A 144,179-nucleotide genomic window follows, 5' to 3' on the forward strand; every position below is an offset into this window, starting at 1 on the left:
ACGTTAGAGAAAATGGTGGGGTTCCCACTGGGAATGAAGATGGATGCCCCTTCAACTTGGTTATGTTTTCTGATGGCCACAGATCTCTGGGGTGATGCTGGGTTTCCCACAAAAAAAAAATGGTAATTGGGATATTTCCATAGAGAAGATACACATTCCTCAAAAGGCTCTCTAGCCTCTGTCAGGCCATCTCTGTGAAATTTGGTCAGTGAGGGCACAAGTCAGTGCCACTTAAGTGCATGTGATACATTTGAGAAAAGAAAATGAATTGCTTCTTTAAGTCATGCCAATATATTTAGCACTTGACATCACAGCCAGATAGAGATTACTCCTCTATCAATTGAGGGAGAAAAGCAGGGAAATGGGCAAAAAGACTACCATACTGGGTGTTATATGGGAAAGTACACAATAAGAAGGGAAAAATACATGAAAAAAAAAGGAAGAAGTGGGAAAAGGAGTGAGAAAGCAGCACTGAGTGCCACATCCTCTGTGAGTACCAAGCAAGCTGTTCTATATGAATATATGCCCCTTCTCCCTAGCATTCTTTGTGCAATTCCTTACATGCTCCATGCCTCAGTTTCCTCATCTCAAAATGAAAACAATAGGATACTGTAGGATTGATATGAAGGGTAAATGAATTAATATTTGCAAAGCGTTTACAATAGTCCCTTCCATATAAAAAGTGCACTGTTTTTTATATAAAGAATCTCGAACCAGCAATGAACCTTACTTGCTCTGTCTTCCCATGTGGTTCAGTGGGGTTGCCAATTATGGGAAACTTCTTGCCCCCAGGCCACAGGAGATATATTATCAATCCAAGTTCTTCCTTTGAATTTTTTGAATGGATACAAAGGAAAGATGGTCAGTTTGTCTCTTAAGGGTAAGGCTATGAGTTATAAATCCAGATATTTGCAGAAGCCATGTGACCTACTATGTGAAGAAAGCTCATTATCAATAAGATAAATGAACTCAGCACAGAGAGAAGCATAGATAAGAGATGGGAAGTCCTATAGCAGTGTTCCTGTTCCAAGTTTCATTGGTTGCTAAGCCAGCTATGTCCATGTACTTTCTGCAGTTTGTTTATAGGAATTAAGATGTTCCCTTTCTGGGACAGGAAGAAGGACATAACCAGTTCAAACTGGTTTTTGTCACTCACAATAACAACAACAAAAAATCAAAAACAAAATTTACTGGAAAAAAACCGATACTTACTGGAAAATACAACGCCCTGTGCTCCTACCCTCTCTCTCTCCAACTTGTGCCAGACAGAGGCAGGGAGAGACACAAGCACACACACATACACACACACACACACACACACACAGAGCAGAGAGAGAGAGAAAGAGAGAGAGAGAGAGACTGATCGGGGTGTAAGGAATGTGGAGATCATTTTAAAGAGACACCTGAGGAGATACAATCTTGGATTGCTTCTACAGCCCAAACATGCAAGTCACAGAATCACAGGGTCCCAGAGCTAAGAATTACCTTCTGGATCTCATTCACATGATATGATTTCAGACTTTGCCTAGACAATAATGACATGGGGAAGCTGTTTTTTCTGAGGTGATCAATAGTTGTAATGAAGGCAATTCTGTCTCATGAAGCAAACCTGACAGTGTTCCCTTGTCATTCCTAGTCCTTCCTTCTAGAAAATTATCAGTTTCCTTCCTATTCATCAAAAAAGATTGCAATATTTGAACACGGTTTTTATTTCCTTGTCTTTTGCCCCTTGGGACAAACAGCCCTACTAGAAGCATTCCATTAAACAATACTGAGAGATAAACTTTAGGATATGAGAGAGTCATTGGGGTTGGTGGAAAGGATGTTTGCTTAAGGTCAGACCAATATTGTATTAAAGTGGCAAGGCTGATTGGAGTCTATCCACGTGAAAAGAGAGACAGAGCATGTGCGAGTGAGCGAAAGTGAAATGATCATAGGTCTGTGGCAGCCTTTCAGCAGAAAGAAGAGGTCGCTGCAGGGTTGTGATTCCAGGTACTAGAGACCTGACTTTGGCACCTACTAAACCAGAAACTAATTGGTAATACATAAGTCCCACTTAATTTTTTTCCTAGGTTGATTTCCTTTAGAATTGACAATAATTAAAACAGATACGCTAAATGGTACCTTTGGTGGGTAATTAGGGTTTTCATTTAAAATACTACATGCTGCAGGGAGTTGATGGAAACACTATCTACCTTCCCTTTACAACCATTTTATTTTATTTTATTTTATTTTATTTATTTATTTTTAATTTATGATAGTCACACACACACAGAGAGAGGCAGAGACAAAGGCAGAGGGAGAAGCAGGCTCCATGCACCGGGAGCCCGAACGTGGGATTCGATCCCGGGTCTCCAGGATAGCGCCCTGGGCCAAAGGCAGGCGCCAAACCGCTGCGCCACCCAGGGATCCCCCTTTACAACCATTTTAAATGAAAAGAACCTTTCTGAAACCTCATTTCCCTGGAACTATGAAGGAGAGATTAAGCACTAGAACATAGAAGACTTCTCTCCCCCTCACCTCAGATCTTATGCCTTTGGTCCTAGAAGTTTGATTCTAGCTGGGATTTTATTCCTATTTAGAAAGGAGAAGTAGTGAAATGACTATAGCTTGTTTTTTAAAAAGTGCAATTGGTGAAACAGACAGGCCTGAGTTATAACTAGAAAAACAAAATGAGGGGGAAAAAGAGAAAGAACAATAATCTACAGAACTTACTGCATTTGAAAGGGCTGACATGTTGTCCCTCTAACATTGGAGGCTACAGAAAGTACCACTGGACATTTTGGAAGTCCTAACAGGTTTTCAAATGTTTCTAACAGGTTGAATCAGAAATAATTAAGGCATAGATTCACTTTGCTATTTTTATTTAAATAGCATTAGTAATTGTGAAGTCCAGAGCACTAGGAAACATTATACCTGGGTCATAATGGCCTAGTTCTTTTGTATCGCTTAAGCATTGGCACAAACACGTTAATCAAATTATAGTTAGAAACCATGGTATGTTAATTTAAATGGCTAAAAATCATAAAATCTGACAATATCAAGTCTTGGTCAGAATGTGGAGCACCTGGAACTCTCATACAATCCTGGAGATAATACAAACAGGGATGGCCATTTTGGGGAACAGTTTGGCAGTTTCTTATAAAATATACCACTTCCATATAACTCAGTGATCTGTTAAATAAAAGCATAAATCCACATCAAAACTTCTGAGTATTTGTAGCACTTTTGTTCATAATCACCAAAACCAGAAATAATTCAACGTCCATCAGCTGTGAATGGATAGACAGGTACAGCCACATACCAGCATACTACTCAGTAATAGGCAGGACAAATTATTGATACATGCAACAATGTGGAACTAACCTCAAATTCTTTACCCTAAGTAGAGAAGGACACAAAGTACTACATACTCCTCAATTCTATTTGTATGATAATCTGGAAAAGGCAAACCTATATAGACAGAACAGATTCATGATTAACATTGGCTAGGAGTGGTGGAGGAAAAGGACTACCAAGAGGAATGAAGGAACTTTTTGGGGTGATGAAAATGTTTTGTCTTGATTGTGGTGTTGCTTTCATACCAGTGTGCGTTTTCAGAATTTATAGAACAGTGTACCCAAATGGGTAAATTGTATTTCCTAGGTATTGTATTTTAATAAAAGAGCACTATACAACAAGTCGCTCCAAAACTTAGTGGCTTAAAAAATACTTCTTATTGTCAAGGCCCTATGAGTTGGCTGTGTGGTGGTAGACAGTTGATTTGGCCGGACACAGCTGTGGCAGCTTTTCTTGCTGGACATCTGCGGGTCAGGATCTGAACAAGTTTCTCATCCTGAACCTCCAAAATGGCTGAGGCATGTTGTTTTCATGCTGACAGTAGAGGCACTACAGAGCAACTACAGAAGCTCCAACTATAGAAGAATATTTCAAATTATTTGCTTTTATTCCACTTATTAAAGTCCCCTTGGCAGGAGAAAGTCAACGACTTAGCCCAAATTCAAGGGGTTGAGAAGGAAACACCTCTAGTAGGTATAGCTACATGGCAAATGTGAGAATTAACTGTTGGAAAAAGAATCCAATCTTACAGAAGGCTCTTTATTGAACTACAATTTAATAGTATGCTCCTATGCTTCTATAAGGACAGTGTGAACAAAAGGTCATATGAAGAGCATTTTTGCTTTTTCTGCATTATCACTGTTGAAGATATGTTTTTTTTATTTTACTTTATTTTTATTTTACTGAGGATCCTTACTATCACTTCTTCTTAGAATTTCAACCAGACATTAATATGGTTTTCTGAAAAACAATATAGTTGCTCTTATCAGACAATTAGACATCTGTAGCTCATCTTGATTCCTTTTCACGTTCCTAACACCAATCTTAAAAGTAAAAGTCAGTTATTTTACTGCAAAATAAGTTTATTCAAGAATAGTAGAGAAATTACAACTCAGGACAAGTAAATTATGGCAAACCATAGGTGAGTCCAATAGACAAAGGGAAACTCAGCTATTATTAGGTTTCAGGTGGAAATTAAAAAGGGTTGTTTTCAACAAAAATTCATTGGAGAAGAACAGTTCGAGGTTATGACGACTTCTCACCAGCTCCAGTGGGTTCATTCTTTTTCTTTAAAGCAGGAGATAAAATTCCTATGAGAAAAGTGTCCTGCCTTGTCAAGACAAGAATTATCTTCCTTCTTTCTGCTTATGCATGCTGCAGTGAGTGCATGAGAGCTCCCCCTTCAGTTTCCCAACTCCATTTTTATGAGGGTTCCTTTACCCATTTTCATCATAACCACAAAGCTCAAAGCCGACTATATTGCTCAGTTGAGACCATGATGTTCCAGATTCTTTGCATGTTTCTCCTCCCTCTGCAGGATTGTAAGCTCTTTATGAAATCTGCCTTATTCTCTTTGTGCTTTTATTGCAAACTTCATAAGTATTTTTTGAAAATAGGCAGGAATACAGAAGGAGAAAGTCACAAATAATGCAAAGAATAGTGATTAGGGAGGTGGAATATTTACAGTTTAATCATTTCCTTGAATATACTAAGCGACCTTTGCAAATCTCTTGATCTCTCTATGCCTTGAGTTGTTACTTACCTTATAAGGCTAATTATGTCTCTCTTTACTTACTTTTCAACATGATGGAGAAAACATGTGAAATTACAATGCATTTTTGGGCACAACTGACTCTTTGGTCATAAGCCATTTTTATTAAGTGAATACACAGGTGTGACTTTGGCCCTAGAGGAAGCCCATATTGTTCTATAAATGGAACAAAAGCCTCTCCTTGATTCTTCCCTGTGGCTTTGCCTGCCGAGTGATTCAAGAGATTTGTAATAAGCAAGAGAAGGTGCAACTTCAGTTCACATGTGGTTTCAAACCTGTGCAGAAGGATGGCAATTCTTCAGTTTCTGACAGTTATGAAATGAGCTGGTGGTCTCAGGATGATTTTAAGTAGAAATCTTGCCACAATCCCAATAATATCCTATGGGATTTACTGTGTCAAAACCAAGTTTGAAGGAAGTACAGGGGATAAAGGAGCTTGACTGGCCACAGAAGGGTAGCTTCTAGGTCACTGAGTCATTGAAATGGTATACCTGCCAATCCTTAGGTGATAATGTGGGGAGGGGACTCTCAGATGAATAAAATTAGTTCAGAGGACCTACATGTACTCTGCCCCAGACCCAGAGTGCAACACTAGACAAATGTCACAACTTCTTGAAGTCTTTTTTTTTCCATCATAAAAAAACAAGAAGAAAGTAACTTAAATGACCAATTATTTAGCATTTCTAGGCCAGTTTGAGCCAAATAATTTGTAATCTACATGAGCCCAGAGTACATGTTTGGTTTTATCAAAGTGGTAAGACCCATGTGTTTCCAAGAAGCCAGAGTCAGTAAAAAATTACTTAAAACTCAATGCAAAATTATACCTGAGGGCTCTATTTCTCAAAGAGCATGACAGGTAGGAAAGTACCAATCTATCTATGTCTGGTAATTTGAGAGTTAATTGACGAAAAGTCTCCCTTCGCAGAGAGACTTCTGTAAAAACATAAACTTGATCAGAATCACCTAAATTATGTATCAAAAGTGGTAATTGGGGCCTCCTCAGGACATCCTGAATTAAAATTTCAAAGGCCCTGCCTGGCACTTTTATTTTAAATGGTTTCTCAGCTGATATAAAAGATGATGTCAGAAGAGCCCTGATATTTAAACAAGGTCTACCTTAACTCATGTTTCACTAAGCTGGGTTCTTGTTTCCCTCAGATGCATGCATCTACAGGATAAACAAGGAGCATCACCCAATTTTTCTTCTCTTTTAAAGTAGTCTAACTTGGTACCATTACAAATTTTTTATTTTAAAAATGTTAAAGAGAGTGCAACCCTAGCATGACTTTCTCAGATAAAACAAGAACCTGCAAAAATAATCTTTGCTTGTGTAAGCTATTTTCAGGTATGCTTCCAAGTTTCTTTTGTACTCCTCCCTTCCCTTAAAAGGATGTGGTTGGAAAGTTTGAAAGACACAAGAAAATATTCTGAAGGAGAAGAAGCTGTCAAGGTTATAATAATTCCTTGTACATCTATTTATTTGCTCTACAGACATTTGAAGAGCACCCACTGCATGGAAGGTATCTGGAAAATATGACATGAAGACCTTTTCTGAAAAGGGCCTGAACAGCAACTCTAATATGAAGTGAGCATGCACTGTGGCCCCGCAGTAGAGGAGAGGTCAATTCTAGCTCTGGGAGAGAAGCAGGGAGGTAGGGATTGAGGTAGTTCTATGGATGAGCATCATGGGAGCTCAGCTGAAGGAACGGTGTTTGTGTTGAGCTGTCAGAGATGGGTATGATTTGAGAAGAGTAAGAATGAGAAGGATGTGCTGGCCTGAAAGAATAGACATAAGCAAAGAAGAAATGGAGGGAGAGCAACATTCATTAAGTGCCCCCAGCAAAGTTACAATCATCACAGCAAGTACTTCAAAGTGATTTTTTGGCATTCAAAATTCATTTTAACTGGAGCACCCTCTTAAAATGCTGCCCACTACTTTTTATATCTTCCAACTTTGTTATATCCTATGCATTTTATTTTAGATACTTAATCACAACTGGTGCCATATTACTTTGTTAGCTTAATCAATTTTATTTATCAATTGAAGTGCTTTCATTTGGAAAACAGACTCTCGAGGGGTGGGTGGTTAGCATTTAAGGCTTTATTCAGAAACCCACTTTTTAGGGACTGCTTTTATCAACTACTTATCTCAGATCAATACCACGGAGGTTGGGGATTGTTAATTTGCTTAATGGATGTTAGAGATTATTTTTCATCAGTGAAAAAATGGTGTTCAGAATAAGTGTATTGATTAGAAATAATACACAGACAACTGTGACCTTGCAAATTATACTCTGTGAGGCCTACAGGCATTGTCATTTATGTCTCCATTTTTTTTTTTCAGGAATTCTGTGGCCCAAACAGATCAAGGTTAGCCAAATTCCAGTATTGAAATGTCATTGATTGACTCCTTCACACAAAGGAGCTTGTTAGAAGGCCTGAAAGAATGGAGAACTGGGACTTCATAGAGCTTGTAAAACATTTGTGTGACCAGTTTTTGTGCTGCCTTTCTAACAAATGGTCAAATGTTTGGTAGAATTGAGTCTCAGAGTTGCTATCTTTTTAACATGCTAATTATTAATGAAATTGTACATAAAAAAAAACTATAGCTTTCTCCTGCTCTGACTTTTGGAGGATGCAAATATTTACCAAAAAAGAACTTAATAATTATGAATAACCCAAACAGAATTGCATTGGTTCATAACAGGATACTTCCTTCTTTGATTCAAATTATTCTTATCCTATGACCCAGCAATTGCACTACTGGGTATTTGCCCCAAAGATACAGATGTAGTGAAATGCTGGGACACCTGCACCCCAAGGTTCATAGCAGCAATGGCCACAATAGCCAAACTGTAGAAGGAGCCATGATGTCCTTCAACAGATGAATGGATAAAGAAGATATGAGATACACACACACACACTCACACACACACACTAGAATATTATTCAGTCATCAGAAAGGACGAATACCCACCATTTGCTTCGACGTGGATGGAACTGGACGGTATTATGCTGAGTGAAATAAGTCAATCGGAGAAGGACAATCATCATATGGTTTCCCTCAATGGGGAATATAAGAAATAGTAAAAGGGATTATGAGGGAAAGGAGGGGAACTGAGTGGGAAAAATTAGAGAGGGAAACAAACCATGAGAGACTCCTAACTCTGGGAAATGACAAAGGGTTTTGGAAGGGGAGGTGAGTGGGCGTTAGGGTAACTGGGTGATGGGCGATGAGGAGAGCACTTGATGGGATGAGCACTGGGTATTATACTATATGTTGGCAAATCGAACTTCAATAAAAACAAATGAAACAAAAGAACTAGGAAAAACCCCACAAATATTCCTTATCTCTGCTCTCCTATCTCCCTATATGTACATCTGTATATACTTCACTGTGTTTACTGGTTTACTCACTTGTCTTCTTCTCCTGATCATGAGTATACTGATGAGGCAAAATGATCCAGCCAATTTCATAAGTGCACGTTTTGTGTACTCTTTGGCAAATAAAGGTAGACAACTAAAAGTCTGAAATGGGTGAAATTTAGCTACATCATATTACCCATATTCTCTCACAATATTGTAAAAAGCAGATGGCCACTAACTAGATATCTATAGATAAAGAAGTACTCACACACACACAAAAAAAAACAACAAAACAAAAACAAAAACAAAAACAAACCCACACAAGCCTTTCAAAGGTGTTCTAACTTTGTGTGGGGAAGATTCAACTGAGGATCCCTGCCAATGTGCCAGACCCAGCAGGATGCTACACTTTCAGTGGGCTTCTGGCAACTAGAGTCCTCCAATTTCACAGAACCATTTGACTCATGATATCATTCCTCAGTATAAAGGGTACACACATCACTGTGTTCCCATATCCTGTTCACACAAGCATGGGGAATAGTTCTACTAAACAGCCTTAGACGTGGAATACCTTTAATTTCACCAACGCAAATCAATTCCCAATATTTATCACGGCATCAAGGTACTAATACCACATCTAGAAACTCATTCCTAATAGTCACCAAGGTAATTGGAAAGCCTTTGGTGTTGGTTGAGGTAAAGATAACAGATGTACTTTAACAATAATGCCTTATGATAATAGGCTATCAGATTAGCCCATTAGCTGAGTAACCCTGGAGTAAGCACTCTTGAGTAGAATGCAGTCTGGACCTGGGTTGAAATTTTATCCAACTAACACTCATAGGATATCATTCTTCCCACGCAAAACTATTTTAAAGACAATTATTCATATCTTGAACCTGGCTACAGGGACCTTGGTTCATTGGATTTGTAACCCTAGGTAGGGCTTTGCACATTGTCACACAGTGGGTTACCTATTCTCTATTTGTTAAACTAACTAACAAATAAGTGCATAAATAAATGCATGAATGAATTGGTGACTTATTTTAATCCTTACCAACCCTGTGGGATATTATCACCAGATTATAGATTAGAAAACTGACATCTAAAGAGATTAAACAAATTTCTCAAGGTCTGTCCACTTAGAGGAGCTAGTGTTCTAACCAAAGCCTGTCTGCTGCCAAAATCCATATTCTTCCCACAGCATAGGTGTACCTCCCATATGCACAGAGCTATGGAAGTCCACGGTATGTCTGAGAAAAGTAAGAAGTTTGATTTGGTACAACATTCAACCATGAGAATGATGAAGAAGATAATTTGGAAATATGGATGTGATTTATCTGAGAACCATATGCCTTATTTTATAGATAGTGGGTGATTCGTTAAAGATTTTTTTTTTTTCTATTTTTGGTAGAATACTGAATTCCAGCTATGCTTTAGAAAGAGGAATCTGGGAGTAGTTTTGGAAATAATCTGAAGTTGGAAATAGGTAAAGAGAAGGAAGCCTAAGCAGAAAGCAAATGGCAGGGAGAATTTAAACAGAATAGATGAGAGAGAAATAATTAAGCCTAAAAAGACAGAGTGTAGTGACTTGTTGACTATGGGATAATAGGGAGATGGAGGAGATTAAGATAACTCACAATTAGGTGCCTAAGTTACTGAAAAAATGTAATAGTGATTCATGTGGGGGCAAGCTGTCCTCTGGAAAATTAGTTCCAAGTTCGATCCCAAGATGACTTTTTTTATTAATTTCTGTCATCCTGCTCAGATCAAGTCATTTGTTCCTGTGTTGAGTGCTCATGGCCCCAACCTCCTTCATAGCTCCAGGTTGAATTATCATCAAGAGAGGTACACACCTATTGTGACTTTTAAAAATACAATTTTCAGAATGTTTTTAAAAACCCACATAATTATACAAATAGATAGGGAACATATGTCAAAGTTTTAATGAGGGAACCAGCAGGATGACAAAGCCAGTTCAAAGGCAGATGAAAGGAAATGAATTCATGTGTTACTTCAAAAGAGAAAATAAATGTATAGTCATTGAATGAAAAAAATGTTCAAGTAATATTTATATGTTAAATACTAAGCTGATTAATGTCACACAGCACAATAAAACAGCTTCTGTGGTTATCTTCTCTAATAGACAAAGTCATTTGCATTGCTATCAGGAAAAAAACTCTTTTGCATACCTATGAGATAGAAATAATTTGCTTTCATTTTCTAAAATTAACATTTTTACAGAACTGTAATTTTACAGTTATAATATGTATGTGCCCTAATTAATAGTAGTATGAAGCTACATTCCTCTGGAGAATCAAATGATCCTTAGGCAAGCTTAATGTTCTAGCATGACATTACAAGTCACAATCTTTTTGTTTTATTTCCAAACTTTGGATAATTTTTCTTCATAGACACGTGTAATATTCTCTTCCTACTATTCCTATTTTTGGTGGAAATCACCCTTCTCTGACTCTATACTTATGGTTTCAGCACAGGTCACCTTGTCAGTGAGAGGTAGTCTTGCCCCCAAGGTGGGCCTCAGTCCAAAGATGTGTAAATGGCTCAGGAATGAGCTAGAAGGTTGGGGCTATTTTTCAACTTCTCTCACTTCACCTGAGATTTATCACATTGAGTGAAATCATGTTAGTTGTGTTGATTTCCATTTCTGTCAACTTACAATTTGTGAAGCTGGATTTTTAGCAATGATTGTAATAAAGATAAATTACATGAATAAATTGGATAGTCAAACTCCATTTTGTTTTATATGATCAAATATGAACACACAAGTCAATGTTTCTGTTTTTAAAAAGATTTACATAAAGTAATATATGTAATAAGGGGTTAATATCCAAAATATATAAAGAACTTATATAACTAAACATGAAAAAACCAAACAACTCAATTTAAAAATGGGCAAAGGACCTGCACAGATATTTTTCCACAGAAGCCATACAGATGGCCAACAGACACATAAAAGATGCTCAACATCACTAATCATCAGGGAAATGCAAGTCAAAACCACAATGAGATGTCACCTTACACCTGACAGAATGACTAAAATAAAAAAGGTAAGAAATCCTAAGTGTTGGTGAGGAAGTGGAGAAAAATAGAACCCTAGTAAACTATTGGCAGGAATATAAATTGGTACAGCCATGGTGAAAACAGTATGGAGGTTTCTCAAAAAATCAGAAATAGATATAGCATATGATCCAATAATTCTAATACTAGGTATTTACCCAAAGAAAATGAAGATGCTAATTAAAAATATATATATGCATCTCTATGTGCTATTGCAATATTATTTACAATAGCCAAGATATGGCAGAAACCTAGGTATCCATTGATAGACAAATGGATAAGGAAGATATGGTGTGTGTATACACGCTGGAATATAGATAAATATATGTAAATATAAACATGCACACACACGGGAATATTATGCAGCCATAAAAAGATGATATGGTGCCATTTGTGACAATGTGGTTGGAACTGGAGGATACTGTGCAAAGTGAAATATGTCAGACTATAAAAGACAAATACCATGTAATTTCCTCATATCTGGAATTTAAAAAAATGAATACACAAAAAGCAGAATCAGATCTACAAACCCAGAGAACAAACTATGGTTGCCAAAGGGGAGGACAGTGGTAGGGTGGGCAAAATGAATGAAGGGAAGTAGGAAACACAGGATTCCAGTTTTGGAATGAATAAATCATGAGATTAAAAGGCACCACCTAAGGAATATAGTCAATGGTATTTGATAGCATTGGATGGTGACTGATGACACCTACACTTGTGGTGAGCACAGTGTAATATGAACTGATCAACTCACTATGTCGTACACCTGAAACTAACGGAATATTGTGTGTTAACTGTACTAAAAAAAGGCTTCTATGTAATGCCAACTTTCTTTCATGTTAACATGCATTATTGCATGTATGCGATGTAGATGTTTATGTTTCTCTTATTTTGCCCTTAATGTTTTTACCAAGAAAAATAAAAATGGGCAACTCAATGTCTATTCCTTATTTGCTTGCTTACTTGTTTGCTTGCTTAGAGATGAGTTTTCTTAGAAAAACCAAGCCTGAAATCATCCTAGAAAACCTCAGAGAGCAAAACCATGTTAATGTTCCCACAGTTCAAAGTATAGCTTCAAGACTTATAATTTTAGAAATCATACGAAGTGTAGGTTATACACTTACCCTACATATAAGGTAGACTCACATTAATGAAAATGAACATATAAAATGTAACAGTATATATAGAACAGAAATATCAATTAATTAAATTAATGGATTCTAACTACAGAAGGGATGGGAAAATTAAGTTCAGAATTTCTCCCTGAATTTATACAATCCCTAGTGCCAAATTACAATCAGGAAGTGACCAAAGAGCAAGTAAGTTAAACAACTTGAGGTGGGCTCCAGGATTCAAGGATTTGCATGGTTGATAGCTTTAGATGGCTTGCCACTGGGAAGAAGGTTGACATCTCCACGAATCTTTTCTCTTGGGCGATGCTTAAGTGAACATTGCAAACATATATATCTATGCATCTTTTATTGGCCATCTGGGTGAAAACAAAAACAAAGAACCTCTTTTTTTTTTTTTTTTTTCCTGCAAATCTTTTCTTTTCTGATGGATGTAATACCTTCCATTGGAGTTCTCCAGGGCTGAAATCTCAAAAGCGAGAATGTCCCTTTTGAGAAATCTTTACATACTTGGATTCTGACCCATAAGGATTGATATTGATGTTTTATTCTAAGATGATTATTTTTCTTTCTTTGATATCTCTCCTTTTTAAGGAAGCATTACCACTCCTGTCCACTCCCTACTGCATGCAAAAGTTACAGAGATTGACTGAGGCCTTATCTGATGTATAAAGAGATTATTCCACCATGGGCCTTCAGTCCACCTCTGCATCAAACCAAAGATACTGCTATAGTCTCTATGTTTATGTCCCCCCAAAATCCATATATTGAAGCCCTAATCCATAGTGTGAAGCTATATGGGTGGGTCTTTGAGAAGCAATTAGATTTAGATAAGGTCATGTGAGTGGAGCCATCTTGATGAGATTAGTGCCCTTATAAGGGAACAAAGAGATCAGGGCTCCTTCTCTTGACCATGTGACGACTCAGCAAAGAGGAGGCCCTCTGTCAACCAAAGAGTGGGCTCTCAGGAGAACCTCATCATCCCCACATCCTATCTGAGACTTCCAGCCTCCAGACTGTAAGAAATAAATTTTCTTGTTTAAGCCACTCAACGTATATTATTTGTTATAGCAGTCCATATAAGTAAGACACTTCCACTGATCCAGTGATATACTTTTCAGAGCTCTGCTACCTTGAAACTATGTTTTTGTTTTGTTTTGTTTTGTTTTGTTTTGTTTGGCTCTGAGTTCATGTGGAAGTTATATGTCCAGATTTTAATAGTAATATTTTGCATTAGGCAGTCATTTATTTATCTCACATCACTATTAGGAATTTTCTTTATCCCTACAATATTCCTTGCCCTTGAATTGATTTTGAATTTTAGAAATATTACTTGAGTTCTTCCAGTTTTTCTTTCCCAATAGTTATTTTTGATCTGTGGCTACTTAAAAACACACAGAGAATAAACATAAAGTTCTGGGCTCTTAACATTGCACATACATGTTTTTCCCCTCTTAGGGACTAGCTCAATCCTGAAATTAAAGCTAATATTTATTAGCTAACACCCTTCTTGTCACTATCCTAGACAGTCCAAGTTGTAAACTTAGGTGAATTCTGAATAATAAAAATTATTCCTTAACTTACAGTAAGTTAGACCATGTGAAATTGCCAAATTTCCACTAAAAATGTTTTGACCTATAAAAAAAGGAAATTTCACATAGTTCAATCTAGTAGTTTTCACATATAACAATTCATTCTTTTAAGCAATATTTCCCCAGAGCTCCTGAATTATTTATGAAGCCAATAAAAATGTTATGTATTAGAGAAAAGGTGAAGTGAGGCCAGGTGTGTGTGTAGGGGGGTGGGTGCTATGCCAAGTTGGAAGATTGTCGTCATACTCCAAACTCCTCTTTTCCATAGCCACAAGGAAGAGATAGCCATACACATCTCAGGAGCTGCTTCATTTTGTGGTTTAGTATCTTTGAAAAATCCTTGATCAAAGCCCACATACTTCTTGAATCATTTGCCTATTAGAAAACAAATGTTCTCTGATTTCTGTCTGACCTTATACACTTTACATAGAAATTAAGTCTTTTCCCCAACTTCCTCTAAGTCCCTTTTTCACAATTCCTAAGGCTTCTGCTTCACTTTTGAAAATGATCTTTCCGAACACCCACAATGCTTTGTTTCTCTGCCGCCCTCAGGGATTCTGGGGTTTTGATTACTTCCCTCTACCCAGAATCCCTGTTTATTATTCATCAATAATGTGAGTTAGTTCTCTGCCAAATTGAACAATAGTTTTCAAATAACAGAAGGATATTTACTCAGTTTTCTGTGTTATTGATAATGAAACAGCTACAGACACAGCATACTTTTAGGTTTAGTCTGCAGTGTTAGCATTTCCTTCATTATGTTCTTTTTTTATTTCTCTAAAATGTTTTTGACAAATCTTTCTTGAGTAGGTATCTATTTATCTTTTTTTCCTTTTCCTTTTATTTTATTTTTTAATAATAAATTAATTTTTATTGGTGTTCAATTTGCCAACATACAGAATAACACCCAGTGCTCATCCCATCAAGTGCCCCCCTCAGTGCCCGTCACCCATTCACTCCCACCCCCTGCCCTCCTCCCCTTCCACCACCCCTAGTTCGTTTCCCAGAGTTAGGAGTCTTCATGTTCTGTCTCCCTTTCTCATTATGTTTTTAAATGTAGAACAGGGATTGAAAGCTCTGGCCCTTTGGCCAAATCTCCCTGCACTCTTTTTTGTTAACAAAAGTTTATTGGAACATAGTCATGCCCATTCACTTACATATCTATGACTACATTTTTGCTACAACATCAAAGTTAACTGTGAATCAAGACATATGATTCACAAAAGGGAAAATATTTACTATCTGGCCATTTATAAAAAAAAGTTTGCCAACCTCAGGCCCAAAAGGGCAGAGGGCAAAAAATAAATGGAAGACTGGAGCCCATATTTTCAGTCAAAGAGAACAGATCTTTCACAAAGATGAGAAGCTGTTTTGAGAAAGATCTTATAAGACTTTCAAAACAACCAAAAAGTTGAATAAAACACCTTTGGTTGATCTATGTCGTCTAGAATTCCAAGAAATGTGGCAAAAATTTAAAAAGCATTTATCCTAGCAGAAGATATTCTAGTTTCTCTAGATGCTGATGAAAAATAAATTATCAATAGAAAGAGATGCTGAAGAGGAACCAAGCTAACCTTAAATAGGTACAGATGGTCCTCCTACCTATAACCTCAGTATATTAGCTTTTGAGCTTCATAGAATTCAACGAAATGAGCAACTCTCGGAAACAGAAGCACAAAACCAATGTCCAAATAGTGTCCTAGGTAAAATTTCACCTTTCTCTTCTGAAGCACAGAGGTTTCAAATTAACTGCAAGTCTATCACATTCCCACAGTTCTTGTTCGATGTTTATAATGCCCAAAAAAGAAAAAAGTAAAAGAAGACTGCAAGATAAAATGAGGGCATGTGTGAGCTGTAGAAATAACAGATGTCTTAAAAAGATAAATGATATTATAAGAGAAAATTGATAAGGTAATTCTCAAAATGCAAATCCTTAATTACTTATTTCTTTTCTGGGTTCCAATCCAATTATTGCTAGAAACAGGAACAGAAAAATTTTCATTGTGTATTTAATACCATTACTATACAACATATTGAATATTAACAGACCCATATATATACTGTTAATATGCCAGTCAAACATAGTAAACTAAAATGAAAAGCTCCCACCAAATCTCTCAGGGGAGCACTGTACACTTTCCTGCAGGCAGATTCATCTGAGATTAGCATCATCTACTATCATGTATTTTATAATGTCTCAATTCTCTGATTATTTACCTGTTCTGGAAATGCTGCTAAAATGTAATTTACTTTGATCCTATTGTATCATGCAATCCTGGCAAAGGCCTGAATTAATAAATACAAATGGAAACACTGGCATTGAAATCTTGTGACAAAGTTTCTATAAGGAGGTCATATACCTAATCTAGAAAATGTGATTTGTTGATGATTATTAAAATAAAAAAATAAAAACATAAAGTTAAAGAAAACTTTTATAGAGAACTCCCAGACCTCTGCCATTACGTCCAAGTATACTGAGGAATCCATTTGTAAATAATTAATAGACAATATTTTTCAAATGCATTTGACTTTAAAACCATGTGTTTTTGGAGTAGCCAGTGGGAACATACTTCAGAACAAATTAAATTGAACATACTTCAATTCAAATTAAATTAAATTCATAACAAGAGTTAAGTTCTGTTTGTTGTATCTCTTTTCCAGGATAGATTAGCCAACTGGAGATATAACCTAGTGGAGGGTTTATATTCTCAGGATACCAGGGGAAAGCCCTTCAATATGAAGTTGAAGCATCACCTTCACACAGCCCAAAACACTTTTAAACTTTAAAAATAAGGAATAGATTACTATACTCTGAGTCCTGAGAGGACCAATGGCTAAAGTGCCAACCCATTGTAAAAGAAGTAGCTCTCCTGGTGATCTGCGTCCTGACGGGGCATTTACAGTTCAGAATGATCTCAAAAGAGAGCCTGTTCTTAAGAAACTCTGAGATCAATTTTGCAGTCTTGGTAAGTGTGGATAAAGTGAAGTCCCTTACAGACCCTTTAGGGCTTTAGCATGATTGTATCTTTACATTTACAGAGCATTTTTTTTTTCAAAAGGCCTTCAGGCATTTTATCGATGTGTGTGTGTGTTTGTGTGTGAGAGAGACAGACAGGCAGGCAGACAGAGGCAGACAGACACAGAGACAGAGAGACACAGACAGATAGACAAAGACAGACAGAGAGAGGGAGCTTTTGTAAAACGAGCTTTTTTTATTAGTCCTCTTGGGCTGCCATAACAAAATAACAAAGACTGGGTGGCTTAAACAACAGAAATGTATTTTCCCACAGTTCTGGAATCTGGAAATATATGATCAAGGTACTGACAATGTTGGTTTCTTCTGAAGCCTCTCTCCTTGACCTGCTGATGACTGCCTTATTGCTTCCCTGTATGATCTTTCCTCTGTGAGCACACACTCCTTGGAGCTCTTCCTCTTATAAAATGCCAATCCTGTTAGATTAGAGCCATTTCTTACGACTTCATTTAACCTAAATTATTTTTTAAAGGTTCTATCTTCATATACAGTCACATAGGGAGTTAGGGTTTCAACATATACATTTGTAGAGGGGACACAGTTCACTCCACAACAATGTATGATCATCATAGAGCATTCTAACAAAATATCAACGTATGTACAAGAGAGTAAAATTCTAAAAAATCATCTAACTTTCTACCCAGACTCAGACATAACTTTAGCTTTTAGGTCAGGGTTATTCTACTTATTTCTCCAACCATTTGGATGAATCACTAGCGTGATAGATTGCAAACAAGATGGGTAGATTTCAATCTATGTAAATAGATTCATAGTATACAAATTACATTCTAAATAATAATTTGAATTTTTAGTGATGTTGTGTTTTATCTTGCAATTGATTCTAAAACCAGTGTATAAAGTTATTATTTTCCCTAAAGATTTTTCCAACACTCATACAAGATACTTGATTTTATGTATAAATGCTGCTTCACTAATTCTTATGAACAGTATTCTTGAGACTTTCTAAAACTAGACTAAAGGGGGAAAAAAAGGAAAATCATGTACATATGTCAAGTCATTTAAACCATTCAATTGATATAAAAGAAAGGGTGAAAAATTATGAAGTGCTCCTAGTTACTTACAAGAGTTATTTCTGTTTTAATATAGTCTCTAGGGCAGCCCCAGTGGTGCAGCGGCTTAGCGCCGCCTGCAGCCAAGGGCGTGATCTGGATACCCTGGATCGAGTCCCACGTCAGGCTCTCTGCATGGGGCCTGCTTCTCCCTCTGCCTGTGTCTCTGCCTCTCTCTCTCTCTGCATCTCTATGAATAAATAAATAAAATCTTAAAAATATATATATAGTCTCTATAATTTTGTAAGTGGTTTTTTGTTTTGACTATTAAAACAAACAGTGACAGCATCTAGCATAGAATTGTAATAGCTTGTCATAGTGGATGCTCAATAAATATGTGTTGAATTAGAATCTACGTTTTACTTAATCAGAGCCACAAGTATTCTATTTTTTGAAAAATTATGGAGAAGAAAGGCCACCTGCCTTCCCAGTTTGACCTTTTGTGTTGGAGTCCTATTGAATAACTTCTGCTCTTACACCCTAGGCAGTGGTCTAATAGAGTGGGTTTTTACAAAGATGTTACCTTCTGTAGTCATCTATAAATTAAATGATGAAATTACACTCTATCTAATGTAGCAGAAGATTATGAAAAAGATTATAAGGACAATTAAGAGTTTGATGTCATTTTTGTATTTTTAAAATGTGTTTCTATTTTAAAATTCCTTGCTACAAATGATGATGGGATTAGGCTCTTCTAGTTACTCCTAATTCCTCTTCTGAGCACTTAGTGTTTGTTATGTACATGTGTGCACATATGTGTTCTATTTTTGGATCATAATTGCCACTATTTCCTAGATCCATTCTTTATGAATTTACTGTTCATGGACTTGCAGAGTTTGTACTTGTATCTTTTAGCTTCATCTTCTGCATTTCCACCTTCATTAAAAAAATCCTCTTAACTATTAGAAACTCACGAAGGAATTGTATTTCATGAGGAATTTGTAAGTACTCCATGATTATAGTTTCTGCATGTTTGAAAATGTGTATGACCTTTATTCTATAATAACAACTTGATTGGGCATAGTATTTGTGGGTCCCATTTTTTTTTCTCTAGGAATTGTATAGACCTCACTCCTGTATTCTAGCTTTGAACGTTGATGTGGAAAAACTTAATAAAAGGTTAATATCTTCCCCTTCCACCATCTGAATGCCTGGAGAATTTCTCATTTTCAATAAATGTTAAAAGCTTGTCCAGGTTTGCTTGAACGTCAATCTCTGTGAATCTATTTTTTCTTCTAAAACAAATTGGTTTTCAACTCACAGGTCAGGTTCTCCTTTTCAAGGCATTTCTTTGAACGCCTTTCTGTTTCATTTATCATGTTTCTTACCTTATCAGAAACATTCAAGGCTAACGATTTTCCTTGTGCTCAGTTTCTTCATCTTCCACAATATTTTCTTTCTAGAATTTTTGATCATCCTGTCATTTCCTTTGTGACAAGGCTCAAGACTTTCTTTAAGTTTGTCATTCTATGCTTAATCATGTTTATTGTGTTTTCATTATGTTTGGTTGATTTATTGTTTCTATAATAGAATTCTGTTTCTTCTCAGTTTGTAGCTTCAATTTTGTGATCTCATTCTTATTTTATTTCGTTGTTTTGTTATCTGGGTCTTTGGGAATTCATGTTATTATTCTGAACCATAAAATATTCATGAAAACTTACTTCTGTTTTTTGGATTTTTTTTTTCTTCTAGAACAGTTTCTTCATCCATTTATTCCTTCCTTTCCTCTCTTTTTTTTCTTCCTTTTTCCCATTTTTCTGCTAAATGCTTCTATAGTTGTTATTAGATAACTTTTCTTCTCATTCTTTTTTCATGCAGGGTCTACTCTCCAGCTGTCTTAGTTGTTTTTATATAGTATGCTTGGATTTTCTTGGACCTCTTACTCTTACCTTATCCAAGACATATATATCTATCTTCCCCTTTAATCTACAGTTGAGGATGGGATTTTAGGTTCAATTCATTTTTCATATTCTGAGATATGGGGTAAGGTAAGATCAACTGGAACTAGTTTCCATTAATGGAAATTACTAACTTTCTACCTTATAGTAGTGGTGCTGGAAGTAAAAAGGTCTCTTATTTCCATGGTTGACAGTTATCTTGAGATTCAGATTATTCTATCAACTGATCATGGAATTGCAGAGTCTGTACTTAGGTCAGAGTTCACTGTGATTATCTGCTTTCTAATTTTATCCCATCCTTATCCAGTAGATATTTCTACTTCCTCTGTTATTCCTCAGATTAAAAGAGGGAAAATATATCGATATTGCCTCATATTCTCTTTATTTCTACCTTTGGGGCAATCAGGATACTTCCAACGTTTGTTTGGCTCAGTACAGTTTTGGGTGGAGGTTAGGAACAATGCTTAATCATTTCAGAGTCTTCTTTCTTTTCTTTTCTTTTCCAAATTTTATGGTATTTACAATACTGGGCTGTGACAGAATTTGAATTTTGGCCTTTTTTTTGTTTGTTTATCAAAAATTTATTTTCACTTTTATTTATTTCTTTAGGTAATTTCAAGTGGGGGGAACTCAATTGCCATAATTACCTATAAGCCCTCATCAGGAAGTTTTAATTCCTCTCCTTTATTGTTGCTGAGTGACAGCTTTGTTATCTTCCTCAACTTTCCAGAGATACTGGGTTTCACCAACAAATAATGAAACTTATTTAAAAAAAAAAACAAACTATATGTTTGCAGGTAAAAACTAGCTATGAAAACCAATTCTTGGTTAATATTTGTTGCTATAACACCTAACACAGGATTTGGGGACTGTAAGATGATTCTATTTATTGTTATAGCAACAAAAATACTGCCAATTTAAGTGTAAGCATATCAGAGGGCTCCAGAGGCACTGTCAGTGGGCATTTCCGTTTTCTGCAAATAGGAAAGCAGATGCACAATTGCAGTATCCTGCTCAAGGTCAGACAGTTATAGAGGCATCATTTGAGCTCCTGTTAGCACTAGGACTGTATCTTTTAACTGTTCCTTAGGCAAGATATATTAAACAAACAATCATCACACTTAACCTCCTGACTGTGCAAATCCTGAGGCAGGAAACCATGGTGAGGCATTGTAGAGGCCCACCACTGACCCAGGCTGTGAATTTCCAACATCAAGTAATCAGTCTCCCATGGATGATCAAACACTAGTGTGCACAGAGGTGTGGGCATTTTTTCCCCCACTTCTGTTAGTTAATACATTCCCTTCTTACTGTGGAATTATACTGGCTTACAGACTGCCAAGTTTGTGTCTCTTAAAAAATTCAGCACATACTTTTAGTCATAAAAGTAGAAACCCAACTGATTTCTGCTCTTGTGAATTTTAAGAGCTGATTGAAAATGTCCAAAGAAATAGATCTAAATGTTCAGCTGTATTGCCTAGGGATGGAGAAAAGCAAGGGGGATGTTGGGGGCCTTCCAAGGAAGGAGGAAGACATAGGAGTCCCTTCCTTATTCCTTCTCAGCTAGAAAAACCTAGCATAACAGAACAAATGCTTCTAAACATCCTTCTCCCACTCCACCCTCTTTGAAGTCATGACCGCAAGCCAAGTGTTTATGGGTATGCTTCACCCTCTGAGTATCACAATATTTTTTTTTTTGAATCACATGGATTGTCTTAAATCACAAAGGTGAGAATTTATATACTCTTCAGCCAGTATCCCTTCACTGGGATAAGTAGACTTCACATATGTGATTAAGGACTTTGAGATGGATGATTATCTTGGATCATTATTGGGGTGGCCTCCATATAACCCCCACAGTCCCTATAAGGGAAAGAGGCAGCAGAGTCAGTCAAAGATTATCAGAGTCAGAGAAAGAGATGAGACAACAGAAGCAGAGGTCAGAGGGAGAGATTTTAAGATGCTACACTCCTTGCTTTGGAAATAGAGGAAGGGGCCATGAGATAATGAATATAGACATTCTCTAGAAGCTGGAAAAGAGAGGGAAATGGACCCTCCTCCAGAGCTTCCAGAAAGAATGCAGCCCTACAGACACATTTCAGAATCCTGACCTCATGAGCTGCAAGATAATAAACTGGTGGTGTTTTAAATAATTACTTTTATAGTAATTTGTTACAATAGCAATATAAAACTCATACAAATGCACAAATTCATGATTCAATTATTGACATGCTGATTTCAGAATAATAAAGCATGACTACTATAGGAACTCTGAGGTAAACAGATCTGGTGCCTTATAATAAAATCCAGTGTCCCTTAGAAGTTATATGAAAGAATCATTTCTGAAGGAATAAGGACCTCTTTTCCTTCAAGTGCCTCCAATACTTTTCAAGAACTGGTAGAAAATAATTTTAAGGGACACAAGAATTATTAATAACCATTTCTTGCTGGATTGTATTGAACAGATATACTTCATTTCAAATTGCCACTGTTTCTACTTCTGCATGCACAAATGCCCACTGAGCTTTTAAAGCTTTTGACTGAAGCATGACCCCACCAGAAAGCTTCTGTTTATGCTTGCTTGTGTTTTTCCCTACTCAGGGGGAAGGCTGTCTGTTTTCAAGTACAGAGCTCTATCCATAAGCTAGAGAACATGATTTTTATCATGCCATAGAGAAATAAAGGGCCTCTGTATCCTCAAAGAGACCCCTGATGGCCTTTGTGAAGAATCCTAGGAAGTTCCTGCACATTTATCTTCCTTCCCCTAAAAAAAGCTGCATGACTAATGGCTACTGCTTGGGTGCTGCTGATTCTGACACCAGCTTCTCCATCCAGTTGTCTTCCTGAGTTGCTTTGTCTGAGAGACACATCCTACTGATCTCATTCTGTCATTTCTGTCATTGAACACTTCCAATTGCTCTTTTCCCCCCCTGCATCACACCCTTCTGCCTGGCGCAGAGGCTCCTTCATAAACAGCCGCCTTTGGCAACCTCGTCATCTACTACAAACAGTCCCCTACTTAGGGAATTGTAGTTCAGTCAATAGATAACTCAAACTTTATTTTCTCATAGAAAAGATATTTTACAAAGTGCTGAGATGCCAAACCAGCCTGTAAGATGTCACTTAAACTATAAATGTATTAATGGTACTCATACTATTTCCGCAACATATTCCCTTCCTCCTTGCCCCCCATGGTAAGTAAATATCAATAAGCGTTCTCACTTTGCTTGCTAAATGGATTTCTTACTCACTAGGATTACTTCTTGGGAGCTGAGAGTTAGATTAAAAGCAATGCTATGCAGCAATTCTAAATTTTCAAGCTAAAAAGGAAATGTAAAGAATATATCCCTCACTCCTTGCCAACACCATTGAGGTGGCCATGATGTTCCTAGTAGCTGTGAGATTTAAAACTGGATTTGACTTGAATTTAAGTGGGGAAAGGCAGAGATTTTTCCTAGGCAAAAGTAACTTAATACCTCACCAAAGTGCACAAATAAAACAATGTTCTATAACTTTATGGCTATGAAAGGAAAATGCCATTTACATCTATTCATTTACTATGTGATTAAGGAATAAAGAACAGTTGATTTGAATTCCTCTCACCCAAAGTCAGCGATCATGTGTGATTGTTCTTCCATGGAGGAGTTAGTAACTAGTAACATCCCTCACTTCTCTATAGGAAACTTTTGCTTCCTGCAAGGCTCTCTCTCCAGGTTCCATCCTTCCTTTCCCTTCAGTTATGATTCTTTCTTCTTCTACACCACAGAACATTGATTGTAAAGCTACCAGCTAGCTCCACTCTCCACCCTGTTTTTTTTTTTTTTTTTTTTTAACATGTCCAAATTCTCTGTCTCCTTTACAACCTGTCTTGGTCCTCTCCAAGGCATTCCCTCTCTTTTCTTCTATAAACCCACCACTCTTCTCTTTTTAATGGGAACAGCAATCTTTTCCTTTTGAGGAACTCCTTGTTTTCCCACCTCCTGCCTCCCACCACTCTATTATCGTGGGAACTAATAATATTCCAGCTCCATGACCACAGTGAATGACATTTGATTTAGCTGGAAACATATGGTACTTGCACATGCTCCTCATCACAATGATTAGCCCACCAGCAATCTCTTCCCTAGGAATTGTCAACTGCTATGATGGGCCTTTTCTTTCCTGGTCACAAGCTGTGCAGATAAGCCCCTTCTAGTTGCCAGTCACTGGGGAAAGTCACTCTGCTTTGCAGAGAAAGCAATCTGCAGTAGAAGAAAATAGAACTAGAAGCAAAGAGAAGAGATAAGTAAGATTAAGACACACAGGAATTCTTGAGGCCAACTTGACTCCCACTCTTCCAGTTGTATAACCAAAGAAACTCTTTTCCTTATGCTATTTAGGGTTGAGTGTTTGTCACTTACAAACAGGAGTCCTGGTATGCATCAGTCCCTTTCCACAAATCTCATTTTTAAAATGGTCTACACCATCCTTTAGCACTTATTCCTGCACTGTCCCATTGCAGACTAATGGCTTCTTTTGCATAGGCTTATTCATTCCTAACTGGATTGTGTGATATGAGGGCAGGTAGCCTAACCTAAATTTAGCAACACTGCTTATCATCATGGGAGGAAGCTCAGGAAATACTTGGTGGTTGATTAATGGAGGAACTTCCTGAACAGATGTGTTACATGTTTATCGGACGGTATCAGATATTATTAGCTCCATCAGGTCTATGTAAAAAGAACACAAGAGTCAGTTGATTCAAACCTTGTCTCTTCCTCTGTCTTTGTGGCACTGTTTATATTACTAACCTTTCTGACTTTAGTTTCCTTTTTATGTTTTAGGTAGGGATAACAATGTGTTGGTCATGATACTTTGGGTTGCAAGACACAGAAATCCAATATAATTTGGATTAAGCAGAAGAGGACTTTATAGTCTCATCTAATTTAACGAGTAGCAAAGTAAGTAGACCTTCAGGCACAATTGGATATGGGTAAATGAATAATATCAGTATCTCCATCTCTTGGCTCTAATTTCCCCTGTGATGTCTTCCTTATTCTTGGGTAGTGGATCCTAAGTGGCAAAAGCCACAGGTGTCACTTATCATAATATCTGTCCCCGCTCTCTCACATGTGGCTACAAGGATCAGATATCTCTAAAAGTACTTTGTATCCCAAAATGACCAACTGAATACTAGTTATTATTATATGAAAATGCTCAATTAGAAAGGACACTGGCTGCCCTCTAAGGCATTTTTTTAACACTATGATTAGGCTACTGGAATCATACACACTGTAACAAAAATTCCTTGGAACACATTTACTGCAATCAGGATTTTAAACTCTCAGTATACCTGGATGCATAGCCCTTTGAATTTAAAGATATTTCTTTCAGTTCTAGGAACACAGTACCCTTAGAAAGAACACATAGGTGAGCGTCCTGCCAATCCCAGTTTAGTAACTGATGGACACCAAGATGAAGCTAATTATATAATGGCACATGGACAACCAGACCAAAGCAGGAGAAAGATTATGGGTATTTTGCTTCCCAGACCACAGTGTTGAGGATCACATACTCTTCTCCATCCCAGACTAGTGAAAAGGGCAATGTAGGGATCCCTGGGTGGCGCAGCGGTTTAGCGCCTGCCTTTGGCCCAGGGCGCGATCCTGGAGACCTGGGATCGAATCCCACGTCGGGCTCCCGGTGCATGGAGCCTGCTTCTGCCTCTGCCTGTGTCTCTGCCTCTCTCTCTCTCTGTGACTATCATAAATAAATTTTAAAAAAATTAAAGTAAAAAAAAAAAGGGCAATGTAGCAAAAACAGGCTAATGCAGAATAGAGAACCTCCCCCTCAGAGACAAGAGGATCAGGTGTATAGGATTTCTTTTATCAGTAGAGAGAGCATCAATTGAGTCTTGAATCTGATACAAAAATTATAAGCATGCAATTTCTGGGGGAGAACTTGAACTCAACACAATTTTTATCTCCATTCTTTTGTGCCATTAAATCTTTGATAATGATCTGATAGTAATTTCAGTATACTATTTATGATAATGGAAGTGATTTTAGAATTCCGACTTTAGGGATAATTTTCTTTTGACTTGTGTCTTAACCCACTGAAACATGAACATAGGTGTTTATTTTTCTTGCCAAGGGTGATGGTGGTGTGTGAGTCATGTTTAACCTTAGGAAAGTGTGAAAAAGAGGGAGGTATTTCTGCTTATTTTTTATCACACAAATGTTCTGTTTCTTTGAGGAATTTGTGAATTTCAGGCTTTTCTGAAAAAATCTGGTGCTGCTATTACTGTGGTGGGGACCAGTGCCATGAGAAGATGGGCAGAGTATTGAGGAAAATATGGAACAACTTGGTTAGGATAGCTGTATCCCTTTGAACTTCAGATAACCTAAACACAAACATGAAACAACTTATTATTCCCAGGGAATAGTGCTGAAATGCTGCTGTTCCTGCCACTGTGATCCACTTACCTCTATAACTTTTGGTCAACATTCCACTTCTTAGACAAAAGATTTCAGAATTCTAAATGTCAAAATTTTCCCCTTCTTTAGTAGCCTCTGGGAGTCAGAATCCAGCCAGTTCTTTGAGATTTCCACTTGGTTGGAGATTTGGCATCAGGTTAGCTTATCTCGTGGTAAAAATAACACGTCCTTTTGTTGATGTGCACTTGAAAAATTAGTACAAGTATCTATGGCAAATAAAACGCTTGTTTTGAAAGTTTAAACACTAGGAAACCTGTGAGGTTTTCCCAGGCCACTTCTTATCAAATCCATCTTAGTCTTACTTGATAATAATGGGCATACAAATTCACAGTATTATTAATAGCCCCATTGAAAGTAATCCCCGTTACTAAGCACACATCACATCGTCCTTTATAACTTTGCCTATAACAATAGATATCAATATCACTGTCAGTAATAGCATCTTCTCACACAAAGAACAACCATCATCAGTATTTATCTTTGTCATTTATTTGTTATTCGTTTCAATTCCTCCACTAGTCCATTTTGTCAGATTAATTATAAAGAGCTCTTTCCAGTTTTTGCCCCAGACCTAGGAGTGATCTCTGAATCCACAGATAATTTTTTCCAATTGTACCCTTTCCTATTGGGGACAGAGGGCAGATGACTCCTAAGACTGGCCAGGAATTACTTTTGCTCATATGAAAAGAATTCGAATTCTGTCAAAGCTTCCCCTTGCTCAGTACTTTGATGGCAGGCAGTATATGCCCACAAACCTAGGAGGGCTCAGAGTAAGATGCTTGCTTTTTTGTAAAGCAGTGTTTCCTATCCCAGGTGGAATATTAGAACCACCTTGGGAGCTAAAAACAAGTCAACAAACAAGAATAACAATAGGAATAACAAAACCCTGCCTATGTAACATCCCAGATCAGTTAAGTCAGAATCTTGAGGACTGAACCCATGACTAAGGAAAACCACAGTTCTACAGTTTTAAGTAGTCACAATGCACAGGACTCACCACATTTGCAAATGCTGTATTACCTATTGAAATGAATAAGTAGAGCAAATCTGTAAAGTCCCTGCATGACATACTAAATCAGTGATTTTCCATGAGAAATGACTTTGCAGCAGACATTTGGTAACAATTGAAGACATTTTTGGTTGTCACAAGATGGGAAGAAGATGCAACTGGCATCTAGTGGGTACAGGGAGAGAATATTAAGCAGCCTACAATGTACAGAATAGCCTCTTGCAACAAAGAATCATCTGGCCCAAATCGCCAATAATCCTGAGGTTGTGAAAACCTGCTCTAAGAGAAGGTGACCTTCTCCTTTTACTAGGACCCTGTCTATAAGATATACTGAATTAAAATTCAAAGTTCACCCAAATGAGGCTCAGTACATTTCTTTTTAGAGTAATTAGTAAGGGACCCTGCTGATGTCTTTATCTTCATATAGTCATACACTCTAAGAGAAGATGTTTTTAGTAAAAATGGATATGATCCAGATTTTTTTCAATCTATTCTTCAGCTGGCTAACAGGAAATCAGTTTATTCTCCAAATACCAATACAAAGACACTGAAACACCATTTGAGGGTTTTTCAGACCTGTAATGGATCATAGATTTGAAAATTTACATCTCCCAACAGTTGTGACACCATCCTTCTTAATAATCTTCCCCTAAGTAAATATTTCCTTAAAAGAAAATAGAAAGGAACTGTATCAAATGAACAAACTACTCAATCATCAACATGTATATGTGAGTCATTTAATTTTAGGGTAAGAGAAAAATTATTGTCAAACTGTGGTTCAGAATTTGATATTGTCCAAGGTCACAGATAATGGCAGATTTGGGACTGATACTCAACATGTCTTAACTATGTACCTACTGCCCTTTCCACTAGTCAATTTTTTCAAATGTGAGTAACATCCAAAGATATAATTCAGTAATGTTAAATTTAGCCATTAAAAATTAATGACTCTTTTGGGGTTTTCCCCAAATGGGACTAAGAATGTCAGCTGTTTACCCAAGTAATGCTTACATATCAGGGTGGATGGATTTGATTCTGACAGCCTGATGTAGCAGATTGTATTTTACAAAGATAACTGCCACCAATATCCCATCCTGTATGTTCTTTTTACATCTCAAAGAGTAATGAGGTCTATATCACTCCCCTTGAACCTGGGAAGACCTTCTCAACCGCTTTGCCTGATAGAGCATGGTGTAAGTGACGTGTGTGATTTCCAAGGTTACTTCATAAAAATGACATGCATCTCTGCCTTTTTACTCTTGGATACTTATTCTTTCTTGGAGCAGAGCCATCATACTATGAGAAAGCCAAACAATCATGTGAAGGGACCACCTACAGGTGTCTCTGCCAGAAACCCCAGCTGCTGTCATGATTGAAAGCCAGCATCAGCTGTCAGACACGTGAGTGAATGAACCTGCAGATGCATCCAGCCCCCAGGCATCACATCTCTTCCAGCATTCAGGCTGTTCCAGCCAAGCTGATACCATGCAGAACACAGACATGTAGTTCCTGATGAGTCCTTCCTAAATTACAGATTTGTGAACAAAATAAATGGCCATTGATGTTTTAAACCACTAAGTTTGGGGTGCTTTGTTACTTCGTAGCAGATGACTGCTGCACTTGGCCTCATTAAGCTTTTGAATTATCAACTAACTACTTATGATCATGCTTGGTTCATACTAGATTTTCAATAATTCTTATTTAATAATTGATTGAATCTATTCCATGCTCACAGAGAACTTCCAGATCTAGTTTGGCAAATATTACAAATCCTGTAACAATTTCAGTTAATAAATTGGCATTCTGTATCTATACATTAGACTTTGTGAACAAGTTAAATGTGAATCAGCTCCTCAAAGAAAAATCTATTGTCTATTGCTAAACAGATTGGACTTTCAAATCTGAAAGGACCAGAAACTGAAGAATAGTAAATTCACCACTGTAATGGATCCAAGCCTTTCAGTACTTGGTAGTGAAATAAGTCTCTCCTTTGATACCTGAATTTGACTGGATGACTTCAATCTCAACTGCAATTTTCTCCTTTTCTTCACATAATTTCATATCTAATAAATCACGATGTAAGGATAAAGAAGTGAAAAAACAAATAACTTTGATATGTCTTTAAAGACTATCCTGGGAGGCAGAGTCACAAACACTATTTTCCGGAGCCTATTCATGTTTGTGAACCAGCCCAATCTCTTCATAATCAGGCACATGTTTTTGTAGGAAGAAGCACCATTCTTTATGTTGGCTATCTGCCATTAACACAGAATATGTGTCATATAAACTCACCAAGGAAATCCAGGCCAAGTGTTTTTGATTTATGAAGTCTCAGATGTGGTCTACAATGAGTTAATTACTCTTGGGAGCAAAATGCTATCTAATAGATGAAAGTGGTACTTAAGATTTATTGGTGCTAGTGAAATAACTCAAAATAATATAAGATAATTTCTTCAAAGGCTGTTGCCTCTCAGAGTTGAGAAGTAATCCCTTTTCTTGGGAAATGGGGATATAAATTGGTGATGGCTTCCTCAAGAAATAAAGTTTCTTTCTCGTAAAAAAAGATTTCATTTATTTATTCATGAGACACACAGAGAGGCAGAAACATAGGCATGGGGAGAAGCAGGCTTCCTGTGGGGAGCTGGACATAGGACTCAATCCTGAGTCAAAGGCAGATGCTCAACCACTGAGCCACTTAGGTGCCCCAAGAAAAAAAGTTTCTTAAAGCAAGAATTATTTTGAAGTATAGAAATAGGATGAATGAAGAATAGGAAGATAGGGATGGGATGAAAAGTTTAACCCGAAATAAAAACTCAATATTAATCTAAATTAAGGCAACTTGATATAAGTGCAAGGATGGACAAATAAGAAACTTAACAAAACAGAGAGTATCCAAATAGACTATTACATATAAGTTAACTGAAAACATGGCAGAACTAACATTGTAGATGATTGGGAAAGTATAAAATGCTAATTAATTATGCTGAGACAATGGGTTATCCAAAACAAACAAACAAACAAAAAAAAGAAATTGAGTTTATATCTCATATAATTAATTAAATTAATACTCAATAATTAATTCCAAATGAGTTAACTACTTAAGATTGAAAGGCAAACTTTAAGCATATAGACAAAAATAAAAATGAAAAAGTTTATGACCTTAGGGGCAAGGTTTATAAAAGGATGCAAAAAACATACAATTTAAGGAAGATTGATCAATTCAACTACATTAAAATCGACAGCTTTATAAAACACAAAAACAACCAAACTCCCACCCCCCAAACCACAAGATGCAAGAAGGCATTTGCAACAAATAGAATTGACAAAGCTTTATAATTAAAAATATATTATAGACCCTTAAAATCAATAAAAGACAACTTACTATAAAATGGGTAAAAGATAGAAACAAACATTTCTCAGGAAAGATCACACATACGACCAAATTAAAAAAAAAAAAAAAAAGGTGCTAAGTTGTATTTGTAATCAGATAATGCAAAATTAAAACTAGAACAATACACCAAATTAAATCACTGGATTGGCAAGGAGTAAAATCTAATTATACCAAGTATTGACAAGACAGTGACCCAAAAGGAAATCTTGTATAATGGCAATGGGAATGTAAATAAGGAAGTCACTTTGGAAAAATATTTAACATAATCTAGTAAATTTGAACATATGTGGATCCTATAACCCCAGCAATTCTCTCTCCAGACATAACTTTGGCATGCTTTACAAAAAGATGTGTAAAAATATGTGTAATAGCACTTTTTATGATAAGAAAACATGGAACCAGGCTAAATCTCTATAGACTTAATACAAATGAATACTCCGTAGTTTATGGACTATTATAAAGCAGTGGAAGCCATAGCTATACTTATCAATAAAAATGAATCTCAAATACACAATACCATATGAAAAAAGAAAAAAATATAGTTACTATGATTTACTGCTTTAAAAAACGTTAAGAAAGGTGAAAAATAATATTTTGTGTACAGGAACCTACATAAATAAAAAAAAACTATGAAGAAAACATGAGAATGATTAATGACATCCAGGATATTAATTATCTTTAAAAGGAAAAAGTAGGAGGAACCAATCAAGTACAGATACCCACAGATCTTTGAGGCTATGTTTTCTTAACCTGGGTTATTGGTTCACCATGTTCATTCTATCATTATTGTTTAAATTATACGTATATGGTATATGTAACCTTATCTAAATTACAGATTTCAAAATATACACAGCAAAGAAAGTAGATAACGAGTCTATCTGATGGCACTTTTCACATATTCAAACTTTCTGATATGTTTTAAACTAGGAAACTGGACTGCATTGATTAAATTTCATTTCAGTGGGACACTCAGATTAACTGCCCTGTGTTAACACATAAGGAGTTTGATTCCTGTTGCCAAGCTATAAATACATAAGTAAAGATTATTTTGAGAGGACAACAATGCCTGAGATTTGAATATTTATTTTAAGAAGTGTTCTCTTGACATTTGCCCTTTCAGCATAACCTTGTCCTAAACATTCCCCAGACCAGAAGGTCCCCATCGAAGCCTTTCCCGCTATGCTATGTGCCTGCTTCCCCACCTCTTCACCTCGTTGGGCAGGATTGCCCTCCTGGTTACTCATGCCAAGCCTTCAACTTATTGTCTGTTATTATTGCTATCTTTCTTTTCTTTAAGTAGACAGAATCAAAATTGAAAGACTACTTCCAGTTTTTTATCTGATCAATAAACAAAGACCTTCTGAAGCAACACCCATAATTCTACTTTTAACATAGTAAGGGTTCAAATATCACACCAAATCTTTGTCTCAGGGGCCACATACAATGGGAGTACATAAACAGTAAAAAATAGTAAATGGGTACTGAGCTCTAAGGACAATCGAAGTGCAAAAACATAAATTTTAAAGAACTTTATTGATGATGAAAGTGCATAACAAATTACAAATGTCTAATGTGTAAAATTTGATACATTTTGACACATATATCACATATATGTGATACATATATTCCCAGGTATATACATATGTGTCACCCCTAAAGCTTTCCTCATGCTCTTTGTAATCTATCCCTCCCTTCATTCCCCCTAGGCAGTCAAGAATCTACTTCATTTGCATTCTCTGGAATTTATATAGATTAGTTTGCATGTTTAAGGATTTTATATAGATAGACTCATACAGTCTTCTCTTTTTTGTGGGATAGGGGGAGACAGTCTAGCTTCTTTCACTCAGGATAGAATTTTGAAATCCAGCCATGCTATTTCACATTTTAATAACTTTCTCCCCTTTTTTAAGATTTTATTTATCTATTCATGAGAGACACAGAGAGAGACGCAGAGACATAGGCAGAGGGAGAAGACGACTCCCTGCTGGGAGCCCCATGCGGGACTCAACCCTAGGACCCCAGGACCACCCCCTGAGCCGAAGGCAGATGCTCAACCACTGAGCCACTCCGGCATCCCAACTTTTTCTTTTTCTCTTCCTGAGTAGAACTCCACTGTATGGCTATCACAATTTTCAGAGAAGACATACTATTAACTCAGATTTCCCCAAGCTTCACATTTTTAGATTGGACAAGGGTCACAGTGATAGTAAGCAGACAGATCTGGCTTATGCCTTTAGTGATTCATAGAGTGACTCCAAATTCCACCTCTCCCCTTTTCTATCCACTCTGAGTGTCTTCCAAGGCTGTCTTCTCTTGTCTTCTATGAGCTCACAAACAATTCCACCTCTGTTAAACATCTTCCACCCACTCTCAGTTACTGGGAGACTTCCACAGGCAGCTGCCCAGCATAGTGGCAGGGCTGGACACCTACAGATGCCCCAGTTGGATGACATTTCCCTGCAGATGCGCAAGGATTATAGTCCACTTGAGAATTTCTCAAACTGACCTGCTGACAGAGCTTTGAATAAGCAGCCCTTCAGTCGTGTGTTTTTTTCCTTCCTTCTTCTATAGGTACTAAATTCAAAGCCATACATTTAAGTTTACAAGAAATGTAAAGTTATTTTTCGGTAGTTTTAATATTCTATAGTGGAAATCAATGTCCAATTGACTCCCATGGCACCTAGTAACAGAAACTTAAATTTAGTCAATTCAGTGTAGTCACGGTTAAGTGTTCGGTTCCACTCACTTCCCTCCCCCCCCTTTTTTTTTCTTTTTTACTGAGCTTTGCAACTCCTTTCTATAGGGTACATGTGTGCACAGCAGTGACAGTTTTGAGAAGGGGATATTTGGCCTGAGGTTGTCATCTACTCTGATGCCCATGGAGATGTGGCTTTTCCCATCAGTCTCCAGCTGCCAGCACCCGCAGATCACCCCTCTGCACTGTCCACGAGGCCTTCTCAGGTCCCCCCATCAGGGCCACCTCTTGTGCCATGGGAAACAGTTTTTATCCCTTCTCTTCTGAGGCTGGCTGCCTCCATATGTTTTAGTAGGTCTATCCCGGATCCACCCGAGATGCAGCAAGAAAATATTTTTCATTTCACATTTTTGAACGAGGAGAGGATATGTATGGATCTCTGGAACAGTGCTATTTTTCAACCTCTTTTGTTCTATTTGCACATCCTCATATCATCTAAAAGTATTCTTCTCTCCTGGGACAAAGGCTGGGGAATGATTCTCATGGGCTGGGGGAATCATCTCAGAGAGTTGGACTTATTCTTCTCCTCCACTGATGAAGAATTCATTACTGTGTTTATATGTCATTCAAAACTCCTTCTTTCTTTATAAATTCTAAGGAAAAGTTTCTTGGTCTTCATTCACGTGGGCTTCTGGTATACAGCCCTTCTCAGTTTGTCATATATACTCCAATACGTACAATTCCAGTGTTGCCTTCCTCAAAATATCATCACAAATCTGCTAATAAAGCAAAACTAAGCTTATTTGAATTTATTGTAGTTGGAGAGAACTCCTTGGTAGGATTTCAGAAGCAACTCAGAAGGGAAAGTCAGAAGTAGGATATTTGTAGCACTCTGAGGCTCTTGGGTCTGGGGTCCGGGCTCAAGTGGTATAAGCTGGGCCTTGCAAGGTGGGTAACTGGCTAGAACTGGACACAATTTATGCTATAATATTTCATAACTGGTTGTCAATCAGGCAACCCTTGAAGCATGTGTTGATAGGCACCTTTTTGTTTGCTAAGCAAGCTGTTTGCTGAGGTGAGGAGACTGTTGTCCGTGATAAATTGATCTGTAGGAATTTCTTTAAGCAAACATTGAAGTTATTTATTAGTTTACAGCTTTATCTTTCCCAGGCAAAATTTTCCTGGAAAAAATTTCTAAGTCATGTTGACATAGGCGACCAAAAAATCTTACGCAAATGATATTGACACAAGTTCTCAGACCTCACACTTAGACCCAAACTTGGACTCACAGTAAATACGAAGTTATTTTTGCAAGTTATACCTCCTAAATCCAGAGAAATTCCAGGAAATTTCTCTCAGTAATGGGCTATCAGAGAATGATGTTCAGATATGATACCTTAAAGCAAGCTTTGAAAAATGAGCAGGATATAGAAAAATGGGCAAAAGCAGTAAGGTGATTGGAAAGGAATAAGAATATGAGTGGAGGCATGGATGGTGAAATTTGTGAAGAACAAGGAGGAGAAGAAGATCTATATTTGACAGTGTGAGATTTTTAGCTTTGGTGGACAGATTAAAGCTAGAGTACCATGAGCTCTGGATGTACAATTAAGGAGTCACTCTATGTCTATTTACATATTTGTCACTGGGGCTTCCCAAGAGCCTTTAAGTTCACTGAATTCCTCTCACTTACATGCTGTCAAACACCCCTCAGACCACAAGAGCAGACTGCCATGTTGTGGGGTGGGGGTGGAGGGATGACTCTTGCAGCATAATTAAGAAAAACAGTAAGTCACTTAACACAGTTTCTTGCCCACAAAAAGCATTCAGTAAATAGCAGTTGTTATTATTATCACAGATTGCAGTCAGAGTGATGAGATTTTCGTGGAATTGTAATCAGGAACACAGGGACAGTTGAATCCTGTGAACACAAAGAACAGAAGTGAAATGAGAAACACAATTTTATTAATCGCTGTGTACCAATGCCAGGCCCTATGTCTAACGTCACATTTGGAGCATGAACTTTAGGCCATTCTGTGAAAGAAAAAAGAAAAGAATAAAGAAAAGAAAGTCCCAGGAAAACAGTGAGAAGAGTTAAGTTCATTTATCCACTCAGATACATAGTATCAGAGGAGGCAACTTGAGTTTGCAGACCCTCCTAAGGAGAACTCTCACTGACGTTTGCATCTTTTCCACTTGAAGAGGAAATTAGGCAAAAGCAGCATGGAAACTGAGTTTTTAGTGTTTTGTTTTGCTTGTTTTATTTGAGAGCACAGGGACTGCCCATTGGTAGTTGTGATCTAATGAAAGTCTTGAAACTCTGACCAAATTCACTACTCTCATGCTCTGCAGGAGAAGCTAAGAAAGGGGTGAGCAGAAGCATGAAACAGGGACAGGACACTGCCAAGTTCCCTGAGCCTGACATTCTGCTATTTCTATCCTCTGTACAAATTTACTCTGGATGAGATTGTGGGTTTGGGGCTATACTGATATTTTCTAAGAGACCTAGGAATCCCAAATCCTGCCTCTGTATCAATCTTCTTTCTATGGGATTCTCAAAGGAGCTCAGTCCACATGAAAGATAACAAGAAAGCGACCCAAGATTCCTTTATTAGAACTATGTAAGAACCTAATACCTATAGTGGTATTAAATGGTATAGTGCATCCACATTAAAAGCTGGGTTGGTACATCCAATTTAGGTTGAAGGCCTCCTATCTCTTTCTAAATCTACATCCTGAGACTATACTATTTGGATGGTCATACAGAGAAAGGAAATTAAATATACTGGAGAATAATATGGCCATGTCTTTACTAAATATCTCGCTGAAAATTCCCCACACAGCCATATGCATCAGGTGGGTAAAGAGGAATCTGGAGTATCTGGGTGGCTCAGTGGTTGAGTGTTTGCCTTCAGCTCAGCTTGTAATCTTGGGGTCCTGGGATCAAGCCCCACATCAGGCTCTCCGCAGGGAGCCTGCTTCTCCCTCTGCCTATGTCTCTGCATTTCTCTGTGTGACTCTCAAGAATAAATAAAATCTAAAAAAAAAAAAAAAAGAGGAACTTGCACTTCCTTTGCAGGACCTAATAAGATACACTTTCCTTTCCTGCTAGAAATCATGGTCCCTTAACATTCCAAGTTCTGAACAATTATGCTAGTAATTGCAAGGAACTAGGAAAGAGGTGAGCAGCAGAGCCTGAGAAGAGGTTGAAATGTCTTTTCTCCCTACCAGAGTTTTGGGCATTTGCTTTGAAAGGCATCTGGAGACCCATGATTGAGAAAGATATTGAGCATGCTCCTGGCATCTCCACACTTGCACCTTCCTTCCTCCTACTCTTTACCTGTCCAGCCCAAGGCTACTGATGTCGTTGCACAAGTGGGCCAAGGAGTTAAGGCCTGAGTGGAGGGACATTGCTAAGTAGCCGAGTTTAAGCAGACTGTATGCATAGTTTTCAGTGTGTGACATGTGCCTGATAAGTATTTGTTGAGTAACATGCACGAATGCTAACCTGCATGTATTGCCCATTCTTTAAGAGCTCCTGAATCGGGAATTGCGAATACCTGTTTGTATTTGCAGGCACGTACTGCCTGTGTCATCATCACTCATGTGGTGGGAAGTGCAGCAGATTTTCTAACAATGCCCCCTTTCACCTAGATGCCACAAAAGATAAAATCACACTTTCTCAGCCTACTTTGCTCCTCAGGGTAGCCATGTGACTGACTCATTGATGGCCCAAGAGAGGTAAGCAGAAGTCTGCTGTCATGTTTTTTGAAAAGATTTTCCTCCACTAATAAAAATGACAGACATAAGCTATGCTTCCTCTCTCTCTTCTTCCTGCCTTGAATGCAGAACTTGTCTAATACTTGGCTAGCCATCTTATACCCAAATCTGAAGCCAAGACTGAGAGAGCCCCGATTGTCAGCACTGACACCTTTCAGCCACTAAACCAATATCTGCAACTGCCTCTATCTATCCCTATGGCCACATAAGAAAAATAAACCCCTAACAGCTTAAGCTAATAGGAGTTTTCAATTACATAGAGCCATTAACATTCTTGACTGTTACAGAATTTATCTGGTAAGGAAACAGAGAAATATCTTGAAACTACATCACCCCAATGGAAATTCACATCGGAGTTGGAAAATAATTACCATTTTTCTTTTTGCAATATAAACATTTATAATTCACATCTGCATGATACTTTCCCCAGGTGCTCAAGACAGGGAAGATGAAGGGTAAGGCTGCTCTGGATTTTTACTTGTGAGTTCAGGAACAAATACAGAAAAATGATTCTCCATAGAGAAGAAAAAGCCAAGATTCAAATTTCAAGTGTCTAACTTTGCTCTGTGCCCAGTGCCCCAAGCCATGATGCTGGCTCACCACTCAGATTTCACAGGCCCAGATGTCTGATTTTGAAAAGCTGCTTTGTTGCAACAATGGAGCTATGCACTCTATTTCTTTTACATATTTAAGTTGTTATATATGTCTTCATTACGAACACAGCAGATTTACCAAAAGAGAAAATTATTAATGAAATAATACATCTTAGAGTTCTGGTTTAGCCCAAGACAGCTGGGCTTAATATTAAAACATTTCCTATTCATCTGGACCATGATGCTTCCAGGCTCTGCTTATATATTTGTGTCAGCATACAAGCGAAGAATACCAGCTTTGGAGCCAAACAAACTTGAAATTGAATCCTAGGTCTCCCATCTATAGTTGTACAAGACAGTAGCAGCTAGTACACTGAATGCTCATTAAGATTATAACTTAATGAGTTTAGTTAGTCTATTCAGATCTCAGCATTCTCAGCTGAAAAAAAAAAGTGCTAATACCTGTCATCAAGGTTGCAGTAAAAAGTGGAGAAATGCATTTGATATATAATATCAGCTATTATCATTATGAATTAGCACTTAACAGAGAAATATTATTTCTTTCTACATTACATCTTGCAGGAACTTTTCACTGAGTCATTTTTTTCTGGGATGGACTGGAGAAGGAGGATTATTGGAACTACTACTCCAGAGCTTCAGTCCATGCTCCTAACATCCCCAGGGCAGCTGCTTAAGCCATTTTGAACAAGAAAAATGTAGAAAACAGACATATTCATCTGAGTGAAGACGATCTTTGCTACCCTGTTTTCAGGGACAAAGGCGTTGGCAAGGCTGAGAGTCAGAGGTGGAGGGGAGGTCAGAACCGATCTCTTTTGGAAGTCAGGGCTCCAGATCCAAAGTAGCAAGGAAAAGCCCAGAAGTTCCCTCAAGAGGCCCTATTCTTAATGACACAGAGACGAAAAGCAGATGTGTGCTCACCCTCCTCCTGCACCACTCTCTGCTCCTCCGTAGATTAAAGGCAGAAACAGCTGCGCTCATTGTTAGTTTATTGATCTTGAATAAAGGAATTCTAGGCAAGTTCTTTATTTGGTACAATGTGTCCAAGAGGTACAGAATATGTCATAAGAGGAAGTCTGCCAGATTGTTTCACAGAATTATAAACCAAGCTGACTTCTTATTCTGACAACCACAAAAGAAGTTTCCAATGCTCTTAACCTATCCTAGTAAATATGAAATGCATGAGACAGGTACATTACAAAGATCGATTGATGGATCGATCGATAGATACATAGATAGATAGATTTCAGTGAATGGGAAAATTGAGGTTTAGGGATGTGCCTAAATCCAGAAATTGCCCAGAACCATCTGATGTTCTCCAGAGACTGTGTGGACTTTGGCCAAACCTCAGTTATAATTTGAGATGCACTATTAAATACTCATGGTTTCCTGGAGGTCACACAGCATTTCTAGGTCTCTGAATCCCCACCTATAACATGAGTTCACTTGGATTCAGTTGTCACTGAGGACACCACCAGATCAAAATGCTAGGATTCTTTGATTAAAAATGGTAGCTTTGCAAATTCGCCTGAAAGGTAATACCCACCTAGTTGTATGACCTTTCCTGGTTGTCATCATGACACACATGGAATCATGCTGTACGTTCCTGGGCTGGACTACTGCCTTTTCATGCACACAGATTTCTCCCTTTTAATATACACAAGCAACATAAGACTCAAATTTTTCTGGTAGTATATTCCCATGGGAATGTCTTCTCTACCACAGTCAGATTCATTTGCAAGCAGTTACCATATATTATTGATACTTGGGGTTTATACAAATTGGAGGACTATTAGGCTATTTCACTGGACCCTTTTTATTTATTTATTTATTTGGACCCTTTTTATTTTGAATTGAAAAAAATACAGAGGAGCAGATTCCTATTGCCCTAAACAGGCAGGGAAGTCCGGGAGCAGAGTTAAGTTGCACGGACCTGTAGTGCCACCTGTTGGCTGCTGTGTTAATAATCACAAATCACAGAGTCCTAAACTTTCAGAAGAGAAACAGAGGCTATCTCCAAAATTAAAAACAGGAGAGCAGAGTATGTGGAGATCAAATTGAAGTTAAACCTCGAGCTTAAAAGGAAAAAGGTATCCTTAGAAAATGTATGGTGCAACTTAATTCCAGGTGGCCATGCAGTAATTACTAAATACTATCACTTTACTTTTAATAAAGTACAAGAAGAAAATGAAAAGATAGAGTGGCAGGATTTTCAGAACTGGACATGTGTTTAAATCATAGCATAACTCCTCATTGTAGATATTAAGAAACCAAGATGCTAGAACATTATATATCCCAGAGCTAATGAGCTTGGGATACATGTTAGGACTATAACTCACTTCTTCAAATGTTTAGTTCAGGTTGCTTCTGGATGACTTTCCTTAAGAAAATGCATTTTAAGAGAGCTTTATATTCTCTATTCTTAATAGAGTGCTATTGAGAATCAGAGGCTGTTCTCACAATATTACTTATTTAAATTCACACCATTAGAGAAGCAATTTCAGTAATAACCCCTATTTCTAGCTGTCTATCAAAAACATTCGCTAATTGTTACGACGCTTACAGAATCAAAAATTGCCAAAGAATGACTTTTCTTCTCCTTTCTCATTCTTCTCAGCAATTCGTTCATTTTTCTTCCCACTGTGTCGATGAAAGGCTATGGTTCCCTTGGGACGCAGGATTCCTAGGTTGTGGTTGCCTGAGATGCTAATTGCTCACTTGAGACAACCAAGAGCAAATGCAGAGACAACTCCCAACCCACTTTCCTATCCAATCACATTAACGAGGCCTGTCAGAAAGGGATGGAAACTTACTTAAGTGAGAAATGGGTCATCATAACACAGACAAGTTGTGTCAGGGAAAAAGTTTAGTGTATGGCACCCTTGGGACAAAGGAAGACCGTAAGAGTCCGAGAGGGCTTGTAAACACCATCTGGGACAGAAGTCATGAAATAACTACCAGGAACAATAATTTTTAGAACTTTGCAGTTTTTCAAAATGAAAGAAACTTAGCTCCACTTTTTTATTTTATTTCATTTTATTTTTTAATTAGTGGTTAGCAGTACATTATTTAAAGTGAAATAATGCTTACTCTTCTCTCCTGAGTGTAGTAAAGAGAACTTGGGAGACTAGGTCTTGCTTCCTAGTCAGTTTTGAGGGTATGTGGTGGTGAGTAGTGGAAGCTTCAGGAAGGAAAGGAAAGCAGATTGCCTCAAACTGGATCAGTTGGGGCAGCCCGAGTGACACAGCGGTTTAGCGCCACCTTGGGCCCAGCGTGTGATCCTGGAGTCCCGGGATTGAGTCACAAGTAGGGTTCCCAGCATGGAGCCTGCTTCTCCCTCTGCCTGTGTCTCTGCCTCTCTCTCTGTCTCTGTGCCTCTCATGAATAAATAAATAAAATCTTTAAAAAAAATGGATCAGTTGAATGGTGTCTTCGTGCCTACAAAGTGATCTTAAGGACTTGATATTGGAAATGAGTATGGATCCCCAATTTAATTCCCCATTCGGTTCACTGCCCAAACTAGAAGACTTGTCAATAATTCCCCCTCTCCTTTGAGGAGATTGCACCATTTCCAAAATATCTCTGAATCTGCCTTTCCCTCTCCATTCCCCTATCACTCCTTAGCACAAGTGACATATTGCATTAGAACTGCCTCCTATGGGATACCTGGGAGGCTCAGGCATTGAGCATCTGCCTTTGCTCAGGGAGTGATCTCAGGGTCCCCAGGATTGAGTCCCACATCTGGCTTCCTGCATGGAGCTTGCTTCTCCCTCTGCCTGTCTCTCTCTCTCTCTCTCGATTAATAAATAAAAATCTTAAAAAAAAAAAAAGGAACTGCCTCCTAAATAATTTCTTTCCCTTCATATCCATTTTCCATACTGGCACCAGCTTTATCTATCTGAAATGCAAATTAAATCATGCCATGTCTCTGCTTGACACCACTGAACAAGGACAAAGTCCAAGATTCTCAGCATGGCATATAAGATTTCTCAATTTGAGAGGAAAAAAAAAGCTTTCTCAATTTGGCTCAGATTTCTTATTCAACCTTATTTCCTGGATCAACACCTCCAGTTCCCTTAAAAATTTACTCCTTTCTGCTATATATGTGTCTGACTTTGGCATCACTGTCTATACTTACAGTCAGTTCTTCCAACCTGTTATGTCCTTCACTCCCATCACTGGACCATTTCCATTAACACTGTCCCTAAGGAGGTTTCTCTAAAGCTTTTAGGCATGGAACTTCTCTATCCTGTGTAGTTGTACTCTGCTTCCTTATTACTTATATGTATTACCATGAGCATGAAACTCATTGTATTGTAACTCTGTGATCAGTTTGGTCTTCCTTGCATAGACCATGAGTTTTCTAATATAATATCCTGATAGATCTTTTTACAGTTCAAATTTTTATCATACACAGTTCCATAAATGTTCCCTGAAAATTAAGTGTACATCTATCACTGTGCTAAATACTGGAGATGCAAAGATTATCTATGAGTGGTATCCATAGTAATCTCACTCAAGGTCTGTGTTTTCTGTATACAAAGTATACAAAAAGTTGAAGGGTAGAGAATTTTGTGTGCTCTACACTGCTGCACCCCACTGCAATGTGGTGATTCTCTCATATACCAAAATCAATGCTGAAACATATTACATGTACAACTCTTTCCAGTGCTCTATATAGATGACATCATCAACAACATCATCATCTTGTCATGTTTATTGCTTTTTTTAAAAAAAATGTGTATCATTTTTGTTAAAAATTCACAAAAATGTGAATTGTCCTATGCACTTGTTACCTATGTATTGTACACCAAGACTTGACAACCATTGAACTCTTATTATATGTTTGTGGGATGGATGAATGATAGGTAGATGGGTTAGTGGATAAGCTACTAGAGTGATGGACATAGGTGAGTGTATAGGAAGGCTGATATGTCTAGAGTGTGCAGGACAGAGTACAAAGTAGAAAAGAGTTTCACAGAGTGATCTCCAGAGATCTGTAAAGGGCCCCTCTTGGGTCTTCAGATGAATATTGATCAGAAAATTTGGGGGAAGGACTTTCTAAAACATACCAAAGCTGAAAGAATTTGTTTCTAACAGACCTGAATTATAAAAAGATGCTAAAGGAAGTTCTTCAAGCAGAAGAAAAGTGGTATCAGGCAGAAATCTGAATCTATGAGGAAGAATACATAAATGATGACTATGCAGGTAAATATACATAACTTTTGTTGTTATTTAAATTTATGTAAAAGATAATTAATGGTTGAAAAGAAAATAATAATGTATTATATATAAGGTTTACAATAGTTGTAAAAGTAAAATTTATGACAACTATAACATAAAATGCAGGAGAGGAGAAATGAATATAAAAGATCCTAATACAAAAGGAGAAGTGGTATAATATTACTTAAAGATAAACCCTGATAAGTTAATGATGAAAATTATAAATCCTGAAGCAAACACTAAAATAACAAACTAAAACAATAAGCCACAGATGAAGTAGAATCATAATTAATACAAAAGTAGTCAGACTTTTTAAAAATTAACAAAGAACAGGTAGGACCAAAAGAAAATAGATAACAAGTTGATATATTTTAACACATCTATGCTGATAATCACATTAAATATAAATGGCCTACATACCTAAATTAAAAGTAGAGATGGTCAAATAGGATAATCAAGGCTCAATACCGGCTACTACATGACTAGCACTTTAAATGGAAAGACAGTAATTCTATGGTAAAAGAATAGGGGGGAAATAGACTATGTTAGCATTAATTTTAAAAACCAGGAGAGACAACATAACCAGGAGAGAGAACATAATTAATCAAGAACATAAAAATCTTAGATGTTTATGCAACTAATAACAAAGCTTCAAAATATATAAAACAAAAACTAACAAAGCTTTAAAGAGAAATAGATAAATCTATGATTATAGTTCAAGGTTTCAAAAAGATTTTCCCAATTAGTAATAGTATAAACCAAAAAAGTCAGTATGAGTATGGATGTTAATAAAACTCTCAACCATCATGATATATTTGATATTTATGGATCACTTCACCCTCAAAATCACAGAATAGATATTCTCTGCAAGTGTATATCAAATATTTAATGACAGACCACATTCTAGACCACAAAAAAGAGTCTCAGTAAATGTAAAAGTATGCTACTTATACAAAATATACTCTTTAATCACAATAGAATTAAGTCAGAAATAGTAATAAAGGATCTCTGAATAATCCTCAAATATTTTGAAACAAATAACACATTTTTAAATAACTCATAGGTCAAATAAGAGATCAAAAGTGAAATTAGAAGGTAAGTGAACTAAACCAAAATAAAAACAAGACATTTCAAAATATGTGGGATTCAGTGAAGGAAGTAATAGAAATTTACAGTACTAAATTCTTATTTTTGAAATTAAGAAAGTATCAAACCAGTGACCTCATTTTATACCTTAAGGAACTGGAACAATTAAAAAATTAGATACAAAGTAAGGAAAAGAAAGGAAGTAATAACTATCAGGGAAAATATCACTGAAATAGGAAACAGAAAAAAAATAATAAGGCAACTCAGTGAAACCAAAAGTAGTTTCTCTGAAAACATCAATAAAATTGGTAAAATTTCTAGCCAAACTGATTAGGAAAAAGAGACCAAAAACACAACTTACCAGTATTAGGAATGAGAGAGGTAAAGTTACTATACTATTAAAAAGGATAATAAGAAATATTATTATTTAAAAAATCCTTTATGCCAATACATTCAACAACTTAGATGAAATAGATGAATTCTTTGAAAAACACAAACTACTATACTTAATTCATTTTATGAGGCAAGGGATATTACTCAGATATCCAGATTAGGCAAAGATATTATAAGAAAAGAAAAATATAGACGAGTAACACTCATTATCATAAATACAAAGATGGTTAACAATGATTTAACAATCAAATTTAGAAATATAAAAAAGTATAATATAGCACAGTTGCATAGAAAAGAATTTACCCTTGCCCAAAGAGAGGTTTAGCCTTTATCCTTGACTCCTTGGTAATAATCTTTAAGTCCTACCTGATAATAATGCCTTTGCTTACCTGGGGGCTTTAGGTCATGCCAAACAATCTGACAATATGATTTACTGTGGAGGCTTTTGATTATGTGCTATTGGTTCAACCTCTGGAGAGGCTGGAGACTAAAGTCAGCCATTTGGGAAATTGTGACAGAGCTCCAATAAAGAGTCTGGACACCAAGGCTGGGGAGAGCTCCCATAATGGGCAATTGTTGCTGGGAGAGTAGTATCTGCCATTATTGCACTGCTAGACAACAACTGGAAGATCCATGAAACTTCTCTGGACTCTACCCAGTGTCTCTTCCCTTGGCTGATTTTAATATGCATCCTTTCTTTCTAATGAACTATAACCATGAGTATAACAGCTTTCAGGTGAGATGTCAGTAGATCCACAAGATGTATGTGACAAAATACAAGTTCCATTACTGAAGAAAATAAAATAAAATAAAGCACAGAAAACTAGGAATGGAAGTGACATTCTTCAACCTGATAAAAATCTGTGAAAAATACCTCTAAGTAACATCCTTTTCAGTAGTAAAACTGAATGCTTTCCATCTAGAATCAGGAGCAAAGGATGTCTGATTTCATCACATCTATTCAACATTATATTGCAGCTCTAGCCAGTGGAATAACAGAGGAAGGAAGATGAGGAAGAAGAAAAATAAAAGGCACCCAGATGGGAAAGAAAGAAACGGTCTCATTTGCAAGATAGCATGATCACTTATGTATTAAATTTAATGCAATATGCAAAATCATTATGAGAATTAATAGTGAATTTATCAATGTTGCAGGATATAATACCAATATGAATAATCAACTGCATTTCTATGACAACAAATTGGATATGGAAATTAAAAATTACCATTACAATAACAACAAAATATTAAATACGTGGAAATAAGTTCAACAAAAATGTTCAACACTTGTATGCTGAAAACTTTGAAAAATCACTGCAAGAAATTAAGAAAGCCTGAAGTCAATAGACATGCCATGTTCATGGATCAGAAGACATTATCATTAAGATGTCAGTTCTCCAAATTGATCTATACATCTAATACACTCTCAGTCAAAATAATAATAAGCATTTTTTGGTAGATATTGATAAGCTGATTCTAAAAATCATATGAAAATGTAATGATCTAGAATAGTGAAATAATACAACCTCGAAAACGAAAAATAAATTTGGAAAACTTATAGTACATGACTTTCCAAGATGTAATATTGGAATCGAGTATTATATATATATATATAAAATCATCAATACAATGCAAATTTGTTGTCAACATGGATAAATAAATTAATGGAACAGAATTTAGGGTCCAGAATTAAAATTATATATATATGCTTTATATTTTATATATATAAATCAATAAACCATATATAATATATGAAATTTTATTAATTATCAAATAATATTAATAATATAATTTGTTATGTCATAAATAATGTAATTGATTAACATTAATTATATAATTTTATATATTATATATGCTTTATTGGTGTTCATCAAAGTTACAAAGGAAATTTAGTGAAGAAGGGATAGTGTTTTCAACAAATGGTACTGAATAATTGGATACCCATATACAAAAATAACTAAATAAAACAAACCTTTGATTGATATCTTGAACCATATACAGAAATTAACTCAAAATGGATCACAGGCATAGATGTGAAACTTAAACCTATAAAACTTTCAGAAGAAAATGTAAAAGAAAGAGTTACTTTGGGTTAGGGAAAGATTTCTTAGATACAATATCAAAAACATGATCCATCAAAAATAAATTAGACTTCATCAAAACTAAAAATTTCTTTTTTTTTTTTTTTTTTTTTTTTTTTTTAGTATGATCATAAATCTTTTTTTTTTTTTTTTTTTTTTATTATTATTTTTTTTATTGGTGTTCAATTTACTAACATACAGAATAACACCCAGTGCCCGTCACCCATTCACTCCCACCCCCCGCCCTCCTCCCCTTCTACCACCCCTAGTTCGTTTCCCAGAGTTAGCAGTCTTTACGTTCTGTCTCCCTTTCTGATATTTCCCACACATTTCTTCTCCCTTCCCTTATTTTCCCTTTCACTATTATTTATATTCCCCAAATGAATGAGAACATATAATGTTTGTCCTTCTCCGACTGACTTACTTCACTCAGCATAATACCCTCCAGTTCCATCCACGTTGAAGCAAATGGTGGGTATTTGTCATTTCTAATAGCTGAGTAATATTCCATTGTATACATAAACCACATCTTCTTGATCCATTCATCTTTCGTTGGACACCGAGGCTCCTTCCACAGTTTGGCTATCGTGGCCATTGCTGCTAGAAATTTCTAAGCTTCAAAAGACACTGTTATGTTAATGAAAGAGAAATTACATACTGAAAGAGCAAATTCATAAATCACATATCTAACAATGGACTTACATCCAGAATATATAAATATCTCTCAAAAATTACCAAAAAAAACCCAAATAGCCTAATAAAAAATAGACAATTTGAACAGACATTTCGCCTATACAGACATATATAAACGTATAAAAATATGCTTGACATCATTGCTCATTAGACAAATGCAAGTAAGACCGTATGCCCATACATTTGTCAAAATGCCTAAAATTGAAAAAATGGGTCATAGCAGATGTTAGTGAGGATGTGGGATGACTCTCATACACTGTTGATAGGAATGCAAAAATGGTACAATTATTTTGGAAAACACCTTGGAACTTTCTTAAAAAGTTAAATATGCACCTATCATCTAACACAGCTATTCCACTTCTAGGTATTTATCCATGAGAAAAGAAAACCTACACTGGTACACAAATGTCCCTACTAGTTTAATTTGACTAGATGCAAATTGTAAACTTAAACATCTATCAAGAGGTGAATGCATAAAAGAATTGTGGTATATCTATAAAATACATGAGAACTCGTCAATAAAAAGGAATGAAGTATTGATATTGGAAAACAAGGATGGAGCGTTAATTATACTGAATGAAAATAGCAGACAAATAGAGCACACGCTGTAGGATATAAAATTTTAGAAAATGCCAAGTAATCTATAGTAACAGAAATGGTTACTATAAATAACCTGCTATCTGAGGATGGGGAAGGGGCAAGAAGGGCCAAAAGGGAAGGATTATAAGGGCCAATGAGGAAACCGTGCACTTTGTCTTGATTGTGTTGATGGTTTCATTAGTATGTACCTATGTCAAAACTTGTCAAGTTTTACACTTTAAATTTGTGCAGTTTATAATGTCAACTACATCTCTACAGCTCTGTTAAATATTTTTTTCTAAAGATTTTATTTATTGGAGACAGAGAGGGAGAGAGAGAGAGAGGCAGAGAGACAGAGACACAGGCAGACGGAGAAGCAGGCTCCATGCAGGGAGCCTGACATGGGACTCGATCCCAGGTCTCCAGGATCAGGCTGAAGGCAGTGCTAAACTGCTGAGCCACCTGGACTGCCCTGTTAAATATTTTTGAATGATCCAAAATGTTAATATGTTGTAAGAGCCATGAAACAAGTAATTGTCCATTGAGACAATCACAATAATAAAATTTCAGTCTTATACAAAAAATAAGGCTTTGGTTATCAATTGGAACTTATGATATGAGCACATAGAACTAACTACTTTGAGTAACCTAAAGATTTGTTGCATTTCTCCTTTTCTCAGACTGTGAATAACTAACTACAAGGTAGGTTAGAATGTTTAGTGTGCTGTGTAATAGCCAATGTATAGGGGAGTCCAAAGCCAAGATGCTCTGATGCTTCATGCTTCCATGATTTATGGTTCTCTCCCACATGCATTACATGTGCGTGGGGAAGAGTTTTGATTCTTCCTTCTTCTCCCTCTCTGTTCACTTTGAACTTTCATCTTCAGATTTGCTGTGGTTCTTTCATCCCTTTCCTTTATCCTCTCCTCCATTAGCAGCTCTCATATGCTTCATTGGTCTCAACTTCTCCACTTCCTTCAACAAAACTTGCCTCTTTCTTCATGTCGTGGTTAAATGCTTGTGATTTTCTTTTCTTCCTTTCAAGTTCATTTCAATAATAGAAATAAAAATACTCCCATCCAGTGTAAATATAAAACAAAAATGAGATATCAACAAATTCATGTATAAATTTGATGCAATCCCTAGTGATTTATGTGTGTGTAGTCACACTACATATTATATAATAGGTATCTTCATACACGGCTGGTGGGAGAAAAAATTCATCAAACAACTTTGAAAAAAGCATTTCTAAGACTTTGCAAATTTGATAAGCATGCACATAAGCAACATGATCAATGCATAAATTGTGTATCACAACATTGTTTGCAATAGCCTCCAATAAGGAAACAAAACAAATGCCCTTTACCAGTAGGATAGATACTATAATTATGGTTTTTTTTACACAATGTATTTCAGCTATGAATATGAAGGAATATAAACAAATCTTACAAATATAATGCAAAAGAAGTTAGGCACAAAAGAATATTTACAGATTCATGCAAAATTCAAAAATAGACAAAATTAAACTATATTGTTTGGGGTATATTTTTTCATAAGTCACCATGAACAGCAGGGAAGTAATTGATGTGCAATTCAAGATAGTGTTTACCTCAATAGAAAGAGAGGGAGTTGAGTTTGTTGGTTCTGTGATGCAGGTAATGATCAGTTGATGATGGTGTGGGCATTCAATTTAGAAATTTGCTAAACTCTTCATTTATGTTTTGTTTACCTTTTAGTATGTGGTTTATATTTCACAACAAAAATTAAAAAAAAAAACCCTCACACTATACAGAATAGCCTGCTCCTTAATGTTTTTTAGCTTAGTAATTAATAGTGATTTTCATTCACACCCACAAGCATTAGCTATCAAATGTCTTTCCTAATTCGATAGATAACTAATATAATCTTCATGAAGATGGACATCTTAATATATTTCACCAATAGATAGGCACCTTCCCAATAATAGGTGCTCAACAAATATTTATTAAACAAAATAATTATATCTAACTGATTTGAATTTGGCATGTATTGCTGAAAGTTTGTTTTAGTGGTATTACTGTAAATTGATATCTTCATAGGCTCTCCTTTTTCTTTTTTATATATTCTGGCAAATGACCATCATTATTATTCAAAGAATGACTTTTCTGTATTTCATGGGATCTTCGTGTATTTTGTCTTGGTCAGCACTTTTTCTACTGCCCACTGAAAGGGCAGGGTATACTCCCTTTGCTTGGGTGAGAATAGTCACTTTCAGATTGGATCCTCAGTGGATAACTCAGTTCCTATTACAGATGAAGCATCCTACTGGCAGTAGTCATTATGAGGCATAATCAGATCATACTACAAGAAATGTTTTTAGCATATGTAAGTGTGCACACCCACATATATACTCATATCATGTGCACACCCACACATCGTATCATTAATAAGAACACCAGAGCACGTTGATGGTGGAAAAGATTGTTTTACACACAACTATATGTACCTTCCACTCTTTTGCCTAGCAAACATGTTAGGTATTTATCTACTTGAATGGAGGAGATATAAAATGACGGATGTTATGTATAAAATGAAATCATGTACTCAGATGATCTGTTATCTTTTCCCAAACAGATGTTAACTCATGAAATTGTCTTGAATTAAAAAAAAAAAAAAAACTGAATTGATTCAACATTAACTTTCAACACCGAGTTTGCAATTTTTTTTAAGTTTGTCACTATGAAAATAAGAATCAGGTAGTATTGCCCTGATGGATGCGATAGGGCTCTTAACTTGATGCATGGACAGGATAGTGCTCCTAATCCAATGAAATGGAGAGTAAAAATACAATAGTGTGAATTAGTTCAGGAGTTGATGTAGTTTTAGCCACCTGTCAAGATTTATTTTCTATCTCATGACTAAGGACACAGACTGTGAGCAAACATGTTTTTCCACCGGTAGGATCTTAGAATATAAAGCAATCTGGCTTTTACCAGGTTAAACAAAGTTCACTTCTTCAACAGGGTTCACCAAAATGTTGTTACCTGACACTCTGATTTATATTGAATACTTAATAAATATTTGATTTAAAAGTATTTCTCAGTTTTTATCTTTTTTGAACTCTCTGTAAACTTAAATGCTGTTGACAACTTCCTTGACCTACTTGGAGACTCTGAGCTTTGAACCCTTGATGTATATTGTCTTTAGATTTCTTTCAAGAACTTGCTGTCTTCTCCACAATCTCCTCTTGTTTGTTCCTAACGCATCCTGACAAGTTTTCTTTCTTTAGTCCTTTGTCATTCAACCAGACATCCTCTGCCATTCATTGCTGTGGCTTTAATTATCCCTACAATCTCTTTACTCAACTCTTTCCTCCACCTCAGGGATCCTCATAAGTCCAAGCCTTTCTTCTTGCTTTCCTTATATTAAAAGTTAGCACCATTATCTACCTGGTCAGTCAGGACTCTGAGTCATACTCCATTCTCACTTGAATCCCCTACATCCAATTCATTTATGTATTTTTTCAACTCCAGGTCCAAATAATTTTTCAAATCTTCTTCGCCTTACTACCTTTCTACTATTGCTGTTGAGTAGGTTCTTATCATTCTTGACTCAACTGTTGGGAGTTTCCCTACCAAGATCTTTGCCTCTAGGCACATTCTACTCTAAGCCAACTCCCAAATTTGCTACCCACATACTGCGAGGCTTAAGTCTGATAACATGTCTCTTTTACCTGGAAATCTTCAGTGGGTTTTTATCATTTACAAGGTAATGGCCCAATCACTTAATATGGCATTCAGAACCATTCAAGATCTTGCCTTTCTGCATCTCCAACTTTATCTCTTCACCCTCCTCACTACACACACTCACACACATTCATGTACATGCTACACACACACACACACTTTAAGCATCACACCCTATTGAGTCATTTCCATATCTTCCTCATCTACCCAGGCTGTTTCATGCTTCCATATTTTGCATGAGTTGTTCATATCTTTGTGTCTCATATGTATCTGAAAAACTTCCTTTAAAAATTCTTTTCCCAACTATTAAAGTTAATCACTTGCTCTATGTTATAATAATGCCTGATACATGTTGTATGTAACGTAATGTATTGTGATTTATTTGTTACGTATCTAACACCCCTAAAATATTTCCTTGAGAATAGGCATGGTTTCTTGTGCTCAGTCCAAGGGATCTGCTTAAAAATATCTGTAACAGAATGATGAATGAATGAATACCTCTATGAAGTATAGATAAGGAAGACAGTGAAGTAGGTGATTTATTTACATAATGTTGTTTAATCTTTACTAACATTCAAGGTTTTATTAGTGCAGCCTTCCAATAAGTTAGGGATATGAGTTAAGAGCTAGAATAACTGTTGATATGTGACTGGTTTGGAAGCCACTTGTCAGCTGTACAACATTGGGCAAGTTACATAATTACTTGGACTCCAGTTTTCTCATCCCTAAAATGAGAATAATTAAAACACCTGTATTAATTGGGATATAGGTTAAATATCATTAGAATAAAGATATTCTAAAATATGACTTAAATAATAAGTGCATGTATTTATTTTTCATAGCATCCTTTGAAGTGGACCATCCTAACTAATCATGCTCCACGTTTCTATCCACAAAACACGTTCCAACTTGTGATTCTACCAACACGTTGAGTATTGACATGGCAGAAATTGTGTCAAGGTGATGATGGTGAGAATCCAAAGCAAGAAATTATCTTTTAAGGAATTGATGCAGAGTTTGCACATAGCAATTCAGCTCTCATTCCTTTGGAGGGAGCTTATTCACGTGGTCACCTATTTCTGCAAAATAGCCTGGGAAATGTAGCCCCTGTCTGGGTGGCCATAAACCCATTTAAAACTTTATTACTGGAGAACTAGAAAGGAGAGATATTGAGTGGGCAGTGAGAAGTTCACCCCACTACTTCATAATGCTGCTATGAAGATTTAAGATGAACATGTGTGAAATCATTCAAAATAGTGTCTGGCACATAGTGTGCACTCTATAAATATTATCTCCTATTATCATTACTTTTACAGGCAAGGAAATTGAGGTTTGGGAAGGTCAAATAACTTGCCTTGAGGGCCCACAATAAGTAAGTGGCAGAGTAGGAATCTGAGCTCTGGTCGACCTGAGTGTAAATATTTCCAGCCTTCCTACTGCCTAAAATATGCTGCTCACTTAATGGAGTTTGGAAAAGAGAAAACCAGTCTTGTTTCTTGGACTGTAATTGTATTCATTTTAGTGAATGAATTCTCTGTATTCTTTAAATAGCTTAATGCCAATAGGGCTCATAGAGACTCAATGTTCTACCTTACTAATTGTCCCAGAAAATATTTTTAATATGGTCTGAATATTGACAATATCCCCTAAATAAGATTATCAGAAGGGTTGGGGCAAGAATTATGTATATTCATTACAAGAAGGTTAGGGGTTTCCTGCCATATATATGTTCAGAGCATTTTATCTATGGTATGTAATATAAGGGGTTAGCAGGTTTATCTTGCCTTCGAGGAATTCCAATCCACTTTTATGTTCTTTGGCCAATGTGGAGGGCTGGCCTCTACATGGCCTTTTAGCTTAAATGGTGGCTCTCCAAAAAATATGTCCACATCCTAATCTCTGGAACCTATGAATATGAACTCCTAGAAAAATGGTCTTTGTAGATATAATTAAGTTAAGGATTTTGAGATGAAATCATGCTGGATTATCAAATGGGCCCTATATCCAATAAACGTCCTAATAAGAGCCAGAAATACAGATGAAACAGAGCGGGGCACATGCAAGATAGAGGCAAAGTTTGGAGTTATGCAGCAGCCATAAGCTGAAGAATGCCTGGAGCCACCAGAAGCTGGAAGAGGCAAAGAAGGGATTGTCTCCTATGGCCCCAGAGGAGTACTACACTGCTGACAACTTGATTTGGACTTCTGTCATCCAGAACTATAGGAGAATAAATCTTTGTTGTTTTAAGCCACCCAGTTGGTGGTCATTTGCTACGATGACTCTAGGAAACTGATACACCTAGTGTGGAAATTTTAGCTGATAACTTAATAATGATCCAAAGATGAAGAAAAGAGGCAAGATACTGTACTCTTACAACACTCTTTTTCTACCCCTAAATGCCAAAGACAGAAAAGAGTGAATGAGCATGAGAAAAGAGAGACAGAGAGAGAGAGACAGGAGGGGAAGGAGCTCTGGAGTTTGTGGGAGGTAGGTGGGACATCCAAAGAACTAGCCTCAGTGGGAGAAGAATGGACAGGCTCATCATGTGGCTCCAGAGTAAGTTTTCAGAGGCACTTTTTCATCCTCAGAGTAATTCTGGATTGAGGCATATCAACTTTGTCTGTCTGTCCTATGAAGCTTTCTTCTCTACTGATCTATCTGTGGTCTGCGCCATAAGTAATATTTGTGTATTATTACGGGTAATCCCTCAGGAATAATTTGGGCTTTCAGTTTTTATTTATTTTTATTTAAATTCAATTAATTAACACATAGTGTATTATTAGCTTCAGAGGTAGAGATCAGTGCTTCACCCAGTGCTCATTATATCACATGCCCTCCTTAATGCCCATCACTCAGTTACTCCATCTTCCCAACTCCCTCTCCTCCAGCAACCCTTAGTTTGTTCCCTATAGTTCAGAATCTCTTACAGTTTGTCTCCCTCTCTTATTTCATCTTATTTTTCTTTCCCTTCCCCTATGATCCTCTGTTTTGTTTCTTAAATTCCACATATGAGTTCAATCATATGATACTAGTCTTTCTCTGAATGACTTATTTTACTTAACATAATACCCTCTAGTTCTGTTCATGTTGTTGCAAATGGTAAAATTTCATTTTTTATGGCTGAGTAATATTCCATTGTATTTATATACTACATCTTCTTTATCCATGTATCTGTTATTGGACATCTGGGCTATTTCCGTAGTTTGGCTATTGTGGACATTGCTGCTATAAATATTGAGGTGTAGATGCCCCTTCACATCACTGTTTTTGTATTATTTGGTTAAATACCTAGTAGTGCAATTGGTGGGTCATAGGGTAGCTCTTTTTTTAACTTTGAGGAACCTCCTTACTGCTTTACAGAGTGGCTATACCAGCTTGCATTCCTACCAGCAGTGTGGGAATTTTCTTCACATCCTCACCGAAATTTATTGTCTCCTGACTTGTTAATTTTAGCTGTTCTGACTGGTATGAGGTGGTGTCTCATTGTGATTTTGATTTGTATTACCCTGGTACCAAGTGATGTTGAACATTTTTTCATGCGTCTGTTGGACATTTGTATGCCTTTGGAGAAATGTCTGTTCATGTCTTCTGCCCATTTTTTGACTGGATTATTTGGGTTTTTTTGGGTGTTGAGTTTGGTAGGTTCTTAATAGACCTTGGATCCTAGCCCTTTATGTGATAAGACATTTCCAAATATCTTCTCCCATTCTGCCGGTTGTATTTTGGTTTTGTTGACTGTTTCCTTTGCTGTACAAAAGCTTTTTATCTTGATGAAGTCCCAATAGTTCATTTTTACTTCTGTTTCCCTTGCCTTTAGAGATGTGTCTAGCAAGAAGTTACTGTGGCCAAGGTCACAGAGATTGCTGCCTGTGTTCTCCTCTAGGATTTTGATGGATTCCTGTCTCACATTTAGGTCTTTCATCCATTTTAAATTTATTTTTGTGTATGGTGTAAGAAAATGGTCCAGTTTCATTTTTCTGCATATGGCTGTCCAATTCTCCCAACACCATTTTTTGAAGAGATTGTCTTTATTCCATTGGATATTCTATCCTGTTCTGTTGAAGATTAGTTGGCCACAGTGTTGAAGGTCCATTTCTAGGTTCTTTATTCTGTTCCATTGATCTATGGGTCTGTTTTTGTGCCTGTACCATACTATCTTGATGATTACAGCTTTGTAATATGAAGTCCAGAATTGTGATGCCACCAGTCTTGGTTTTCTTTTTCAACATTCCTCTGGCTATTTGGGTTCCTCTCTGGTTCCATACAAATTTTAGGATTATTTTTTCCAGCTCTATGAAAAATGTTGGTGATGTTTTGACAGGAATTGCATTGAATGTATACATTGCTCTGGGTAGCATAGATATTTTAACAGTATTTGTTCTTCTAATCCATAAGCATGGAATGTTTTTCCATTTCCTTGTGTCTTCCTCAATTTCTGTCCTCAATTTCTTTCATAAGTGTTCCATAGTTTTCAGAGTACAGATCCTTTACCTCTTCAGTTAGGTTTATTCCTAGGTATCTTCGGGTTTTGGTGCAGTTTTTACATGGGATCAATTCCTTAATCTCTCTTTCTTCCATCTCAGTGTATAGAAATACCACTGATTTCTGTGCATTGATTTTATATCCTGACACTTTGCTGAATTCCTGTATGAGTTCTAGCAATTTCAGGGTGGAGTCTTCTGGGTTTTCCACATCAAGTATCGTGTCATCTGTGAAGAAGGAGATTTTGACTTCTTTCCTGCTGATTTGAATGCCTTTTATTTCTTTTTGTTGTCTGATTGCTGAGGCTAGGACTTCTAGTACTATGTTGATCAACAGTGGTTAAGAGTGGACATCCTGACCTTAGGGGAAAAACAGAATGACATTTGCTTTGGGCTTTTCATATATGGCTTTTGTGATATTGAGGTATGTTTCCTCTATTCCCTACACTACAGAGAGTTTTAATCAAAAAAGGATGCTGTATTTTGTCAAATGCTTTTTTGCATCTATTGAGAGGATAATATGGTTCTTGCTTTTTTTCTTTTTCATGTGGTGTATCATATTGATTTGCCCTTTTTTAATGTGTTGTATCATATTGATTTGCAGGTGTATCATATTTATTCCTTGCAACCCAGAATAAATCCCACTTGTTCATGGTGAATAATCCTTTTAATGAACTGTTGGATCCTATTGGCTAGTATCTTGGTGAGATTTTTTGCATCTATATTCATCAGGGATATTGGTCTGCAATTCTACTTTTTGGTGGGGTCTTTGTCTGGCTTTGGGATCAAGATAATGCTGGCCAAATAGAATGAGTTTGAAAGTTTTCCTCCCCTTTCTATTTTTTGAAGAGCTTTCAACCTTTAAAACATAAGAAAGCATATATTGAAGTGCTAAGATCAGTATGGGGAACATCTATATGTTCTACCCCTAGAGAGCACAAATCACTGGGTAAGTTCTTGCATATATGTCATGCCTATGGTGTTGCCCCAATGAAAGGGGATAGCCTCCTGCTTGTTTTTTGTCACAGTCTGACAAGAATTCATTTTTTTGTCAATAATGGCTAAGATTATTAGTTCACATGACATTTCTATACTCTTATTAGTGTAATTGTGTTTTTCTACCAATTGTTTGAGTCTATCTTCACAACAGCCTGATATGGTGAATAGAGTAGATGTTATGATCCCTACTTTTGCTATTTCATTCCCTATTTTTTAAGTGAAAAATCTGGGTATTTAGTAGCTTCTCTCAGGTCATTAAGATAGTCATGGGTGCAGCTATTATTAAAAATGTAAGGTTACTGACTGTTTTTTTCCAATGTTAATTTCACATTGATCATTCATCAACTTACTTATAAACCACCAACATATTGAATATCTACACTATTTAATGCATTGAAGAAGAAAAGGCATAAGAGATGCAGAGTTGAATTCCTGACCTCATAACTGTAGCCATTTCTCAGATATATAAGTCTAGAAAGGCCTATCTAACTTTTAAAGGAAAAGGAAATACATATAGCAAAATCTTGTGATAATATGCCATAAAAATTTTCATATAATGTTATTTAGCCATTGGTCCCTTTTCTCCAACTATCATGTATTCTCATAAGTGAGGATGAGCAAAAGTGTACATAGAGAGGCTGGCAAAACTAGTCAGGGAGATGGTCTGGCAAATATGGAAATGCAGAGGACATCTGCTTACCAAGTACTTTTCCAGTGAGAACAGGGAACTACTAAAATGCAATTTGTGGTATTGCTGTCACTGTCCTGGATGTGTTAGCCAGCTGCCAGACCCAGATTTGGCCTCATTGACATTTATGCCAGAATAGACAACCCATCTCACTGGCACACAGAACTAGCATGAATTTCCATTTTGCATTCAGACTCCTATTCAGACTCTGCCCACACCTCGGCAAACTCTGTCCTTTTTTTACTTAAAAAAAAAAATCACTATGCAGTTCAAATAAGATACATGACAGATGAAAGAAAATGAAATTAAAATGTAAACAAAAGCTGCTGGATGGTTGAAATGCCCTTATTAGAGTGGTTTTAAAGTTCTTTTCCAGTTAATGAATTTTCTAGTTAAAATCATTCAAAATATACTACATTTGAATTATTCATCTTGAAAATTTGATTTCACGCCAAGTTTTCTTGTATCTGCATACTAGAGGCAGATGTTTCTCACAGAGATGGTGGAACATGATTGCTTTTTTCTCTTGTAGAATTTGTATCTAGATGTCAGGAAGTCAAGGTAAATCCCATCAGTATGGTACATTTGGGACCATTCACATAATTTTATTTACTCTAAAGTTAGCAACATTATCCTGATATTCTTTTAACAAGTTGAACCGGTGTCCATTAATACTGTTTCTACTCTGTCATAATAATTGTTTACATCCAGGTCACACACAAAAACCTCATTAGGGTCCAAAAAAAGTAAAAGAAACAGGATGTAAAGCATAGAAAACAGAGGGCTTTTGGCTAATTGGAGATCAAGTGTCCTTCATAAGGTATTCACATGTAAAATGTTAAAAAAAAAAAAAAAAAGAAACCAAAACAGTGTGCATAGACATAAAAAAGAAAGGAAAAAAAAAAGTCTGCTAATCTGTTTGCTAATTTGCAAACCCTGGTTTACTTATTCAATTCCCAGACTATACCAAATGACCTTTGATACACTGACTGTTATTTGTATACTGAGAGATTAGCCTTGAATTTGGCAAGAATAGAAGTTCAATAAATATTCAATGAATGAGTGAATGAAAAACAATACATGAATGAATGATGGTTAAATCTTAAAAATAGGAAACTGTTCTGGGGAAAGTGAAGTAAGATTTACTGTGTTCTTGCTACTACTATTTTCTTATTTATTTATTTCATTTAATTCTTATAAAAAAACCTTGTGAATACATGAACATTTTCATTTGTCAACTGAGGACACTGATTCTCAGAGATGATAGGTGATAGGTCCAAGGTCATAGAGTTAGCAGTGAGTGAAAGTGATTTCTCTTGGGCTTGAAAGCCCTCAGATGCTCACTTTACTAAGAGTAACTTTTCTTGACAAAGTAAAGTGCCAAACACAGCCTGAGAGTTAAAAGAAATACAAAAAATGGATTATTTTGACTGATTGTCAATATTCTATTTTATGGCCAGAGTGTTTATGGCACGGCAGGCCAAACTGGAAGTCTTATTTGCCGGGTTATTGGACTGTCAATATGCTCAGTCTTGTGATGATAATATTGGAAAACATGAGGTGTGAGTACAATATTACCAACTAAATGCAGACTGGATTTTAGAATTTTCTTCAGTACTCAGAGACATACACCATATCACCAATACTATATTTTCCATCTCCTTTTCCTTCGGCTCTTAGATATGTCTTGGCAAATTATCAGTGCTCAAAAGGAGCATTTGAAAACTAAGGGGATGCTCCAAGTGCAGTGATGAGGACTTAAGGAATCTGCAATGGCAACCACAAAGGAAATTCTTCTGATCGCTTTTGATGCTCTTTAGTTCTTTAGCAAAATGTCCTTCTTGTAGCCTTTGAGAGACTTAAATAAGTATTAAAATCAAAGAAGCTTCCTTGATGTTTGAGAGGGACTTATACAGAATGGGTTTTTAGGATGGCAATGATGGATTTTTCCATTTACCCAAAGGAAATGAGATATTCCAATGTCAAATGGAAAGCTGGAGAGAGAAGTTAGGGCAGGCAGCAAACTCACTCTCTGCACTCTGTAAGTCTGCCTGGTGCTTAGGTAGAGGGGCAGAAAGTAATTGTAGAAACATCAGTAAAGCATAACTGAGTCTCAGGCCATACTGGGTTATCTTATATCCCCAAAATAGTCCAAGAGATGTTTAGATCCCAGATTGACTCTCCGTAGTAGTACATTATACAGCATGATTATAAAGACTCCACTTAGCCTCTTAGGAGGTCTGTTATCTGGGGCAAGATTTTTATCCTCCTGTCTCTCCCAATCCCCCATTTTTGTTAGCAGAGCCTTGCCCCCACAGTACAGATGAAAAATGTATTATTCAATTTCCCAGCTTTGTTTGCACCTACCACCTTGAGCACATGATTCAATCCAATAAAATCCAGTGGGATCTCAGGGAAAGCTTGCTTAGAGACCTCTGAGTTGCAAAGCAGGAAATGCTCTTGTTTTTTGGCCAGTAATTTTATCATATGGTGATGCCAGGACCACAGTCATCTTACAACATGACAGACAAGACTGAGAAAGTAGCAAATATACAAAGGATAGCATAATGGAGAGATGGGAAGACCCTGGGTTCTTACTGATATTTTGAAGTCAGTACACTAGTGATAACCCCTCCCTTCCTCCAGTTAGGTTCTGCTTCTCAGTCATATATTATGAGACAATAACCATTCTTAAAGTTAGGGCGGTTTTAGCTAGTGCTTCTATAATTATAGCTGAATGGATCACAACAGATACAATAATTAATTATAAGGTTTTTTTTAATACATTTTCTTTTTTCTTTTTTTTTTTAAGATTTTATTTATTTATTCATGAGACAGACAGAGAGAGAGAGAAAGAGAGGCAGAGACACAGGCAGAGGGAGAAGCAGGCTCCATGCAGGGAGCCTGACATGGGACTCAATCCCAGGTCTCCAGGATCAGGCTCTGGGCTGAAGGTAGCGCTAAACCTCTGAGCCACCGGGGCTGCCCTAATTATAAGGTTCTTACGAAGGTTAGAGGAGAGAATTCATTTAAAATGCAGTACATCAAAATATAATGCTAGATAGATGATAGATAGCTAGAGAATAATATTTATAATAACAATAAAAAAAAAAAAAAAAAACACTCTTTCCAGCCTGAAATTTTCCCCCCTCCATGAATATTGACTACTGTTTTTCTGATTTGATCACAACTGGTCAGGATCACTTCTGTCTTATACTTTTTAAAAAAGATTTTATTTGAGAGAGAAAGAGAGACAGCATGAGTGGTGGGAAGGGACAGAAGGAGGGAGAGAAGCAGATTCTCCTCTGAGGAGAGAGCTTGACATGGGGTTCAGTCCTACAACCCTGAGATCATGTCCTGAACCGAAGACAGATACTTAACTGACTGAGCTACCTAAGTGCTCCAAGGATCATCTCTGTCTTAAGATTTCATGGAGTTTGCATTATTAGAACATGTTTAATGTGTATATACATCAATATATCTTCTGCCACAACAGCCCAGTGTGCAAATGGAGTAGTTGAAATCTTTTGCTTCCCTCACATACTACTTACTGATAAATTGTCAACAGTTTCCCAATTATTTGGGACATCTTCCAGGGCATTTCACCTGTGCTTCCCCCCAAAATTCTGACCTTCCTCAATGTCAGCTGTGAAGACTTAGCTGACTGATAAGCAGCCTAGAATGATTGCCACCACTACCTGCTATGATTACCTCCCTCTTGGCACTGCCACTTCCATGTCCTTATCTCCATCAAACACCTCTGGTGTTATGAAGACACTGGGACACTCAACATGCCAGGGTGTGTGTGCTGAATTCCTGAAGGTACTAAAGCCATGGCCTGCTTTGTGCAGAAGCAGGGATCACATGTTCCTCTCTATTTTGTGTCATATTAGGCATGTGGATCTGAAGGTAATTTTACCTGTGGCCCAATATTTGAAAGGAACTTTAGTCAAAATACATTTTATTTATTTTTAATTAATTAATTATTAATTAATTTTAAATTTTTGTTTATTTATTCGTGAGACACAAAAAAAGAGGCAGAGACATAGGCAGAGAGAGAAGCAGGCTTCACACAAGGAGCCCGATGTGGGATTTGACCCCGGGACTCCAGGATCGCACCCTGGGCCAAAGGCAGGAGCTTAACTGCTAAGCCACCCAGGCATCCCCAAAATACATTTTAGATCTTTACTTTTGGCCTGTCTCTGTCTGCTAGCCCTTTAATATTATCTCACTTCTCTAGACTTAAGGTTTTTTTTTTTTTTTTTTTTTTTAAGGTTAAGGCCTAGGAACACTTAGGAGAGGTAATCATCATGCCTTATATAGAATCTTCTTTTCATTTCCGGTGACTTCTCTTATGTCTGGTGTCTGGTGACATAAGTTTTGGCTTATGAGCCAAATTTGTTTCTCTCTCTCTCTCTCTCTATCCTAATTTCTCAGAGGCAAATATAATTTCAACAGTTCTTCCAACCAAAATTCTAGGTATTTCTAGAGTCTCCTGAAACCCAACTATGTGCAATGCTTGGGATTCTTTTGGGACCCTCCCTTGCCAGCACCCACTTTCACCGACTACCTAGAATTGTCAAGTAAGAAGAACATCTGTTGTACCTTTTCTTGCCACTTCTTATCAGTGAGTAGGACACGTTTTATCACTTCAGACTAAAGACAATATTACTTCTTCCCCAAACTCCAGAGAGTGTTTTTACCTTTTTCCTGTAATCTGCAAATGATAGTAAATAAACAAAGCTGTGATTCACTGTTTTAATCCAATGCTTACAAACCCTAGTGTCCTGAAATGATCTCAAGAATTGGCCTAAATGTCTCACACTGCGGCACAAGATGAAATTCTTCTCATTGGATATTTTGTGAAAATAGAGCCTGGCTGATCTTCCTGTCTGACCTAGCATCACCCTTTAAGCAAATGAAAAATTGTCAAGTCTATTTTTCTTCAGTGTCAGTAATTCTAGATATGTTAATGATTTTCTTCCCCCATGTTTCCAATTTCCCAAGAAGTCTATTGAAATATTTCTTTGAATGGTCTCCCTGTTCTCCCTTGACTCTTGATCAGACACAGAAACTCTAGTTGCTTTGATCTTCCTTTATAGCCGTGTGTTCTAGTGCCTTCATGGTAATAATGCCACCCACCTGCATTTTTGTTCTGTCCTCTCTAGTTCTGTTCCTAATATAACAGATTGCTAAAATTTGATGTTGATCTCTCCCATGGAGGGTCAATGGCAATAAAGGCAAGTGATACTTTCCTGGGGAGATGAGTAAGTAGTAACTTGGTAGTCACTCCTGTCTTCCAAACAGACAATAATTCAACCCTCAGGAGAAAGAATGGTGGGAATATATGCAGGTACCATTCTTTAGAAATGTATTGAGTAACAAAACAAGCACTGGGTCCATAGAAGTTCAAAATCTGTGGGGTAGTTGCAAAATTACCCCTTTCCCAGGGAAAACTCCTTAAAATGGTTGACTTTATAACATATTTCTTCTGTTGTATGGATAGCTTTTTATTACTGCCGCATAGTAATTTGATTGTGATGGTTAAGTGACACATCCTATAGAATTAATTTGTAGAAATAAATAAACAGGAGCAGAGAAGTACAGAAATAGTAACACTGGAAGAGTCTGGAAGGTCACAAATGAAGAGATGAGTTTGCTGGGGTCACGTAACCATGTCAAATACAGATGTCTGTAGATTAGTCAATAGGATGACGTTTCAAATCAAAACACTTATTAATAAAATTTTTGAGCTTTTCTGCTGAGCTGAAGATGCAATAGGCAGGGTTGCCCACTAGAGACTCTTAACTCTAGGAAACAAACTGAGGGTTGCTGGAGCGGAGAGGGGTGTGGGGATGGGATTATTGGGTGATAGGCATTAGGAGTGTACTTGGTGCAATGAGCACCAGATGTCATAAGCAACTGATGAATTACTCAACTCCACATCTGAAACTAATGGTGTAATGTATGTTGGCTAATTGAATTAAAAAAAAAAAAAAAAGAAAGGGATAATCCTTACTCAGTTTTCTTTTCTTCCTTTAGGGTTTACAAGAGCAGATACATTGAGAATGAGGAAATTAAAGAGAAAATACCAATGACCTTCCAGAATAGGGAGGAGCCTTAAATGTGGAAATCCCATGAGCTATTTCCCCAGGAAGGCACATCTCTGACAAACACAGCATGTATTTGTAAATGTAGAATGGGTAATTAGGTTTCTTTGTTTCAAGTAAGTCCACCCCTCATCTATGGGACTCATATCTGTGAATATAGAGAAAAATAATAAGCAAAACCATCCAGATAATAATAATCTGAACATAGTCCCTTATCCAAAAGTCTACCTCTTATCTACACATAGAGCCCAGCCATCTTTAGGGAAAATAAATGATGTTTTAGAGTCAACTGAAATTTTTCTATCTAGTAATGTCAGAGAATGAAAAATCACTGCTCAGATGTTCTTTTACAGACAAACATTTCTACATCTTTTCATTATGTTAACAATGACTCAGACCTTTATTTCACAAAGCTATAGTCAGGCCAACATTAAACTATCTTTTTTCAGTTAATTAAAAAAATAGGAGAGACAAAATAAGCTAAATAATTAATCAACTATTTAACAGACATTAATGTAGTGCCTCTTATGTGTCAGGCACTGTGCTAGAATAGGGGGATAAGAGGAATAAAACCCAAGCCCAGTGCTCTAATGCTCAGTTAAACAGAATGATCCTACAAACGAGACAACTGCAGCATCATATTAAGAGTCAAGAAGTATTATAAATAAGACACAGACATGAAGAAATTTTTCCAAAATGAACAAAGGCTTTTTACCAAGCATCCTTTAACTTAGAGATATAGATATTTTTAGGCAGGTAATGCCTAGAACAGTCTGGGCAAAGATACAAATGATCATAAGAACACAGGGAATCTGGGGGGAACTGTGAGCAGTTTGGGTTGACTGGAGTTGTAGAATGAAGGAAATAATGGAAAGGTCAGATTACCAAGGGTCTTAGATGCCCCATTAAGGGAGGGCCTACCTATTCACAGAGGCCAAGGAGGACCATGTAAGATTTTAGCAGGGTTCTGACACAATCAGGGAACATAACAGAGAGGAATTTGGGCTCACATGGAGAGTGGCAGGACAAGATGTTTGGACTGAGAGGGTGGTAACAAAGATTTGAGTTACTAAGGATCTGGTAACTGAATGAAAGGAGTTGTGGATGATCCATGTTAATTTTTGAAAATGGTCTCCCTTGCCCAGGCCATCATTAAATTTCTGGGGTCTAATTCCATTTTGTTTTCAATTCCGAATCTACCTCATATTCTGTGCTTGAGGCAAATTGTTTCTACCTATGAGACTGGACTGTTGAGTGAGTTGGGAAAGCATTAATGAACAACCAGAGAAATTAGACATCCAGAGATTGGGTTGGGAGAGGAGCCCCGGGACCCTTTTTTTCCAGGACTGTTGCATGAACAAATTAGTGATTAGCTAAGGCCAAAATGAGTGTGATTGTGAATGCAACATAAGGAGATTAAGTTGGATAGACCAGATGTTTCCCAATTTGCTTTGGGAAACCAAAGCCTTAGAGACAGGTTTAGAAAAAGCCACCAGGGACCACTAACCTATGACAATGGTCTATTGCCTTGATAATGATCTTTCCTCTCCACAAAAGTTTCCAATGATAGAAAAAATGGAAACATAAAAACCCATGTGCCTAATCAAGTCAATGCTTAGCTAAACTGAAAACAACACACAGAGCATTTTCAAAGCCTCTGTTGTGATCCTGTGACCTTCCTGGGATGGTGGAAGGATGTGGTTATTTTTCACTACACAACACAGGCCTTATATTCTTTTTTTTTTTTTTAAGATTTTATTTACTTATTTTTTTATTTGACAAAGAGACAGAGATCAGTGACAGAGATAGCATGAGAGAGCACAAATGGGGAGGAGAGGGAGAAACAGGCTCCTGCTCAGCAGGGAGGCCTACATGGAGCTGGATACAAGGACACTGGGATCCTGATCTGAGCCTAAGGCAGATGTTCAACCGATAGAGCCACCCAGGTGCCCCCTAGCCTTATATTGCTGTCGAAATTTCTTACCAGGAAAATCCACCAGACCACCGCTCCTCCCAGCCCAAAGAAGAGGGTGATAATTCTCATGCTAATTATTTGGGCTAGAGGCCCGACTCTTAGAGATATCCATTCTTCTTCTGATGAAAAATGCTTGTAATCTGGCAGGCCAACCAAAAAGCACCATTTCCAGTATTTGATGACATAAACTGCTATCAGCATTTACAGGTACCATTTGTACCCTAGAGCCAGGTGAGTGAAAGAAAATAGGTAAACATTTTGAAAGACAAGAAAATAAAACTTGCTAAGACCTACAACCTCACTACTCAGAATGATCCATTGATCATTGATCAGCAGATCAGCCTCACCTGCAAGCTTATAAATGCACATTCCTGGGCACCACCCCAAGCCTGTTGATTTAGAATTAGCATTTTAACAGGCTTATCTAGGTGATTCCTGTGTAGTCCTTTAGAGAGCCAGATGGGAGATTTCGAAGACAGGCCAGGGTAAAAGTAGCTAAGTGGCCTCTTTTCCTTTTAGACTTCTAACCAATTGGTTTTGGTTTCTGTCTTACTCTAAGGCAGTGGCTCTTATTTATTTACTTATTATAAGTATGCATGAACCTTTTCAGCAGTCTGGTAAAGCCTATGAATCCTTCTAGAGAATAGTTTTTAAATAAAATAAAACATAGGATAAAGAAAGCCAATTACACTGAGATACAGTTACTAAAATGATAATAAAAGGAAATGAGATGTGAATTCTACCAAACATTTTAAAAAGAACTAACACTGGGCTGCCTGGGTGGCTCAGTGGTTGAGCACCTGCCTTTGGCCCAGGGCGTGATCCTGGAGACCCAGGATTGAGTCCCACATTGGCTCCCCATGGATCCTGCTTCTCCCTCTGCTTGTGTCTCGGCCTCTCTCTGTGTGTCTCTCATGAATAAATAAATAAAATATTAAAAAAAAAAAAAAGGAACTAACACCAATGTTTCTCAAATTCTTCTGAGAAAGAGAAGGTGGGAGAACAATCTCCAACTCATTTTACAAGGCCAGCCTTACTCTGATACCAAAGTCAGATAAGGACACTTCAAAAAGAGAAAATTACAAGAGTGCCAAAACCCTTCAGCAAAATACTAGCAAACTGAATTCAACAGCACATTAAAAGGATCCCTACTATAAGCAGTAGAATTTATTCTAGGGATGGTTCTAGTCTAGGATGGTTTAATACATGCAAATCAATAAATGCGATACATCACATTTTAAAATGAAAGATTAAAAATCATATGATCACTTTAGTAGACACAGCAAAAAAGCATCAGACAAAATTCAACATGTTTTCATGATAAAAACTCTCAACAAACTTGTTATAGAGGAAATGTACCCCAACATACTAAAAGCCATATATGGCAAGCCCACATCTGACATACTCAGTGGAGAAACCCTGAAACTTTGTCCTGTAAGATCAGGAACAAAATAAGTGCCCACTTTTACTACTTTTATTCAAAATAGTACTGGAAATCTTAGCCAGAGCAATTAGGCAAGAAAGATAAATAAAAGAAATCCAAATCAGAAAGGAAGAAACAAAAGTGACTTTATTTGCAAATAACATGATTATATACAGAAAACCCTAAAGACTCCACCAAAAAAAACAAGTCAGAATTAATAAATGATTCCAATTAAGTTGAAGGATACACAATAAATATATAAAAATCAGTTGCATTTCTATATATCAACAATGACTATCAGAAATAGAAATTAAGAAGACAATCTCATTTATAATAGCATCAAAAAGAATAAAATGTATAAATTCAAGCAAGGAGACATAAAATCTGTTTAGCGAAAACTATAAAACATTGGGGAAAGAAATTGGAGGAAATACAAATAAATGGAAAAATATTCTGTTCTTATGGATTGGAGGAATTAATATTGTTAAAATGTCCATACCACCTAAACAATTTATAGGTTCAATGCAATCCCTATCAAAATGGTATTTTTCACAGAAATAAACAATTCTACAATTTTATGGAGATACTATCTAGCTAATGCAGTCTTGAGAAAGAAGAACAAAGATGGAGGCATTACACTTTTTAACTTCAAACTATATTACAAAGCTATAGTAATCAAAACAGTATGACATAAAAACAGACACATAAATCAACAGAACAGAAGAGAGAGCCCAGGAATAAACTCAGTTAATTCATAACAAAGGAGCCAAGAATGCCCAATGGGGAAAGAACAGTCTCTAATAAATGATGCTGGGAAAACTGGACTGCTACACGCAAAAGACTCCTATCTTATAAGATACAGATTCAGAAAGCATTATGTTAAGTGAAGGAAGTCAGAGAAAGTCAAACACTACATAGTATCACTTTTTTAGGGAATATTTTAGGAAAAAAGTCTAACTCTCAGAAACAGAGTAGAAGGATGGTTGTTAAGGGCTGAAGGATAGGGGGAAAAGGGAAAGCTTGATAAATGGGTACAAATTATCAGTTATAAGACGAACAAGGTATAAGGATCTAATGTATAACATGGCGGCTATAGTTAATAACCCTGTATTGTGTGATTGAATTTCCTGAGAGTAGAATTTAAATGTTCTCACACATACACAAAAGTAAATATGTGAGGTGTGTTATTAATTATTAATTAAATTTCCAAATATATACATATATCAAATCACCATGTTATACACTTCATTTCTTTTTAAGATCTATTTATTTATTTATTTGTTATTTATTTATTTATTTATTTATTTATTTATTTATTTATTTATCAGAGAGAGAGAAAGCCCACAAGGAGGGGGAGCAACAGGCAGATGGAGAAGGAGAAGCAAGCTCTCTGCTGAGCAGGGAGTCTGACTCAGGCTGGAGCCCAGGACCCCGAGATCACAACTTGAGCTGAAGGCAGATATTTAACCATCTAAGCCACCCAGGTGCTCCTACACTTTAAATAAATACCTTACAATTTTATTTGTCAATTATACCTCAACAAAGCTGGAGGGGGTTAGAATATGTGAGATGTAGTAATATATGTAACTTTTATATGCATTCATTGAAAGATAAAATCCAGAGGCAGGGCTAATCCACCCATAATTCTAAAGCAGTGATAAATGTCAACCATACTTGAGGATATCTGCAACAACTATAATGTGATATGAAAATACCTGTGACAAACTCATAAATACTGCTAATACTATAGTGACTTTTTACCAGCATTCATAATTGAACGAACTACTAAATATTAGTTTGAAATTAGTAAATATTAAGATATGATTTCCTTCCAACCAAGTTAACAAACACCCCTGAATTCTATTCATGGGTCTCCAGTTAAGTCTACTGTACTAAGTCATTAACTCATATACTAATTAATATACACATTAGTAGTATATTGCGGGATGTGTTTTAACTTGGTCTTGCTCTGATGTGGATGGGAACCTTGTGCAGGCTTAGTCTAATCCTCCTGAAGTGCATGGTGGAGGGAGGGATAAGGGGGCTGGTGTCCTTCTTTTAAGTGTCTAAACCTCCCCTACCCCTCTAAACCACTAAAATAGTGCTGCATTAGACAATTTGCAAGTCTTCAGTTTCCCTCATCAGATCTATTATTGCAAATATATGCATAAGTCACAGGAATATTTATAGGAAGGATTGTGTTTGTAGGTATCTCAATATAATATGTATTCATTTAGATTTTTAACCTCATCTTGGCTTTGATTTAGTATTCTAATTTAATCAGTGGCATTGCTTGACCAAAAGCCAAACCAAAACAAACAAAATCCACCAGGCTAAAATTGTTTGTTTGCAATATTGAAGTCATCATGAAAAAACAGTGTAATAGTGACCACATGGAAAAGAAGGAAAATAAAGTGACCTGATGGTGGCACAGACATATTTTACTTTCAGTCATTAATTTTAAATAAAACACAACACAAGCAAACAAAAACAGCCTGGCACTTAATAAGCACCCTGCAAATATTTGATGAATGAATTAAGGTACCAGGAAAAAAAAATATTCAAAACAGCCTTTCTTCCTAACCACTACTCGTTTTAATGTAGCTACACTTAATTGACTTATAATATTTCTGTTTTAGGAAGGAATTCATTAGAATAAGTGAATGGAACACATTCTCAAGTTTATTTAAGTTGTAGAATTTGATAATTTTAGTACAAACGGATGGACATAAGGGTCAGCAATGATCTGATATCATGTTCAGGAAGTGGCTTTGGCGCTGTCAAGTATGAAATAATTTAAAACCACCAAAGCATTCTCATTGTTAATATCTAAAGAGTTCTGGGAAATGTGTTCATTTATTTCGCAAGTTAAAATAAACAAGTCTTAAGAGCAAACTTTCAGTATCTCTGAACAAAATTATCATCAAGCACCATTAGAAATAGCTTTATATTGTTTATGAATCCACATCTGTGAACTCAAAGCTCCCTCTACAATATCAGCCTTTCAATCACCAGACTCTTAAAATACATCACTTTTCACTGATAGCTGATTATATTCACGATAGATGTTGAAAATGAACCCAAAACAGAAAAAGGAGTCAAGCTTGTACTACCCTTCCCTCGTAATATGGCTTCAGATAAGATGTAAGAAGTTTGAGGGTATGTTAATTCTTATTTCATTATAAATACTACAAAAGTAGGTTATTCTGGAGTAGTTTTTATTGCTGTCATCCTAGTTGATCTGAAGCACGCAACCAGAGCACAAGGAATTCTTTTCTGCAATACGTGAAATCCCCTATTTGCTGAGAAGCTTGATTCCAAGAGCTTCTTTCCTAAGTCCATCTGTTTATATATCCAGTGTGACTCTCTACACACAATTCCTAAGCCTATATCTTGGTAGTAAGCAGAATATGTGTGCCTTTGCTCTGGCTCAAGGTGTCATCTGTAAATTTTTAAAGAGAACTTTTTATTCAAGACATTGTAGGCACCGGACTTTATACCCCTGGAAAAACATAAGTTCTTTTGAATCACTTGCACTTATATTTCAGAAACTTGGCAGCTATGTCTTCTCTTAGGAGTTCACAATTACATTATGATATTAAAGAATTTGACAGAACTGCAGTAGACTCTTGGTGAAGATGGTACACTGAGCTGGCACAGTAGAAGTCTAAACCCTTCCTCAACCCAGAAGTTCTGGACTAAGTACCTAACCAGATTCAAAAGAAAGAAAAGGATATTTCCAAGTGACAAGATCAAATGGAGGGACTGACAAGACCTCTGCCAGCCCATATACCCTGTGGAAATCAGAAGGAAGCATCCTTTATTCCACTCTGTTGAAAACACTGTGAAAATACATTGACCCTTGAACAGCATGGGTTTGAACTGTGGGGTCACTTTCACATGATTTTATAAAATTTTGCTATAGTACAGCGCAGTAAATGTATTTTCTCTTTGTTGTGATTTTCTTAATATTTTCTTTCCCCTAACTTACCTTATTTTAATAATGTGGTATATAACAATCTAATATACAAAATATATGATAATTGAAGTTCTTGATAAGACTTCCAGTCAAGAGTAGCTCTTCGTAGTTAAGTTTTTGGGGAGCCAAAAATTATACATGGATTTCTGACTGTGGCAGGGGGGATAGAGATCCCTGCATTGTTCAAGGGTCAATTGTATACTAATTTTATTTTTAATAAGTACTTTACTGCCATGTATCAGGAAATTTCATTACTAAGTAAATGAATTTATGGTGCCTTAAATGTGAATAGCACTCCTTGGGTTTATACAGTGCACAGTGCACACATGGGTCCCTGCAAAATTCTAAGTCAGAATGGGAATAGGAAACTGGGCAATGATGGCCACCACTGAATACAGACATGATTTCTGATAACATCCATTCTCACTCTCAAGAGTTTATTGATTTGGAAGAATAAATCATTATGGATAACCTGCTCAAGAGATATAAACATATGGAGGCAGGACTTTTAGAGTGTATAGGTGGGCAGAAGACCCACTGTAATCAATGCTGTTGTTGCTCTTCCCAACCCCCCTTCAGCCATACATTTCAGGGTGTGCACATTCTACTTTCAATTGCCAGTATCTCCATCTTTGGATTTGCTCTATTCTAGACATTTCATGTATATGTGATCCTACAATATATATTCCTTGGTTTCTGGCTTTATTCACTTAGCATGTTGTCCAGTTTCATCCATGTTATACCATGAACTGAAGTTTCTTTCCTTTCTATGGATGAATAATATTCTGTTGTATGGCTATACACTATCAGTCACCACTTCTTGGCTTTTCTGGTTTCCACTCTTCAGCTAGTATGATTAATGCTGCCATGAACATTTGTGTCTAGCTTTTTCTATGGATGTATGATTTCAATTCCCTTGGATATATACCTAAGACTGGAAATATGAAAGCTTATAATAATGACACATTTAGCTTTTTGATGAACTGCCAAACTGTTTTTCCAAGGTGACTTCAACACTTTACTTTCTCACCAATAATGCATAAGCAGGCCAACTTCTTAACTTTCTCACCAACACTTGTTATTGTACATTTTTATTACTGTTACCATTATAATCATCTCACTGTGATTTTGATTTGCATTTCCCTAAATTAATGATGCTGACCATCTTTCCCTGTATTTATTGTCCATTAATATATTTTCCTTGGAGAAACGTCTATTCAAATTTTCTCCCAACCTTTAAATTGGGTCTGTTGTTCTTTTAATTGTTGAGTCATAAGAGTTATTTAGGTATTCTGGTCCAATGTAGCTTCTTCCTTATGTGCTGTTTTGCTTTTTCTGTAATCTATACTGTTTTCATCTCATTCTATCTGGTCTACAATTCGTTAGCTCTTCTTGGTTTAAAGGCCATTATTGAATGTATGGAGCAATCTTAGTGTTTGCGTTTGTATTTGCTCCAAGTTTATTTTAAATACATACCTTTTTATTTATCAGTATGCTCATCAAAAGATTATATCTTCAATACTCTTTGTTAAAAGCAGGTGATCTTTTTAATGTTCATCCTTATTTCAAATGTCTGCTTGCTGTTTGTGGAGTTCTTATTGCTAAATGGAGTTGTCTGTTTGCTGTTCATTCTCTGCAGTAAAGAGCACTTACTACCAAGCAGCGGAGAGTAGAACAATTATATATGCTCCCTGGAAGGAAAAGCCACTTCCAGATTAATATCTGACTTGAAAATAAGTATCTCTCTGCATAGAATTTTCTATGTAACAGGATTCTTAGTCCTTCTTCAGGTGAAGCATAGAGAAGACCATTACCATTTCACTGCTTCGTACCTTACTATATACAGGTTTTAACTTCTTAGCTTGAAAGAGAAATTTCTTTGGCCCCCTTCTCTCTCCTGAATTAAGCACACACCCTTTAGCCAAAGATTTGGCCATTACTGTTTTTTTTCCAGTGCCTAGAGAAGTGTCTAAAACATGGTAGGTACTCAGTAAAATATTTGCCAAATGAATTAATTCAAGGACTTTTATAAGCTTTCTAACCTTGTTCCCTCCTATAATCAAGCTATAATCCAAGTTCAATGAGTTTCTCTCCACTTCCTGAACTTTCCATGTGTTTTTCACATTACTTTTCTTATAAAATTTCTTCTGCCTGAAATGTCCTGCCATGGGCCATCTCAGCAGTTTAATTGGTCCCACGACACATGATATATTCCTCCATTATGACTATCACCAAAGACTACCTTGTATTCAAATTATAAATACTATTACTTATATGCTATGAATCACATATCACTTATGAGGCCTTTCAGATCCTCTGTGTCCTTGTCCCTTGGTTCAGTCACTGCTGTGTAGACCAACTTTGTGTGGATTCAGACACACTCCAGCAGGCACACTCCAGTGCCCCATTTCATATCCATGTTGAGTCCTATCTTTTTCTGCACTGAGTTTTCCCTCTGGATGATCAGGCATAAATTACTATAGGAAGTTAGGTGGCTTCCAACATGTGCAAAATCCAGAAGAATGAGCCACTTCAGGCCATATGGGGCAAATCTTACCAAATGGAAGACAAAAACTCATAAATAAACTTTTACATCCTTTCCTCAAGGAAAGATTGTCCTAAAAACCATCATTCAGATGACCTCCCAAAAGACTGTCTTGTGAGATCAAGTAATCATTCACATTTGATAGCAGGTAGCAGCCAGCTCTGTATTAGATTCTTTTTCTTTTCAATGTTCCACAATGCCTTTCCTTCTTGCTTTTTGAAATTTTACTTTCCAATAAAAATGTATATAAGCCATTGCCATAGGCTTTGCTTTCTGGGAAACCCAGACTCTGCCATGATATGTGCCAACTCTCAATGCTGGGAATAAAAAAAAAAATAAGAAAAATGTAGCTCCCACTCTAAAGGATCTGACTGGGAAAAGGAAACATAAATTATTAACCACAATTAAAGGCACCGCAGTAATTGAAATATGAACAACATACTAAGGGAACAGATGAATTGACATCAAACTCTGCTAGGAGGCATGGGTTTGAAAGATACCATAGAGAAGATAACATTGAATTAGTCCTCAATGAATGAAAAACATTGTACCAGGTGGGTAAGGGAGGTGAGAAAAAGACACCTAAGACCAAGAAAGAGAGTAGCATGAATGAAGACAAAAGATGTAAAGAAGTACATTACAGACATTAGATATTTAATCATATTTTCCATATTTAGTTATGGGTTCTTTCTAAAAAAGAAAGATATTATGCAGCTTGGTACAATTTATACTTTCTTTCTTTCATTCAATAAAAACTTGCAAAGTGCCTGGCACATAATACTTGCTCAATAAATTGGTGTTGATTGGGTCTGAGTTCTTAGCCAGAATTTACAACCAAACAGTAATATGAATGTCCGACTACTGTTTGTATCCAAAAGCATATAGAAACCCATTGGTTTGCTTCTGCACAGCAAAGGAAACAATCAACAAAATTAAAAGACAACCTACAGAATGGGAGAAGATATTCACAGATGTCTTACCAGATAAAGGGGTAGGCTCCAAGATCTATAAAGAAACTTATCAAACTCAACACCCAAGAAACAAAAAATCCAATCATGAAATGGGCAGAGGACATGAACAGAAATTTCACCAAAGAAGACATACACATGGCCAACAAACACATGAAAAAATGTTCCACATGACTTACCATCAGGGAAAAACAAATCAAAACCACAATGTGATACCACCTCACACCAGTGAGAATGGCTAAGATTAAAAGATAAGGAACAAATATTGGCAAGGATGTGGAGAAAGGGGAACCTTCTTGCACTATTGGTTGGGAATGTAACTGGAAGAGCCACTCTGGAAAACAGTGTGGAGGTTCCTCAAGAAGTTAAAAATAGAGCTACTCTATGACCCAGCAATTGCACTACTGGGGATTTACCCCAAAGATACAGATGTAGTGAAACAGCAGGACATCTGCACCCCAATGTTCATATCAGCAATGTCCACAATAGCCAAACTGTGGAAGGAGCCATGATGTCCTTCAACAGATGAATGGATAAAGAAGATGTGGTCTATATATACAAGGAATATTACTCAGCTATAAAAAAGGATGAATACCCACCATTTGCTTCAACGTGGATGGAACTGGAGGGTATTACGTTCAGTGAAATAAGTCAATTGCAGAAAGACAATCATCGTGTGGTTTCACTCATATATGGGATATAAGAAATTGTGAAAGGGATTATAGGGTAAAGGAGGGAAACTAAGTGGGGAAAAATTAGAGAGGAAGATAAACAATGAGAGACTCCTAACTCTGGGAAACAAAGGGTTGCAGAAGAGAAGGAGGGTAGGGGATGGGATGACTGGGTGATGGGCACCAAGGAGGGCACTTGATGGGATGCACACTGGGTGTTATACTATATGTTGGCAAATTGAATTTAAATTAAAAAAAATTTTTTAAAAAGAAACCCATTGCTTTGTTAGTTTGACATGGCTTTGGATTTAACACTGAAAAAAAAAAGTTGTGCACACTTATAATTATGCAAAGAAGCCTCTTAATGGATGTTGGGAGCATTTATGTGAACAAGCATCTATATGCAGTCTTTCTTCAATGCAGATGGATGATTCCAGTTCTCAGCATTCAGGAGAAATGATCTGAAGGATATGCAAGGTCTCAGAGGCAGAGAAAGTATAGAGACATAGCAATGCTTTGTGTTTATTTCTTATCACATTAGATCTTTTGTAAGTTTTGGCTCTATTTTACTTACAGTTCCATGAATAACAAGTGTATTGTTTAAAATCACTTCACCTAACATTTGCTGGGCTCCTACCATTTTCCAGAACTGTGTTCAATGATAGGACAGGAAAGGCAAGTCAATTTATTCTCCTTTGCCAACACAGTAGATTGGTTACAGCTGCCTGGAGCATTGGGATGCTAAATCTGGGCTCAGACTAAAAAGTTTTGGGGTCAGTAAGCAATGTCTGTTCCTGATTGGGGCGGGGGGTGGGGGTTTAATTCATATGTCTCCTATTTGTTGTATCCCTGCCCTAGGAGTACAGGTTAAGTGAAAATGCTGGCCTTCTTAGAACTCATAATGTAGTCATAACATCTGTGGATTATAACCAGTTGAGCGAGCGTAACAAAGTGGTACTGGACCCTGGAAGGGAGGGTGCCTCAATAATTCAGTTTGAAGGGCAAGATTAAAGATATTTCAAGGAAAGCTATTTTTATCTATTTTTGTATTAGTGCTTTCCCACAATATTACACTTAAAAACACTGTTACAGAATATAAAGTAATAAGTATGTGAAAAACTTTGGTATAATCCAACTTTTACAAAGTCATTTCCCCGAGTATTTATTTGTTCTCACGTGGACAGCCTCTGTAGAGTCGGTTTTCTTTCAGTGTATACTATGCATTTAACCCTGTGGGAGATTCTGAGCTCCCTAGAGACAAGGTCTGCAATACTAGATTCATTTCATCCCTCACCACACACAGGAGAGGGGTTTTGCTTTTGTTTTAAAATTTTACTTATTATTTATTTGAGAGAGAGAGAGAGAGATAGAGCACATGAGTAGAAGGGGCAGAAAGAGGGAGAGTGAATCTCAAGCAAAACTCCGCACTGAGAATGGAGCCCACCTTGGGACTTGATCTCATCACTCCAAGATCATGACCTGAGCCAAATTCAAGAGTCAGACACTTAACTGTGCCATCCAGGTGCCCAGAAGAGTGGCTTTGAATGAATCAGTGAAGAATTAGGGGGACCTAACTTCATTTGCCCTGAATATAGTCAGTCAGCATCAGCAGCTGAATCCCAAAGATTAGGAGGTGGTGAAAAAAATAGTTAATTCTGTTTCAACCTCAAGGAAATCTCATGTTAGCATTCGGCAAGGTCCTTACCTGCTGCTCACTTGAACAGCAGTAGTTTTGCCAGAGGGCCATTCAAGAACTGAGAGAGTTAAAATGATTAAATTTCAGCTCCAGGGCCAGTAAAATCGTGGAATACTGTGGTTATACAGGGACAGCGAAAGGCTTATTGAACTTGAACTACATGAGTAATTTAAAATGACAACAAAAGGCTCATTTTCCTTGACAGCAGGCAGAGGAATCATCTAGCCTGGCTTCTCAGCGTTCAGGTTCACTTTGCCAGGGCCACTCAAGCAGCTTCCTGCCCTTTGTTCTACGCAGAGACTGGTGGGCTGTGTCATGCCTCCTGGCTGGGCAGGCGGGATACTTACAATTTAGACCACAGAGCTCTCAGCTCAAGAAAGGGCAAAAACTTGGACAAACCCAACAGACAGATGATCGCCTTTGGTTTGATTCCAAATGAGAATCAATGCAGCATGGCAGCTGATGGAAAGGAACTGCACAAAGCAGAGATAAATTGATAAGATAACTACATAATTTTGGAGTCATTTGGCATTTGGCCAGGCCAGTAGGAGTCCCACAGTAAATTATGATTGTAAGACTGCCATTGCCTGGGAGGCATGTAAAAATTAGCATTTTCACCCAAGCTAAATGAAGGTAGGTATTCCTTTTCTTTATCCCCTCTCCTCCCTTCTTTTCCCCTCCCCTTCCCCCCTCCACATGTAGCCTGACATTTTCACAAGTGTGGGGAACAGTACTTGTGAAGAAGCTCCATTTTCAAATCTGAAATGTGTTCTACAGTAACCTCCACTGGTGTATCAGTCTTTACAATTTCATGATGCAGGAATGTATAAGCCATGTGACTTACTTTTTGAATTCCTAAAGCTCTGGCAAAGGTGCAATAAAGTCAAAATTTCTAAGGCTTTTAGGTTCAGACTTAAAAAATAATAAAGTCAAGAAAAACTTAAATCTAACACTGAATTTTTGTCAAATTCCCTGTCAGTGAGTCAATAAATTCTTACTGTATAATCAGAGGGTTGCTATTCTCTATCCAGTTAGGAAGAGTTAGATGGAAATTCTCATCTCCCTGTGATTGGATAGAGATCTATCCAAAGTCTCCTTAGACTAAGAGGTTTTAGAGCAGAGAGCTCAGCAAGAGATCTGTCTACAGAACTCACTAGCAAACAGGTTGTGTTAGTTTGGAAGATTCTGTTACTGGCTTCATTTCTTTTCCACCCTCTCTATGGTGCCTTTGCAATGTGATTTAGCACTTCCTCCCATTACCTTCCCACTGCTTGACTTTAGGCTCAACCATGAAACTTGCTTTGGTTAATGGGATGGTAGCAGATTCAACGCAAGTGGTGAATCATTGCTTGGAGGTTCACTATAGTCCTGTGTATTCGGTTTCCCCATTCACCATCTTTGTCCCTTTCCATCCTCTCTTGGTGATTCCCACTTCTAAAATTTCAGAATTAATCATCTATTTTCAGAATCCTTGTGAGAAAAGTCCCTTCCCCACTTTAGCTCAGGAGTTCATAACAGCACTTGATTGTGTCATCCAGCAGCTTCAGTAGGTTCAAAACAACTTTAGGGGGGTATTTTGTATTTCGTCACATCTAACATATCCTTAAAAATGCAGGCCTTAAGGTTGAAGTGAAATTACTTTAAACAGAGTGTCCTGCAACAGATTTTGCTTCTAAAGAAGGCAAACTTTTTCTGTAAAGGGCCAGATAGTAAATATTTTAGATTTTGCAAGCCCTGTGGTCACTGTCATAGCTATTCCACTCTGCTTTTCTTGAGCAAAAGCAACTATAAAGGATGCATGAGTAAGTGGCTGTGGTTATATTTTTTAAAACTTTTTTTTAAAGGTAGTACACAACATTTAGCCTGTGTACTGTGGTTTGCCAATGGCTGATTTAAAGCACAACCCAGTACTTTAAAGATACTTGAAAATTCAAGTAAAACATTTACTTCTTAAATGTATACAAGAAAAGTTCTGAAATTAAAAAAGAAATGTATGTTCTAGCAACTGGTCATTTCAAAATTCTACTCCTCTGACTCTAAATTAATTTATGTATCATATTTTACACCCTTTTACTTTTAATAAATTAAAATCATCATTATTGAGTGCAGGTTGCTATAAAAGAAAACTGGGGATCCCTGAGATTCATAAAGCAATTCATTAGTCCTAGTGATCATGGCCTCATAAAAATAGAAAATATTTTGAAAGCCATCCAGTTTCAGATTTATATATTTTGCAAGTATTTGTTTCCATTTTTGTTTGTTTATATGTTAGATAGCAAGGCATTCTTAAATACTGGATCTATTCTTGAGTATTCCACAATCTTTATTCCATGATGAAGATGATAACTAGTTGCCATGGAGATGATTACCAAAGCTCCACTGAGGTCTGTGATTTCTGGTGGGAAATGAGCATCAAGAACAAATGAATTTTTTATAGCCCTTTTAAATTTCAGAACTAACCTCTAAACTGACCCTATCCTATTATCACTGGGATTATCTAGTTATAATTACTTCTGCTAGTAATGAAAAGTCATTGGATATTAATACTTCAGTGGAGCTGTACGGAACACAGAATTAGATATAGCCATAGGCCACATCCTAAATTCAAACCACAGTTATCTCTGGGGAGAAGGAGCTAGAAGAATGGCTTCTCAAGGTTTCTGAATATTGTTAGGTATTTTTGTAAATGAAAGATAGGAAATAAAAATTTGAGAGTTTTTGCCTCCTGACATCTCTGTACTGGTGATTTTCTAGGTAGACTAGTGGAAAGGAATTGGATTGGTAATTAAAATTAGGTTCAGGTCTCTGCTACAAAGTCTCCTTAGACTAAGATTGCCACATTAAGCAAATGAAAATACAGGATGCTCAGTTCAATTTTAATTTAAGATAAACACTGAATGCTTTTTTAGTATATGTATGTCTCATGCAATATTATACTAAAAATTACTCACTGTTTATCTGAAATTTAAAAACTTAATTGACCATCCTGTATTTTATCTGGCAACTCTCTCTCAGAGAATCATATGCATAATCTTTCTGAGCCTAGCATTTCCCTATTAGATTAACTTTTATCTAAATACTTTCTATCTTTAATATGATTTTTCATGGTTAAGAAAGGCTAACCATTATAACAAGTGCTCCCCACTTGTTACAAGCTTAATACAACCTGTGGTATCTTTTGCTCATGTCACATCCAGTGGGTTCAACAGTCTGCCTTCCATAGGTGATTCAGGTGATTCAGGGATGGAGGTGACTTTGTACCTGGCTTTGTCATTTTCAAAATATGATCTCAATAAAACTAAACAATAAAATACACCCGTCCCATTGGTAAGATCCAGTCATGGTTACCACCTAGACTCAAGGTGCTAGTGAATGTTAAACTAATCATAGTGCCAGAACTAAGAAATAGGATCCATGGGTCTCTAGTCACATGCTCTCATTTTATTCTTCCATTCAGTTATTCATATCCCTAGCACTATTTTAGGCATTGGAGTTAGAGTAGTGGACAAAATGGACAAAGTTTATGCTTTTGGAAAGTTTTGTTCTAGGGGAGAGAGATATAAAACAAGCAAACAAATAAAATAAATATAGAAAAAATCAGAATTAATCATGGATGCTCAGTCAGTTGAGTGTCCAACTCCTAGTTTTGACTTGGGTCATGATCTCATGAGTCATGGGATTGAACCCCACATCGGGCTCTGCACTCAGTAGGGAGTCTATTTGAAGATTCTCTCCCTCTGCTCCTCCCCCCCCAAGCTCTCTCTCTAAAATAAATAAATAAATATTTTTAAAAATGTAAAATTCGTCAGTATTATGCAGAAGAATAAAGTAGTGTATAGGGATAGAGATTTCATGTGGGTGAGTATTAGACTTGTTAGGGCCTCTCTGATAAGGTGATTTTTGAGTAGAAACCTAAAGGAAGTGAGAACATCCAGGAAAGAGGATTCCAGACAGAAGAGGCAAAAAGTGCAAGCCTTATGACAAGGATTCATTTGTGTGAAGAATAGTAAGAAAGCTGGGGTGGTCAGAGCAGGGTGAGCAAGGCTGGAAGTGGTAGAAGTACTGGGCAGAGATGTAGGCCATTATAAGAACTATGACTTTTGCTCTGAGATGTGAAGCTATTGGAGTGTTTTGAACAAAGGAAAGATAAAAAGTCAGGTGTTTAAAACTTGTGTTGCTTTGTTGAGTATATACCATAGATGAGAAAGGCAAGAGCTCAATCCCAAGGCTGTTGTAATATTCCAAGTGAGAAATGATAGACTGGTGTAGATACAGTGAAGTTAGTAAGAATTGGATGTATTTTGAATATATTTCAAAGGTAAAGGAGAGATTTGCTGAAGTTCCAATGTAATAGAAAGGCAGACTACTCTGAAGTTTCAAGCAGACCTGCTGGTAGAATAAACTGGTATTTATTGATATAAATAAGTCTGTGGGAGTAGCAGGTGTTGGGCTTGTGGAATTCAGGGTGGAGTGGGTTTTGAATTGAAATGAAAATTTGAAATGTCTATTAGTCATTTGGGTGGAGAAATATATCTGGAATTCAGTAGAGAAGTTGAGGCTGGAGATCTACTGGGGGTCACCACCATAGAGATTGCATTAAAGCAATTAGACTAGATGCAACTACCAAGAGAATGAATGCAGACTGAAAAGGGGAAAAAAAAAAAAAAAAGAAGAAGAAGAAGAAGTCTAAAGACTGAGCCCTGGAACAGTCCAACATTAAAGGGTCAAGGAGATAAGGAATAATCAGTAAAAAAAAAAAAAAAAAAAAAAAATACTGAGAAGGCCAGAGAGGAAGGAGATGATTCAAGGACAAATTCAGTTAGAAGCCAATGAAATCAAAGTTTCAATGCTGTTGATTGGTTGAGGAAGTAGAGAATTCCCAAAAGACCAAGGATTAAGCAATGTAGACGTCACTGGTGACCTTTCAAGGGCTAATTTGATGGAGAGATGTGGATGAAGGTTTAACTGAAGTTAGTTCAATAGAGAATGGGAGGAAGGTAGAGCCACAAGTATAGGTGACTGCCTGGAGAGTTTTACAATAAAGTAGAGAAGATAGCTGATTAGCTCTTTAAAGTAAGCCCAAGTTAGTCACTAATTTGTCTCCATTGATGTCACAAAAATTACTTCATGTTAACTATATAAAAGACATGACACTAGGTGCAATGGGTACTAAGACAAATATAATATGATATGATACAGGGGTACCTGGGTGGCTCAGTCACTTAAGCATCTGACTTCAGCTCAGGTCATGGTCTCAGGTTCTCAGATAGAGCCCTGGGTTGGGTTCCACACTCAGTGGAGAGTCTACTTGCCCCTCTCCCTCTCTTTCTGCCTCTCCCCCTGCTTGCGCTCTCTCTCTTTTTCTCTCTCTAAAAAATATAAATAAATAAAATCTTAAAAAATATATACTCCAATTTGCTGAGCACTTGCTTTTGAGGTCAGATCAATGCAAATAAGAGATTACAGAGCAGTGTTAACAAAGGTCCAATTAAAGTACTGGGAGAGCATGCTAAAAAGTGGTCATGATAAGTCATAGTTGGTCAGGAAATATTTCATAGAGATGATGGTGGGACAGATCTTTAAAAGATGATTGGGGTTCAGCATGTGATTCAGGACCTCAGGGCATTTCTGGTGAAGGATATGGCATCTACAAAATCTGGAGAGCATGATTTTCATTGCTGAATGTATAGGATGTATAAATCTGTCCCCAACTCTACTAAAGTCTGGTTCTACACATACTCCTTAGTGTTTGGAATCCTTCCTTCCCCCCATCATAAGCCCTCTCTCACTCACCTCCCTGATATATTCATCAGTACCTCTTGAATTGTGGTCCTCAGACAAATAGCATCAGTATCACCGAGAAGCATTTTAATAGTACATATTCTTGGCCCCCATCCTTGTCTTACTGAATGAGAAGTTCTGAGTATAGTGCCTGGGAACTTTCATTTTAACAAAACTTCAAGGTGACTCTTATGAAGTTAAAGTTTGAGAAGCGAACTTAGTGTCTTCCTTAACACAATGCCTCCTGGGGCTTTCTCATCTCTCCCTTGCCCCTCCCAGTACCCACCACTGAAAACATTTGGAATTAGGGACACATGTTCTCTAATTCAGTTCCTCCTTACCTTCCAAATCAGAAATGACCTTCTTCTGAGTCCCAACATGATATTAGCAGATACTCCCAGAAAAACAACCAAGTCAATAACCAAGAATGATCTAGAGTGTTTTTCTTTAGGGAATACTTGCTTTTAAACCATGCTTTGAAAAAAAAAATTCTACTAGAAAAAGTTGACGTCAGAGTTATTTGCCTATGCATCCATCTGGGAAAGGAATTTTACAGAAAGCTTGAGAACAATCCAAAATTTAACATCCCACATCATTGACTGTTGAGGAAAACTTTGAGTCACCCACTAGGTTAATCACTCACCTAGTGCACATTTACTAAGCACTTGATGGGGTCCATAGCAGCAGACCCAAGAACAAGCAAAGCCACTCTTTAAATTATAAGGAATTCTTGCTCATGCCTACCATCTTTTCTAGGGCCCACATATTCCATTTTCTTTTAAGATCATCTGTGTTTAAAACAAGTTTTCTTATTTCTAATACTTCTGGAAAATGTCAGTTCAGAAGCTGAGCAAGACGAACTTCCATTCATTAAACAGATTAATATTTCTTGGTCATTTAGAGATGCTGCTGAAGGGAGATCAGGTCTGCACACTGTGAAAATGTTCGCAAAGTTGAGGATCATACAAAGCAAGGCTAACCTAAGCAGTCCTAGGAGGAAGGTGAACTATTTTCCGAAGCCTACCTGTCCCTTTGGTTATCCTTCTGTCACTTCCTATCTCATCCACCCCACAGCATGCCCTATATCTCACAGGTATCCAGAGTCCTTATGTTTCATTCCAAATTACTCTTTGGAAAGTAACTAGCAATAACAGTACTCTATTGCCTTTAGTACACTCCAAGTGCTGAGTTAAGTGCTTTAGAAATGTTATTTCATCCAATCTTTGCAATGGTCCGTGAGATGATTATTATTAGACTTATTTTAAAGTCTTAGAAAAGTTGAAAGAAACTTGCCCATGCTTATCTAGATTGCATATGGAGGTCTGTTGAACTCAAAATCCATGATTCATTTAATTTCACAAATGCTGCCTCTATGACATGTCATTTTGTTGCTTTTCCAGGAGCATTTATATTTGACATAATCTACAATGACAGAATGGATTTTCACTGCCTTGAAGGGACTTGGACATTGATGAATAGGTTGAGGTCATCTGATCCCGGGACCATGGGAGCCTTCCAAGATGGGTATATGAATACTTACCCTGTATTATACATGAAGGTAAGACTCACAAGTGTTTGAAGAAGACAGAGACATCTTCCATGCCAAAATGAAACTTGCCTGTGGATTTTTATTCTTACGAGTCAAGGCATATCTGAGAGACTATTAGAAAGCTCCCTTTTAGAAAGAAGGAATTCTTTGCATATGCAAATGTTGTAACCATCTCAAATTCTACTGATTTTTAAAATTTTTTCCCAAATGCTACTGTTTTTTAGGAGAAAACTATGCATCTCCTAAAAAGTCCCCAAATGCTCCAGCAGTATATATACAGTTGTTGGATATGAGTGAGTAGAAGGAGGTGTGAGACACCTGGACTTCAGCACACATGCTAGTTATAATCAGTATGTCAGATCATGGGGCACAAAGGTTAGACACCCAGGGGCTCAAATGCCAATTCTATAACTTACCAAATATTTCTCTAAACCTTGGTTTCCTTATCTGCGTGTGAAGATAATACATCTTAGGGTTACCTTGAGAATTCATACCTGTAATTCATACATGGGCTCTGTGTTGCCCAAATAATGGTGGCTGATAAGATTATGAGCATCAGCATTGACAGAGCCCAGACATCTATAAGATGACAAAAATCACTTCTACAGACTCCTGGACCCAGAAAATATGTACTGCTAAGCAATATTGTGCCTGCTAGGTAATATTGTGATGTCAGTAGGTTAGCATACAGACAATGATGGTAAGAAATATTAGTACTTTTGAACATTTACTAATGTACCAAATCCTAAGCTAAATACCGTACAAGCACAATATCTTTTCAAGCTTCACAATGACTCTGTGAGCTATTGTTATCCCCATTTCACAGATGAATGGGTTGAAGTATAATCACCAGTTAATTGCCCAAGATCACATAACTAGAAAGAGGTGGAGCAAAGGGCTAAAAATCTCTATGGATACCCTCTTCCCTGATAAGGTCTAAGAGAAAATATTTGTAAAGCCCTTGCTAGAGGTAATCTCTGTTAATTTGAGGGAGATTATCATTCTCACTTTAAGTCTTTGTGTAGTTCTATAGAATAAGCACTGAGTGTGAGCTAGCATCACTATTTTCCTGTGAGTAAAAAATTGTTATCTAGATACTCAGAATAAAGTATAGCCTCGGTTCCATTAGTTATATGGGTTGTTGAAAACTATTACTATGAAATCATTCCCACTCCATTTAAACAGGACAGATTGTAAATCGAAATGATTGTATTGTCTCTACTTAGACTATATCCTAGTGTGTAGTCAGGGGTAGGAGGCGGATGGGGAAGGAAAGGGAGTAGAAATGGGACCACTGTCTAACAGATAAATCTATCCTTTAGATTAGCATTCATTGGCAGCTGAAAACGCACCAGGAAAGCTATCTGTGATGTAAATAGGTTAGGAGTGGACAGACAGCTTTTCACAAATCTGCTATTTACCTAAGAGAGGCATCTTGCGGGTTAGCCCAAAGGAATTCACTTTCCTGCTTGGTTTGCCATGGAAGGGAAGGAAGATCTTACAAACAGAGCTCTCGCGTTTGCTCAGCTGTGAGATTCCCATTAACCAAACAGAGGTTCGCCTGGGCACACTGTGTGTTTGCACAGCCCGCAGTGGCAGCTTTTCAAAACCCACCGTCGGCTGGAAAGCCCATCAGAGTCCTGACTCTATAATAAAGTCAACAGCGTGCACAGCCATTCCTGCCAGGCTGATTTTATAGTGCAGCCTATGAATGTCACCAGTTGAATTAAATCTCAACAAGACCAAACACGACGCATGATAGTTAAAGGTGTTCTTGTACTTGTCGGCACATTAGCCACTTCCTGCAGGACACTGTTTCTCCACCAAGCTATTGGAAATTTTATTATAAAGTACAGATGGAGAGAAATCCATCCTGAGTTTTTCTGAGGAACTTTTCTTGACCTAGTAACCATATTTTCCCTTAAGACTTCAGGTTAGAGTACATAGTAGGATGATATCCACAGCCAGTAACTACATATACAGCCTGGCTTTTCAAAACCACTGTATTTTCTCAGTTATCTAGAATGAGTATCATTTCTATTATCTCATTTTATTCACTGGACAACTACTGCTCAGATAGATCAAGGATCTTGTAAAATTATTCATCTAATGAGTGGTAGAAACAAGGTGCTTATAGTTTTGTATCTACGGCCTGTAATCTTTCCATCTTCCTATACACTCTTTCTAGGTCTGAGTTACTCAAAGTGAGGGCTGAGGAGTAGCAACATCCCCATCAGCTGGGCGCTTGTTACTAAGACAGAGTCTCAGACCCTACCCAGGCTTACTGAATCCAAACTTACATTTTTACAAGATCTCTAGTTGACATTGAAGTATGAGAAGCACTGTACCAGTGACTTACAAGTATAGCATTTCCTTTCTCCAACTGAACAACATATTAACACACATGACATTTGAAATCATGTATGTGAAATACCAATAGGATAGCAGAGATCACGCCATTTCTTCAGATATTATGCAGGTTTAAGCTCTATAATTTCATCTTCACTTCTTGAAAATAACATTTTTAATACTAATACAACTGTATCCACAATAGCCTATTTGCCCACCGCCTAAGCAAGGAAATGATGCTGTGTGTCTCTACCTGTTTGGGTAACAATGTCCCTTTTCATTAGTGTGGTGTTTTGTGGGGGTAAGCCATTTGAAGCTTGAGCCAGATATTCCATTAGGGGCTTTCCAGTTGATGCAAACTTTTAAATTAAATGTTCAATGCCAAGTCAGTGCTTGTGAAATTGCAGCCCTCCTGCCATATGGTGTGCTGCTTAACAATGGATTATATTTGATGTTCCTAAGACAAATTATCTATTGGAAATCAATGCTATGTCAAATAGCTTTACTGATAACCAGTTAAAATGAGCTCAGATAAGTCATTTAAATGCCTTGGTTCTTATTTTCCTTGCCTGTAATTTTAGATCAGGTAATCTCTATGTAGCTCATCCAAGTTTCAACCAGAATTGGAATTTTAAAAGTTACTGTAGAGTTAGAGAGTCTGGAAGAACAAAGTGAATTTGCAGCCAAGTAATATCTTTCCCCCTGCATTCTTTTGTGAGTGGAATCTCCTGAGCCCTTCATTAATTACACTTAAGGTAACTATTTCTTTTCTTATCCCTAGCATGAAAGAGCTTCTAAAAGCTCAGCAACATAGTGTGACTCAGCCCCACGATGAAGAGTGCATGATGGAATGCCAAGGAGGTACAGAAGCTCTCCAAGGAATGCACAGTATAATCAAAGGGCCAGATGCTGGTAAGTTAAGGCAGGTTCCCTGAGGAGGAGCTTGTTGGTAAAAAAAAATCATACAACAGCAGAAGCCTGCATCCTGAGATGCCACTAGTCTTTTTGTCACAGTATTACTCTAAAATAAACTTTAGAAGAATAGCCCATTCCCAATTTTTAGGTTTGTCTAGGCCCTTTTATTCTGAGACCTCCCTCTCATTTCCTTCTCCAAACATGGCCAGTTTATGAATAGACATTTTAGACAAGACTCAGACCCATGAGGTGAGGGAGTGTGGTCCAGCTGGTGCTGGTATCTGAGGAGTTACCTGCATCATAATCTCAGATACCAGTCCCTGGGATTATAATAAAAGGCGTGTGTGTGTGTGTGTGTGTGTGTGTGTGTGTGTGTGTGTGTGTGTTTAGTAGAACTACGGTGAGTTTTAGAAAGAGAATACTAATCCCAAAAGTCTAGAAAACATTGGACTGGGTGAAGTCTAATAATATTTAACACAGGGCCTAAAGCATTTCAAAGAACATGTCTCTAAATTAAAAAGCTGATATAACTTTCAGTTACTGTGATGGGTTCTGACTGCATTCATTTTAGTGAGCAGGGGTGGGATGAGTACATGATGGTTCCAATGTAAAGCAAGAATGAGAAGAGATCAGGAGAGCCAGGGTTAGTATAGCAGCCTCACGAAATGGAGGCAGGATCCAGGGACCATGTATCCTTAGGCCTTCCTGGGACTTCCATTCCCCAGGTTTGGGGGAGTCCTGGGATTACCTACTGAGAGTCTTTTAGGTATATAAAGAGTCCTTAAGACTGAATTATGGTATAGTCATTTGCCCAGGTCAGTTGTCTTGGAACTTAAAAAGCACAGAAATCTCATGATTTTACATGAATCCTAAATGTCAGCCTCCCTTCTGCTCTTAATTATTTTCCAGACCCACAGAAAAAAGGTGTTTCATATTACATACCAGTATCCACATGCATGCATATATACAAAACTGAACAAAAGTTTCATGAGGTACTATCTTTCCTGATTATATGTGGTATGCTCTGATAGTTTCATCTCTACCTGATTAAATTCTATTTTGTTATGAAAAACAGAAAAGCTAGCCTATAATTTCTTGCAGATTTGGGATACAAGGGGGATTTTTGCACGGGTACTCCCAGTCTGTCCTCTTGGGAGTTGTTTCTGGGCATCATGTCCTTCTTCCTGCCACTGTCAGCCTATCTCTGAAGTCCTTTGCTGGCTCTGCCGCTGGTCTTGCTGGAAACACTCTGAATCACTAAATGGCTCAGAGCAGAACTGCTGTCACTACTCTGATCTCATCAGAGAGATGTTGTAGACAAACCCCTGTTTCCTTACCTCTGTTGAGGTCCAGCCAACAAAACAGGAATCCTACCAGTTGCTTTAATAAAGAGAATGTAATATAAGGAGTTGGTTAAATATGTACAGAGGACTAAAATGTCCTCTAAGCCACACAGATATAGTGCCCATAGGAAGTAGCTGCCCCCTTCTTAGGACTGGGGGATGAAGCAAGGGAATCAGACTATTGGAAGCAATAGGTTCAGAGTTCAGAGTTCAGAGTCCTGAAGAGGAGACACTGCCACCAGCACCAAGACCTTAGGAGCTTTCCCCTACAGGAAAAGGGAAAAATTGCAGAGGGAACCCAATTGCTACCACTGAAGCCAGCCATTGCTGATGGTGAACCATTGCCCAGGTGACACAGTGAGGAGGCAGCAAACAGAAGCAAGCCCTTCCTCCCTTCTCCAGTCTTGCACTCTCCCTGAATCCCTCTAGGACCCCTATTGTTAAGAGGCTAACAAGGAAGGAGCTGGCAAAGCAGAAGTAAGATCTCAGCTTCAGTGCCGTGGAGGAAAGGAGGTTAGGAAGTTGAGAGATGATGGCTTTGTTTACCAGAACACCCTTTCCTGCTTCATTCAATAATTCCCCACAGCACCACCTACAGGCCATATAGGGGTAATGGATCTAGGAGAACAGGGTAACCAATAAGAACTAAGGTATAGAAAACATGTACTGTTTATATTGAATTTGACAGTTCCCAAAACAAAGGAGAAATAATTCAGAGACAAGTAAAATGAAATTCTTCATCAGGCCTCCAGTTACTGTACCTGGCCCTTGAGTGGAGGCCCAACCTTCAATTTTGTTCCCATAGAATGTCTCCCCTTAAAAACTTTTTTAAAAAAGATTTATTTTTTATTTATTTATTTATGATAGACAGAGAGAGAGAGAGAGAGAGAGAGAGAGAGAGAGAGAGAGGCAGAGACACAGGAGGAGGGAGAAGCAGGCTCACGCGGGGAGCCCAATGTGGGACTCCATCCTGGGACTCCAGGATTGCCCTGGGCCAAAGGCAGGCACTAAACCACTGAGCCACCCAGGGATCCCCCTTAAAAACTTTTATAATGTGGAATTCAGTCCTCACTTTAGAGACCATTGTCTGCCACCAGGAGGTCTGGCCCTACAGTCTTGTCTTCTCTCCCCCACTCTCACCGGTATAATCTGTAGATCACAGAGCTCCCCATACTTCCTGGGCAAGGTGGTTCTGAATGTCTGAGTTAAGCCTAGCATAACAAAGGGCTGGGGCTTGAGGCAAAGGATGCAGTATAGAAAACACAGCAAAGTGTTCTTTGATACTCTAACCCAGCAACTAGCTTTTCAAAGTCTTTCAATCATGAGTCATGAGTTGTGTGAAGTCAAGATAGGTCTCCTCATTTTCCTGGCAGTAAGGAGGTAGCTATTTTACCAAACACACATGCACACACACACACACACACCCTACATACATGCATATAATAATTTTCAGGGACATTAGAGTCTAATTCAATGGTTCTCAACCAAGGGCAATTTTGTCCTCAGGGGCCATTGGCAATGTCCAGAGATATTTTTGATTATTACAATTGAGGATAGGGTGCTATTGCATCTACAGGAGAGGCCAGGGATGCTGCCCGACACCCTACAATGTACACATAGGCCCAAACAACAAAGAATTACCCAGTCCAAAATGTCATCAGTCCTGAGGTTCAGAAACCCTGGTTTAGACACATAATATAATTGACTCTGCAAAGAATCCTACTCACAATGACACTAATATATTTTGCCATTTTACAGAGGGAGGTGGGACTCCCTGCATAGCAACACCAATCCTCTCTAAAGAAATGCTCCCCATCGTTCTGGCTACCTCTAATCCCTTTTATAGGGTGAGATGGATGATCTCTTGCATCTCAAGACTGATTCTTGGGTAACTCCTTTGCAGTCCTGCTTTGGTGGTCTAACACCATGGACATGTTCACACTCTGATACTTTACAGTCTTCAAAATAATGTGAGGCCCATCTTTGGAAGTGTTCAAGAGACCACAGGAGCATCCATCAGGGAAGAAAGTAAGAAGAGACCTTCATGGCTTAGGGAATCCCTTTAAACTCCAAACTCCAGGAGTTCCTCATTGCATTCATAAGACATCTATGAAACAAAATGTGCATGAGTCAACGAGCTGGAAAACCAGTGGTCAGAGACCACAGTGCTGGTTGACTCTTATCAAGGGAATAGAGGCTCTCTCTTCCTTGGTCCTATCCCCTACAGCATGGAATGGTTTCCCCATGTAGGAGGACTTCCAGGCTCCTGGATCTAAAGCAGCAGCACTGTGCACCAGAAAGCATGTTCAAGGCTTGGCAGGACCCAAAGAAGGGTCTTCTGTAAGCCTGTCTGCCTGCTGGCAGTCCCAACAGCCCTGAATGTGCTCCCTTATCCTTGCCAATATTTCTTGGGCATTAAATCAAGAACATTTTGAGAAGGGTTTGAGAAATAGCTTTGGATCCAGCTCTGAAGAAATTCAAAGCTGATGTCTCTGAGGTGTGACATTCACATGAATGAACACTATCTCGAAGGTATCCACCCATCTCTAGAACAGGGGCTAATATAGTGAAATCCTGTTAGCCAGTGGGAGAATCTGGGGAGGGGAGGAGCCTGTGGCTAAATTTTATTTTATTGTATTTCTCTAGACAATAGTTGAGGTTGGGGTGTGTTTTGTATAGTTTGTGTGGAATTCAGCAAAGAAGGAGAAAAATGCAGCACTTTAATATGTTCCTTACATGAAGGAATAAATTCTACTTTCTCTCCTTATGGGGTGAACAGCCTGTTAATAAGCTGTGGCCTGACTTACCTTTGGCTTAAAACATCTAAAGGCAATACATTCAACTTTCGTCAGGTGACTCATAAGAAAGGTGCTTTCCCCTTCACATACTGCTTCTTGGGTGTGCATCATCATCACCTGAAGGACTTATTAAACACCCAGATCATAGGCCTGGGTGTGGTCCAAGAATCTGCATTTCAGACAAGTAGCCAGGTGATGGCAATACTGCTGGTCTGGGCTCACTGTTTAAGAACCACTATCCTCTACTGCATGATCAAAGTTATTATAAGCCAAAGATTATTCATGTGACTCCTTCCTTAGGAAACGTTCATGGACTCCAGTTACTTACTGAACAAAGTTCGTAATCTTAGAACAACTTTTAAGACCCTTTAAAATCAACCCATTTTCCACCACTTTCCTTCCCCAGAGTGTTGTGATCTCTCAGTGTCATGACTCTTGTCACGCAGTGTCTTCTTCCACCATCATTGCCTGGGTCCCACAAATGCTTTAAGAAACAGGCCAAGCACCACTCCTCCTCCTATTAAGTAGAAACCCTGGCTTTGTCACACCCATGCTCTCCTCTCTTAGCAGCTTGCTCCTAACAATAGCAAAGCTCTTCTCATTTCCTTTAAACACACACACACACACACACACACACACACACACACATGCCCTGCACTGAGACTAACTTTATGCAAGACAACTTGTCACACAAGTACGGAGGCAAAAAAAGCAATGTAGGGAAAAGAGAAAAAGGAGCATGCCCTGCAGTTCGCAGAGTTCTAGTTAAATAATTCACGTTTGCGAGACATATCACATTTCAATATTTTTTATAGTTTTTAAAGTTTAAATAAAGTCTAACATCAAGCCTGCACTGAAATGGATAAGAAATATAGATGCGGGCATTTTAGAGTCTTTCCTTTCTCTCAGGCTCCCACCAGAACCAAGAGGTTTCTGTGGTGTCTGGATAGCAGAAGCAGGACTTCTAATAGCCAGTTCCCAAATGTACTGACACCCTTATTATCCAGGCCACAGTGGTGGATCTCTGCTTCCATGGCAGGCTTGAAATATGGGAATCATCACTGAAGCTGGAAACTTCCTGCCCAGGGTTCTGCCTCCCTGAAGTTTATTTACCACCTTGTATGACTGCCACAGTGTGGTTCATGAATCACTGTTGCTCTTGGAGCCCCTAGACCTCCTCTGTTGAAAAACTTTCAGAAACAAGTACAGAAAGGATCTGCTTTCCTATTTATCTTTCCTGTTGCTTGCTTTATCCTTTATAAACTCCCCCCAAGCAATAAAGAAGATAGCCAGTCAGCAGCTCCAGACTTATCTTCTACCAGATTTGCAACACAAGGGGAGACTTTCCCAAGTAGGATTCTCATTGGCTGACTTGAATCATATGTTGATTTCTGAACCCATCATTATGATTCAAGGGATTTGGTATCCTAACTGGCCAAGACTGGTTGACTCGCCCACTTATGGATCCAGAGGTGGGGTCAGCCCCACATAAGCTTTCTGGCGGACATTGGGGAAGGTGTGGTTCCCCAAAAGGAAAGGATGGGTTTTGTTAACAGCAGAAGGGAAGCTGATAGAAACCATACATGTCTATTACAGTGTGCCAGAACTCAAAAAGTGATCAATTAATAAAATCTTAACCAGCAAAATTGTCATATAGAAGAAGAATCAGTCTCCTCCAGGTGCAGTGAATAAAACTAACTCATAGAGAAGTTGAGAAATTTGCCCAGATTTACACAGTAATTTATTTTTTAATTTTTATTTTTTTTAAAGATTTTATTTATTTATTCATGAGAGACAGAGAGAGAGAGAGAGAGAGAGAGAGAGAGGCAGAGTCACAGGCAGAGGGAGAAGCAGGCTCTATGCAGGGAGCCTGACGTGGGACTTGATCCCCGAGACTCCAAGGTCACACCCTGAGCTGAAGGCAGGCGCTAAACTGCTGAGCCACCCAGGCATCCGGTACACAGTAATTTAAAGGAAAAACGGTCCCACCTTTGGTTTTTTTATGTTTCCTATCTGTTGTAGGTCCCCCACTTTGGGTGACTTGCCTGAGCCTGCCTTGCTTGCCCCCAAGTTCAGGATAGGTTTGTTTTACCTCGCTACAATCCTGCTCTCTTCATCAGGATTGATGCATTAATGAGTTAGTTAGATATACATCTTTGGGTATCATTTTCATATACATGTTTGGATAGTCTCCCAAAAGGTAGCAACTAAAAATAATTAATACAGTGAAGGCCATTTCAAATGCTCTTGGCAAATATTGCTACTTCAAAGTAGGAAGTACTCTCAATCGGTACCATACACTGGTCACGTAGTCAACATCTGCATAGCATCTGTTCTTGTCAAGGAAGATATTGGCATTTTGAATAAGTGGAAAAACATTTGTGAAGCATTATCACATAACAATAGTATTCAATAAAACAATACATATTGTATAATCTTATTTATGCCAAAATATATGAGTATAAACACAGAGAAGGAGATGTTTGGAAATACATTTTAAAATGGTAATACGGTTTATATTTGTTGAGATTATGGCTTTTTTTTCTTTATACTTTTGAGGTTTTATTTTAGGAAATTTTATAATGAGCACATATTATTAACACAATATATGTACGTATTTCCTGAATTTTAAGACATCATTGATTATAGGAGCACCATAAAGTTAAGAGCTTTTTAGTTAAAAAAATTCACTATTATTATATTACTATATATTATTTTTTATCTCAACCAAATGTATGACTTGTTCTTGGAGGAAATAATAAAAATGTAGGTTTTTTTTTTTTCAATAAAAGGAGAAGTAATAATATGAGATCATACCTTGGTTACAAGTTAATGATCATTTTCTACACAATGTGGATATGTCAACATTTAAAAATTTTAACTTTAAGATGGATATCTGCCACTAAAAATAAACACAAATCACTTGCCAAAGTTATAAATCCACAGACACTGAAATAAATAACCAAAAATGAATATGTTTAAATGCTGTAGTCTCCTAACAATGTTCTTAAACCAACCCAAATGCCAAGTACAAATAATGTGACAAAAAATGACATCAGCAGCTAATTTCCACTTCACTTCTTCATAACATGGCTGTCTGGTATTGCACATGGGAATTTCAAAGACTAATGACAAATCACTTTTAATAGCCAAGATCATCAACAAAGAATCTTAACCATATGTACAGAGACCAAAAATTTCCAAGTCTGATTTTGGGTGCCAGAGTTTGGTTCCCCAGAAGCAGACATGAGGCAAGAATTCAGTGCAAGTAGTTGTCAAGGAGTTGCAGGGAGGACTAGCAGGCCTTGGGGAAGGGGTGGTTATGGAGCTACCCATTACTTGGGCAGCTGAAACTTAATGCCATGAGGAAACATTGGGGTGTGGAAAAACACATACCTTGGAATTACATTCACTCCAGAGAGTTATGGGTTGAGCACTGGTCCTAGGAATTGTTAATTTTTCTGACTTTTCTGGCTTGTTACTTATGCTTCTGGACAGAGCAGTCTTCTGTGGTCTGGTGAAAAATAAGCCCACATGTAAAAGCTGCAGACACTGATGAACTTTGTCATGAGCAACTGGCCGGTATGAGGGATGTGGCTAGAGCACTGATCATGTTTGCCATATAGCAAATTACTTTCTCACCATTTGTAAAAGTTTCTCACAACATTCACCTCTTGGTTTTCCATCTCTTTACTCCATGGACCATATCGTTACTAGTTTTCCGTGTTATTGTCAGTATTACAAATTGCCTGGCAGTAGAGACTCAAAATCTCTTTACAGTAGCTCTGGGCATGTGTGGATTTGTTGGTTCACAAACTGGCTCCCATTCACTGAGAGCAGGGAGAGATAGAAAAAAGAGACCAGCCACTCCAGATTGGTAGGTGGCAGGTAGAACAAGTCAAGAAACTTATGTATCAGATTTGTCTTGAGTGACCGCAAGATGTGTAGATGTCTGAACCACTTCTAGGATCTTAAAGTTTAAAAAGAGGTTTTAACCATGTTACATGTGCTCTGCCAGTTATACTCTGCAGGTATTCTCAACACCACACTGCTCTCTCAACGCTGTGTCCTTGAAACAGCTCCTATTGTGGAAACAGTAGGTGGAACATACGTTCTAAGGACGGAGGGAGTCAGGGGTCTCTGATTGCCTGGATCTAGCCTGAGTATCAACCAGCAGTCACGTCGTCTCGATGACCTCCAACAGGATTCTACAATCTATTTGACATTTAAAAAATGATTTTCTGCACCATATTTCTGATAGTTTTACAGAAGCTTTGCTGTCCTGAAGTCCAATCCCCTTTCTCCTCTGAAAGGACACATTAAGGTGTGTCAAACCTGTGTTATCAGACAGCTGGAAATCTGAACCATAGTCCAAGTGGTCTCATATTTTTATCAAGACATAGTGCTTGAGCATCTGTGTACAGATGCAGTGGCCCCATCAGACCTGTTGGTACTGAAGATTCAGCAGTTGACAAGACTACCATTGATGAACCTCTGACATAAGAAGTAACTATCTTCCTGGGACAGAGAAACCAGACTGTGTCTGCACAAAGTTCACTGGCCATTTTGAGGCAGAGAGGACAAAAGCAAACTTATTTTTCTCTTTGAAAAATGTTATTTGAGTCATTATCACAACCTTCTATCCCAGGCCCATATTCTTTTGAGTCTCAAAATAGTTGACTATTACTATATAAACACACTCATCTGGATTTCAGAAATGCTAAAATATGAGAATTGTGCATCTTAGCATAAAAAGGGGGAAAATCTCTGCAGAGAGAGAAATGCTTTTCTTTTCCTTTTTAAAAATGTTTGCCCAACAAAAGTCTTTGGGGGGAGAGAAGTATCTTCATCTGGGAAATACTTGAATAAGGCTGAGTGAAACAGGAGACTGGGTGTGATGTGGGTATGGCCAGATACTAAAACCAGAGTGGGATGCTCCATGTGATAGCAGATATAATTTGAATGCCAAGGCTGTACATAGGGAGCACCTGAGAAGGAAATTTGAGAAGGAAAGACAGGAGTGGAATAGATGGAGAGAGGTTGAGACTTGGTGTGGCCAGTGAAATGCCACTATAGAGGAATGATGCTTTCTTATTCCTGGCAAAGCTGTTTTTATTGCTGAAAAGCGAAGTCCTACTCTGGTGTTCTGAATTATGATGTCCTTCCCCAAGAAAGTATTATGCTCACAAATACTTTGATGAGTTTGAATTCTTTTTTGAGATTAAAAAAAAATGAACTGAGATGGAAGTCAAATGGTTTTGGAAGTAGAACAGAGAAAGTATATGAGGTCAGAGGACCTGGGAGCCTGTTGTGGCCCTGAGATTATCAACTCCACCCTCAGAGCCCACAGCAGCGATGCAGTGAGGACTCTACCTCCTTAACCCAGGGAACTGGAAGCAATTTGAGCCAGTTGTATCTATTATTATAGGTCCAAGTGAAATATGGCATCCATGTATGTATGTGTGTGTGTGTGCTGCTTACCATCTGTCTTAGAACATTATGGTGAACCTCTTGTCTTTAATAAAATGCTCATAAAAACACATACTACATATGGATGGCATTTAAAAATAAATATGCATGTTATATCTCCTTTGGAGTAAGGGTTATATTTTTGTCACTTTTCTCAAATTATCATGCATCTACCCTTTGGTTTTATTATTTGATGTGGAGGCAAATTCACTTGTCAGTGGTACTGAGGAAACGATGGAGGAGGAAGAAGAGAGAAGATGGTGGTCTGTTTTAATTTTTTAAACTATTATGGCTTCTTTATTACAAAATAAGTTGATTCCTATAAGAATGAAGATCTCATAACCTTGTCAACATGAAGAGTGTAGAGAGAAACCTAGATGCCAAATATGATTCCAGTTATAATGAAGAATTTGTGTGGTTTATGGGCAATATTTATCTTTCATCTTAATTATAAAAATATGAGTAGTGAAATGATACATTTCATAGTTTATGTATGAAACCCTCTTATGTATGAGAAGTAACTATCACTGCTTTTTAACTATTAATAATTCATTAAGTTTTAAAATTAAGTGGATTATCTATGATTAAGACTTAGTCTAGGGGCAACCTGGGTGGCTCAGCGGTTTAGCTCCACCTTCAGCCCAGGGAGTGATTCTGGAGACCCATGATGGAGTCCCACATCGGGCTCCCTGCATAGAGCCTGCTTCTGTCTCTGCCTCTCTCTCTCTCTGTTCTCATGATTAAATAAATAAATTTAAAAAAAAAAGACTTAGTCTAAAATTAATGGAAACAAGGTGAATTGGCCTATATTTTGTTGTATACCTAAGATTAATTAATTAGTTGCTTGCTTTTTTTTCTTTTTACAAAATCACACTGTCTATATAGAAGTATAAAAATTTTCTGGTATGTTACCTTGTCAACAGTAAGCTTAGGGTGGAGAACTTCTGTTTCCATTCATCAGTTGATAGACATTTGGGCTCTCTCCATAGTTTAGCTATTGTTGATAATGCTACAAGGTGGTAAACTTCTGGATGAGAATTATTTTTCTTATTTTCCTAATTTTATTCCAATTTACAGTAGAAGAAATTTGACTATTTGGATTTTATCTTGGTTGTGTTTGTTTTATTTAAGTGTGGTATAAAGGAAAATGTCCTGACATAAGATTTAGAAGATCTGTGATCTGGTCAATGCTGAACAACTTTGCAGGTCACCCACCTAAACTTCCTGTACTGAATTTAATCTTTTTCAAAATGAAGAATGACCTTGTTAGCTTCCCATAGAAGAAAAGATCATGCCTAGCTTTTTTCTTTTTTTTCCTCATCCCTTATAACCTTATTGCTTAGCACAGAGCCAGGCTTGTGCTTAATAAGGTGCCTGGCTTTCAATACATAAAGATCAGATAATAATAATCAAATAATGGACTATTAATATTACTATATAAGTCATAAAAATAATAAAATGATAATAAAATACATGCCTAGTGTCTAATAGATATTTACTGGAAGGTTGAATCAGGAATGAGGTATGAATGAGTGTTTGGAATTATTCAACAAGATGTCAAGGAATAATTATTATATAGGTAGTATTGAACTTCTCCAGTAACCAGATTACCAGGAGAATCCCTAAGTGGTCACACCTTATTGGCAAGAGAGGATGAATCAGGTCTTCTCTGTTAGGGTTGTAAATCTTGATCTGGAAAACTCTAAAGATTTCTCAAATTTCAAGGCTTGAGGGCAGAGCAATTGACTGCTTTTATTATTTGTTTATTATTTAAATATTAGTGTATAAATAATAATCTTCATTATTTAAAAATTTCATGTTATAGACATAGAGAAAAAAATTAAAATAACCCATAATCTTACCACCTGAAGATAAATGCTGTAAAGATTTCAGTATATCTCTGTAGATGTGTGTGTGTGCATGTGTGTGCATGTACATGCACACATGCAAAGAGGAGGAGAAGAGAAAGAGAATAAGAGAGAAGAAGACAGGAAATATATTTACATGTATTCATATATAATTTTTTACTATGAAGACAGAACCACATCAGCTAAACCCTTGTTCATGTTAATTTTTCATCTGATATGTTATAAGCATCTCTCCATGTAAACACATTTATTTCTATCACATCATCCTTCATGATCAACCTATATGTATATATCTCATTATTATATTGTATTTAACCAACTCTTTTAAATAGGTAGGTAGTTTATTCTCCATTTCTTGCTGTTATAAGCAATCTAAGTTGAAAACCCTTGCACGTTCATCTGGGCCTTTGATTAACTATCAGACTCCCAAATCCCTTCTTTGCACATATTTCTGTCCTTAGGCAGAGGCTGTTGCCCGGCACTACTGGCAATCAGGGAATTCAACAGACCTTGTGGCAGATGGTCTTCTATGTGTCCATACGTGGGGGTCAAATGATATTTGACTAAACTGAATGGACAATTAGATACAGAATTAGATTGGCTTTTTCCTCTCATCTATTTGATTTACTATCAATCAATATGGATTAAACAATTGATTCTCATTTTATAAGCAGACTTTGCTTTCCTTAAATCTTCCCTCTTTCCTTTCTCTGCATAAAGTAGGAAATATATATGTAAAAAATATACTGAATACAAATTATAAATATATTGAATTATAAATATATTAAATATATGATATATTCAATAAAAAGTATAAGTAAGTTAATTTGTAAATATGTATTTCAATTTTGAAAGCTCTTGAAATTTCTCTACCATTTATGGGGCATACATAACCTCTAGTAACCTTCCCAAGGTCACATGGCTTAGTGGCAGTGCAGAAAATAAAACTCAGGATTCTAAGTCTGCTCGTTGTTTTTAAAAGCAGTATTACTTGCATTGCTGTAAAAACAGGAGATGATGACAAAACTGTACTTAGCTTCAGAAACAAGCTCAGTTTTTATTTTGCTTGACAAAAGTACATGAGTAGCCTTACAATAAGATCTTAATTGCAGGTAGCCTTTGATGTTTGCAGTGTGTGTGTGAATTCCCCTTGTAGGGAAAAAAGAATTGAGCCACATAAAAGCCTTTGTAGCCTAAAACTTACCATTTAAGGCTGGTTCACATCCATCTTTACTCTGGGATGATTCCTGAGGCAACAATTAACTATGTGGACTCAGAAACAACCTTGCTGCCAAGAGGGATTAAAGAATTTATGAGTCACTTCTTGTATTCTAAAACAGGTGACAAAGAAATAATGTCATGGTTTTTAAATTGAAACCAGTAGTTGAAAGGAATCTCATAGTGAGATATGGGAGTGGTTGGTGGCTTATGCTCTCTCGCCTTTCAAGAAAACGGTGTAGCCCTGGGATGAGATAACCTCATTTATTTATTTCTCTAATTAAAAGCACAGTACAACTTCTCCTGCCCTTTTTTATCTTTGCTTTTCAAGTGCCAACTAATAGAATTCAACAATGTCTGAAGCATAAGGGATACTCAATAAATATTTTTGTGATTGAAGAATGAATGAATATGTGAATTTACTGAGTACCAAGTATGTTCCAGACATTATTATATGTGCCAAGAATATAGCAATGAAAACAACAAAAATCCCTCCTCTTATCAAGCTTGATTACACTCCAGTAAGGAAAAAAAAGACAACAATAAATAAAAAGTAGAATGTATAGCATGTAATATATTGATAAGAGCTTTAAAGAAAAGTAAATCTAAGAAGGTGAAGAAGTATACTTGGGGGGTACAGATGATGTTGAAATTTTAAATAGAGTTGTCAGAAAGGACACACCTACCCCTAATATTTGCAGGACCTGGAGCAAGAGTACCAATGATGTCCACATGCTATACAGCTAAATACTCTAAAATTATAAATCAAAAGAACAAACTTAATTAAACTATATTCCATCCTCTTACTCTGAAACTTATCTTCATAATGACAAACTTGAAAATTATATATAAAGTTATGGTTTTTATATGACAGATGATATCAAATGTTACTGAATTTAATTATCAGTATGTAGTTTTGTGTGTTTTATTGACAGACCAGTCATGTTAAAGTGGATGATAAAATAGAGATATGTGTAGTTCATAACATTTGATATGTTTCTTCCATGAAATTTATCATATTTTTCTTCATTTTGGCAAAATCTCTATGTAAATAATCACATTTTGACATAATTTTTAAAGATTTATTTATTTTAGAGATAGAGAGCACATGCTGGTGCAAATGAGGAAGAAGTAGAAGGGGAGGGAGAGAAAGAATTTCAAGCAGATTCCCTGCTAAGCACAGAGCCTCCATCCCATGACCCGTGAGATCATAATCTGCCAAAATCTCAAGTTGGATGCTTAACCAATTGAGCCACCCAGGTGCCCCAACATAATCTTAAGCATCTATGGATGCTTAAATAAAATACAAGATGCAAAAATTAAGAGTATTTGTGTTCCAAATAAACACATTTAAATATTATTTCATCAAAAAAGTAAAGTAAAATAAATGTAAAAACTTTAAAAATAAAATGATTATGCAAATGCTTTTAAAAAGATATTTTATTATAAAATATTAAAAATTATATACTAATTTAACAAGCAAAGTATAATTAGAAATCATGAATATTGATTTTACCCTGAAATTTATTTAAAGCTGAATTTTAAAAATGTTATTGAATACAGAACAAAATCTTTTAAAATGTTTTTTAAAAAACAAAATTTCCAGGGCCTCTGGGTGGCTCAGTCGAGTAAGTGTCTACCTTGGGCACTGGTCCTGATCTCTGGATTCTAAGAACAAGCCCTACATCAGGCTTCCTGCTCAGTGGAGAGTCTACTTCTCTCTCTCCCTCTTAAATATGTAAAATATTTTATAAAAAGTAAAATTTCCTAATTCTAACATTCAATATCTGTCTAATTTTCAATGAAAACAAGTTTATCACATTTCACATGTTTCACCTACACTCACATACATACAGGTTTAAGAATAATACAAACTTTTTAATATTATGAATTGCTCATCAACTCCAATAGGCAAACATGAATATTATGTTAATTCATGAGTATCACCAGAGTCCTGTATCAGAACATAGAAAGAAGCAAGGAAATGGATTTTCAACAGTATCAGGAAATGATATTTCATTAAACAAGACAATATTCCTTCCATGCTGAGAAGGATTTAATAAGTTGATTAAATTATCTTTATCTTTCCCCAACATATTAGTCATCTATTAGTACATAACAAATTGTCTGAAAACTTACTCCTCAAAACAGCATTTATTATCTCACAAATTCCTCAGGAATCTGGGTATGGTTTAGCTGGATGCCTGTGGCTCAGGTCTTGCACAAGGTTGAATGATGGAGCTGTTTGTCAGGCTGCATCTCAAGGTTCTCAGAAGGGGAAGATTCCATTCCAAGCATACTTCCGTGGCTGTTGGCAGGCCTTGAGTCCAATCTGTCTATTGGCTGGGGACATCAGGTCTTGGCTATTGTGCATCTCTCCATATGGCTGGTCACATGTCGGCTGCTTCCTTCAGAGAGATAGAGACACCCAATAGAAAAGTATAGTCTTTTTTTCTTTTTATACTGTAATTTCCAAGTGACATCCCATCACCTTGTCCTACCTTATTTTTAAGAAGTTGGTCATCAAGTCCAAGCCACATTCAAGAGAAAGAAGTTCCTTCCCTAGAAACATGAATACCAGGGGACTAGGACTTCTCAGGGGCCCTTTGGATGCTGCTAATCACACCCAACCTCTTCTGTTTCCAAACCTCCACACATGCTGAAACTTATACCATTTGGAGGCCCTTTTAAAGTAAAAGAGCACAAAATCACAAACACAAATTAGGAACAAAAATAAACATTTAGAATAAGAAGATAAATTACAATAACCTATAAATCTAATAAAATGGGCAACTATAATAATGCCAAAAATCTAAAAAAAATGATACATTTAATCAATTAACTGCTGGAGACTGTAGCACTTTTCCTTACATTTTTGACAGGTAAAATCTTTGATCATTTCTTTTTATGATAGTAATTTTATTATATATCTTTCTATAGATAGAAAGTAAAAATAATGTCTTTCATCTGGCATGATTGATCAAAATTTATTTATTTTTTATTTTTGGTATTTGAAAAGTTTTTCTCAACTTTATACAACTTTGTATTGGCAAAGTCATCAAATTTCAGGACACCAAATTCGAGAAAATGTATGTGTTCTTCTTGTATGACATGTAAGATTTGGAAGATTTTTCTTTATATAGACTCATTTCTAGCACTGGACATTTTAAGCCTTGTTTCTGCTCCACTACTTACTTATTTCTTGTGCCATGTGTCCATGAGATAGCCTCAGTTCATAATACAACGTCTGGAGCCTGTATACCTGCATGACATGGCTCTGGATAAGTTAGCACAGTTGAATTGGGAGTTATTTCTAGAGGCCATTCCTACAATGGTACCACTATCAATAAATATACAACTATGTCAGCAAATTATATAAATATGAGTTACCTAACATTTTTCTAGCTGGAACTCCAATCTGTGGCCACTTGATATAAGAGACAATATGATGGAGATGTCAGAGTGGAAAGAGACAGTGGTGAGGTTTTAGTTAAAACAGAGCACTTTTAGAGTCCTGTTACAGAAACATTACTAAAGACATGGACTTTCCAAAACTTTTTCCATCATTTTGGAAAAGTCTTAATGTTTAAGCTTCATTAGCTTCTTCATAAATCCACCTCTGTTCTTGACAAAAACAAGCCAAAGAGGGAAAAAAATCCATATGGTACTATACAGAACAGATCTTTTAATTTTCAGAATTCAATATAATTAAAGTTAGTCTTGATTTAAAAAATGGATTCACTGTGTGGCTACATCTTTTCTAGGGGGAAGAACAGGATATGGACCAGCCTGTCCCTGCAGCCTCCTTCAGTTTCTATGATTCTGTGATTCTTTTTCTAATGCATTCAACATCTTTAGTACATTCAGCAGCTGTGGAATTACAGCTGCAAAGTTACCCACTTGAACTGGAACTAGAGGGAGGTTCCCACTGTCAAAAGAGCATTAATAGTGAAGGGGAAGTTGGATACAGTGCTAATATCTAAATAATGCTCATGATGTTGGCTCCAGGAGGGGGTGACTATGCTGGGAAAGCTGGAGCACCCACCTGGACTGGGGTCTCTGACACAGGGAAACTTCAGTGTCACAAGTTGGACTTAATTTTACCTCTGAATCATAGTGAGGCTCAGTTCTTCTTAATTATATTTTCATTATTTGTCTCTGTTTCACCTGGTATTAATGGATTATTTTCACTCAGATGGTACCATTCTCCAAAAATGAAGCCTTAACTATAAGGGATAAAAGAATTCAACAAGGACATCTGTCATCCTTTAATTAATTAGAGTGCCTCTAATAAGACCCAGAAGAAGGAATAATATCACATCTGAACACAATTACATTGTATCTGCATGATGACCTGCACTTAGCAGTTCTGGGCTTCCTGTTTCTCCATATGTTACAGAAATATAGACAAATCAGAGCATTCCACAAATGTAATCCGTGCTAGATTATAGAAACCAAGCCTAAAAGACAGGCTTTGGAATTCAATTTTGCAAATAGTCAGTGGAGGGATTTTTGCTGTCCATAGAGGTTAAAAATGTCTCAGTGGAAATTGAAGTAAAGTAATTAGGTATAGGTCAGGGAATTATTTTAATGTTTTGTAACATGATCATTTTTACTAAGTCCCAGACTAGCCTTAAACATGGTGAATTTATGTCCAGATTTTTTTGAAACAGTCCATATTTCAATTTTTTGTCTTATTCCCCACCCCTAGGGAGGTTCATGTTTATCACATCACTGTGACCCAGTCTTTGGTTTGAAAATATGAACACACAAAAGTTTGTCAAAAAATAATGTGTGCTTTACTTCCTGGAATGATTTTTTTAATTGCTAAAGCTGCAAAGATAGAAGAAGATAGAAAAGTTGACATAAATTCTGCAAATTGATAGGCAATCTGAATATGCCTCTGTGATATAAGGATATGGCTTTCTTGTTAATAGTGAAATTCAGAAAGAATCTTTAAATCAGCCTTTAAGAAATTCACCATAGGTTGAGCCAAATGTGTGAATAAGATTCAGTACAGGTTGACTTCTGCTGCTACTTTTACTGGCAAACAATGGCCAACTGCCAAAGCATGGTCAACCCACACAGCTGTTTTCAATGATTCATTTCCCTTGATTTCCCAGCTGACCCATTCGGAAGGCGAACAGCAGGTTTCAAGCCTCAGTTGCTAGCCTCATTGCTGCTAGGAGCCCTCCCCTTCAATTGTGGGAGTATTTTAAAGGCTAAAGTGAGGGACAGTTGCCCTTGGGAATAAAGTTGTTTCCATGACTAGAGCGTCAGCAGGCAAGGAAGGTCAAGAAAAACTGAAATGTTGGTTTTATGGTGAGGTCCTCACCACCTTACCATAGCTCTGAATCATTACATGCCTACCTCCCCAGCTCTCTGTCACACCATGCCCTGACTTCAGCCCAAAAGTCCAGGCACTCTAACAGTTTCCAAAATACAGAAGGTTCTTTCAACCTTTGGTACCATTGCCTTTCCCACTGACTGGAATCTTATTCCCTCTTCTTTGTTGAAGAACCTCCTGCTACCTCTGAGATGAAACCCAAGTATTATAGACTCTTGATGTGTCTTGTAAACCTTCCAAGGTGGGTTAAATCCTGAATTGTTAATGGGGGAGATAATGCCCACAGTGGGATGAAAATTTGTTCTCGGTAGGCAAAAGACTCCTACAATTTTTATATATAAGGATATACATATAGTACATAGACATACAATTTATCTGTGGTATGAAACTTTCATTTTGGGAATGCATTAGAAGAAAACATATAAAAATTCTCCTTAAGAGGGCATTAATGAAAAAAATTTTGAGGAACTCTGGGTTACATGCTTCTTTATCTCCCTTGTACATACTTTTTAGCCTAAGTCGTTGATTTGGGCTCATTGTTACTACAGCAGAACCTGACTGATATGCCTTTTTTAAAGGCCTCTCTCCACCCACCCTGTCATGATCACAATGTTCTGGAGAGCCAGAACATTGCCTTGTGCTCCACTGCCCCGTCATAACCAGGCACCATGCTGGAATGGAGAAGATACTAAGGATACTGTTTGTTCAACAGTTGTGTGGAGATCATGGTTTCTCAATCCTGCTCACAACCCACTGTGCTCTAGAAAGGTTTCAATTCCTCTATCTTCAACAGCCAAAGTAGTGGTGTTTAAAAGTTGAACTTATAGTGTGGATATATCCTGTTCAAATATCCAACACATGCTTTGACTTGGCCATTGTTTGACATGCTCTATTTCTGAAAGAGATGGCATACCCCAGGTAATCCATGTCTTTGTCAAAAACATTTGCAGCATTATTTGAATTATTTGAATCAGAAGTTCTGGGTACCAGTTTTAAGCCATATTTGCAGTCTTATAACATAGATCCCTATGACTGCTTTTTTAAAAAATTATTTATTTATTTATTCATAGAGACACAGAGAGAGAGAGAGAGAGAAAGAGAGGCAGAGGCACAGGGAGAAGCAGGCTCCATGCAGGGAGCCGGACGTGGGACTCGACCCCGGGTCTCCAGGATCACGCCCGGGCTGCAGGCAGCACTAAACCGCTGTGCCACTGGGGCTGCCCCTATGACTGCTTTAAATTACTTAAAAGTCAGTATTGGGAAACTTTCCTCACAATGATTTGTACATATTATTCTTTTATTTTATGTAGCTCTTTTATCAATATCCCACATTAAAATGAGGATGAAGAAGAAGATAATGATGGAGGATAGCTAACTATGCAGCATGTACCATGTTCCATCCATTTTACTAAATATTTTCCAACCATAGGCTCATTTAACTTTTCCATAGTTCTATGAGAACTATATTACTCTTTCCTGTTTTACAGATGAGAAAACTGATGATTAAGGCAATTAAACAATTAGCCCGAGGACTCACAGCTAGAAGTGGAAAAGCTAGAATTCAAACCCAGAAAAATCAGACTCCAGAGCCTAAGCTTTTACAACACTATGCCAATTTAAAAAAAAAAATCCGTCTCAAAAACATACGAAGAAAATTCTATATTCTAAAAGCATCTAAATGATGATGATTATTGCTGTTAACAAGACTAAATACACGGAGAGGGCATTTCAATTTTCAAAGGAGGGTGAAATCTTGGCTTGAGATATGGGCGTAACATTTCAGTTACAGGTCTATCCATGGAATACTGCCTGTCCCCACAAGAAGGAGTTGAAACAGATTATAAGGAAAATATTGAGATACATTGGAGAATTTGCATAATCAAATTTATTATTAGTTATAATTTATAGAAAAGTATGAATGTGTGTATTCTGGGGGAGGGTTTGGTGAAAGAAGAGAAGGAAGGAAGAGGGAGAAAAAAAGCTAAAAGACCAAATTCTAGTTCCTTCCTTTGAAGAGTCTGTTCAGCCCTCCTCCACTCCAGTTTTTTGTGTGCAGGAATTTTTTTTCAAAGAAGTTGGCATAGCAATAGAACATCAGGTCCTAAAAAAAAGAAAAAGAAAAAGAACAATCCACATGTGGAAAGTGAGTGCATGGCTCAGAGAGAGTAAAATAAAAACAGACCTTTCCCCTTTCTAGGAGACATTACCTTTCCTATGTGGCAGCATTTTCCTTGGGCCCTTTGAAAGATTCAGCCACATTCTGTAGCTTTTGAAAGCAATATGGAGAGAGTGATATTCCTTAAACTTACATGGAATTATTATTATTTTTTAATGAATGGCCTTAAACAGAAAGGAAGGGTGAAAAGAGCAAAATAGAATTCAACTCTTTAGCTAAAAAATTTCTCCCAAATGAAATTTCAGGTTTTATTTTTATCCTAAAAAGTCCTACTCCTTCAGAGCCCCCTTTGTGAACAAAAACTCTTTTTCTGAGACTTATCCTAAGGCTTGTTTACTCCTACTCATCATCTTCTGTTATTGGAAAAAACACACCTAGGTGAAGGGCCTTCTCTGGAGTAAGACATGCCTCCGCTGTGTTCTTGGGCAGATGACTTCCCTTCTCTGACCCTCAGTCTCCACCCCTACCAAATCAGGTAATAATATTTACTTCTCATGGTGAGGAGTTGAAGGAACAAGCATATATAAAGGTTCAGCTCAGTGTTTTCTCCTCTTTCTTCTTCCGTTGTAAAATAACTGCCTATTGGTTGGCCATTGTTTCTCTAAGGTTTTTCCAACTTTATAGTTCTATGGTAGCTGATTCATATTGTAAGGTTTTTCCAACTTTATAGTTCTATGGTAGCTGATTCATATTGTCAGAAACAAGTTTTATATTCAGTTGGCTTTCCTGGTGGAGTTTCCTGTAAAATTTTCACGAATAATGGGAGAATAAGGGCCAACAGGAAAGATGGCGAGGGGGAAATATCACAGTGTATTCTCATGCATGTAGCTGACCTCTGCTGCTTGTGGTCTGAATTAAGGAAAGCTGCCTGGTCACCACTGGCACAGAAACTTTTAAAGTCACTCTGTAACTTCTAGCTAAACAGATATTTTTCAAGAATGCCAATTGGAAAGGATGGTAGAAAGCTGCGAGGGACACAGAAAAAAGCTACTGAGGGTTATAGAGAAAAAAAAAACAAGTCTATTGCATCAAACCCTTTGTCAGTGAGCATTTTACCAAATATACCAAGTACATTACATTGTGCAATCTTTTCAATAACATAGGAGAAAAAAATTTTAACAGATGAGAAAACCAAAGCTACAAAATGTTAAGTTTAATCAGTTAATAAGCCCTAAGTCAGGATTCCAAGCACCCCAGCTGAGGCTCCAAATGCTGTCCGCTTTACATGCTGAATCCCAATGATATATGGGTCAGGATGTATAATATAAATCAGTTTAAACAAGGAATGTGTTCATTTCAGAAGCAAGTCATGGGAAGGAGTAAGAAGAAAGAACCGTCTCTAAGTACACACCGTTGGGTTTCCCTATGCCTTCCCTCCTGCCATCCTTCTACCCTTACTTCCACCTGTGCTCTCACCTCTGCCTCTTGGCTATTTCTCAGTAGACAGGAGTTTCATTCTCTCCATCATTTTTTCCCAGGTCTGAACTCATGGCCATGAGCAGCTTCAGCGTTGTATCTTACAACCACATGTCAAAGGAAATAGAAGTCTCCTCTGCCTTCTTGTACAAACTATTTAGGAAAGAACTGTTCTTGTTTTGGTTCAGTTGCATATCCATTTCTGAAGCAATAGGAGTGCACCTGGAGATGGTTACAATGACTAGGTCATGGGCCTACACACATGACCAAGGCTCTCCAGCTTGGGAATTGGAAACCCCTTGCAGAATCACAACCTTGTAGGAGAAGCAGCTACCCAAAAAGGAATGAAATCGTTGCATGGGGTCAAATGAAACAACAAATGATCACTTTCTAGTTAAGGAAAAACCCTGGACTTCAGAGCTGGGTAGAAATTAGTTTTAACACTATCTCCTGCTTCCTAAATGTGTAACATCGATCTTTAGTCACAGTGGTAAGTGAGATACCAAGCAACAAATCCAAGAACTAGCAGTGCTAAATAACTAATTGCTAAATGAAAGAATGATAAAGTGCTAAGTAAATGCAGGTCCTCATATTAATATAACTTTTATCTGTAATGTAAAATTTTCCTTAACAGGGCTCATGATTTTAGAACTAACTGCCCCGCCACACACACACACACACACACACACACACACACACACACTCACTCACTATGGTCATTTTTCCCAGACACTGTTTGAATATATTGTAAACTCCTAGAAAGCAAGGACAGTATTTTTCTGCATCTTTTGTTTCCAGAACACCTCACAAAGGGCTAGGCATAGGACTGCGTTAACAGCATTTTTTTTAAGTACTTTTTAATTTATGTCACTGAAAAGATTTACAGGCTTATCACATTAGGAATCCGTACTCAAATTGAGCACCTCTTGTGCTCTAGATGTTCTAGGTCCTGGGCAAAAAAGCATTTCTGAGATTAGGCAGTCAGAGTGTTAATATTCGCTTTTATCTGAAATGTGCAAATGAGTGACATTTTATCAATTGTTCTGGCCTAAAGTTGCAAGGTTATGTTAAATCATTTTCATATTCGATAATAGTGTTTCCTTGAAAATGAGGAATATTATGGATGTTAAGCCCTTGCAACGTGCTCTGCATTATGAATTCTCATTATTTAATTCTGTTCTTCTCATGATCATTTTTCATACATTTCCATGTATTAATTATGTTCACACTGATGTTCTGAAATCACCTCAGCCAAGCTCATTATATACTTTGATGGAAAAGCACTTAAATCTAAATGACAATTTACATTTACCTTTCTAAAATAGATTGGTAATGATGTTAAGGACTTTTCCCTAAGTAGACACTAATTTTGAAATTCTAATTGAATTTTATATTTTGTCCCACAAAAAATAAGCACATCATTATTTTGGCTGAAATTACTGGGTATCTTGCCCAATTATTCATTGCCTTGAAACACAAGTTGCTATTTCTTCTCCTTTTGTCAATGGTTGAAAACTTTCTTCCACAAATGCCATGACTTGTGGGTGAATACTGAAGAGACCCAGGCAATCTGAGGATACCTAAGGCTTATCTGTATTTGTGTGTGTAGAAAGTTCAAAGGCTGAAGGTATTAGAACATTAATTTGGATGTCAACATTTATTTCATATGGTAATAGAAGGCACAAATCTGTGAACTTGCTTTGCTAATTATGCTCCAATTGGCCTGAGTCCCTTTTCTTCTGATTACTTTTCAGTAAAGCCTTTGAAGAGCTTTCTGTTATTCTAGTACAGTCTAAATTGCTAAAGGCTGCTCTGAAAGACCTATAGATTTTGGCCTCCTCCTAATTCCCCAGCCTTATCTTGCATCAGTCTCCCCACATCCCTGCATGCTCCAGACACATTGTCCTTCAGTGGCTCTGATGAATGCACCATGCTTCCCACTACTTTATACCAAGTGTGTTCCTATAACCATTTCTCCTCCCTACAATCTTTCCCCCTTGCTCTCCTTTATATGGCCAACTCTCTTCAGCTCATTAGTTCCTGCCTAAATAGTATTTCCTCCTCACCTCCCAGACCACATGAGTGTTTTCAAGGAGCCAGTGTTTCAGGTTTGAATTTCCAAACTTAACCGAACTTAAGACAGTTTTGTCTCAAGATGAGCTGAAAGCAAGAAGAAAGAGCAGAAGAGAAGATCTAGAACATGTGGATTCTTTAAATGCTTTTTATGTCCTTTCCCCAGTTCTAGTTTTCCAGAAAACGAAGCCAAAGAAACAGGAACTGAAAAGGCGAAAGCTCCAAGGATGGAATCTGCCACAAATGAGCCAACAAATCAAACAGCTTCTCTGAGGTCTTCTGAGTGAGATGAATATGGTGCTCAGGAACACACAGTGGAGAAATGGCCCATGAAACTATTCCATCGAGGCAAATTATCAGTCCTGCCTGTCTTTGGGGTCTCCCCAGACCCCTCTGAGAACTAGGCTCCTTACTATAAGTCATGTTGCGTTTGGGCACACTTTGAGTCCTACTTATGCCTAACATTTTTAGGCAGTGCCCTTGTCTGTCTTCATTTTAAATAGCTTACAAAAGTGAAGAGAGTGTGTGCATGTATGTTTAGATTTTGATGACTATAAACATATTTCAAATTTGTAATTTTCATAAATATTCCATATTCACAAATGACATTTTCCTACTGCTTCTGAAATGTAACTGTGATATCCCCAGAACCCCGTGAGTAGATGAGAGGAGATGCTGCTGTGTTGAAGACTGACCTCAAGCTACAGCTGCCTATCTACCATACATTGCAGGCTTTCCTTATTGGCAGTGTCCCAGCAATTAAGTATTTTTAAAAAATTATTTGATGTCTCCTCCCAATAGTCTGTATACTTCATGAAGTTTGGTATCCTCTTATTTGTTCATTGCTGGAAGAAAATTCAATTCATTCATTGAACATAACAGATACTCGGTAAATATTTACCAAATGAGCAAATGATAGACTCACGTGGGGGAAGGGAACAACAAAGCAAATTCTAATTTTGTTCCCATGCTAGCTCTGGGCCTCAACATTATGTGCTCCTGAAATGCCTCTTATTTTCTTCTCTTGCTCCTCATACTCGTGTGAATTTTAATTCCCTCATCATGTACTTATGTAAATGCTCTATAACAGAAGGAAATAAGGCACTTATTTTTGTGACTGTGGAGGAACCACTTTAAATTGTTCCAAGTTTTCACATTTGGTCAAATCTTTACTGAAACCTGTAGGGATACAAGATCTTTTAGAATAAGTTGTAGAATCTTTGATGTTGATGTCATTGTTCCCATCCAGGCCAGAAAAGGTGATTATGAGTAGTGATTCTTTTATTTGCATATAGTGAAAGAGTCATATCGTATACATTTCATAGAACACAGGTGCTCCTTTGAAATGTAGAGTAAAAAGTAAATATTGTCTTGGATTAGAAAAATTATTTGTAGTAATACACATGACTGCAGAGATTTACTTATGAGACTGCAGACTACACAATTGGGCTTCCTTTTGAGATGAGGAAAAGGGAAGCACAGATTGAGCAAACAGCAAATTGCAGCAGACTTCTGATTAGCTGAAGATAGAGAATAATGTTATAGCATTGGGCTCATTTTGAGGTAAGCTAGCCTAAAACTTAGAAAAGATAGTTAGTTTAAAACATTAGAATGAGGAGCCAAGAGACATTCTAGGAGAAGTCTAAAAACTAAGCGGAAGAGATGAGTGAACTGTGTGAGTGGCAGTGTTTGTTCCAGTTGACTGCTCCGTATGAGAAAAAGTGCTCCCTGTGAATGGACAAGAAAGGATCCAGACGGGTCAAGCAAGGGCTATGAGTCAGCTCCCACTCTCCTTCTCGGGTGGTCACCCTTGTGCAGTGCACAAACCATGCAACCATAAACTGCAGCTCTGCTTCCAGTTTTAGCAAGACATGAAATAAATGGACAGAGTTTGATGGGAAAGATCCCTGTTGTACCTTGATACTTTCTTTACACATTTTTCCTTTTAATTGTCATGAGAGGCACTTTAACAGAATGAACAAAGACTTGGAATTTGATGTGAGAGAGAAGAACAAGATAAATCCCAAGTTTATCACCCATGAGTTCAGTGACCTACTCTTCTTTCTGAGCCTGGATCACTTCAACTACAATATCGAAATGATAGTGTCTTCATTAGTAATCTATGGTAAGAGCTATATAAAATGAGGTCTGTATTGTGCTTAGAACACTCTTTCGTACACAAAAGGTGCTCCATAAATCATGTTGTTGCTGTATTATTTAGAATTTTGTTTTTGTTTTTTGTTTTTATGGTAGGATTTTATCAGGAGCTTTGTTTAAAGAAGGATGCTTATCTTGATCTGAGTAAAACCACACAGATTGTCTTGCTCCATGCAACCCTAACAATTGGTGGCAATATATCAACATGTCAAATTAATTAAGTTAAAACATTTTCTTGAATACTTAACTAAGAACAAATAATAATGACAATTGGATGAATTGGAGCTTTTGGCTGATCTTTGACAATACCAAAAGGTATAACAAATTGCCCCTATTCATGAAGCAACCTGGATATCAATTGATCATAAAAATGCAAAATATACTCAGTCTAGGAAGGGATAGAGACTGTGACCATAGAGATGTCCACTTGACTTACACAACTGAGCCAGTATTATGACTGCTTTTATTTAAAAGTGTATTTCATAAAAGTAAATAAAGTAAAAATGTATTTCATTGTTTCTTCATTTTTTTCATGACATAAAAAAGTTTGTTTCACACACACACACACACTGCTTGTGTGAAGATAGCAGAACACACTGAATGCAGAGGTGAGGGGGTGTGGGGCTGGTACTTTAGATTTCAGTCCTAGCTTCACAAGCAGTTATTTGGCACATGAATTTCAAAAAATAATTACATTAATCAAAACTCTATTTAATCTTCTGCATCAGTATTGATTTCACCTACACTTACCAAATTTATATTCTGCCTCTTTAATTGCCTACCTCCTACTGCTTCTCACTGCCAGGGCTAAGAGCACCTATGGATCTGCATATCTCAGATACACTGGGCCTTCTTTTTTGAAATAAGATGTCCCTGAAACTTAGATACAAGAAGCAGGAATTAGATTCCTTTTTTTCTTATCCTTGTTTCTCATCAGATACCCTCCTGACATTCTTTGGTTTATTCTTGTGTTTATTTACATTTGCTGGGTAAGTAAGTAATGATTGCATTCTATTTAGTTCTCTGGAAATTGATAAATTACCTCATTCTTGGCATGACATTTTAGACTACAAAAGTTAAATGGCAACTCAGATCTTCAGCAGCAACTAAAAAGCTAATATTAAAATGGTATGAGATATCAATGCACTGCGTCTAATTCAAAGAGAGAAAATAAATAATGGATGTAATAAAGGTTAACATTTACAGGAGCCTGAGTAGAATGTAAATAGTAATTCTTGTACTATTTATTGAAATGTTGTTGTTAGTCTGAAATTATTTCAAAATTTTAAAAAGTTTAAAAGACAATGCCAGATAAGATTTTAATTAATGATGACCTGTGACCATGTAAGACGGGGACTATGTAGTGTGATTTTGCAGAATGGGTGTAATTAATGAGGCCCATGGGTAAAGTACACAGTATGATCCCATAGAGAACATCCTACACGAAAGCCCAGTCATCTTTAAAACACATTCATCTCAGCTTAGCAAATCCGGGTCAAGATCTTAATCATTTCAAAAACCCAACACTAGTCTTCCAAGTCACCACCAGCAAAATAAAATAAGATAAAACACAAAACAAAATAAAATATGAAGGCTTTCAAATAAATTTTGCTTTGAACATAATCCCAGCCAATATTAAATATCCTTGCTTCCCATTACTGAAGAATAGACCAAAGAAAAGCAACCCAATTTGCAAGCCATACACTGGCAGCCTCATCCATATCATACTTGAGATCAAAGTTTTTTGTGTTTGTTTTGTTTTGTTTTCTCTAGTTACTGGGCATTTTAATTATCTCGGTGGTCTCTAGGAAACCCACTAGGCACCCAGCACCCACAGCACAGCCATCCATTCACTCTTCTCCCTGCAGAACAAAGACATCTGCATTGAAAACAGCATTGCACAGTAACGTGCTGGGGAAATGAGTGTGCCCTCTGCGGAGTCTCTTAATTCTTTATTCACTTCAGCATCATAGCATTTTATGGCTTCCCTCGAGGGACAGCTCCAATTATTCTCACACTTTATCTAGGTTTCTGGAAAAACCTGTTTGAAAGTTGCCTTCCTACCCCATTTCCCCTGATGGTAGGCTTACTGGGGAATTCATATTGCCTTTACATTTTTATTTCTGAGGAAAAACTGCTCACTAGACATTTGTTTTCCATGTGGTTCCCTGAGAGAGACACACACACAAACAGGAAGACTATAAAATAGAATAGGATAAATTGGGACACCAAGATAAACATGTACTTCAGTTCTGATATCCTGACCTATTTTTAAAAGCTAAGGAAAGAACAAGATCTGTTCCTCCTCCTAAGAAATTCCATGGGAATTCTCTCAGTGCTGGTGTAATAAAGAGCATAAAGTAGCTCTCTCTATTCCTGGAAGGGAAGTTCAGCATTTTAAATCTCTGAAAGAAATGACTGTCATTGCTCTTTACCTCTCAGCAACTACCTCTTTTTTGTAGCTCAGTGATGGCAACCATCAGAGCTTGGACTGAAGCATAAATGAAAGGTCACTAAATTTCCAAGATTCCTTAATTCTTGGAGTTTTCAATTCAGAATGTTTTGGGGAAAAAAAAAACAAAAATAAAATTAAATTAAAAAGGAGTTTGAAAGGTCAAATGTCCATTGCCTGATTTTATAGAATGATTTCTTTTTGAGAACAGAAAATGGGAATTATTTGGAACATGATTTTATTATCCTGATAGGAATGCAATGAAATTTATTCCAAAGAACACACTGAACAGGAAACCGGTCAATTGTAGTCAATCCTAGATTGCCCATGAACACTGGGGATGGGGAGGACAAAGCCAGTGAGATTCCAGGATCATCTGAATCCTTCTTTTGCTCTTTTCTTCTTGCTCCCTATGTTCCTTTCTGCCACGAGGTCTTTGAATATGCTGTTCCCTACTGCACACAATAATGTTGTAGTCAAGTTTGCCTTTTCCTTATTTCTCTTCTTGTACCTGTATTTAAGTCTTACCAATAATCCAAAGGATTGAATCAACAGAAGGGACATTTACTAATTCAACAACTCTTTATGTAGCCAACAACAGGCAGCACTTTCTTGGCATTTGTATAGGAATGAATGAGATGGAAGGCCTTTCAGTCAGCAAAGGAGACATCCACAGACATGAACTGTATTCTAGCAGGGTCAGTGCTCTGGCAGAAACATGAATGGAATGGAAAGTGACCAAACATGGGAGTTAAGAACTGGTGTTCTGGAGTAACATGGCCTGAGCTGAGTGCTATTCTGTCACTTCTTAGCTGTGCGACCTTGGGCAAGTTATCTATCCTCTCTGGGTCTCCGTGTACTCATCTGAAAAATGCAGTTGATGGTAATACCATATCTACCTCAAAGGATCACTTTGGTGATTAGATGAAGTAATATATATATAATATGCTCAGATGAACACCAGCAGGTCGTAGAGTTTGTTCTTATTACCAATGCTACAGGAGTTCAGAGGAATACATGACTAAATCTACACAAGAGACTTTTTAGGAGACCTATCATTAAATTGCATTTTTAAGAGCACACCAACGTAGAAAGAATAGACTTCTCTTTCAAACATCTTGACAATACCAGAAGGTATTTCCAGATCGCAGAGTGCCAATTCATGACAGCTATGTAAGTTCTAAGTTTCAACCTAATACTCTTTGCCTCAAGTTCTTTTCCTTACTCTTTAAAGAAATCATTCTTTTCTGTTTTTGAACAAAAGCGACCAAATCGTCTCAGAATTCCCTCATGAATGATTCTAGTTTTGGAGAAAGTATTTTTAACCACAATAGCCAAAGGTATTTCAGTGTAAGACGTCTGGAACATGTGCCCTAAATTTCCCTGGACTATACCTGGGCTTCAAGGGAAAGGAAGGTAGTAATCTAACTCTGCTTGGAACATTCTGGAAGAGGTCACATTATCAAACTAGTTGGAGACACTTGCTGAGAATGAAATGTGTCTGGCTGGATTTACTCACCATTATTACTCCCTGTGCATACTTAGGTATCTCAGACCATCAGCAAATAATTGTAAGTGGCTTTTGGTCACATTTAACCAAAAAGTCATACTTGTGTATCAAAAAAAAGATAAATTTCAAATTGGTGAGTTCTCTTTCTCCTGGACAGAATCTGTGCCATATGATACATGAGAGATTAAAAGAAAACATATTGAAGATTTGAGTTACCTTAAGTTTCTGTAGAATGTAAGCATGACAAAATAAACGGAAAATTCCAAATATTTAAAGCATCAAGTTTACATTGGGATTTAAAGAAATCGAAACTAAATGCACGCTTTGTTTGGCAGAATAAAGCAACCTTGAGACAAGAGGGAGAATTACATAAAGTGATCAACCCTAGGATGAGAGAATAAATGTGAACCCAATGTATTTCCTTATAGAAATATTCAAAAATCACAGCAATATCATGTACCTTTTATATTTTCATAAACTGATAGCCTTTGAAATTATTTCTGTACATTTATGAATTCTCCCAAATATCATTTGGAATGTTTAAAAAAATAATTAAAATGTGGACCTGGGAATGGCAGCATAAAAGTGCATTAACTGTTTTGTGATAAAAAATAAAATAAAAGGAATTTGAGCTAGGTGTCAAGTAAATAAAGATACTTAGCTAGATAGAAAGTGCTCAACCCAGGGATCCATTTACTTTTCTTTCATTCAAGAAACACACTTATTCAGGGCCCACTATGGGGTAGGGTTTTTTTTTTTTATGTAAGGTAGATTTTTTAAAAAAGATTTTATTTATCTTAGAGAGAGAAAGAATGTGAGCACAAACAGGGGGAGGAACAAAGGGGGCAGAGGGGGAGGGGTGGGGTGTAAGAATCTCAAGCAGACTTCCCACTGAGCACAGAACGGAATACAGGGGCTTAATCTCATGATCCTGATAGCATTACCTGAGCCGAAATTAAGAGTCAGTTGTTTAACCTACTGGGCTGCCTAGGTGCTGTGTAAGATAGATTTATTTTAGTCCTCAGGGAGTGTGCCAGGAGGCACATGATTTATAGATGGGTGTGATGCAACTTAGGAAATGCCAAGGTGGAGGCACTTATCAGGTGCTATGGGGACTTTGGGAGGGATCAAACTCAACTCAGGTGGAATAGCAAGATGATGTGGAAAAAAGTCCCAGAGAATGCAATTCTGAGCACCTACTCAGCTTGCATGATGAAGCATCATAAGCAGAGGGGGGTCTCCAGGCATGAGGAAAAGAAAAGGAGCAAAGTCCCAGAGTAGTGATCCCAGGATACATTCTGGAAAGAAAAAGTTACTTCTGCCGAGAGTGCAGTATGGAAATGCAGTATTAAATGCAGGGCTTGGGGCAGCCCAGGTGGCTTAGCAGTGTAGCCCTGCCTTCAGCCCAGGGCATGATCCTGGAGAACGGGGATCGAGTCCCACATCGGGCTCCCTGCATGGAGCCTACTTCTTCCTCTGCCTCTCTCTCTCCCTCTCTCTCTCAAATAAATAAAATAATAAATAAATAAATAAATAAATAAATAAATAAATAAATAAATAAATGCAGGCTTAGCCAGGCGGTGGAATTCTAGATCTAGCCTGAAGCTAGGGCTTTAAATATATTAAGGAATGTCGATTGCGTCCTTCAGAGCAATGGGGGACGTAGAAGAACCAAGGAAATAATGGGAGGAAATCAGAAAGATTCCTCTGGCTACAGTGAGAAAAAAAAAATTGGAGAACAGGACATGGAGATAAAAAACTGGAGACTTCCTCCTTTTAAAAAATAATTAATTAAAAAAGACTTTAATTTTTTTGACTTTGAAATAATTATATATTACAATAAGTGGCAAAAATACTACAAAGAACCCGTGTATCCTTAACCTAGCTTCTCTTAACAGTGACAACTTACTTAACTACAATACAGTACCAAAACCAGAAAACTGATATTGCACAATACTATTAACTAGACTATGATCCTTACTCAATTTTTTTTTTTTTAATTGATGAGAGACCCAGAGAGAAGGTAGAAACATAGGCAGAGGGAGAAGCAGGCTCCTCGCGGGGAGGTTGATGTGGGACTCGATCCCAGAACTCCGGGATCATGCCCTGAGCTGAAGGCAGATGTTCAGCCACTGAGCCACCCAGGCGTCCCAACCTTACTCAGATTTTATCAACTTTTGCTTATCTATAGTTTTGTGAAATTTTATCAAATATTTAGGTTCATATAATGGCCCCACTGTTAAGATCAAATCCAAGTGATTTTTGATAAGGACTTGACCAAAGAGGAGAGATTCAAAAAACAGAACACAAACTAATAGTTAACAGCATTGATTCTGGAGCCAGAATGCCTGAAGGCAGCATCCCAGCTCTAGCACTTTATAGCTTTGTGACTTGGGATCCTGCATTTCAGTTCTCTTGTCTGCGAAACAAGGATAATCATAGTAATTTCTAGAAATGTAGTGAGAAGTAAATAAATTCATGTTTGTAACAAGCATAGAACCCTGGTCAGCATATGGTAAATGCTATGAATGTGGTATCCATTACCATTAAGTATAATCTAGAAATGGATGGGACGCAGAGGTGAAGAAAAAGTCAAGAAAAAAACAGAACATGGGCTTAGTTACCTGGTAAATGGCACTGATATCCACTGAGATAAAAGGATAAGTTTGGGAAGGGTGGAGTGAGTAAAATTTAATGTGCCTTTTTTACCCAAGTAATGAAATACAAGGGTAAGTTCAGTATTCATATAGGATCTGAGGTTTAGTGTAATGTTTGTGTCAAATTTTTATCCCTTATGAAGTGTAGCATGCAGATCATCTAGAAAGAAATATGCCTTTCATTTGGTAAGAGGTACTTTTTCTCTTGTCTACATGGTTTATTCAGAGTATAACATAAGCATGGTCACATGCAGGAGACTACATGGAATACAGAATGTGATTTGGAAAACTCTCAGCAGGTATGTCTCAGGGGAATTTGGTCACCTTCCTTTATCCTTCAGCTTCTATATTTTTGGCTGATATTCTCAGGAATCTTGATGTCATTCTTTATTTTCTCAGGTGATTCATGCTCCACGAAGTGAATGTTTCACACTCTCTTTCTGCAGATTTAGCTGCAGTTATTAATTTGGTCTTGGAATGGACCACTGGGAGGTTGGACATCAGGGAGAATTTCCCTGAAAATGGCTTCCCTTTGGTGTTCACACTGTGGAGGACTGGTATTTCTTCATTGCGTTAGCCTATGTTGGGAGATGGCCAATCGACACTTAATACTACATTGCCCTGAAGGCAGTGATTGTCCAGAGGAGTGAGCATGGGGCCAGGCTCTGGCAATCCCAATCCCAATTTCCTTCTGGAAATTTAAATCACAAAGAAATAAAAAGGGGATAGATCAATACTCCCTTCTGGAAGAACTCTAGAGAGAGGAATAGCCCCCACCTTGGCCATTCAGTCTTTTCTTTGTATCTGTGAGCTACCTCAGCCTCCTTTTGCTATATCCTTTTTTTTTTTTTCCATTAGTTGGCATTTTTTTTTGTTTCTTGCAGTGGAAGAACCTTAATTTTTAAATCAATATTGGCAAAGCTGTACTGTTGTTTGGGGACTAGAATGGTATAAACCTGGAAATACTAATTTGACACTATGCATCAGTATTTCTTTTTTTTTTAAATTTTTATTTATTTATGATAGTCACAGAGAGAGAGAGAGAGAGAGGGAGGCAGAGAGAGAAGCAGGCTCCATGCACCGGGAGCCTGATGTGGGATTCGATCCCGGGTCTCCAGGATCGTGCTCTGGGCCAAAGGCAGGCGCCAAACCGCTGCGCCACCCAGGGATCCCTGCATCAGTATTTCAAGTATAAATATATATATATATATATATATATATATATATATATATATATATATATATATATATTTGACTCAGCAATGTTGCTTCTAGCGATCATACCAGAAAAAAATGGTTAGACCAGTTCAGAGAAATATATGCATCAGATTCTCATCAAAATAAAGACTTGAAACTAAATATCCAAGAAAATGATCATTTGCTGGAAAAAAATATAGGGCACAGCATATTACTAGAATATTACACAACTATTAAAATGATAATATACGCACATTTACTAACTGGAAATGGATCCCATAAAATATTCAGTAGAAAAAACAAGTATAAAATATACAGTATTGATCCAATTTTCATAATGTAGCATGATTATATAAATGTGATTATATGTAAACATGTGTGTATGTGGGTATATGTGTAGCTGGAGAAAGAAATTTGAAAGGGTATATGTCACATTCCAAAAAATGGAGATTATTTCTGGATGATGGAATCCTGCCTTATTTTTATTTTCATCTTTATTTTATATTGTCTATATAACCTCCCATACATATTATTTATAATCAGATTTTTTTAAAACATGAAGTATCTCCTTTGATGCAGAAGTCAATATGTATTTTCTTCTGCTGCATGGGCATACTTTTCCCACAGTTGTTTTATAAAGAGGAGAGACATTTGAATATATAATATGCTCAAATAAGTCTTGTATAGATTAAGAAGATTGAACCCAAGGTCTTAAATGTGTCATAATTAGAGAAATAGCATATGTATTAGTTTTCTATGGTGGCAGTAACAAATTATCACAAACTTAGTGGCTTAAAACAACAGAAACTTATTCTCTCATAGTTTCAGAGGTCCAAAGCCACTAACACTGGGCTGAATCCAAGGTATCCACAGAGTTGCACTCCCTCCTAAAGTTCTAGAGGGGGATTCGTTTCTTGGCTCTTCCAGCTTCTGGTGGCCCTCCAACATTCCTTGGCTTGTGGCCACCTTCCTGCTTCTAAGGTCACATCTCCTACTCCTCTTCTGTCTATAGTAAAAATCTCTCTTTCTCTCTCTCTCTCTCTCATATGGATATTTGTGATTACAGAGTCCACCAAGATAATCCAGGATACTCTATCTCAGGATCATTAACTTAATTCCAGATACAAGGACCCTTTCTCAATATAAAGCAAAATTTACAGATATCAGGGATTAGAACATGATGTCTCAGGGACACATTTTTTATCCTACCACAATATGATATCCTAAAAATAAGAATCCCACCCTGAATTTGACAGGATTATTGATTATTATTAATGAAAATAAGATGCTGTTGCCACCACCATGCTGATATGCATATGGCCTATGAGCTAGCCTAAATGTTTAATGCAAGAGACAGATCTGATACCTGATTTATAAACCCAGTGCTTCTCATGTCCAAGAGAGGCTTTAGCCTCTTCCTTTTCTGAAGTCCCTACTATATTAAAAAATTAAAAAATACCAAAGAGCATTAGAAAAAATGACACATTGTACACATATCCCATGCTCCTCCTAAGAAGTCCGGTAGGAACTCTGTACGTTTGGAATTGACCATCCAGCTTTTGGACCATTATCTTACTCACAACCCTGTGCAGTGAGCATTTTATTTTGGTCCAGTTAAATGTCATCTATAGCCACGGCTGGCACGATGCCATTTCACACCATAACTAACCTGGCCATTGTGCATCTCCAAGATGTCACAGCTGTCTAGAATCTGGGAGATGAAACCATAAACAGGTGAAACTGTGTCCAAGGAATTCTAAATGTAGAGTTGAATGAGTACATCAGGAAGCTGAGGAGAAGCCAGGCCTAAGAGAGATGAAAGGACAGAGTATGTATGAGGTCTAGGCTGTCACAGAAACTAAGATCAAGTCAACAGAACCTAGACATTAGAGCAGAGCTGTCAGCTCAGGATGTGGCAATAAGAGGCAGAACCTGAAGAAAGTCCCTGGAGCTGAAATATTGAGCAGTATTTCCTTTTTATCCATCCCTGTGGCTCAGTGCTTTATATTCATTCTATCACTGAACCTTAAACAACTTTGCAAGACAGACATTACCATCTTGATATTACAGATGATAAAACTGAGGCTTAGAGAGGTAAAGTAAACTTTCCAAAGTCATCTTAGGGCAGGGACTAACCCATGAGTGGAGAGGGAGATATTCGGGAGTGCCAAGTTGGCTCCAATAATCAGAATACTTTCAACTCCTTTCCTTGGGCCTCCCTAAATTTATGTTCAAATTACTACCCAGTCATGCAAAATGGGTAATAATTGGCCATCACATGGTTGGAAGAAAAGCAAATAAATGACAAATTAGCTAATTTTGTATCTGAGAATAGAAACAAGCTCTAATTGTGAGCTGTCTAGGTTTGTCCTGGCTCTTTGTCTCCATAGACACAGACTATACTTTCCAACTCTTAACCCAAAGCAATCGTATGCACCACTTCCCTGTGGTTTTCCTGCCAATAAAACTGTAGATATTCCTAGAGTGTGTACCCTTCTCTAAATATTTCTGTTTAATCTCCCCACAGCTCTACTCTCTTGTTTTTCTCAAGCTTCTGATTTGATATGGTTCTCTCAGCCGTGCCAGCATCAACCCTTCCAGGTAGGATTCTACTCTCTCTTTCTGGGCCTCAGGACCCCACATTCAGCTCTGTCCTGTTTTAAACACCCAAACCAGCAATCTAGTCCTTTTTCAGGAAGGGAAACCTATTAAGAACTATCATGGTAGAAAACAGTCCCCATCTCTTTTCCAAAGCAATAGGAATCTCTGCACTCACTCACTGGTCTGGCAAGCAGAAGAGCCAATTTTCATCTGTGATGTGTGGTAGAAAGAGGAACTAATTGCTACAACCCTGCTGCTGGACAGCAAAAACAAGGGAGATTCTAAAAAGTCATGTCTGCATTTAAATGGGCTGAAAGCAAAAATGATTCCAAAACCCAGACCAAGGGCACAGGACAAGTAAGAAATGGCAAGTGGGTCTCGAAACAACACCTGAGACACAAACAGAGGGCTTTGTGTGTAGTGTTTGAGAACAAGCCTGTGTGTAGGGATGGGGGTAGTTAAGGTCACTGTGCTGATTTGGACAATGAGAAATCTAGGGCCAACACTAATGCAAACTTCTTGAGTGACTTCATTCTGAGGTCTGCGGTCTGAGTCTGCATGGCCTTCCTGCACACCTCCTTGCTGTTCATCTCTTCTTGGAGGTGCATGCAATAAAGTTACAGAAATTCTTTACAGAAGCAGAATTGCTACTCCAGGCAAGTGCATGATGAAGTAACCCTTCTAGGAGGTGTATATTGTGTATATTGTAGGCTTTTTGCCAATCCCTGAAGTATTTTAGCTATAGAACATTCACTGGGGCCACAAGAATGTGTCTGGCTAAGGCCCATTAAAACAGAAAAAAAAAAAAAAAAAAGACCTCCCCCCCCCAAAAAAAAAAAAACTTAGAGTACCTGATCCTCTGAATAATTTCTTTAACAGACAGAACAGTCTACTAGAAGGAGAGTAGACCCATTCAAAGCCACCTTTGGTAAATCCTTTTGCAGTTTCCTTGTTTCTAATCCAACCAATGGACACCATCACATCTTGTTTTTTATATTTGTTGGCTTATGGAAAAGTACGCCGGCTCACTGACTGCATGTCTAGTGGATATAATTTTGACCAGCCTGTCTTCTTTCTTCCTTAACACAAGCCTGAAGATTGACTTTTTGCCTTTTTAAGTCCAGACATTTTTTAAGATGCTGTCACGCTGCTAGAGAAAGTCTAGAGGAAACAGTTCCCTGGAGAGGCATGCATGTCCTCCACTCAGGGAGGCAGAGCAGTCTCCTCGGAGCGTTTGTCCTCTTTGATCGGCCGAGAACTTCTCTGTGGTCAGGAAGAGAGGGCAGAGGTCTGAGACCATGGGGCCACCACTAATTCAGAGTAGGAAAAGGAAATGGTTTTCTAACAGAGATCTGGCTGAGAAGTCTCAATCCGAGTCAGGTCAATGGCCACCACTTTTTTATCCTCTAAATGCCTTCCTTCTTAATTCCCTTCCCTTTTCAAAGAAGACGAAAAACAGTATTATGTTTCTGCTTGTAATTTCAAATTTAAAAGAACACCTGGCCCTTCTGCTGAGCTTGATTCAGACATCTGGTACAGCCATCAAGAAGCAGTGCCAGGGGCTGGCGGGATTCCAGTCCTCGTTCCCTTCTCAGCTTACTCCACACTTTCTAGGGGTTATCAGAGCATCCCCACGAGTGAAGAACAGTATGCACTTTCTTCACCCTTATGAAGTGCTTACTGTGGTTTCTGCAAGTGGCAAATAAAAGAGCAAGTATTTTAAAAAGCATTTTATGTTTATAAATTTCTTAGGTTGAAGTCTCTAATAAGGTAATATCATGATGGCAGCGTGGATCTCCCGGGGCTGCCAACGGTCTGCTTCAATCTCAGAGGCACAGTTGTGATTTGGGATAGATACCTTCATCCCTAGGTTTCGTCACTTAAACATAGTCCTGGAGCATTGAAAGGAATTCTGTTTGGAAAGAGTTCTTGATTCCTTTCACTTCCTGTTTTTCTAAGGTCAGAAACAACCAGTAATTTAAAAAAAAAAAAAAAAAAAAAAAAAAAGCTTCAGTTTCTACTTAAGATGGAAATGATGGCTTCCTCAAGTTCCTGCCACAGAGAATATACTTGTGAGATCAGCAGGCTGATGTGTGTCAGTTTTTCCGGGAGTTTTGAAGAGTGGAATAAACCTTCCAAGACAATACCCAGGTTCCTGTATTTTGAGAAGAAAGATAATTTATTATAGAGCTTCTCATACTAATGAAGTTGAATTGTTATCTGCATATTTCATCTCAGCACTCCCCATGGATGAAGAGACCCCAGAGGGCAGGACTGTTGGTCACTTGGTTCATAGGTCAAAATGGTATGTAGAGCCTAGGGCATGGCAGATGGCCATGAATGTTGTTAAATAAATTTGGAGGGGAGTTGAAGAAAATATCTCTGGAAACATCTTAAATGTACATGTTTTCTGGGAAGATGGAGGCAATTGAAATGAATTAAATCAGGGATCAGCAAACTACAATCTGAGAACCAAATCCAGTAGCTACCTTTATCTTAAACAAAGTTTTATTGGCACACAGCCATGCTCATTTATTTACATAATGACTATGGCCACTTTCACACCATCACAACAGTTGGGTGGTTGTGACAGGGACTGTATGGGGACTAAGACAAACTTAATATCTGGCCTTTGATTTAAAAAAAAAATTACTAGCCCCTGACTTAAGTGAAAAAATGAATGTAGCACACAAGTAAATAAGCAACAAGTAATTACTGAATGCTTGTCCTGTGCTTAATATTATCACAGGATTTGCAATAGACACGGCAAGATGTATCTTCTCTGAGTAACAGGTACTTTAACCATTTGAGGGCACCAATTTTTAGCAGCTGAGCCAGTGATGAAGGGAAGGCGTCATCCACAAGTTGGAGGGAAATGGACCTCATTGAGATGTAGCAGCTGGTAAATCAAAGAGGGGGTGAGCAGAAGGAACCAAAGCAAGTGCAAAAGTGGAAATTACTTTGAAGGTGGCATTGACAATAGCAACCAAAAGAACGCAATCATCATCCAATCTTTCCCATTCTTATTTTCCTGGAAGGTTCCTGGGGAAGGCATTGCATTCTGCATTCACGATATAAAGTTCCAGAGTATATTAAAAAAAAAAAAAAAAAAAGTTCCATAGTATAAAGATTGGAACTATTTTCCTTGGGTATTGAATTCAAACGTGATTTCAGAAGGGTGAAAAAACTCAGTGACAGGTTGTTGATATTTGATCTCAACTGTATGTAGTTATTACCTTTCTAAATTTTATTGAAGACCTACTATGAATAAAAGTGTTGTGCTAGGTGCTTTACACATATTGTTTAAATGGATTATAGTTTGTGTGAGAAGCCTTATTATTTCTGTTGTATAGCATCAACACCTTCATAGAAACCTCTGAAGCCACACAGTATACGAGTCAGAATAGGCCAGATGATGCTTCAGTAACAAACGGTTCCCACATCTCAATGGTTTAACACAATATTTGTTTATTTCTTGTTTATGTTACATGTTCTCTGTAGGTCAGCAGGGGTCACTGCCTCCTGTAGTAACTCAAGAAACCAAGCTGGCGGAGACCACCATACATTGGCAAAGAGTATTAGAGCACCTCCTATTGTCTATAGTAAGCTTTGTCCAGAAGTGGCACAAATCATTTTTACTCACATTGCATTATCAGGATAGAAACCCACTTCTTTCTGATTCCAATACCCTTTATCTTTCTACTAGCATTCATAGCTACATAATATGCCCTTATTAATATGATAGTGTGTCTCATAGATCTTTTTCACCCAAACTCAAGCTTTACACATGCATGTGCCAACACTTACTAGTTTAAGAAATATTTACTGATGCCTCCTATGAGCCATACACTATCTTAGCTACTAGGAATATAGAAAAAAAAAAAACAAAATGGACACAGCAATCTTACATTCTACCAGGGAGGGAAAATTAACACATTAAACAGATGACTTAGTAAGTAAAACATAATAAAACATGTATAACGGTTGGTGATAAGTTGATAAGTGCTATGGAGAAAGTAAGACCTGTCAAGAGGTAAACAAGGCTGGAGGCTGGGAGCTGACATGCTCCCTGACCCCACAGAGCCCTTTTAGCATTTATGCCTGAGCATGCCATATGCCCTAGGGATCCTGGAAATCTGCTGCTTGATGGAAACTGGCATAAGAGTCAGATTTGTATTATTTCTGGCGGTCTGCAGTCCAATACACAGTGGGAATCTGAAAGTGGTAGAGAATCTGGGTGGGGTAGGGGGTGGAGGATGGAGGGGTAGTAGTTTGGCCAGGACGATCTAGTTTTCTGAGGCCCTTTCAGATGGAGTTGAGGAGGTTGTTGGCGGAGGGGGGACAGCTTAAAAACTTGGATTCTTCTATGCCTCCTTAAATATAATATAATTGTGGCCAAGAAAATAAGGGTCCTTAAAACAAGTCTTCATGGGAAATGCCAAAGGGAGGAGGAAGGGTCTGGTATTAAAAAAAAAAAAATCTGAGCATGTGCCTTAGGTACGTGTGAACAGGTTAGATCTACGCCTGTTTGGCCTTGGCTGGTAGAGGATTGCAACGTTTCTCTTCATTTGTAATGAGTGACATGTTTATAATGAATTTTGCTCACCCAAATTTGGGTCCCTGTTTCCCTTTTCCTAAAATTAACTCTATTTGCTCCTGTTCCACTACAGTGCCCTCTGGCCCTTTCAATAGGTCCCACTGATAGCTCATGAGGTGTTTTAAAACCAAATTATTCTTCTTACATTCAGCAATGCCTTTCTCTTTTCCCCTGCAATTTTTCCAACTTGCTATCAATCTTCATGTTAAGGTTTTCAGTAAAGTGTGTGGATAAAGAATATCCCCTTTATAAGTGGTTTTTTCTATTAACCTGGCTCATCCCACCTTGTCAAAACACTTAGCTGCGAGATAGTAACTCCCTCAAAGTCCTGGTTCAGATTTCAATTTACCAGTGACCTTGGGTGGATGAATCACTTTGCCATTGTGACAAAGAAGGCTCCTTGGGGAATATAAGATTATTCATTTTTTGCTCTGCTACAGAGTCAGAATTTGAGGATTTCTTAATATTTGAACAGTTCAAAAGAGTGATACAGACATCCTATTTGACTACCTTGATCAGTTGGAGATATGGGGGAAGCTGCTGTCTAGAACACTCTCAGAGCTCAGGATTGCTTCCAAAGACCAGAGTACCATTGTGGTTTATCAACTTTACCCTGTTCTTAAGCCAGCATCCCACCCTACCCCCACCCACAACCTGACTACCTCCTTCTCTCCATGCCCTTTTCAATCTACCCCACAGTAAAAATATGAATCATCTCTTACTGAATGCTTACAGTGTGCCAACCATTGTGCCATGTTGCATAAATAGTCACAATTATTCACACCTCTAGGTTTCCAAGACCTTTGCCACATGACTTTGCCCTTCCTCTTTTGGAGGCAGAACGTCTTTCCTCCATTGATATTGGGTTTGGTCATATGATTTGCTTTGATGGATAGAATAGGATGTTAGTAATGTACCACTTCCGTGCCTAGTTCTCAAGAAGTCCCAAATTTATTCACCTTATCCCTTAAACCTCTGTGTCAGCTATGAGAACAAGCCTGAGCCAAGCACCTGGAAGATAAGAGGTATGTGGCCCAGTTACCTGAATCACTTTAAAAGCCAGCCAAAATCTGGTAAATCTCCTGGCTTGTGAATGAGGCCATCTAGACCAGCCAGCCTCCAGCTGACTACAGATATGTGTGTGAGCTAAGTGACATCAACCAACCTTGGTACAGGTAGTGGCAATGTTGAGATTGCCCACAGTCTAAGGAGAAATAAGAACTAATTTTTCTTTTAATCCATGAGTATTGGGATGTTTGTCATGCAGTAATAGCTAGCTGGCAAGCATTTTATAAATATTAGTTTACTTAATCCTAATAATGATCTTAAACAGTAGATTCTATTACTATTCCCATTTTATAGAAGAGGAAACTGAGACTCAGAAAGTTTTAGGATCACACAGCCATAAAGTAGCAGAGTTAGGATTGCAAATCCAAATATCTAATAATTCAAAATCTGACGTGTTTCATAATATATCCCTGTGAACACCCCTCTCCTTGCTTATTTTGTTCTTGTTCATTTTGGAGGGGAAGGGTTCAATTCTAAGCAATTGAAATTTGCTAAAACTCAGGCTTTTCTTTTATAGATGAAGAATTCCTTTTCCTTTTCCTTTTTTATTTTTTATTTTTTTTTTTTGAATTCCTTTTCCTTAGACTCAAAGTGAAAGCTTCAGCAAATGACTTTTCTTGGAGTCTCTGTTGTAAAGGTTTTCTGAAGCAGGTGTCAGTAAAGAAAAAGACACAGATTATTTCTGAACAGGTATAGAAACACGTTTTATGGTAATAACTTATTTATGCAAATAACAGCAGTGTGTACGCTAAAATTTCCTAATGTACTTTCCTCATAAGTTAACATAATTGGTGGATCCTATCACTCAGTCAGAAATATGTTTGTTCCTGTGCAGAATAAGTAATTGAAGAGGTCGATACATACATACATGCTTATAGGGGACAGCTTTGTGAGAAGGGAGAAATGAAGCCTCACTGGAAAGTGCTTAAATTTCATGGAGGCAGTGGCATAAATCGTGGCACATTGCTTCTCTGCAAAGTTGCCCTCAATCCATGCACCTTTCCTGGAATAGAATAATGAAATTATTATTCTTTATTCTAGTATGATACACATAAGAAACGCTTACACTCTCTAGAAAGATGAATTGGTTTTATTCTTAAGGAGATTTCAATAAATAACCTGTTCTCTTAAGCACTCATCTGTTGTTAATTTGCTCTTATTTGCAAAGTTCAGTATGAAGACTTCCTTTCTTTCAAGCTGTTTTTGTTTTAAACATGCCATGGTCGCTATTCCATCTTGTTTGAACGTTTTGTAAAAGTGCAGATGAGAAGTTTCAACATTTCTAGTGTGTCATGGAGCTTTTCTATGGCTTAAAGAGAATGAGGAAAACAGCTACTATCTTTCTGCTCACAGCCAGTAAATCTGTTCTATTACACACTGCTATAATTACTTTCCAAACACACAGCTGAGAGTGCGAAAAAGTTGAATGCCTGTGATTCAGAATCATTCAGAGCCCTCGTGTTTGTTCTGTTGGCAATGACAATTGCATGACTTTTTTCTGATTTTCCATTCTATAAAAAGTTGGATAAGTTGACATTCTTCTTCTTTTTTTTTTTTTTGACATTCTTCTTTTGACTCATTCTCACAAAATGGGAACAATTCCTCAATAGGACTTCTTGGCAGACTTAGGGCCTAAGTATAATTAAATAAGTGAAAATTCAATACAATTCTTTAAAAAGAAATACAATTATTAAAAGATATCTTGTCTAATTTGTTTTAAAGATTTTATTTATTTATGAGAGACACAGAGAGAGAGGCAGAGACATAAACAGAGGGAGAAGCAGGCTCCTCACAGGGAGCCCAATGTAGGACTGAATCCCAGGACCCCAGGACCATGCCCTGAGCCAAAGGCAGATGCTCAACTGCTGAGCCACCCAGGTGTCCCTATCTTGTTTAAGGTCGTGAATACTAAATACCAAATACTTCTAGAATGATTGAAAACATGAAGTAATTTAGATCTTATTTTTCTGCCTCACATTATTACTTAACTTTTATAAATATATTTTGATTCAAAAAGAATATAACAGTATTTCTAAGTTATTTATCTAATGTACTTCCTCATAGTAGTAGTATTTTCTGACATTTTCCATTCATTTAATTATTTAAAAGTTCTCAGTAATAGTTGGCATACCACGTTAGCAATTTCCAAAATCATTATTAATTATTGTAGCATTTTATGCTTGAAATAATAAATGTACATTTATATGCAAATAACTGCTATATTTTATCATATGTAAAGCATGTGAGAAGATTTTTCACTTCAAGGTACATCTAAAATATGTACTTACATTTGAAAGTGAATATTCACATAGGAACAGTGAATCGGAATGTACTGCCTTGCTTGTTTTCCTGCTTTGGTTTTGCTCTTTAGGGATGATGGTAACCTTGTCATCATATCAGTCTACCACATGTTTAAGGATATCAGGAAAGGTATGAAATTGCACATGAATCTTCAGCCTGAATCTTTCAAAGGCCAGTGCTGAGACTGAGGCTAACAAGTACATCTTGGCTGAATATCTAGGTCAGAGCTAAGCTCTGATGCATCCCTAAATAGTTTCCATTGGGAGATGAATAAATTTTAAGATATAAGAAGGTATATTTTCCCAGAACATTTTGGATTTTTATTTTGTATTTGGGTGCAGTTCAGAAAACATAAGAATCTTCTTCCAGTCACTTCTGCCAAATTTAAAAGGCAGCAGTTAGCATATACTCACTGTGATTCGGTCTAGTAAATCAAACCCTTTGCTTATGGGTAAAATGACTGACTTTCAGAGAAAGAACAAAAAGAATGACATAGAATGGAACATGAAAAACACTCAGAAATGAAGTAATTAAGGACAGGATAAAATGGTGAAGCAAGGCCGACAGCTCATCCTTCAGGATCCAGAGTCTAGAAGAATTTGGGCCATGAGTCATTTGCAATCCAGGGCCACTATTTGGTCTTAAGATGGATATTGTCTGTGCTGAAGGTTGGCAAATGGAAATAGACCAGATTTGACCCCAATTCTGCCTCCTTGAGCTTGATAAAATCTAGATAAAGGGTACTATCTAGGACCAAACACTATAGAAACACACAAAGAGGCATTTAGTACCATTCTGAAGAGTTAGAAAGATTCTGAAGAAAGCATCTTTATTGTAGCCTGACATTTTTGTCTGTGGGCAAGACCAGTAACTAAGTCCTGATGTGGACACAGATAAAGGAAACCATCTGGCCATTCAATATTCTCCTTTAAACTTTAGAAATTAATATATTTTGTGAATATCTGGGAGTCCAAGTGACTAATTGATTTACCGCCTCCAGAACTGAAGCCCATGTTGATCTCATTCAAATTGTCACTGAAATAAGTACCCTATATTATAAATCAAGATGGGATCAAACAGAATCTCATATATCTGACTCGATAGCTTTTAGATTGTGCCCAAATTATTGAGATTCCTTTAATTTCAGTATTGTCTGCTCTAAAAAGAGAATAGTAATAGAGTTTTTAGAATGGTAAAATGAGATAAGGCATGAAAAGGAGGATCACAGTTTAGTGCAATACAACCTGAAATGTACATGGAGTTTAGATTCTCTATTTCTATAACAAATACAATTTTTTTTTGCCATTCTTATTTCCACTGATGACAGAAATAATGGCAAACTTTTCAATTCCAAGTAATAAAGTTTCACCTATTGTAAGCAGTATCATTTGGGGGTAAAGTAAGGTTTGTATTTCTTTCTGAAAGAGTTCTTCCTCTCCTACCTTCTTCCAAAGATGGCATCTAGAGAAAAGAGAGTTCATATAGCCTCAGAGAGTCTTCTTTCTCCATGGCTTCTTTTTTTTTTAATTTTTATTTATTTATGATAGTCACCCAGAGAGAGAGAGAGGCAGAGACATAGGCAGAGGGAGAAGCAGGCTCCATGCACCGGGAACCCAACGTGGGATTCGATCCCGGGTCTCCAGGATCGCGCCCTAGGCCAAAGGCAGGCGCCAAACTGCTGCGCCACCCAGGGTTCCCTCTCCATGGCTTCTATTGACTGACAGGTGAAGTGTAGCTCCTTGAGCCTGTTCTCTAGCCATTGGGCTCTACCTTCCTTGCATCCACTAAAGAAGTGTTCCCAGATGCTGTAACTCATGGTCTGGCCTCTTGGCACAGTAAAGACTGGGTTTCCCCACATCACTGCCTTGGCACCATTTCAGCTCTTTCTTATAGTACAGACTGTCAGGGACTTATCAGTCACATCCCTTCTCACCATGGCCATCCTCTCAGCCACTGCCCATCTTGTCCTTGGTTTACTTCTCAATGTACCTGGAGCCTACGAGAGGGAGCATTCTATTACTGAGTCTCAGGCTTTATCCTTACTTCATATTGATCCTTCCGAATCTCTTCTCTCCTTCATCTGAACAGGTGCTATTTGCTTTTTCTCTCCGAGAACTCTCCCTACATAATACTTGGAATTCTTTAATCTAGGGTTAACTCTCTTTTCTTTTCTTGGCATGAGTGTATTCATGACTTAGGTGTAAATTTGCAAAGAGGTGCAGAAGGGAATAAAAAGGATTATCAAAAATCCATCAAGAGATATTGCATAAATATTACTCCATTATATGCAAAAAGTACTGAGAACATTAAAATATAGTGAATAATGAATAGCAGCAGTTATTTACTTAAGATTAAAATAGCATAGTAAAGCCAGACCTCAGAATCTTCCTTTTCTTATAGCCCAAGAGGAAAAAGCAAGCAAACAAAAATATCCAGCTAAGATAGACTAGTAGCAATCATAAAAATATAGAGTAAGTTGGTTGTCAGTTGAACATATTAATAATTGGCAAGGCTGAGTGTGGTAGACGATTATAAAAGCCCCCCCCCAACTCCCAGCCCCTTATGTACACATGTACATGCCTTATATAATGACCCTGGGCCCCTTAAGTAAGTATGGGTAGATCCTATAAATATGGTGGAACAGCACACTTGTGTTTAGGTTACTAACCAGTTGACTTAGAGTTAACCAAAAGAGATTTTCCAAGGTTGGACTGATTTAATCAAGTGGGAGAAAGTGAAGTATCAGGAAGGAGAGCTCCTGGTGGCCTGAAGAAAAGGAGCAGCCATATTGTAAACTGCGTACAGAGCTTGGGGGCAAGCACCTGAGAATAGCTTCTGGTTGCTAAGAGTGGTCCCTGGATGGGAGCTAGTAAAAAAAGGGGAACTCAGTCCTACAATCACAAAGAAATGAAGTCTGCTAATTTATTAATAAAATAACAACATTTTCCAAGCTCACCAGTGGTGAGCAGAGGATCCAGCAAACCCCTGGTTCCTGGCCCCTGGACACTGTAAAAAAACAAGCATGTATGTTTGTAGGAATTTGTTATTTAGTAATTGAAAGCTAATATACTGGGCTTGGCAAACATTCAAGCAATTTTAAAGCCTGCCTTCCACGGAAGCCATGCAAGGGGCAATGTAAGAAAGGAAAGTAAACATGTCCCTCCCTCTTCCCCTGACACACACGTCCACATTCACACAGACACACAAAACTCTTAAGATACATATCCAACTTGGAAAGAAGTGGAAGGACAGCTACTGTCATCAGTTCCAGAAGGAGAAGTAACAATTTCCACTAAAACTCCACCCGGACCACCTCTGAGTCTAAGCAGAGCCAAGCACAAGCTTTGGAAGTCTTAGTTTTAGAGAAAAGAGAGGAAAATAGGAAGACAAAAGGATTATTAACTTCCCAATCTAGTTGTCCCCAGCAGTTATAGAGAGAGATTTAGACAGAGATGACAAGAAGGAGAAAAAGGAGAGGAAGAAGGAGAAGGAGGAGGAGAAGAGGGAGGAGGAGAAGGGGGAGGAGGACTACAGTAAAATCAGAGTTGCAGGCAGCAAGGGGAAGAAACATTCATGAAGTTCTTCCTTTATCATGTGGAGAGCAGGGTAAGGAGAAAAAGTAGTAATGATCACTGAAGACATAGTATTGAAAATGGGGTAAAAGAACAACCTGGCTGACTCACTAACTGAATGGAAAGCTCCAGTGCCTGAAGGTACATTGGAAAAAAAAATATTTCAGTCCTAAAAGTATCCTTCCATGGGAGCAAGAGGCTATGGCTAATATCCAGTGGTTCTGTTTTGATTAGGGAGCACTTGTCTTTCAAGTTGTTAAATATTTTGAGTATTACCCTAGGATATAGACCAACAGAGGAGAATAAACTTGGCCATGAGAAACAAGATTAACCTTCAGGTTCACTAATAAAGGTGCATCTAACCATATATATATATATATGGGAAATATATACATATATACATACATATATGTGTATATTTAAAATAATTTCTATAATATATAAAATAAATATTAATAAAATTTGTACTAATATAAAGGATATATAAGACACATAATAAAAATAATAAATTTATGGGGTGCCTGAGTGACTCAGTCAGTTAAGGATCCCTTGATTTCAGCTCAGGTCATGATATCAGAGTTGTGAGATGAAGCTCTACACAGGCTCTGTGCTCAGAGGGAGTCTTTCCCTCTGCCCCTCCCAACCACTTGTACATGCTCTTTCTCTCTCTCTAAAATAAAGAAATAAATCTTTAAAAAAATAAAAATGATAAATTTACAATTATTATTTATAAGTAATAATAAATTATGCCATGTATTCCATAGAGTCAATTGATTCTCACAGTATATTTTTGTTGAATTTTGCTGAATATATTTTGCTGAACTCTTGACCTGTGACCAAATTAATGGTTGCAATTTATAAATTAATATAGTTCCCACATGAATGTTCATTATATTTTTCTTTATTTTATTAAAAAGAAATAAAGTACAATCACAAAGATGTTTGTCATTTGTAAATAAGGTGAAAAACTTCTGTCTGAATGAGATAGTATTTTCCAAATACTGAATATGCGTTTCCTCAATTATCTGTGCTAATCACAATGTAATGGCAAAAGGCACAACACATTTTTTTTTAAAGATTTTATTTATTTATTCATGAAAGACACAGAGAGAGAGAGAGAGGCAGAGACACAGGCAGAGAGAGAAGCAAGCTCCATGCAGAGAGCCCAATGTGGGACTTGATCCCAGGACTCCCAGATCACACCCCGGGGCTGAAGGCATGTGTTCAACCACTGAGCCACCCAGGCATCCCAAGACACAGTGGGTGCCTTTAAATTTCACCTGTGTTATTAATATTCTCTCCATCACCTTATTGAGTTAAGACTGTCAACAAAACAATAAGTCAGCGACTGATTTGTAGCATTTGCCAATTTCCATAATGTAAAAACTCTGAGCATGGCCAATTTTAAGCAATGAATGTGAGGTTATTGAATGCAAAATAACCTCAATAGCATGGGTAATAGTAAAATAGAGTCAAGTCATCTTTTAGGAAAGATGTAATGTATTTATATATAAACTAACATAATTTAATTTTTAGTAATGGTCATATTTTCTTAACAACTGTTTCATAAAAATACTGAAAATGTAATAACCTATTCTCATGGTTGGTATGAGCAAGTGCCAGCACCCCACTGCTTCGTATGCTATTCTACCCCATCGGCTACATAAACAATATCATTAGATTTTAATTCATAAAAAAATAAAAACATTTTTCAACTGTATTGGAAATTGAGTCAATTAGAATTCACCTACTCTGTTTTAAACTCAAACACTACTATCCAGTATAAAAGAGAGGGAAAAAAAGAGAGTGGGTATAATGCATCTCTCCAAGCATGTGCAGTAAAATAATGAAGAAGAGACCTATGGTATTGCAAAAATAGATGAAGAATCTGTTCTGGAAGGAAATATAAGCCTTCATAAAAAAGGAAAAGTTCCTAGAAGTAGTTCAGGCTACAAATAAACTAAATAAAACCATGAATTTAAGAAATAAGGTTCAAAGATAAGATGAAAATACGGAGAAAGTAAAAGTGAACAAGATAAGATTGAGAGCCCACTGTTAAAGAGAAACATCAAGGATAAAAATTTCACAATTACAAATAATTTTCATACATATATTTAGACAAAGAAAAAATAAGCATGGATGACAACCAAACTGCTGACAAAGAGAAAAAAGATAAAAGAAGATAAAATATAGAATACAGAGACAAAACGAATGATATAGTAATATAATTACAGAAAAGAAAATAGGTATCATAGTGGATAAAGGTGTCAACCAAAAATATAACTTTGGCCCTTAAAAAAGAAAACCCCTTAAAACGAAAGGGAAAATATCATCAGTGTCATAATAGAATGTTCCTGAAATAAATGGAAAACTAAATAAGCAAATTGAAAGGAAAATTGATATGAGCAACTGACATGAGGACATGTTCTAGACAAATATTGACAACATCAAACGCTGGTGAGGATGTGAGCAACTAGAATTCTCATTCATTGCTGGTAAGAATACAAAATGGTATAGTTACTTTGAAGACAGTTTGGTAGTTTCTTATAAAACTAAAGATGTTCTTACACTCCAGCAGTTTCTCTCCTTGGTATTTACCCAAATGACTTGAGAACTTATATCCATACAAAAACCTGCACCTGGATGTTTATGAAAGTTTTATTCATAGTTGCCAAAACTTGGAAGCAACAAAGATATCCTTCAGTGGGTGAGCTGATAAACTGTGGAATGTCCAGACAATGAAATCTTTTTCAGCACTAAAAACAAATGAGCTGTCAAGATAAGAAAAGACATGGAAGAAACTTAAATACATATTACTAAGTGAAAAAAAAGTCGATCATAAAAGGCTATTCACTATATGATTCCAACCATATGATATTCTGGAAAAGGTGCACCATTGACTGTGAAAATACAGTTATTGCCAAGAGTTAGAGGGAGGGAGGCAGGGATGAAGAGAAAGATTTTTAGAGGAGTGAGACTGTTCTACATGATACTACAATAGGGAAATATGTCATTATGCATTTGTCAAAACCCACAGTTTATACAACACCAAGAGTGAACGCTTATATAAACTATGGACTTTGGGTGATAATGACGTGTCAGTGAAGGTTCATAGATTGTACAATGTACCCCTGTAGAGCATGATGTTGATAATGGGGTAGGCAATACTTTTCTGCTCAATGTTGCTAAAAACCTAAAACTGCTCTAAAAATAATCTACTTTTAGAACAAAACAAAACACAATTATAAGCATAGATATATTATTGAGATATTCATTCTCTCAGATCATGAACTGATTTGGGCCAAAAGTGAGAATAAGATGTTTTTATGAATTGAGAAAATAATATATTACATAGTTCACCAAAAGACAAATTGACTCTTATGAGTGATAATGGATGTACAAATGAACTCTCCTTTTAATAAATGCATTTTTTTTAATAAATGCATTTTAGGAGTAAAGGACACAGCAATTGCCTTTGGTATTGGATGCTATCTGCACTGTCTTCCGCATTGGACCTTTAATTTCTCTTTATTGGTTTAACGATACAAAAGTTTCTGCTCCTCGAGATTGAACCTATTACAGACTTATATATTTAGAAACAATTCCAAGGAGTTTTATTCTATATAGAAATGACTATTTCCAGATAATGTTAAGAATTCTACATCCTTACTCAAATAAGAGATTCTTAATAAGACAATTCCATATTAAGAAGGAAATGTAAGTACTAGTACACTGAGCAGGGGTTTGGAATAGTGTGGCTCAAGTTCTAGGACCATCCTTAAGAAATGTTCTCAGGTTTATTTTTTTCTTTTGTCTTTCTTTTTAATAAATATTTTATTTATTTATTCATGAGAGACAGACAGAGAGAGAGAGGCAGAGACATAGGCAGAGGGAGAAGCAGGCTCCTTGTGGGGAGCCTGAGGCAGAACTCGATCCTAGGACCCTGGGATCACGACCTGAGTCAGAGTCAGATGCTTAACCACTGAGCCACCCAGATGCCCCATGTTCTCAGATTTAGAGTGATCATCATATCTCTATATAAGAAGTTTCATTTACTGTAACATGAAAGTATTAGTACCTCCTCTCCACTTGTGTGAATAATACGGTAGCAGCTAAAGTCTAATTTAAATTACAAAAACCCCGTTTTATTGATTTGTTTCTAAGTGTGAGGCATCGTGCTAAGAACTTTATAGATGTTTATACTATTTAATTCTCTTAACCTCCAAATTAGTAATTAATCTCAATCCTTCTTTCTAAATGAGCATACCACAGATCAGAGATGCTAAGTAACTTGTCTGGGGTTGCACAGCAAGTATGTGGAAGATTCATGATTTGAAACCAGTTGTGCCTAAATCAAAAATATGTGTTCCTAACTTTTTCACTTTTCTACTTCTCTTGATATCACCTCCTTAGGATATTTCATTAAAGGTAGAGAGAGATGAAAACATTTCTAGAGTGTTCATTTGATGTGTTAGATTCTTTTTCTGTGTGTGTGGTTTTTCTTTTTTTTTTTTTTTTTGAATTTCATCCACACAATAATTTAGTGAGAAAATTTTATCATTTCTGATTTACAGCTGAAAAAAAATCTATTAGGCTTAGAGGTCGACTAAGTGCAATTTGTCTGAGATAATTTTCCATGTGATTTGAACCGGGCCTTGCTTGATTCCAAATCTCTTGTTTATTCTTACTACTAAATATTGTTTCACATCATGTGAAAAAGGGTGACACTAAATTTCAAGCTAAGACATGTAATTTCCAAGGCCAAGGTGCTAACATGGGACTTACTAAATAATTTATTGTCTTGCTATGCCAGAAAAGGTATTTTTTTCTCTTCTGCCTGTAAAATCCAGGGACAAATGAGCAATTTTAATATAAAGTGCCCCCAGGAACCAGCACAAAAACTCCTATTTAAGGACTGTCAGAAGTTTGAAAATGGTGACAGGCTGGCAAAATGCAATTCTTTTAAAATCTTAGTTCAGGGTCTAAGAAATTCTTCACAACTTTGAAACCATCAAGAGAAGATGCTTTGAGGAACAGCAATATCTTTTCAACTGTGGCAAGGCTGTTACTTCCCTGTCATCATACCCCCTTCCAAAATGAAGGGCTTTACAGATGTAATGAAGATTCTCTCCGTCTTGCTGCTTTAGACTCTAGCACAGACTTGAAAATAATTAGTGAACCACCCTAGTGGTGATGTGCTACTTTCTGCCAGCAAAGCTCTTCAGAGGCAATAATTTGCCTCTCCTCAGGAACATTGAAGTCTTCAATTGAATAATGATGGCCTGGAAATACATGGGTCTGAACTAGATCAGTGAGAATCAGATTCTTGAAACCTGCAATCCCATTTTATTGCTTAGAAAGCAAAATGTCTATGAGAGCGATGAGTCCATGGGCCATGGCCCTGATACCCTCTCCACGCAGCAAAAGTGCAGGAACTGACATTCAGGCCTCATTCGACAGCTGGACCTCTCTGGCTCTGAACTCCCTTCTGCTCCCTTTACCCTACTGGCAAATATATCCTACTGTCCTATACTCCTCCTTGCTAGTGGCCTGTACTTTGGAATTTCTGGAAATCACTTTCTTTATTAATATGTGACACCTAAGCTGTTAGGTAAACTATCCTTTTGTCAACTTTGCATTATGTAGTAATTATTATTTTTTTAAGATTTTATTTATTTATTTGACAGAGAGAGAGCATGAGCAGGGGGAAGGGGCATCGGGAGAGAGAGAGAAGCAGGCTCCCTGCTGAGCAAGGAGACCTATGTGGGTCTCCATCCCAGGACTCCAGAATCATGACCTGAGCTGAAAGCAGATACTTAATTGACTGAGCCACCTAGGTATCCCTTATACAGAAATTATTAAAACAATCCTTGTTCACTGTAGAAAATTCTGAAAGTATGAACACAAATATATAGAGGTAAAACATTGCCTGATATGAGAAGAATCAGAAAGTAGCCTTCTCAGGAGGGGTGTAGAGGAATGTAGGAGTAGTATTAACAAAAAGAGACAAAATGGAAACCTCTGGGTTGCTCAAGATGTTTTATATTTTGACCTGGATGATGGTGACATGGAGAACACATATTAAAAAGTGAATTAAGTGATACAGTTTAAACACTTTCCTATGTACTGTACCTCAATAAAAAATGAAAGCATTTAAAATCAGTCATCGGGATCCCTGCGTGGCGCAGTGGTTTGGCGCCTGCCTTTGGCCCAGGGCGCGATCCTGGAGACCCGGGATCGAATCCCACGTCGGGCTCCCGGTGCATGGAGCCTGCTCCTCCCTCTGCCTGTGTCTCTGCCTCTCTCTCTCTCTCTGTGACTATCATAAATAAATAAAAATTTAAAAAAATTAAAAAAAAAATAAAATCAGTCATCACCTCAAAACTTAGAGCCACCTTCACATTGGGATATTTCCTTCATATCTATTTATGATATGAATTTTAAAAAATTTGATATGATATGGATTTAAAAAATTTTTAAAAAATTAAAAAAAAATAAAATCAGTCATCACCTCAAAACTTAGAGCCACCTTCACATTGGGATATTTCCTTCATATCTATTTCCTTCATATATATACACATATATGATATATAGCATGTGTTCATGCACTTGGTCTGGAATTCTTCATTTTTACCTAAAATATGTCCCTCTACTTAATAACTTTCAACTTGCAAATATTCATAGATAAAACAAAGCTACATGCAGAACAAATGGATACCACCTCTGCTCCCATCAAGGGGTGCTATTAGCTCTCTTGCTCCAAGATTCTATTCTAGGCAGCCCTTTTTTATTTCTCTTTTTTTTCTCTTTTTCTTTCTTTCTTTCTTTCTTTCTTTCTTTCTTTCTTTCTTTCTTTCTTTCTCTTTCTTTCTTTCTTTCTTTCTTTCTTTCTTTCTTTCTTTCTTCTTTCTTTCTGTCTGAAAGATCTCTGCTATGGTTGTGTTTATTTCTGAAGTATTCCACAAAGTCTGTGACTCTATTTTTTCCAATAATTCAAAAGCCATTGAGAGTGTTGAAATTATCAGCAGGAAGAAGCGAATGATGTGGGTGGAAGGAAAAGACGAAAAACACATGGAAGTGAGACTGCTGCAGAGACAGTTGGCCAGGCTTCACTTTCTCAGGACTTGGAATTGGGGTTCAAGCCGAGTTATTCTAATTTCCCTGTGCCATGGGCTCCAGGTGACACCTGGATTGTGTAAGCAGTTAACTTTTCTTCCTAGCCTGTATCTTTATGTAGAAATCCCTAAGTTAGTAACATAAAAATGAATGAGATTTTGTGGGAGCATCCAGATTTTGTGGCAGAATGGGATTTCTTTTGAAATTGACATTGACTTATCCAGCGATCCCCAACTTTGGATTCTTAGCAGTGGGAACATTCCAATGTCATCAGATCACCCCCCAGCCCATTCTAAACATGCCTCTCCCTGGTGCATGTTTGTGTCCGGTCCAGTTCTCTAGATGCAGCCTTTTAGACATGGACTTGTGTGCTAGTGGCTTATTAAGGAAGCTCCTAGGAGAAACTAGTAAGGATAGGAGGAAGAAGGGCAGGGGAAGGAAGAGTCCATGTGAGCCTGTGACTTCAGGCAAAGCCTCAGCCTCACTGAGCCTGCAGGAACCCTGGAGACCTAGTTACACACCACCACTGGCTGGCCTCAAGGCAGGAGGGGCAGGCTTTCAGACAACTGCAGGAGTCAATCCTAGGATGGGGGTCTTCCCTAGATGTTACCCTCTCCCAAGCAAGATTTCCATGCGAAGTGAAAAAGTGGCACCATTTGCCTAGGGAGCATCCTCTGAAGGGAGCTATAGAAACACCCCCATTGGGAACAAAGATGCATAGAAGCTGCAGCGAAGATACAGAGTAGAAGGGATCCTGCAGATTGGGTGGAGTGTGCGGTGTCTGCTGCAGTGACTGTGACACTCCCTTGTCTTAACTCTGTGCCACAACTTGCCCCAAGGGATCTGCCCTCCCTTCAGTAACCTCTCTTTTGTTCGCTCATTTTCAATGACCAAGTCACGTCATCATTTCCATGATTGATTTTACCTCCAGGTCAAGGGAATGTTGCTATTCTTAAAAGCCTTAATTAAGTCTGTAGAACAACCTGGAGGAGGCTTGAGAAGTGAGTGTTCTCATTTTCATTTACAGCTGAAAGAAACCAAGTTTCACATATGAAAACCAATCCTTGTGTTTTCAGTCTGCATGTTGGAGAGAG

The 144,179-nt window shown here is 37.4% G+C and overlaps 1 long non-coding RNA gene across 1 annotated transcript; it reads right to left on the reverse strand.

Moving 5' to 3' along the window:
- Positions 1 to 32,215: 32,215 nt before the first annotated feature.
- On the reverse strand, positions 32,216 to 103,484 carry LOC144294019 (uncharacterized). The gene is made up of 4 exons (XR_013361405.1): positions 103,347 to 103,484; positions 102,985 to 103,253; positions 95,687 to 95,804; positions 32,216 to 35,770 (listed from the first exon to the last, which is right to left on the reverse strand). It is a non-coding gene; the product is annotated as an uncharacterized LOC144294019 (long non-coding RNA).
- Between the last annotated feature and the right edge of the window lie 40,695 nt (positions 103,485 to 144,179).

This window comes from Canis aureus, chromosome 22 (assembly GCF_053574225.1).
Source record: "Canis aureus isolate CA01 chromosome 22, VMU_Caureus_v.1.0, whole genome shotgun sequence".
Lineage (NCBI taxonomy): Eukaryota > Metazoa > Chordata > Mammalia > Carnivora > Canidae > Canis > Canis aureus.